We start from the raw sequence: 144,179 nt of genomic DNA on the forward strand, positions 1-144,179 counted from the left end.
ATCTGCATTGGAATGAATCTTCCAGGAGGGCCCTGGAATTTGAAAATTCCTTGAGCCTCCACTGATAAGTTGAGATAAATTAGGCCTCCCGGGGCAGTCTGGATCCAGACATCTTATTTCTGTGCTTTCTCCTCCACTCCCTTCTTGGCTGGGGGGAAAAAGAAAAACTCCTCCTTCTAAGGTAAAGAATTTAAGAATGGGAGCTATTTTGCTGCTTGTTTAAGTCTCTGGTCTTCAAGTTGCATGGTTCTTTCATTTTATCTTCTTTTGTTTTGTTATTACTACTGTGTCTTTTGGCTTCTCTTCCTCTGTGGGGTGAAGTTTGATCTTCACAAAGGAAGAGGAAGTATGAGGCTTGATGTTTTCTAATTTTTGTTATCAGGTGTTTAACCTTGTAAGTGTCATTTGACTTCCTGTACAATATGGATTCTTAAGTCTACAAGAGGGCTTGTCAATATCTCTTCCCTTTCATTTGCAGAATATTAACATTGTCGATTATTTTAGATTGGTCTCAGAACTTTTCCCTAATATCTACGCTATTTGATCAAGAATTTAACACTAGAATACACTGGGATCTTAGTTTTCAAATATTTAAAAGTTAAGCACAATATTTTAAGCCATACTTATCTTGATTCCCTGTGTTTTTATTTCATGATACTTAAATGAGGTTTTGTGCATGGCAGAATATTTCTCTTGATGAATGTCTTGAATTATGAGGCTTTATGTTCTAAGTTTATTTAAACAAAATATATTCTCATAATCATTCATACAAGACTGGTTTCGACTGTTGTGAACAAGTTATATGTTCTTAATTTTCACAAGAAATGAAGTTTTAGTTAGCCAGGGCTCTTTGGTTTCTAAATCATTTCTCAATCCTCTTCTACTGGACTTCAAGAGAGGAATAAAAACTCTCAAGGGGTTTTAGATATTTGGACATTACTGTTAATGGGAAATGTTGTGAATTGCCTAACCCACTTCACAAAATACACAACTGAAATCTCAAACTCCATCCCTACCACCTAAACTGACATGTTTGCTAAGTTTTGGCAATAATGAAAAGTGCTATCTCATTTTTACTGTCATGTTCTGAGTTGGGCCTCAAGAAAAACCTTTGTATTTAGACCTAATACCCTTGACTACTTCTTCTTGCATTAAAGGTAGAAGTACCTGAAAATTCTAAGAAAATGTCTAATCTTTTCACCAGACCAAATGTCTAACAAATGAGTATAGGATTCAGGACAACAGAGGAACAAATCTCCTCACCAGAGGTCTTGTGTATTGGAAAAGCATGAGCCTTTGAGTCATGTCTCAGTGTCTTAAAAATTCTTTCTGTTTTTTTGTTTTGTTTCTTAAAGATTATTTATTTGAGAGAATGAGAGAGAGAGAGAGTGTGTGTGTGTGTGTGTGTGTGTGTGCACGAGCTGGGGAGAGGGGCAGAGGCAGAAGCAAGCCTCTCGCTGAGGAGGGATCTCCATGATCAATGATCAGGCTAAATCTCAGGACCCAAGGTTCATGACCTGAGCTGAAGGCAGGATCACTACCCACAGAACCACCCAGTCACCCCAGGATCTCACAAATTCTAAGGGCTTGAGTAAATCACTTCACTTCTCTAAATGCTGGTTTCCTCATTTAAGAAATGAGGGTAGTATCTATTTCACAAAGCTGTTATATAGATTAAATTAGATTGATGTTAAATGACAGCTATAAAAATTCTCATCTTCAAATCAACCGTCAGTTTTGACTCAAGAAATATTTCCTGAATGAAGTGATGAGTACCATACCCTGTGGCAGATGCTGAGGATACACGGACAAACCAAGACAAGAGTCCCTGCACTTAAGGAGCTTAGACTCCAGTAGAAGAGACACGAATTTATAGTACTTCACTGTTAGTACCACCCTACTTGGGGGTGGTACTACTTTCTCCCTGCTAGGGGAAAATACAAGATACTATTGGGGATAAGTGGGTACCTTGCCCAATCTTGGGAGATCAGGAAAGGCTTTTAGAGAAAACGATGGCTATGCTGAGACTTCAAGGAGAAGCCAGGTGAAGAAAGCTAGTGGAAAATGAGACTGAAGTGTTCCCCATAGAGAAAACAGCAAGGCTTGTTGGAGTTTAGAGAGCAAGGGGATAGTAGGTTGACCAAAAATGAGGATCTGTATCACTTAAGTTTTCTGAGGGAAAGTTTGAAGAATTTATTTTATTTTTTTTTTTTTTAAGATTTTATTTATTTATTTGACAGAGAGAAATCACAAGTAGGCAGAGAGGCAGGCAGAGAGAGAGAGAGGAGGAAGCAGGCTCCCTGCTGAGCAGAGAGCCCGATGCGGGACTCGATCCCAGGACCCTGAGATCATGACCTGAGCCGAAGGCAGCGGCTTAACCACTGAGCCACCCAGGCGCCCAAGTTTGAAGAATTTAAACAGGGGACTGACATAGTTAAAGTTTAGAAAGGTTACTTTGGCTATGACATGAAGAATGAACTAGATTTGAACAAGGCACTGGGCAGAAAGGTTATTGCAGAGAGGTAGGCAAGAGATGATGTTGGCCTACCTAGAACAGTAGTAGTGGAGATGGAGAGAAATGGAGAGATTGGAGGTATACAAGAAGGAAAAATAGACAGGACTTTCTGGTGGTTGTAGGAGATGAGAGGAAGACATGGTGGGGCTGAGTATAATACTCATATTTCCGGGTTAGTCAATTGAGTTGATGATGGTACCATTTAGAAATAGGGAACATATAAGTGAGTATAATGAAAATGAGGACTTTAATTACAGCTGTATTGTTTTGAGATATCTTGGAATATTAGGACATGTATTCCTTTAAATATAAAATTGCATTTATAAATAAATTTAGGATACGTGTTTCAAGGACACATATATTTTCTCTTTTCTCAGTGGAGACATAAGACGACTATGCAGACTTCCCGAATTTAGAAGGACATTTGCCAAATACAATACAATGTCTATCAGGTCATGTACTTTGAAGACAGTCTGGTATGCAGGTTTGTAGGAAGGAGAGAACTGGACTAGAAATTTATATTTAGGAGTTATTAGTATATATATATGGTCACTGAAGCCTTGGAAATGAATGAGATCACCATGGCATAAAAAGTGAGATAGGAATAAACTGACCAGGACACAGTGATGAGGTGCATGGACATTTAAGTGACAGGCAGAAGATTGAAGTCCTGGAAGGAAGAATAAAGAAGCCAGAGATCTAGAAGGAACACTAGGTAAGTGGGTTTCAGAAAGCAAAAGATGTAAATGTGGCAGGCCATGGTCATGAGTATCAAATGCTACAGAGACACCGAGTAAAATAAGTAAAAGCGTCCACTAAAAAAAGGAACCCTCATCATTTTGGTGGGTATGCAAATTGGTGCAGCCACTGTGGTAGAGAATATGGCGTTTCCTCAAAATATTAAAAATAGAACTACGATATGATCCAGTAATTCCACTACTGGCTGTTTGTCCGAAGAGTATGAAAACACTAGCTCAAAAGGAATTATGCACCCCTATGTTTATTGCACCACTATTTACAATAACCAAGTTATGGAAGCAGCCCAAGTGTCCATCAACAGATGAATGGACAAAGAGATAAGGTATCAGTGGAGTGGTAGGGACAGAGCCCAGAAGCTTATTGAATAAATAATCCACTGAGTAAAGTTCCCGGGAAGGCAGGAGAAATGAGACTAGGCACAGAGAGAGGGGATACATATAGAAATGTATGCCGCAGATTTGGGGGGATACCTGATTCATTGTGATGTTTGAAAGGATAAATGTGGATGCAGGTAGGCTTATGAATATAGAAGCAGAAGTTGTTGGAGGTCCTCTCTGATTACTTTTATTTTTTGCTGATGATAGATGATGGAGGAGTGCCTGGGTGGCTCAGTTGGTTAAGCAGCTGCATTTGGCTCAGATTATGATCCTGGGATCCTGGGATCAAGCCCCAAGTGGTACCCCACATTGGGCTTCCTGCTCAGTGGGAAACCTTGTTCTCTCCTGCCTGGCATTCCCCCTGCTTTGTGCTTGCTGTCTGTCTCTCACTCATTCTTTGTCAAATAGATAAATAAAATCTTTTAAAAAATAAATAAATGAGGGGGGCGCGCCTGGGCGGCTCAGTGGGTTAAGCCTCTGCCTTTGGTGCAGGTCATGATCTCAGGGTCCTGGGATCTGACCCACATTATGCTCTCTGCTCAGCAGGAGCCTGCTTCCCCCTCTCTCTCTGGCTGCCTCTGTGCCTACTTGTCATCTCTCTCTCTCTGTCAAATAAATAAATAGAATCTTTTGGTTTGAAAAAAATTGAGAAAATCTGAAGTGGTTGTTGTGGAAAAGAGAGCTAACCACGCAAGCAAGTATTGTTTGGCAAAGTTGAAGGCTCATTGGAGGTTGGACACTGTAAATATGTGACCAAAACAATCTATATTGTCTATCTAGGATTTCAGGTCAGTTTTTTAAAAATCTGTTTTTGAATCAGAAGATTAAGGTCTAGACTATATTTTATTAGCAAGTATGATACTGCAGACAGTGCAAGAGAGATTATAAAACTAATACAATAATTCTCTTACTTTCTCCATCCCAACATAAAATTTATAATACACATGTGAGCATGTGCATGCATTCTGTCTCTCTCTCTCACACACACACACACACACACACACTTATATAACACTATTAGAACTCCTTATGGAGCAAGTTCTATAGGTTGTCATCATCTTGTTGCCTGTAACCTTCCACATAATTTTCAATGGAAAGTAATGAAGTTATTATTGTGTGGGGTGCAGTATGCTGGAGAGCATGAACAATCCTGAGGCAAACAACTTACAATTTCTATAAAGAATTTATCCATTTTCAGAGAGCAAAATAACAAAATTCCATTGAAAGATCCCCCTCAAAAACATATATTCGTAGAGATGGGAGGCAAAGATTATTATTATTTAGATTACCTTAAACAATAATAGTATTCAGGATAATTTTATATTTTAAAATGTGCTATATATAGGTAACATTCATTAAATATTTATTATGGACTAGGCACGTTTAACTTTCACAGAAACTCCATTAGGTAAGTATCACTCCCATTTATAGCTTAGGGAACTGGATTACAGAAAGGCTGAGTAACTTGTCTTTGGGTATATCCATTGCAAATGGCAGAACTGGGATTAGAACCCAGGCAGTTTGACTTCAGAGGTCACATGTTTAAATTCCTGCCTATGCTGCCTCTTCAAGGTGGGAATGTAATGATATTTCCTAAAGTAAAATGCCCTTTTGAAGTTTTGGAAAGTTAAACAATGACTGGTTGAAAAGATGAGTTGTTAAAAGACATGATGAGCAATTCAGTACAAGTAGAGACTAAGGAAAGAGTAGTTACCAAGACTCAAAATAAGGTGTTTCCTTAGATAAAATTTCCTTTATAAAAACAACAACAACAATCAAAACAAAACAAAAAAAACCTTGGAAACACTTCAATATATACAACAGACTACAGAAAATAATTACAATATAATACCCAAGTATTACATTCCCTTCTCTTCTTCTCAGGAAGGAATCACTATTCTGAATTTATCTATCACTTCTTTACATGATTTTCCGAATCTGATCTCAGATTTTGTTTTTAAATCTTTATTTATGATATACCATGTACATCTTTTTGCAATTTGCAGGTTTTTTTTTTTTTTTTGCTCGGCATTATGTTAATGAACGTTATCTAAATCAATACTAGTAGATTTAGTTAATTTCCGTTTAGTATTCCGTGTATGTCAGTTTGTCCAGTAGTGTAATTTAGTCATCTATTCTCCTGTAAGTGGGTATTTAAGCTGTTTCACTAATATAAGTAATGCTGCCATGAATATTCTTGCACGGACTCACAATAATTATTTATATATTACATATATTATGTAATATTCTATATTGAATGTATTTAATTCCTTAACATGCAGTTTAACAAGAAAGGTAATAACGTGCATGAACTATACAGCAAAGACAGGCATTAGTTTTCAAGAAGGGTATAACAGACCATGGGTTGTTCTGAGCAGAGCGAGGCTACTTTGACTATCGAGTGTTTGGGGGGGGGATACTCAAGGAAGGATCAAGCGACATTCATTATTATAGTATGACACCACACTCCAGTCTTTAATTATTCTTTCACTGTTATCCAATAGTTTTCACGTGTGTTCATTCATTTTCTCAACTAGAGTACAGCTCCACCATGAGGGAACCGAGAACCAACAAGGTGAGTTAACACGAGTGTGACCGTGAAGAGTCCGCAGTGGAAGCTGCAGCAGGCGACCTCTTGGCTGTGCCAACCTACCAGAAAGTGACAGCGCCAGGCGAATGTCAGGGCAACCAGGACCTAATCTCACTTTCCACCCCAAGAGTCTTGGAAGCTGAGGACACGAGGATGGATGGAGGCATAGACACCTGCTCAAAGTGTCTCTCCACTTTCACCCACAATGCCGCCAGGTCAGTAGCTGGGAACAGAGGCTTGAACGCTGCCCCCACCCAAAGAGCACCTTCCCAGTCTGGCCTCTGTTAACCGCGCCTCTTTGCTTTACGCCAAATCCGTAACCAGGCGCTAAGGCCAACCCGGCGGCTTCTGCAGCTCCAAAACCTGACGTGAAATTGCGCGGGGCAGCCCTGACAGAGGCCATCTTTAATTTGGGCAAAACCCCACCCTCATAGCTCACCGGCCACTCCCTCTCGTCGTCCCCAGGCTTTTCACCGACCAACGTAATGTGACTTAACCTTAAAGGCAGTGTTAAAGAAACACACATAGAGGCCTGACTATCCATGACCCTGGAGACGCCAAATCCCGCCAATATAAACATGGCGGCTAAGCCTGAGTAGCAAAAGTGCGCTGATGCCAGTGAAGTCATGTTCGAAATGGAGAGAGGCGTCTGGGCAGGGAGGGAGTAGTCTCGCGAGATCAAGGCTGGCGTCGGCTAGGCCCGGAAGCCTCGTCTGAAGGGGCGGGGGCGGAGGAGCGAGCGGGAGTCAGGCGAGAGTCCGCCTGCTGTCGCCTGCGTAAGCGGGGCAGCGACGCCGGGCGGCTACGCCGCGAAACCGGCGTAGGCGGCTTTGGAGAATCGGCGGGCTGCGCTGCGCCCGGGCTGGTCGCGGAGGGGGGAGGGGATGTCGGTCAGTGCGAGATCCGCTGCTGCTGAGGAGAGGAGCGTCAACAGCAGCACCATGGGTGAGTCTCAGCTTTGGGCCGCTGCGACTCAGGTTGGCGGCTCCGGACTTGGGGGGGCTCTGCGGCCGCCAGATCGAGCTGGGGAAACGCCTTCAGACGATGTGGGGAGCTGCGGCCGAAGGAGGTGGGGTGGGCCGGCGGCGGGCCCGGGGCGCGGTGGCGGCGGGCCCGGGGGGAGGGGAGAAAGCGGCGGTGACAGTTTGAATTGAATGTGAGGAGAGCAGAGGCGGCGGTATTTCCTGTGCCGCGGCCGACGGGCCGGGGGAGCGGGGAGACGTGACCAACGGCCTCGCCCGCCCCACCGAAGCGGCCCGAGCGGGGTCGTCTCCGCCCGGCCCGGCTTCCGCGGCCCTGTTTCCTCCGGTCCGCGGCCGCTGCACCCGCCGCGGAGCTCCCCTCGTGGGGAGTGGGCCTGGCGAGGAGGGTGGGGACGTGTGCGCGAGCCTGGCTGAGGGTGCTGTGTGGGCCGGCCCGCGAGGGTGGCGGCGGGGAGGGAGGAAGAAGGATGCAGCAGGCAGAAGCTGCGGTGGAGGCGGTGGAGGCTGCAGAGGCTCCGGCAGCCGTGTCGCCCCCTCGCTCCGCCTCCCCGCCTCTCGGGGTTTCCTTTCCCCAGGCGCGGCCCCGAAGGCCGGTGGATGGCGGGCGAGGCTTGAGTGCGGAGGCTAAGGAGCTGGTTTGCGCTTAATTTTTAGGAAAAAGAGGAAAGCGAAAGCCTGGGAAGGGCGCCCCCACCCCTCCCGAGGAGCGGAAAGGGTGGGAACGGGTCGCTGGAAAAGGGACGAGTTGGAAATACTGGTGATGTTTAAGGACATTAATTTTTGAACATATTTCAGTATTTTCAGTTATTCTCTTCTGAAGCCTTTTCATTTCCTTTCCTCCCCCACGTATTGGAAAAAGAACAAGGCCATTTCATTCACATTTTCCACTCCTGAGTTCCATTTCATACTTGTGTATAGTAGGAAATAAGCAACTAAGGTTTTTTCTAACGCATTTCCATTTGCTAAGTTACATTTTAAGAGTGCACTGTTTCAGATCTTTTATTTATTTATTTTTTAATATAGTGGAGGGAAAGAATATTTAACGTCCAGGTGTTGGCTTAGTTACTGAAGTAACTGGTGAGTTTGTGGTTAAAGTTAAACTTTAAGATTTATTTTAGTTTTGTTACTTTGATGGGATGGAAGAATACCTTCCTGAGTGCCCTTGAGAATCTAAATGAACATATAATCTAGACTGAGAAGTATTTTACTTGTTTTATGTATTTACGTGAGGCGTATAGTCAGTTGTCGTCGTTTCCCACTCCCCAAGTATATAAAAGCAAGTTGAGGAAGAAACTTTTTAGGCATTAAGTGTACAGGTACAGATGAAATTTATGGAATCCTGATAGACTGAAAGATGACTTAGCAGGATAAAAATTATTAAGCTAGTTACTGCTGCCCGGATCCCTTATTCCTCCAAATAGCAAGAGAAGGGGCTGGGGAAAGCAGGAAACTGTCTTTCATCTCACCCAGCTGTTCAGTGGGTGGGGCTAGAGGAGATAGGGTTGAGTGGAACTATGAAATAAATGTGGAAGCCACATAGATGGTGTGTATGGTAGTAGTGTGTTATTCTGTGATGGGACAACATGGTGGAGCCAAGCTCTCCTGATATAGTTTTAAAAATATCATACACCCTCTTAGGCTTGCAGAATGGAAGATCATAATTGATAATAGAAATTTATTTTTGTGTTTATATCAAATAGATTTTAATTTACAGAAAGGATATTTTTGTAATTTGGTTAAGAATTTTTAGTTTCTGGTTTTGATTTGGAGAAGGTTTTCAGTATATCAGCTACATGAAAGGTAGTGTTATCAATAGGTTGTTTCAGAAGTTCGTTGTAAAATTTGTTGCTTGCATTTGCACACTTTCCCACAGAAATAATCTTAAATAAGTGTATGCTAGAACTTCTGAGCTAGTCCATCACAGGGTAAGGCTCCTGACATGTTAGAGCGATTTAGAGGGTTAATGTTAACAACACAGACACACCGTGCACATAAAACTTGGGTAGGAGGAAGAGTTATATCTGTGGTTTTCAAGGTCTCAGTAATGGGGGTGGTCAGGTGACATAGACTATTCAGAGTGAAGATAGTGGAGAGTAGGTTGGCTTCAGACTTCTTGTTGATGATACACATACTCACTACAGATTCTATTCTAGGAATTGCCAGTAGGGTACTGTTCTATGGCTAAATTACCAGCTGAGGACCATGTCTTACATTCTGAGCTAATAAGCTCTCTGCAGTTTTTTGTTAGAGGGTGAAAAATTTTAACTTTAACATGTATGTATTTTACTGAATTTTGAGGCAAAACTAACTTTTTAAAAATGTGTGTGTTTTTCCTTGTAACTAAATCTGGACTGTAAATGACACTAAATTTATTGTGCCATGAAACTGATGTAGGAAATAAATGTGTTTTTGAGTAGAATTGTAAGGTAGCATGATTATGGGTTACACTTGCCAGATGAGACCATAGTGTTAAATGTAGACTATTGGTCTCTACAGCAGTGTTTTGCAGACTGCAGGTTGAGGTCTGTTAGTGGGTTTTGAAACCAATTTCATGGACATGTAATGATTTTTAAAAAGTAGGAAAGAAAGAGAAGATAGCAGTACATTGCACTTAGCATGAATTTTAGGCAGGGTTAAATTTTGTTTTGTATGTATTGTGTATTGGGTTGGGTTATAACATTTTTATTAAGAATTGTAGTCAAAACTGGAAAAACACATGGGGGATGTGCAGCATGGATGGGTCAAGTCAGAGGTCTTTAAACATTATGGTATAGTGTGGAGATCTTGGTCTGAAAAGGAGGATATTAAGATTTTATTTATTTATTTATTTGAGAGAGGGAGAGAGAGAGCGCACAACAGAGCATGAGCATGAGGGAGAAGACGGAGAAGCAGACTCCCCACTGAGCAGGGAGCCTATCATGGGGCTTGATTCCAGGACCCTGGGATCATAATCCGAGCTAAAAGTAGACACTTAACCAGCTCACCCACCCAGATGTGAGAAGTGAAGACTTTAAATGCTGTTAAGTCCATATGACTTTTTCTTATCTTGGATTTATTTATTCTGTGCTCCGTACATGAAATGTGGTTAGAGAGATCTGGACAAGACCCAGAGAAACCGAAAGAAGATAGTATTGTTTAGGGCCTCTACTCTAGACTTTGTGTACACACACACACACACACATGTATATGTATACATATATAATTTATAATATACTAATAAAATTATCATTTTAAAAATTTAATTAATTATTATTTTTTGTCTTGTCCATTTACATCATCAGAAATCAAGAGAGCCAAGTTTTGGGCATGAGCCTGAGGGAAGGGGGCCAAGGAGGCAGCTTGGTTTGCTTTCAATGTTGAAGGCTTTACGCCAGACATATAGGTCCGTTTGATTTGTGCTGGTCCAGTCCGGTTCTCCAGAGGTAGTATTACATATAGGGATTTGAGTTCAAAGTGATAACAGACAAATATAGTATAATGATTAAGAATATGGGCTTTGGTGTGAAGCAGACATGAGTTTAAATCCTGGCATTGCTTACTAGATATATCAGTTAGGATGCAGTTAGGATACTGCTTTTCAAACTGACAAAGGACCTTTTCTTTCCTGTTTCTTTTGAAATTTCTAATCCATTGTTGACTGATACTATTGCAAAAACTACTGCAAATTTTTTTTTTAAATGAAGATGAATTTAAAGAAGGGGAAGTACAGTCTGAATGTTTTTTCAATCCCAACAGACAAATTTATTTTGCTATAAAAGTTTTCATTTCTGTTAAAATTTAGTTTCTATACTTCTGTGATATAATCCGATAAACAGTTCAGACTGGCTCACTGGTCCACACACCACATTTTAAATAGCACTGGGTTAGACTATGCTGCAGTAAGTAGCCCTAAAAAATCTAAGTGAAGGTAGCTAAAGATGAGGTTTTGCCTGTCATTCTAAAGTTTATGTACTTTATTGAGGCAAGTGTCTCTTAACTTCAAAAGTACCTTCAAAAGGCTGAGGAGAGTTAATAAGTATCCCCTGAGGCTGGGGAGAGTAAATAAGTAGGAGAGTAAATAAATAACCTTGAAGTTGTTTCTGTTCACATTATTTTGAATTAAAAAAAATCTTATTCATGTTACATTTACATTTTATTTGTTTTCCTTTCATGCAGTGTAAAGAGGTTTTCTCCCTCCTTCTTCCCCACCAGTCTGGAAGTAAAAATTGATTTTCCTGAAGAGGTGACATGTAAATTCTGTTCTGTATACCTTTGGGGTCACAACTGAGTACTTTTGGTAGCTTCATTTGAGAGGGGAGGCTCCAGGTCAGAATTTTTCAAATTTGACACTATTGTAGTTTGGAGTTCTATAATTGTTTGGGGGGCTTTTCTTTGCATTGTACAATGTTTATCAGCATCCCTGGCTTCTACCCACTAGATGCCAATAGCACTCTCCCAGTTGTGACAAAAAAAAATATGTTTGCAGGCCTTGCCAAATGTCATGGGGTGAGGGGGAGAGGAGAGAATCACCCCAGATTGAGAGCCACTGTGCCAGGTGATGGAGAAGCCTTTGAAGAATCATAGGAAACAGAAGAAGGAAGTCTTTCTTAATCAGCTAGTCCATAATTCTTCCTCTTAGAGCTCTCACCATATTTCTCAAAATTGGTAATCAGAATCACCTAGGTAGCGTGTGTGTGTGTGTATGTGTTCGTACGTCAGTTTATAATTTAATTCATGAATTTCTGTAAATGTGATCATTAGTTAACTGGATGCATAACATTATGCTAGGTCAGTATTTTCCATAGCATAATTGATAAACCTCATGCATCAGGATCAACCACAGCCTCTTGTTGAAAATGCGGATTAGTTCCCACCACACATGCAAAGATTCACAGTCTCTGAGAGGGTCCCAGGAATCTGCACTTTTTAAAATGCTTTCCAAATTAAGTAACTTTTTTGAGGTGAGGTATAGCTTTCATACAAAAAATGCACAGTTAAGTGTTCAGTTCATTGGATTTTGACAATTATATACACCTTGTAGCTTTTATTCCAATCAAGATAAAGAACATTTTTGGGGTGCCTGGGTGCTTTAATCCTTAAGTGTTTGACTCTTGGTTTTGACTCTGGTCATGATCTCAGGGTTGTCAGATTGCCCTGCAGAGGGCTCTGTGCTCAGCAAGGAGTCTGCTTGAGATTCTCTGCCTCTGCCTGCCCCCCTCAACGTGCTCTTGCTCTCTCAAATAAATAAAATAAATCATTTTTTTAAAGATAAATGACATTTCCATTACCCTAGCATTTCTTTCTTTTCTTTTTTAAGGTTTTATTTATTTATTTTGAGAGAGAGAGAGAGAAAGAGAAGGCATTGGGGGTGGGGAAGAGGCAGAGGAAGAGGGAGAAACAGACTCCCAGCTAAGCTGGGAGCCCAGTGCAGAGCTTGATCCCAGGACCCTGAGATCATGACCTGAGCCTAAAGTAGATTCTTAACAGACTGAGACACCCAGGCACCCCCACCCTAGAGTTTCTTGTGCCCTTGTGCCATTATTGCTCTGCTGGCCTGATTTCTAATGTCCATCGGTGAGTTTTTAAAAAATTTTTTTAAAAAGAAACAGCTTCATTGAGTAAGATGTGATTCACAGGCAGTGGACTCATTTAAAGTGGTTTTTCTGGGTAGCTCTTTAAAGTCTTTCCCCCCTAACTTGTTTATTGTGAAAGATTTGAAATGTAAAGAAAACATGAAACAATAGTAAAATGATCATCTTGGTACTTTTAAAAGCATACAGATTGTAGTAGTCTTCCAGGGTTTCATAAGCAGTAGGCTTGGGATAAGGCCTTGATTGTTTTTCAGAATAATTAAAAGAATTTTTTCCAGTTTTACTTTGTAAAATATATTTGAAATATTCCTGCAGTGGCAATTTGAGATTTTTGTAAATGTAACAAATACTCAACTGCTAACAAAGTGTCAGACACTGCAAAATAGTAGCAATCAAGAAAGCTATGGCCCATGGCCTTATGGATGTTACTTAGTGTTTGTGTTTTCATTTCTGAAAGTGCTTTTTATTATGTGTGTTTTTTTAAAAAAGATTTTATTTATTTATTTGACACAGATTACAAGTAGGCAGAGCAGCAGGCAAAGAGAGGGGGAAGCAGGCTCCCTGCTGAGCAGAGAGCCCGAAGTGGGGCTTGATCCCAGGACCCTGAGATCATGACTGAGCGGAAGGCAGAGGCTTAACCCACTGAGCCACCCAGACGCCCCGCTGGGGGTGTTCATATTGTCAAATAGGTAACACAATCACTTGGTTTAGAGTTCAGAAGGTTAAAAAGAGATATGTAGTGAAAGCTTTCTATTCCTATCCTCAAGTAACCCAGTTTCCTCCTCAGGCAACCCATTTAACAGTTTCTTTTATGTTTCTTCTGGAGGTGATTTTTACATATACAAGCAAAAAAAACATACCTCCCTCCTTTCCCCACCCATGATAACATCAGACACACATTCTTCCTCACCTTTTAATTTTTCCCACTTAGTGTATCTTAGGTTATTCCATATCAGTACATGAAGAGCATTCTTATTCTTTTATATAGCTGTATAATCCCATTATAGGTAGGCTATGATTTAACATGTCCCTTTCTGATAAGACATTCATTTTCAGTATTTTGCTATTATAAACTATATGAGTAACTTGGGACATTGATTATTTCACATGTGTTGGTAAATCAGAGCTCCTGAACCCTTTGACACAAGACATTATCAGATAAAGTTGTAGTATTGATGTTAAGTCATTACTAGCTTAGGACTTCACCACTCAAGTTAATTCATTAGCAAACATGTCTTGTGCCTTGTGCTGTGTGATGGGCACTGGTGATACTGAGTTAAGTGCTGTGACAGTCGAGATAGAAGGTGATTAAGAGCTTAAGTTCTGGAGTTAGACCTGGATTCGCATGTCTAAATCTTAACTGAATCTTGGGCAAATAACAGAATTTTGCCTTCTCTTCTGTAAAGTGGGAATCACAAAGTTATTAGATAATTAAATGAGAATTAGATGATAACGTGGCAAGTTCTTAGCCTCATATAGTGAGCAGATGGTAGCTTTAAAAAAAAAAAGTTACCATGGGGCGCCTGGGTGGCTTAGTCAGTTGAACATCTGACTCTTGGTTTCCACTTGGGTCTCAGAGTCATGGGATTGGTCCCTGTGTTGTCGAACTCAAGTCTACTTGAGGTTCTCTTTCCCTCTCCCTCCCACTTGTGTTCCTTCTCTCTCTCTTTCTCTAAAAGAAATGAATAAATCTTAAAAAAAAAAAAAAGTTATCAGACTATATGGCCATTATTTATTTTTCTGCCTTTATTTTTAAGTTTCCTAAAGTCAAGGATTGTGTTTTGTTCACTTATCCCTACCTGGCATTTACTTAGTAAATCATTTGTGATATAATTTAAAGGTATGTAGAGCATACAGTGAAAATATAGAGCAGGATACCTTTTCTAAATTGGAAAAGGTAAATCTTTAAAGGTAAATAGGAGTGATTAGACAGAGGAGGAGGAAGGATATTTATTGTAGGCTGAGAACTCGTGGTAATTTATGGAACTAGACTCATAAGTAGAGATCTGGTGTCCTGTACTGAGTATTTAAAAAAAAAAATCTTTATTGAAGGATTTTAAAAGAAGAATGGTAACCATGAACATCATGATGGTAATTGCAGTAGGAATAGCTAGAACACCAAGGTGGGGCCAGTGAATTGAGGGAGGTTAACAAAGCAGTCCTAGGACTAAAATATGAAGGACAAGGGCACCTGGGTGGCTCAGTCGGTTAAGCATCTGTCTTTGGCTTGGGTCATGATCCCAGGATCCTGGGATCAAGCACCATGTCAGATCTCTGCTCATTGGGGAATCTGCTGCTCTCTGCCCACTCCCTTCCTGTCGCATACTTACCGCTCTCAAATGCATAAATAAAATCCTTTAAAAAAAAAATAAAAAAAAAAGATGAAGGACAGAACTAGAATAGTGTTAAAGGACATGAAGTGTAGGGGATGGTTGTGAGGGGATGTTGGTGGGGAGTAATGAATCCAGTGTCTGAACCTGAGTACATGGGTGATTAGTAGGTATCATATATTGAAAGAGGTAATTTAGAACATGAAATTGAGAGGACTGGAGAACATCTAAGTCTGCATGTCTGGTAATCTTAATACTAGGAGAGACCTTTAGGATGGGAAACAAAAATTTTAAGATTATTGTGAATTTATTCATTTGTGCTTTGAGTTTTTATATTTACTAATGAAATCCACCATATTGATCAAAAGCTATACTGTAGTCTGGTTAATAAATTTGTTGGTACTTTCTTTTTTTTTTTTTCTTTTTTAAGAGTTGGGGAGAGGGACAGAGGTAAAGGGAGAGAGAGAATCTTAAGCAGGCTCCACCGCCTGTGGAGAACTATTGCAGGGCTAGATCTTAAAACCCTGATATCATGACCTGAGTGGAATAGTTGGATGATTAACCGACTGAGCCACCCAGGCGCTCCTTTTGATACTATTTTTTTAAGACTTGGTATTTGTGGTTTGGTGAGCAGTGTTGAAGGAAATTGGAATAAAATGATTTGTGTGAAACTTCAGTGTCCTTCAAAGTTAGACAGACTGAGGTCATCAATTTCTTAAGTACTACTAACATGTTTACTTATTTAAACTTTCTACTGTTGTATTTCATAGCATAAGCTCTTTCACATTAAGGGTCACACTAGTGTTTCTTTACATGAGTAACATTTTGTATCCTTAATGTTCAAATTGTTCTATACAGATTATAATTAGTTTTTTTCTTTATGGGGAAGATTCTGGTATGTGTTGTTAATTTCAGAGACTACTGTAAATACTTAGTGTGAGATCATTATTTGTGTAAGAGGAGGCAGAATCTTCATAGTAATTTTATCTTAGTGCTTTCTGTTTATGCTATTATTAAAGTAACCAGGGTAATACATGTAGCATTGTAAAAATTTGTTACATGTAGCATTCTGGGATGTGAGGTGATCTATATAAAGAAATTTTTTTTAGTAATGAATGAATCATTTTTAATTTTAAGAAGTTTTAATAGAGATGCTTAGTTGATCTTATGATGAATTTGAACAAATTAACCAGGAGGAAAAAAACCATTAAATTATTTCAATTGCTGATGGTTAATTTTTGTTCTTTCTTAATTATATATATTTTTTCATGGTTTTAATTAGTGGTATATTAGTGATTAGTGGTTCTTAACGCTGGTCAGACATTGAAAACACTTTCAGTGCTTAACACCTTTGGAAGCTTAGTTCACTAGGTATGAGGTGGGGCTCAGAAATTTGCATTTTAAGTATTTTAGATAATTTTGATCAGCAACCAGAGTTGATAAGCTCTGGTGTGAATTATATATTATGAGGTAATATAAATAAAAGTACTCTGTAAACTCTTAAATTTTATACAAAACCAGGATATTATTCACTTACTATTTAATATAGTTTTTGGTATATTATTTGACATAGTATTTTGGTAGATTAATCTATATGCAGGTTATTTTAATATGTATTTAGTGTTCCAATGTTGATATCCTGATTTGTACAGCTATTTTGTTATTTTGAGACATTTTGTAGTTTCAATATTTTAGAATTGTAAGCATTACTTTAAAGAATATCTTTAAAGATTTTTATTAATTGATTTGACAGACAGAGATCACAAGTAGGCAGAGAGGCAGGCAGAGAGGGAGGGAAGCAGGCTCCCCGCTGAGCAGAGAGCCCCATGTGGGGCTGGATCCCAGGACCCTGGGACCATGACCTGAGCTGAAGGCAGAGGCTTTAATCCACTGAGGCACCCAGGTGCCCCAAGAATATCTTTAAATAGACCTCTTCTGCCTTCCTGTTATTTTCCTTGTTAGTTCAGTCCCTTAAACTTGTTTTCATTTACATTTCTAACATTATTGGAGAGAGGTATTTGTTATGTATAAACTGATTGGCTTCCCCGCTTTCAGTGGAATATACTGAACTTGTGAATGTCACCTTCAGGAACATTTGATTTTATGCTCTGAGTTAGGGGGCTATTAAATAATGCAATATGTGAGTAGTTTTTTTTTTTTTAACAATGTATAGCTTTTCACCTGTTTCTCTCATGGATATACCTACCTTCTTTCCTTGAAGTCTGTAGCTATCTAGTTTACTGTTACAAATCTCTGTGTTTTAGTTGCTCAGTTTTTATTTCTTGGTTCATTTCTTTATTGAAGGTCTGCTATCTGTTAAGCATTAAGTTAGATTTCCATTTCTGGTTCCCAGCTATATTCTGTAGAATTGATATGCTGAGTGGAAAGGCAAGAAATTTATGTGGAAGTGATTCCTGTTCAATAGGTATTTAAAATAATGTGCAAATAGAAAAGAAGTGCAAAAGTTCTTCATATAGTTACTGTATGATTTGCAAAGACCTTACTTCTCAAAGGACGCCTTGTAGTCTGTTCGTTTTCTTGTTGCTGAGAAGGGTAAATTGAGTAAGTATTTGTCTAGTGTAAGTTTGGAGACATGAGAACTTCGCAGGAAGGGATGAAATTGGTGATCCTAGATAGAACTGTAGTCAGTCCTGTTTTGGGATTTGTGTTAGAATATTAAAGTTGATCTAATCCAATACGACTAGGAGTTACTTTATGAGATGCTTAATTCAGCTGTGAGAAAGATAACTGGAATGACTTAACTGGCAAGAGGACCCATCAAAAATACTTAAATTTTTGTTTGACCATGGTGCTGTGCTGTTAAAATGATAATTACACAGATGTAATTTTTTTTTTCGAATTTTGGAATAATTTTAGACTTGTTGAAAGGTTGCAGCCCCTAACTTCTTGAAAATTAAATATTTCGTCAACGTGGAGGAAATGCAGAAACAATACCACAAACATGCAAATACAACATGATATATGAGGTAAATGCACCGGTAGCAGTAGTGCTGGCCAGGACTAAGGGAATTAAGAAAGCAGGTTTATGCTTGATAGAAAAACCTTTAATTGAAATCTTTGTTGAAAGTGTTTGGGTAGGGCTGGGAGGGTCTATTGTTTTTTAATTGAAGGATGGGTATTCTAAGTATAGTTAGTCATTAGTGGATTCCATGTAACAAATTAAAAGCATGATTCTTATCCCCTACTTCTAGACTGTGGCCTGGGTATCTGTTTTTATCAAGCTCCCCAGATGTTTCAGATTACAGCCAAGTTTGGGAATCACTTATCTGTAAGATAAAAGTCCAGAGTCCTTAATAATAGCTGTCATCTATTGCACAACCACTTCAATGACCATCATTTATTATACTCATTGTATGTGAAGTGCCAAATATTTCATATATACCTTGCAACAGTCTCGCAAAGATTTATCCTGGTCTAAGGCTCAGAAAGATTAATTTACCCACCAGAGTGTATTTCTAAGTTACAGCAGGTATTGGAATTCAGATTTCTTGCTGTATTTATAATGCTTTATTATTCTCTTATGTGTTCTGTCATTAAAAATTTAGGCAGTCATTTTGAGATATCCTTGGTTGGACTTTTTTCTTCTACCCAGGTTGAGTCATACTCTTCGTATTTTTGCCTCTCCTTATGCTGTTCTTAGCTACCTTGAAGTCCCATCCATCCATTAAGGAAGGTCCAGCTAAAAACTACTCATTCAGGGAACCTTTTCCCAGTTATCTGAGTCTTCGATGATCCTTCCCTTTTCTTGAACTCATAGCACAGTCAACTTTTTATGTATTATCAGTTATTGTTCATGTTTAATAGTATATTGTTAGGGTAATATTTGCAGTATTGTCATGTGTGGCATGCTTTTTTGAGCTCCCTACTGCTCTTTAGCTTTATTGTATATATAGTACTGATCTTGAATAGAATTCTTTTTTATAATGAAATGCAAGTTGAAGGCTTTGGTTATGGGTTAAAGTTAGAATTTGTAGTTTTGAGATATCATATTATTTGGTTACTTCAGTAGCTCATTAAAGCAGACTTAAAATCTTTGGTTTTAGAGTAAATTTTTAAACGTGCAGATATATTTATCATAATTTATGAATAATTTCAACAGCAGTATAATTTGGTTTGCAGTACAATTTTTTTTAAAGGTTTATTTGAGAGAGCACAGTTGGGGAAGGGAAGAGGGAGAGAGAGAATCTCAAGCAGACTCTCCACGGAGCATGGAGCCAGCAGCCTCAGGGCTTGATTCCAAGAACCTGAGATCATGACCTGAGCTGAAATCAGGAGTCTGATGGTCAACTAACTGAGCCACCCCGGCAATACAATTTTTAGAAAGTACTTTCTTAGAAACTATATTACTCTGCTAGGGCTGTCATACCACAGATTGGGTGAATATCACATTGGGTGGTTCAAACAACAGACTTTTATTTTCTCACAGTTCTGGAGGCTTGAAGTCCAAGGTCAGGGTGTGATCAGGTTTGGTTTCTTGTGAACGGGTTCTTCCTGGCTTGTAGACAGCTGCCTTAAGAGTGTGTCCTCACACATGGCATTTCCTATGTTCATGGAGAGTGAGTGAGATGCCTTAGGTGTCTGTTCCTCTTTTTATAAGGGCAGCGATTGGATGTGATTGAGGCTCTACTGTAAGGACCTCCTCCTTTAACCTCAATTACTTCTTTAAATGCCTTATCTTCAAATATAGTCACATCCTCATTAGAACTTCAACATATTAACACATTAGAACTTCAACATATTAACACAATAGAACTTCAACATATTAACACAATAGAATCCATAAGATGAATTGATTTTCTATGAATTGATTTTGTAATGTAGATAAGCTATAGAAAAATTTTTATAAAATGGATAATATTTTTATTGATTTCTTTTTATGAGGTAGGCAATACTAGGATGAATATCAGTTAAACATTTTGTAAGTCATGGCATTTGATATTCTGACGAGAGATGTCTTTGATGTCTTTTAAGAAGCTAGTTTGGGAGAGAGATACTGAAAAAATTGGAATTCTTTAATGAAATTGCTATGTTGTGTTCAGAGTGAATTCTAGTAAAATACAGAGTTTGTGTGTGTGTGTATGTCTGTCATGAATGTACAAAGCACAGTAGTGACTGATTAAAATGGAGTAAACTTAATCCTATGAAAATTTTGAGTATGTTCTTGATACTTCTGTTATTCTTTTGATATTTTTACAAGATCTTAGGATTGGAAGATGTATCAAGTTGCTTAATCTAATTATGCAGAAAATGCTCTAATTTGCTCTGCAGCATACCTGTCAAGTGGCTGTCTAATACTGCCCTGTCCAATTTTGTAACCATGAATATACATAGCTGCTGAGCACTTAAAATGTGTCTAGTCTGAATTGAGATTTGATATAAGGGTAAAATACACAGAGGATTTTGAAAAGACTTACTTTGAAAAAAAATATAAAGTCTTATTTTTGTATTGATTGTATATTGAAATGTGTTGAGTGTACAGAGTTAAAGAAAATATATTATTACAATTAATTTTACTTGTTTCCTTTTCTTTTTTTAAATGTGGCTACTGGAAAATTTAAAATTGCATATGTGGCTTGTGTTTTGTTTCTAATGGATGGAGCTTAATTTAGCCTGTGTTAGAAACTCACTGCCTTTGACGAAGCACATTTCATCTTTGAATAGCTGAGACCATTAATTGTTTTTTTCCTGTTTGTGTATATCTGAAGTCTGTCTTTTATATTTGTATTCAGAAGTGCTCACTTACTCCTTGAGACTAAGAAAATAAGTCTAATTTCTCTTTTTAATATTACTACTTAATAGTCTGAACATAACTTTCTCTGAGTCTTTTGTAGAGACTTTAAGTCTTTATATTTTCTTTATGACAGGGGGTTGTATCCCTCCAATCATTGTTGTTAATCCCCTCTGAACTATCTCCATTTGGTACATATCCCTGCTGACACCAGAAACTGAATATCTTTTGTTCTTAAAATTATAGATCAGAATAAATCTTTGTCTTGTATTTGCTGTATAAACTGTTAATGAGTTAAACTACCTTTTAGGGTGACTTTTAATTTCTTATTGACTTACAGGGCATGTCAACTAAGATTTTCTACTTTTTCCTCCCGAGCTGCTGTTTTATCTTGCTTCTTCAGCACTTTTTTTTTTTTTTTTTTTTTAAGAAGAGCTTGTTGATTGAGAGGTGAAATGTGTTCCACCACTGACTTCTTATTTTGTAGTCCCATTTTATAGTTCTGAACTAATCTGAGGCTTTGTCTTCAGATTTCAGTTCAGGGTGGTGAAAAAGGACATGGTTTGTATACACATATTGCCATATTAAACTTCATTTGGATTTTGAGTGTGTCATATAAAGTATTTGGTGTCTTTTTCACTTTTTTTCATATGCAGGTTTGATAGTTGTTAGCATTATGTTTTCATCTAGGGTTAGAATAACGTTCTGGGTTTAATTAAGGATGGATCCTTGTGGTGTATAATTATGCTGAGTTGACATACTTCTAATTAGCTATTAATCCACCTTATTTTATTAGTATTCCAGACTTTGTTTCTCTGCCTTGCTGAAGTTCACATCATGATTGAAATCTTGCAAGAATTATTTCCTATAATTTCTTCCTTTGCATTCTAATAAACTTGTCAGAAATGGAAAATTTAAAAAAATTTTGACTTACCTATAAAAAATAAAAATGCATACTGTCTTGTGGTCAACATTACTTTTCTATCTATGTGATCTTTAGTTTTTTGTTTTAATGGAAATGCTTTAAGTTCTTTAGTAATAACTTGGAAAATAGAAGGTAGTATAAAACCAAGTTACTTCTATGTCCCATTAGCAAAATACAACCTACGTTGAAATTTGGATATATTTTCTTTTTGGCTTTTTTTCTTTGTAACTTTTAAAAGAGCTGTAATGATGGTGGCACATAATTACAGTTCTTTTGGGTAAATACTTAGGCTAAGTATTTAGCTACTTAGTACTTAGGCTAAGTATTGGTAGATCTGTGCTTAACTTTTAAAGAAATTGCCAAACTGTTTACCAACTTAGTTGTAACATTTTACGTTCCTGTCAATAGTATATAAGAACAGTTGCTTTAAATACTCAGCAACACTTGGGATGGTCACTGTTATTCATTTTAGTCACACTAGTAAAATTGGAAATACTTCATTGTGATTATAATTTGCATTTTCCTGCTGACTCATAATTTTGAGGGTCATGTGCTTATTTGCCATCCATAGGTTTTTGGAAGTCTTGTCCATTTTTAAGTTGGGTTGTTTGTCTGAGTCGCATATTTTAGGGACTAGTCCTTTGTTGAACTATTCAAATAATGTATTTCTCATTGCACTTTTTGTCCATTGTCAATTTTTGCCTGTCACAGTTACTACTGTGCTATTAGCTTTAATAATGATTTTCTGTTTCTGTTATCTACATTTTTAAATCCTTTTTTTTAAAAAGATTTTATTTATTTATTTGACAGAGAGAGATCATAAGTAGACGTAGAGAGAGGCAGGCAGAGAGAGAGAGAGAGAGGGAATCAGGCACCCGGCTGATCAGAGAGCCCGATGCGGGACTCGATCCCAGGACCCTGAGATCATGACCTGAGCTGAAGGCAGCAGCTTAACCCATTGAGCCACCCAGGCGCCCCTGTTATCTACATTTTAAAATTAAAATTCTTTTGTAAGAGGCACCTTGGTGGCTCAGTGGGTTAAAGCCTCTGCCTTCTGCTTGGGTCATGGTCCCGGGTTCTGGGATCGAATCCCGCATCGGGTTCTCTGCTCAGTGAGGAGCCTGCTTTCCCCTCTCTCTCTGTCTGCTTCTCTGCCTACTTGTGATCTCTGTCAAATAAATAAATAAAATCTTAAAAAAAAGAATTCTTTTGTAAGAAAGAGCTATTGTGTCTCATGTTCATTTATTCAGATATTTATTTATATTGGTATGGGCATATAAAATTAACTTTATCAGTTGTGTTGCTCATTGTCTTGGATGTGACCATTGGGGGCTCTTTTAATTTGGCTCCCATTCATCCTTTCAACATGCCTTATCAGTTTTTGGGAGCACTTTCTTACTTTCTGGTTCATCTTGTATTTTTCCTGCCTAAGTTCTGGAATCAATCATTTTTCCAAAGAGCACCAAGTTTCTTTTATTTGAGAATAGTATTTAGAAACCAAGATTTGAGGACTGGAAGTATTCATCGCTATTAGGGTGTCATTGCTTCTAGGTGTTTGGAGCAGATAGATCTAGGAAATTGTATATTTATATATATTTATACATCCATATTTGTATGTATATGTATACTAAAAACCATGAATTCATACTGATAAACCAATTCTTTTATAGTTCTGAGCTAATCTGATACTATTGTCTTCAGGTTCCAGAAACCCTGCACTAACACTAGGTTCAGTCTAGCCTCTTTTTTCCCCGTACTTGTGATTCCTTTCTCCCAACAGTGAACAACCTGGCTCTCATCCACAATTTATTACGTATTTGCTAATTCTGGTATATATATAACTGTAGTTTTAGGATTGCTGTTATAGATATACTTACTAGAGTAGTATCTGTATATACTTTTTTTTTTGTTTGTTTTTAAACTATCCAGTCAAAATACTGTTTTCCAAAGTTATTTGTGGTCTTTCTTCCTTACCATGTTCAGTGGACTTATGTTATTCACTTGAAATAAAGTTTGTTTTCATTTGTTAACTGTTTCAAGTCCCTTTTGAACTCTATTCACATCTTGGCTGATTTGGGTTATTTTTTATTGGGATATGTGAAACATTACTATGGTGTCAACAGTCAGCACTATAAAACAGTATGTCCAGAAGTATTCATCTCACCTTTGATCTCTTACTCTGTTCTCCATCCCCCTTCTTGTCACTTTTCCACCCATCTTTGTGGGTAACCAATGTCAGTAGTTTCTGGTTTAGTTTCTTTCTGTCTTTTTTTTTTTTTTCTTAAAGATTTTATTTATTTGACAGAGAGAGAGAGGGATGACAAGTAGGCAGAGAGGCAGGCAGAGAGACAGAGGGGGAAGCAGGCTCCCTGCCTCTGAGCAGAGAGCCCGATGCGGGACTTGATCCCAGGACCCTGAGATCATGACCTGAGCTGAAGGCAGAGGCTTAACCCACTGAGCCACCCAGGCGCCCCTTCTTTCTGTCTTTTTACAAAAATGATGTATGTGTAAGAAAGGAAATATACAAGCTATATGTGAAAGGTAATGTCTTGTAGATACTACATACCTGCTTTTATACTTTTTGAGATGTAATTCATATGTGCCATAGAATTTGCCCCTTTAAATTGTACAGTTCTGTTGTTTTTGTTATATTCATAGAGCCATCCCAGTTTTTAATTTTAGGATATTTTCATTAGCTCAGAAGGAAACCCTGTCTGCTGTTGCTCTGCTCCTTCTGCTTTGTAGGTCTTGGCAACCACTAATCTGTTTTTCATCTCTATAGATTTGCCTGTTGTGAGCATTTCATATATAAATGGAATCATACAGTATTTGATATTTTATGACTAGCTTCTTTCTCTTTTCAAGATGCATCCATGTTATAGTATATATTAGTACTTTGTTCCTTTTTATTGTTGAACAATATTTCATTATTTTGATAACACTATATTTTGTTTATCCATTCACCCGTTGGTGACTATTTGGGTTCTTTCTACTTTTTGGCTATTGTGAATAATGCTGTTGTACACATTTAAGTACAGGTTTTTGTGTGGACTTATGCTTTTGGTTTTCTTGGATGTATATCTAGGAGTGGAATTGCTGGATCAAAGGATAACTGTATGTTAATTTTCTGAAGAACTATCAGACTCTTTGCCAAAGTAGCTGTGGTATATTACATTTCCACCAGCAATGTATGAGGGTTTTGGTTTCTTCACATCTGTCTACACTTGACATTGTTTGTCTTTTTAAATTATCTTAGTAGCTATGAGGTGCTGTCATTGTGGTTTTATTTTATATTTCTCTAATGACTAATGATGTTAAGCATCTTCTTGTGTATTTACTGGCAACTTCTATAAATCTTCTTTGGAAGAATGTCTGTTTGAGTGCTTTATTCAATTTTTAATCAGGTTATTTGCCTTTTTATTTAGTTGTAAGAATTCCTTACATGTTCTAGATGTAAGTCCAAAATAGACTGGGATAGATGATTTACAAAAATATTTTCTGCCATTCCATGGGTTGTCTTCACTTTGGAAGTGAAGTATTGACAGTATTCTATGAAGCACTTTTTAAATTCTGATGAAGTCCAGTTTACCTTTTTTTATTGCTGTTATTTTTTGTGTCATATTCAAGAAGCCATTCCTAATTCAAGATCATGAAGATTTACTACTGTTTCCTTCTAAGAGTTTTATAGATCTAGATCTTATAAATATTTAGGTCTTTAATGCATTTTGAATTTACTTTTGTACATTGTGTGAGGTGGGTACCCATTTTCTTTCTTTTGTATATAAATATCCAGTAGTCCTAGCATCTTTTATTGAAAAAAATTTTTCTATTAAGTTGTCTTGGCAACCTTGTGGAAGAGTTGACCGTAAAATGTAAGGGCGTATTTCTACCATTGATTTGTACATCTCTTCATAGTTGTACTACACTGATTTGAGGACTATAACTTTGTAAATGAGTTTTGAGACTAGGAAGTGTGACTCCTCTAGCTTTGTATGGTTTCAAGATTGTTTGGGTATTTGTCTCTTGAATTTCCACATGATTTAGAGATTATTGTTAGTTTTTGCAAAAGGACCTTGATACACATGGCTTTGTGTATCAATTTGGGGAGTATTGCCATCTGAACAAAATTGTCTTCTAATCTATGAATGGAGAATAGCTTTCATTTACTTAATCTTTAGTATTTTTAGCCAGTGTTTCGTAGTTTTCAGTGTACAATGTTTGCTCTTTTATTAGATTTATTCTTAAGTATTTTTTTATGGTATTACAAGTGATTTTTTTTTTTTTAGTTTCATTTTCTGTTGCTTTTTGCTCGCATATAGAAATATAGTAAATTTTTGTTGATCTTGTTTCTTACAACTATTAGTTTGTGGTGTGTGGATGTGTGTTTCAGTGGATTCGCTAAGGTATTTTATTTATAAGATCATGTTATCTGTGAATAGAGATAGTTTTACTTCTTTCCGGTTTGGTTGTCTTTTATATCTTTTTCTTGCTGAGTACCTTGGCCTGAACCTTCAGAACAGTGTTGAGTAGAAGTGGCACTAGACATCATTGTCTTGTTCCTGAACAGTGAAAGCATTTAGTCTTTCACTACTCAGTATGATGTTAGCTCTGGGTTTTTCTTAGATACACTTTATGAGCTTGAGGAAGTTCCCTTTTTATGCCTTGTTTGTTAAGTGTGTTTATCTTGAAAGAGTGTTGGATTTTTGGTCAAGTGCTTTTTCTGTGTCTATGATGGTCATGTGTTTTTTTTTTCTTCTTTTTTTAAGATTTTATTTATTTAAGAGAGAGAGAGCATGATGGAGGGAGGGTCAGAGGGAGAAGCAGACTCTCTGCTGAGCAGGGAGCCTGATGTGGGACTCGATCCTGGTGTTCCAGGATGATAACACGAGCGGAAGACAGTCACTTGATCAGCTGAGCCACCCAGGCACCTGATCATGTGTTTTTCTTGTTGTTGGTTAGTTAATACGGTATATTACATTGGTTAATTTTCATATGTAGAACCAATCAGTAGATGAATTCCGGTGGTCATGGTGTATACTTTTTTTTTTTTTTTTTTATTGCTGGTTTTGTTTTGCCAGTATTTTGTTGATGGTTTTTGCATGTATGTAAGGGGCATTTGTCTGTTGTTGTTTTTTGATGTGTTTGTCTGATTTGGTATCAGGGTAAAACGGGGCAGTGTTTTACCTCTTCTGTCCTCTTCTGTTTCTTGGATTACTTTGTAAAGGATTGGGCAGTCTTTAAATATTTGATAGAATTCACTAGTGGAAACATTTGGACTTGGCTTTTTTGGGGGGGAAGGTTTTTGGTTACTAATGTAATTTATTTATTTTTATTTTTATTTTTAAAAAGATTTTACTTGAGAGAGAGAGTGAGAGAGGAGTAAGGGGCAGAAGGAGAAGCAGACTCCCTGCTGAGCAGGGAGCCTGATGCAGGGCTTGATCTTGGGACTCTGGGATCATGACCTGAGCTGATGGAAGATGCCTAACTGACCGCGCCACCCAGGCACCCCTGTAATTTCTTTGTTTCTTATAGGACTTAAGATTTTTTCTTCTTGAGCCAGTTTAGGGTAGTTTATGTCTTTGTAGGAATTTTTTCATTTCTTGAGGTTATCCACTTTGTTGGCATACACTTATTCAGAGGTTTCTTTATAGTCTTTTTTGTTTCTGTAAAGTTAGTAGTGAATTTTCCTCTTTCATTCTGAATTTCATTATTGAGAGTTTTCGGTTTTTTTCTTGATTAGTCTTTGCTAAGGTTTGTCACATTTACTTCTTTTCAATGAGCCAACTTGTGCTTTGGTTTATTTTCTGTATTATGTTTGAAATATATTTTACTTCTGCTCTAGTCTTTATTTTTGTTTGGTTTGCATCTAGTTTGCTCTTTTTTTAGTTTCTTGAGATAAGGGTTTGGTAGTTGATTTGAGATCTTCTCTCTTTAGCATAGGTATTTACCGCTATAACTTTTCCTCTAAGCCCTGAATTAGCTGCATTCAGTAAGTTTTGGTATGTTGTGCTTTTTAAAAATTAGTATTTTTATTATTAATCTCAAATTTTATAGTCTCCTTTGTGATTTCTTCTTTTGCCATTGGTCAGAGTGTAATGTTTAACTTCCACAGATGTCAAATTTTCAAGTTTCCTTTTGTTATTTATAATTTCATTCTTTCATAGATGATTAATATCCATAGTAGCTGATCTTAGCCCTTTAAAATTGTGACTAAGATGTCTGATGTATGGTCTCTTCTGGAGAACATTTCATGTGCACTTGAGAAGAATGTCATTTTGCTGATTTCAGATGCAATGTTCTATATATGTTAAGTCTAGTTGCTATGTTCAGGTTTTCTGTTTCCTTATTTATCTTCTTTGTAGTTGTTTAACCCATTTTTGATAGTGAGGTATTGAGGTCAGGCTATTATTGTTGAATTGTCTTATTTTTCCCTTTCATTCTGTCAGTCTTTGCTTTGTGTATTTTAGGGCTTTGTTTTTAGAGGCATATATGTTTATAGTTGTTATGCTTCTTGATAAACTGATATTTTAATCAGTATTAAGTATCCTTGTCAGTGGTAAGAATTTTGTCTTAATGTTTGTGTTGTAGCCACTCCAGCTCTCTTTACATTTTTGAAATCGTTTTACTTCAAGGTAGTTGTGTCTATGATTCTAAAAGGTGTTTCTTGTGGGTACCATATAATTGAATCATGGTTTTTAATCTATTCAGTCAATATTTGCCTTTATTGAATATTTAATCCTGTATGAGTACTGAAAGGTAAGATTTTCACCTGTCATTTTGCTATTTGTTTTCTAAATATCTTATATCTTATCAGCATCTCTGGTTCTGTTTATTTTTTCCTTTTTTTCTCTTTCTGAATTATTTTTTCTTGTTAAATAGATGTTTTTAATGTACCATCTTAACCCCCCCCTTTTTTTTGCTATATTCTTTTGAGAGTGTGTGTGTGTCTAGCAGGGGCTTTGCCCTTGGGATTACAGTTAATATCTGATTTTATAGCATTATAATCTGGCTTATTACCTATTTAGTTTCAGTAGAGTACAATAATTCTGCTTTTATATAGTTTCATATCCTCTTACTTCCTTTGTGCTATTAGTGTCATACAAATTACATCTTTGTACATTATAGACCCATCAAGGCAATTTTATAATTATTGCTTCATGAAGTTGTTCCTTAAATAGGTAAAAGAGAAAAGAGTTGCAAACAAATTATGCTATCTTTTATATTTACTTGTTACATTTACCGGTGATACACATTTCTTAGAGGTACTGTGTAAGATCCTCCCATTTCAGTTTGAAGGATTCTTTTTAGTATTTTTCATAGGGCAGATCTGATTTTGAGTTCTCTCAGTTTTTGTTTATTGGAGAATGTGTTAAGTTCTCTTTTATTTTTAAAAGATACCTTTTAGTAGATAATGAACTTTTCGATGACAGTTTTTATGTTTTAACATCTTGACTATGTCATCCCTCTACTTTCTGGTCTCTAGTTTCTGATGGGATGTCAGTCATACTTATGGAGAGTCCTCTGTAATGGTCACTTGACTCTCTCATGATTCTTTGTCTCTGGTTTTTGACAGTTTGATTTTGATATTTCTAGTTGTGGATCTCTTTGATTTTTATCCTGTTTGTGGAGTTTGCTCAGCTTTTGATGTGTAGAAAAATGTTTTTCTTCAAATTTTGTAATTATTTCCCATTATTTCTTTTCCTTTCTTTCTCTTTCCTTCCCTCCCTTTTTCCTTCATCTTGAGGGATTATGTATATGTTGGTATGGTTGATTATTTTCCTTCCAGAGTCTCCGGTTTTGTTCATTTTTTTCTTTATTCTTTTTTGTATTTTTCCGTTAGACTGGTTAAAGTGATTTTTGATCTGTCTTCGGATTTGTTGCTTCTTCTGCTAGCTCAGATATATTGTTGAACCTCTCTACTGAAGTTTCATTTCAGTTGTACTTTCCAACTTGAGAATTTTTATTTAGTTCTTTTTAATACTTAGTGTGTCCTTATTGATAGTCTCTGGTGAATGTTATTTTCATATGTCCCTTCAGTTTTTTAGACATTGTTGCCCTTAGTTCTTTGACCATATTTAAGATAAATATGCCTTTGCTTAATATCTGGGTGTTCTTAGGAGATAGTCTCTATTGACCCTCCCTCCCCGCCCCCCCCGCCATATATGGGATGTTATGTCTTGTGTTTTTGCATGTCTCATAATGCTTGAAAACTGGACCTTTTAAATAATACAACTCTGGTTAAATAATGCAGCTCTGGTCAGATCTCCTCCCAGGGTTTCTTAATGCTGTTTGTTGTTTGCTGACTTTGTAAATTCTGCTTTCTTCACCATTGTGTTGTCACCGAAATCTCTGGTTATCTTTGTGGTTATTTATGGAGTCTTCTAGACTCCATATCAAACACCAGACAGGCCAAATAATGATAATTCTCTGGGAATGGGGCTTTAAAAGAGCCTGTTCTGCCTTCTCCCACTTGCTGTCAAGATGCTGATTTTTGCCATAATTGTGTGCTATTGGTTTTCAAGACTACTGTGGAGCTGAGAGGGGAGATGAGAATAGGCAAGGTACCTAGATTCGGCCCCCTTATTTTGAGTAAGTGCTCTGTGGATTGCTACAAACCTTTTGTTAATTTCTAGAGTTCTGAAGAAGTTGATTTTGAGTTTTCTTATTGCCTTTATTTATTTTTAAAGATTTTACTTATTTATTTGACAGAGAGAGAGAGTGAGAGAGGGAACACAAGCAGGGGAGTGGGAGAGGGAGAAGCAGACTCCCCACTGAGCAGGGAGCCCGATTCGGGGCTTGATCCCAGGACCCTGGGATCATGACCTGAGCCAAAGGCAGCCGCTTAACAGACTGAGCCACCCAGATGCCCCTTCTTATTGCTTTTAAAGGATAGAATTTTCTGAGATCTTTACCTTGTCATTTTCTTAACTGTCACTCTAGTCTGTATCCTTTGAATTGTCTTGCATTGTGCACACAAGAAAATGTTTAAAGGTACATAATACTGTGTCAACTGTCTAGTAACAGTTTTTCCACTTGATACAATGTTATCTGTCATGCTTATTCTTCTCAAGCTTATAATGCATGGTATTTTTACAAACGGAATAGCATGATACATTGTTTCTTTCGCTTGTTTTTAGAACTTGGTTTTTAGTCTTTCACTGTTACTGTGTTTTGTTAAATGTTCTTATAGCTAAATCTTAAATATATTCTCAAAATTATAAATGTGTAGAAGCGGAATGTGTTGAGTCTGGAAGCATGAAAACTCACTTTTTGGTCTGCAAGACCAGATTGCTCTTCAGGGAAATGGTTAAAATTTATATTTCACCAGTCATGTAGGAGAGTGATTATTTGCCAGCTTCCTCACCCAGTACTGGGTATTACTATTCATTTCATTTTGTGTTCCAGGAGATCTTTTGGCACAAAGGAAAGTTTTATATTCTTGAAATGTTCTGTATCTTTATCTAGTATGGGAGCCACCAATCACATGGCTCCTGAGCACTTGAAACGTGACTAGTTCTAAATGAAGTGTGCTGTATTTCAGATATTACTACAAAAGAAAAGGGTGCAGAGCAATGAATATGTGAAATGAATTCTAGTAATTTTATATTGATTGCATGTTGAAATAGTATTGTGTATACATTGGTTAAATAAGATATTAAAGTTAAATTCTTTTTTCTAGTTTTTTAAATGTGTTTAGTGGAATACTTAAAATTACATGTGTGATTTGTTTTATATATTTATTAGGCAGTGCTAATCTAGATTCTAGACAGTTCTTTCTTTAACAAAAGCCCTGCTTCTTTAAAGCTTATGCTGTTTAACCACAGCATGTTCTCACCCTTTTTAAATTTGCCAGTTTCTATTTATTCATTCAAGATGACACCAAACACTCAGTTTTCCTTTCCTCCCCAAGTTCTGTCATTATTCTGGGGCATTTTTAGTGCCCATATGTACAACTGACTCAATAATTTAGCTTCCCAATTTCTGGGTTGTGCTTGGGCCATCATTTTAATGGTCCCATGTGGGGGTGCCGGGGTGGATCAGTGGGTTAAGTGTCTGCCTTTGGCTCAGGTCATGATCCCAGGGTCCTGGGATCCAGCCCTGCATCAGGCTCCCTGCTCGGTGGGAAGCCTACTTCTCCCTCTTCCACCTCCCTGCTTGTGTTTCCTCTCTCACTGTGTCTCTCTGTCAAATAAAAAAATAAAATCTTTCATGGTCCCATGTGGTTATCATCTGGAACTACTGTTCCACCTCTAAAATCTTAATTGTATGGCCCATTTTAACCACAAGTTCACATTCTTTCAGATATCTCATTTCTTTGTTTCCTACCTTTCATCCTTGACCCTGAATCACTTCAACTGGACTTGTCTGCTTCCATGATCCCATGATCCCTTGACCTTTTTTGCACACTTTCTGCAAAATAACAGTTTCAAATGACTCTTACAGTCTATTGGCTTGTACTTATGTTGCAGATTGCTACTGGACAAAAATCCTATGGCTTCTGGGATATATTCACACAGATGTGTGGTCTTCAGCTTTAATCTGCATATAGAGTTGCTTGGCTGTCTCCTATGGGACTCCCAGTCTTTTCCTGCTATTCTTGTGGTTGTTTATTCAAATGTTTTACCTCTTACTGTTCCCTCTCCTCTCCTCTCCTTAAAATGAGTATATAATTTTGTCTCTTGCCCTTAGAGAAAACCTCATCCCTCATTCTAGAACACTGTATCCTGATTTACCTTTTTTTTCAGCCATTTGTCTACTTGATCTTTTCTGTTAGCATTTAAGTGGGTGCAAATCTCTCTCTCTCTCTCTCTCTCTCTCTCTCTCTCGTTTTCAACTCGCTCTTGACCCATTGTTACTCTCCAGGTTCTACTTTATTGTTCTTCACCAAAAGCTTTCGAAAGGAATTGTTTATACTCATTCCCTGCACTTACTCACTGTTTATTTACTTCCAGTATGCATTTTTCTTTTTCTTTCCCCTGTTCTGACAAAGGCCCCTGATAATGATAAGTAGATTCTTCTGTATCTTTATAGTGACCACTCCAGAGCATTTGGTACAGTTGACCACTTCTTGAAGAAGGCCACTACATTTGACCTCCTTGAACTGCTTCTAGGAACTACTTTTTTTCCTCATTCTTTTTATCTCTCATTTTTTTCTAGATTTATGTAGGTGGTGGGATGTTAGTATTGTTTCTGGCCTGTTTCCACTTCGTGTGCTGTATTTGGATTCATATGCATGGTCTTCATACCATTTAAGTGTTGTTAGCTTAAAATGTTCTGTTTCACCTAGACATTTCTAGAACTTCTAACTTTTATATATGCAAGCTGTGTACTAGACAGTTGTCTCCCTAAAGTCCATTTAATACCTTAAACTCAAGTGATTCCTGCTTTTAATGATTGGTACCACTGTAACCCAATTGTTCAAACCTGAATTTAGAAATCTCAGCCTTACCACTTCGCAGGTTAGCTATAGAGACCTGTAAATACATCTTATTAATTTCTAACTAGCACTGTCTATTAGAAATTACTGTAAGTAATAGATGTAATTTAAGATTTTCTAATAGCCACATTTAAAAAGTAAAAAGAAACAGGTACAGTTAACTTTAGTTCATATGTCAACCAATAATGACTAAAATTTTATTTCGGCATGCAGTCACTTTAAAAATTAAGATAATTTTTGGACGCCTGGGTGGCTCAGTGGGTTAATCCTCTGCCTTCCGCTGGGCTCAGGTCATGATCTCAGGGTCCTGGGATCAAGCCGTGTATCAGGCTTACAGCTCATTAGGGAGCCTGTTTCCCCCCTGTCTCTGCCTACCTTGATCTTTCTCTCTGTGTCAAATAAATAAATAAATAAAATCTTTTTTAAAAAAGATAAAACATTAAAAAATTAAGATAGTTTTCATAGTTTTTTTTTTCATACCAAGTTTTCAAGATCTGACATGTATTGTGCACTTAAGGCACATCTCATTTCAGGGTAGCTAAATTTCAACTTTTTGATAGCCGCGTGTAGCTAGTGGCTACCTTAATATAGACAGTAGAATTTTAGCTTCTATTTCTCTTCATCCTCACTTCTTTCTTGACTCAAGTCCCAATTTTTTCCCTGGGTTACTGCACCAGCTTTTGGGACAATGTACAATGTACAATGTATTTTAATTCCAAAGGGCACAAGTTGAGCTTGAAGTTAATTAAGACAAGACCAAATGTTTGTCTTTGAAATTTAAAGTGTTGTCATTCTGAGAACTCTTACAGTTCATCTTCAGTTTCTTGTTAGTGGTAGTTTTCTAAAATAAGAATACAGTTCTGCATGTAAAGTAATGTGATTGTGTATTCTTATGCTTCAAGTCTTTTAATGTTCTCCTTAAGCTTTCAAGATGAAGTCTAACCTAAGTTCCTTAGTGTGACTGACAGTAATCTTCATGATCTGGCTTTTGTTCTAGTTTCCTATGCTATAGCTCCCAGGCCTTGAAACTGAGATGTATTAAATTTGTAGTTCCCATACAGAATCATGCTCTCCTTTTTTGCTTTTGAGCCTTTGCAGTTACCAACTAGTTTGCTTGAGACCCATATTTTCCAGCACCTACCCACATTTCTCATCAGACTAAGGTGTGCTAGTCCTTCAGGAGCTGAAGGATCTGACCTCTCCCCAACCCCCACTTTTTTGTTCTATAGCCATCCTTCATGTTTGCCTAGATCACAGTATTTTATCACTGTGTTGTTATGATTGCCTTTTAATTTACCTGACCTTAGGTTCTTGGTTTCATAAGCAGGGAACTTGTTTTTATCAACTTTTGTGTACTTAATTGCTAGTACATACATTGTGAAGGTCCAGTAACTATGTTGATTGAATGAGAGTAATTCTTTGTAAGTAGAGATTAGATTCCAAGTTCAGAGTAACGAAAAAAAGTTTTAAATGTTATCTTATTCTTACACGTATTCATATAATTAAATATTAAAATACTTTAAGCACATTAACTAGGAATCCAAAATAGAGAAAATAAAAGTTAGTTTCATCAGTACATAATTGCTCATCTTAGTGAAAAGGGAAGAGCTGGGGCAGGCAAATTAAGACATGAACTTTTCAAAAAGATCAGGGTGAGGGGACATTAAAGCCGACATTTAGGACATAACCATGCAAATCTTGTAACATTTTAGTGTTCTTGTTGTATTAAATCTGAAATCTAGGTATTTTTGTACCAGTTATATTTAGAATATTTAAATCATTTACATGGTGGCATTCTTTAATTTTTCCATTGGGTTATATAAGACTAAAACAGATATATATATATATATATGTATATGATGTAAGGCTTTTAAGAATACTAAGGAATAGACAAAAGTGTTTAGAGTTGCTTAAATTTTAGAAGAAACTTAATTTTTGTCCATGTGTAAAACAATGTACAATGTATCTTTTAATTCCAAAGGGCACAAATTGAACTTGAAGTTAATTAAGAAAAGACCAAATGTTTGTCATTGAAATTTAAAGTTATGGATAAAAATCTTGGATCTTTCTAGCATGATTTTTTTAAATTGCAGTTATTAAGGAGAGAAACAATTGTGGTGTTACTAAGGTAATTTGGGGTTGAATGTCTCATTTTGTAAAGATGAGGGAAGTTGAAGGTTTTGTTGTACATCTTAGCTTGGATATGTTTTAATTTTCCTCAAAATCTGATTTTTGTCAGGCTTCCTTTCTGTTATAATTCCCCTTGCTCAATTGCGTTTTTGTTATGGAAATGTATATTTGGCATTTTCAAAATAAATTACAGCTTTTCTTTTTTGGAAAATTTATTAAAACATATTAATATTCAGACCTTTAAAAACGATAATGGATTTCAGATGCCAAGATTTTCATAACTTTATTCCTTGTAATCGTAACAAGTGGCAAGAGAAGATAAAGTGTTCTTAGGGGTTCCAATAATCTATCAGTTAGAACCTATTTGAAGCATCTTGTTCTTCAAATATAATTGATTTCTAGAAATAAGGTTAAATAAGTTAAACACTAAAATTACTGGATATTGTATTTAAGTTGATATTTCCACAGGCAGTGAAGTAACAAGCAGTAAATTGTTGTGATTTGGTTTTCTTAAATAAGAATTTTAACATAGAAATTTGGCATAGTAACTAAAAGAATTTTTTAAATGTATGCCTTTAGAAAAGATGATTTGATAACTGTTTCTTCTTATGCAACTCATGTTTCAAATCCAGTAATACTTTGAAGAGCTTAAGGTATTTTGGTAGAAGCCTGCATGAGAATATACTTTTATCTTTATTCACATGCTTATAAGAGTCACAGTTATATCACTCATATCTATAAATAATATTTCTTATTCAGAGATTATATTTCACACTGGTACTGTGAACATTTTATTTGCCCAGGAAAAGAATCAGTGGGTGGTTAAGTCTTCTGAATTACAGACTGTGGTTGATTTTAGAATTTGGGATGAGGAATGATTCTTATGAAATGTGAAAGAAAAGTCTATATGTTTTAGTCAACCAATGTTATGTTATTGGTATAATCCCAAAGTCTTTTGGGAGGGGGGTGGACGCAATTTTTTCCTTAGAAGGAATTTTCTTAAAAATATATATTTAGCCATTTAGCTTTTTAAAATCTCTCTCATGTATTGGCATTTTGCTAGGAATATAGAGATGTGTAGAACATGGTTTTCTCCCTCTGGGAAATAATTATAGAGGGCTGATAAGTAATGTGTTAAATTTTAAAATAATTTAATTTTGGGGTGCCTGGGTGGCTCAGTGGGTTAAGCCTCTGCCTTCAGCTCAGGTCGTGATCTCAGAGTCCTGGGATTGAGCCCCGCATCAGGCTTTTTACTCAGCAGTGAGCCTGCTTCCCCCTCTCTCTGCCTGCCTCTGCCTACTTGTGATCTCTCTTTCTGTCAAATAAATAAATAAAATCTATAAAAAATTTTAATTTAAAACATAGAATTATTTAAAGTGTTATATTTATGTGCAAAAAATTGTTTACCCTCATCCTACTCATTCTTCTTCCTCACTATGTTACTGAAACTGTTCTTATCCAAACCAGTAACCTCCTTAGTTTTATGTTTATGTCTCTTTGGTTATGTTTTATGGTTATGTTTTTGGTATTTCATTTGACCTTTCAGTGGCATTTAACACAGTTGAGTGACCTTGAGCCATTCCTGGTGTTCCTTCTTGCTGACTGATCTTTCTCACCCCTGTCTGTCATCTCAGTGTTAGAGTGCTCCAGGTCTCTGGCTACCCCCCCAGTCTCTAGTTTCTCCTCGAGAATCCAACCCTCTTCTAATACTGCTTAAGTGCTTATGACTCCTAAATCTATGTTTTCAGCACCAATCAGCCCTGCAGTTTCTGGACTTACGTATTTAACTGCCTACTGGCCTTCTTGAATGTATAATGCACACATCAAACATCACACATTCAAAGCTGTTTTTGATTTTGACAGTTTGGGCCCTCACTGCCTAATTTTTAATTCCCATTATTCCTATTTTTCCTTAGAAATATCACTCCATTGAGTTGTTTAAGCCAAAAACCTAGGAGTTTTCTTGGTCTATTTCTCCTTCACCAGTCACATCTAAAGTGTGTTAGCAATGTCCTAGCAGTTTTACCTTCAAAACATATTCTGAATCCTTCTTATCTCTTCTTGTAACCACACCATCTAAATTCAGTATACCCTTTCTTTCTTGGACTATTGCAGTAGACTTCTTACCAGTTTTCTTATTTCCACTTCTTCTCTTAGCCCTGAGAGCTATCTTTAAAACACAAATCAGGTCAGGTCACTTGCCTGTGTGCAACCCTCTAGTGGCTTCCCATCATGCCTAAAATAACATCCAAATTTCTTACTTTGGCTTGGTCCCACATGATCTGGCCTCTGCCTGCCTTTCTGACCTCATTTTTATCATTTTTCAACCTGATCCACCACTTTCTTCATTGTAGTTCTTGTAACCTCTTTTTGGCCTAAAATTACTAAGTTCATCTCTACTTTAGGTCCCAGCCCTTTGCCTAGAAATCTTTCCTCCCTTTTCTTAATCCATTCCCAATATTGTACTATATGCCAAAGACTGTTCTAGGACTTGAGGATAAAGCAATGAATAAGACACAGGGACATACTCTTTGGCATTTTTCTTATGCCTTTTGTCTGGAGCGTTCCTTGAATATGCAACCTAAAATAATCTCTCTGAAACTTTTTTCAACTCTCCCAGATGGCGGCTTCTTTTTTTGATGCCACATTTTATGTAGTTTATTTAATCTCTACCTTTAAGGAGCTCACATTGTAGTTGGAGGTGGAATAGGGTGGAGAGTGCAATAAATATGGTGAGTAAAATGTATGTTAGATGATAAAAAGTGCTAAGTAGAAAAACATAAAGCTACAGCAAAGTACAGAGGAGAATGGAGTTGTAATTTTAGATAGGGTGGTCAGGGCAGGCCTCCGTGAAGTTGACATTTGAATATCATCATGTGTTCCAGGTTGTGATATAACTCGTAGATTTGTGTCAATATAAAATAAAAATATATAGTTTTCACAGACTTTTTGTCCAAAGTAAATCTACTTTATTCTCTATGCTTCGTTAGTTGCTTTCAGTTTTCACAGCTCACATTAACTTCATCTTCCCATTTGTTGCTTGCTATCTTTAGCTTCCTTCCCTTTCCTGTATCCACAAGTCTGTGTTTCTTCCAATTCTGAACTTTAATCAATAGAACTTGAAATACAGTACTGTATAAAAGTTTCTAACTAAAATGTTTGCATTTATCTTATATAGACGGTCTTTTTTTTTTTTTTTAAAGATTTTATTTATTTATTTGACAGAGAGAGAAATCACAAGTAGATGGAGAGGCAGGCAGAGAGAGAGAGAGAGAGGGAAGCAGGCTCCCTGCTGAGCAGAGAGCCCGATGCGGGACTTGATCCCAGGACCCTGAGATCATGACCCGAGCCGAAGGCAGCGGCTTAACCCACTGAGCCACCCAGGTGCCCCTATAGACTGTCTTAATTCAGAGATTGACAAAGCAAAATTGTATGAAAGTTACATTTTTTTCTTGAGATTTAAACCCTGTCCTTATATACCTTGCTGAAACACCATACATAACAGCTTTTTTTTTTTTTTAAGATTTTTATTTATTTGAGAGAGAATGAGAGAGAAAGAGAGCATGAGAAGGGGGAGGGTCAGAAGGAGAAGCAGACTCCTTGCCGAGCAGGGACCCCGATGGACCCCGATGAGGTATTCCATCCCAGGACTCCAGGATCATGATCTGAGCCGAAGGCAGTTGCTTAACCAACTGAGCCACCCAGGCACCCCCGTAACAGCTTTTCTACCATTTCTTTTAAAAATTTAAGTACAAGGCATAGTAGTAATTGGCTTTTATAAAAAGTTAAGAGTTGTTCAGGAAAGCTACTGAACATTAGTTAAAATTCATTAGGCCTTAATGTCCCACAAAAAAAGTATTTGGCATGTATAAAGCCTGTCCTCACCTTATTTATAATTTATTTCTAACTTGTTGAGTTACATGTAAGTAACTTTCATTTTTTTCCCCTCTATTTTTTGCTATGTTCCAATGGATTTGCCTTTCCTGTTTGGACTGAATGTGTCATACACAATTCTTGGAATTCCTCATTTACTGTTCCTCTATGGATCTGTTCTGTTGGAATCTGGAACACTGGAATGATGGAAATGTGTTCTTTACAAAGTAGCTGTGAGTATATGAGATAATTTATACAAAGATGTTTTCAGTCTAAATTAACTTAAATTTAACGTACAGTTCAATGAAATATGAGCTAAGGAAGCCTTACATTTAATATATATTTTTAGCTTAATGCATAGTAAGCTTTCATATATTTGATTTTAAAATACTATACTGTGATTAGTATCCTAGTAAGTCTTTAAAATTAGCTTTTCCATTTAATTGGCTTGGTTATTCTATCAACATTTGGCTTAAAGATTAGTTCATATGATTCAAAAAAAATTGCTAAAAGTTGGTGGATGGATTTTGTTACATGTGATGCTAGTGAGGAATGCAGATTGCTGTTTAAATCCAAGTGTGTTGAGTTAATGCTTTGATTTCATGAGTATTTCTTTTTTTAAATGAGATATTAAATGTGTCATAAACTTTTAAGAGAAATATGTACCTCTTAGGAATATTTTGCCATTATATTTTAAAGATGACTAAGACCTACCTCTAAGTAAAATTAACCGGTAAGACTACTCACTCAGATGGTCTAAAAACTATGGACAGTTTTTCTCAGCACTGGGTAAGTTAAAAGTCAGATTTAATTACTACACCAATTTAATAGTAGGTTTCTTTGAATTACTCATGAAGCTATTGTTGAGATCAAAGAATCAAAAACCATGCAGAAAACTGAATTCTGATTTTCTTTAAAATCTGGATAAATCTGATGTCCCTGATGAGGGAGGCAACAGGATCATTTGAAATGCTGAAGTGGCGTAATTGGACCTGGTATTAATAGCTTGAAAGATACTGTTCACTGATTGACTTGGCCGTAAGAACTTCTAAGAATTTATGAGAAAATTGTTTTAAACTCAACATTTGACTTCATTTCATGAATAAGAAGATAAATTTCAAGAAATTCTTACCTGTGGTGATTAGTATGAGTAAAGGGATAATTAAGAGAGTTCCTACTATAAAGGTATTTGAATTTTTTTTATCCTGAAAAACACTATTTTTTAAAAAAAATTTTTTTTTTTTTTTAGCTGATTGGTCAGAATCTTGTTATTGACTAATTGTAAGTTGAAATCTTTGCTCTGAGGAAGGTTTCTTTGGTTTTTATTTTTTGCCCTTGGGTTTTTATAATTGACCATTATATTGTCAAATCAACTCATACTCCTAATTCACTTTGTCTTTTGCTGTAGTTAATACTTTTATTGGTAACACTATAAAATCAGTTTGACTTGCCATGGATAATAGTTTTTACAGTTTTCTAAAATAGGTTATTGACAGGAATTTGAAATACATGACAGAAGAGTTTTGTTGATACATGAATAACTTGGCCCTTTTTACTTTTCTCAGCAACAGAAAAACCTTGAAGGCTATGTGGGATTTGCAAATCTCCCAAATCAAGTATACAGAAAATCAGTGAAGAGAGGGTTTGAATTCACTCTTATGGTCGTTGGTAAGATATGTTTTCTTACTAAAATTGGATTTTGATCTGAGTTTTAAGTTATTAATCAGCTCTGAATGAATTTAAGAAGACAGTAGCCTAAATGACTGTAGGAATCGTGTTATATCTTATGTGAATACATTTTTTAAAATGATTCTATTTATTTATTTGAGAGAGAGAGAGTGCTAGCTCATGAGCAGGGGAAGGGGCAGTAGACGTCTCACTGAACAGGGAGCCCCACACGGGAATCCATCCCAGAACCCTGAGATCATGACCTGAGCCGAAGTCAGATGTTTAACCTACTGTGCTACCCACATGCCCCTTATGTGAGTACATTTTAAAATTTAAACTGGTGGCATGATAGGATTTATATATTTTTTAGCCCCCTTTTTTTTTTTTTTTTTAAAGGTAGCACAATTTTAAAAACAAAGTTGAAAAGCCGTGGTGGTAGAGGAATATAACACTGTAAAGAAATTCTCTTCAATTGGTAATGCTACAAAAGGAAATAGTGTCTTGTGGTTAGTTATTACAGGCTAATTTTATTCTCTGGCTTATATACTATAGAGGAGTCATATCACATGAGTATTTAACTTAAACATACGTGCTCTGAATTTGAGAAAGAAGGGTGGGGTAGAGGTTCATAATCATGCAAGTGATTACCCTGGAAATTCATTCAGTGAGTATAAGCTCTGTAGTGAGTGAAATACAGCTTTCTTCTCTAATTCAGTTACATTTTTCTTAAGTGTTTTATCCTCTGAGCACCATACCCTACCTGAAGTTCATTTTAAGAGATTGTCAAAGGTTATTTTGACTGTATGTTGGTACCATCGTTGTTATATTTGAAGAGACAGTATATCATATATAAGATTAGTAATCCTTTTTTTTTTTAATTAGAGAGAGCAAAAGAGGGAGCACAAGCAGGGGAGTGGGAGAGGAAGAAGCAGGCTTTCTGCTGAACGGGGAGCCTGATGCGGGGCTTGACCCCAGGACTCTGGGATCATGACCTGAGTTGAAGGCAGAGGCTTAATGACTGAGCCACCTAGGTGCCCCAGATTAGTAATCTTAAATGTATAATAATTTTACTTCATAGAAGCTGACTCCTGTCTACAGCCATACCACCCTGAACATGCCCGATCTTTTCTGATCTTGGAAGCTAAGCAGGGTCGGACCTGGTTAGTACTTGGATGGGAGACTGCCTGGGAATACCAGGTGCTGTAGGCTCTTTTGAAAGTAAATCGTAAGGATGATGAAACTTTGTATTTCTCTATACGTTTTAAGAAGGTGAAAGGTAGGATAATGGATACACTGTCCTTGACAAAGAAAATTGAGTTAATACTTTGTCTTTTTTGTACTGTTCATTAATTTTTGCTAATTATGTTCAACTCCTATTGTTTTTATTTGGGTATTGAATATTAGATTCATTGAATTAGCTCTGAAATAACTCCTTCATTAGAGGCGAGAATACTTTATCAATCAACTGGAATATTTTACCAGACGATCACTTTGTGGCTGTTGGAAGTGTATGTGTTGTGATAGTTAAAGTAGTTAAAGCATGGTACAAAGTCTGCAAACTTGATGTTTGGTAGAGTTGGTTAACTTGCCTGTTTCTGGTTGAGTAGAAGCATAGTATGCCCAGCTGGCAAATTGCTACTGTGAAGCAGAGGTCAGTCTAGATAGATGGATGGATAAAACATGCAGAACATACCTTTCCTTTTATAGGGCAGTTAACATGATCATTACATGTAAAGGAATACTAAATCTTACCTTTACTTATATAACATTTATGATCTTAAGTGACAGACTGTAAACAAATAAAAGATCTTTTTGTAATTTGTAAGAAAAATTTCTAGATCTGTTAGAACTATAACAATTTAAAAAATTTTTCAATATTAAAATTTTAGTTTGAAGAGTGACTTCTTGAACATATACTTAGTAGAATAATATCTCGGGATCAAGGCCAGATATTTGGTTTAAAAATCTCGAACATTTTTCCAGGTGAAAAAAAATTCAAGTCAGCTGAAATGATTTTAGAGGAAATAGGGAAAGTATCTTACTAGTTTGTGAAATACAGCTTTTGTCTTTTCTTTTTCTCAATATGACTTCAGCTGAGATTAAAGGAGAATGGGTGTTAATATCCTGACCCACTTCACCTTGAATGTTATTGTTTAGTTAGCTGTCTCTGTATAGACTTGTTGAATGCAAGGAGTGAATCTTTTCATCTACGTAGTTGAGGAGTGTCTAACACATAGTCATCTTTTAAGTAAGTGTCTAATACTTGGTTGGTTTTTCTGACTTTAAGCCAAATATAACAGTATTGTTTACAAATCACAGAAAGCTAAAGCTAACCTTGCTTTATTATTCTTAACTGTGGGTTCTTCCTTATAAGCTAGTTCCTCATTTTTTTTTTTTTAATTTAAATTTTACTTAGTTAACATGCAGTGCAGTAATGGTTTCTGAGAATTAAATGACCATCACATACAACACCCAGTGCTCATCACAAGTGCCTTCCTTCATACCCATCACCAATCAGTCAATCCCCCATCAACCCTCAGTTTGTTCTCCATCCTTAAGAGTCTCCTATGGCTTGTTTTCCTCTCTCTTTTTTTTTTACCCCCTTCCCATACATATGTCTGTTTTCTTTCTTAAATTCCACATATAGGTGAGATCATATGGTATTTATCTTTCTCTGACTTATTTTATTTAGCATAATATACTCTAGCTCTATCCACATCATTGCAAATGGCAAGATTTCATTCTTTTGATTGCTGAGTAATATTCCATTTGTGTGTGTGTGTGTCACACATAGATGTACGTACACATCTTCTTTATCCGTTCATCAGTGGATGGACATTTGGGCTGTCTCCATAGTTTGGCTATTGATGATAGTGCTTCTGTAAACCTCAGAGTGCATGTAGCTCTTTGAATCTGTATTTTTGTATCATTTGGATAAATACCTAGTAGTGTAGTTGCTGGGTCATAAGGTAGTTCTATTTTTAACGTTTTGAGGAACCTCCGAACTTCTCCAGAGTAGCTGCATCAGTTTGCATTCCCACCAACAGCGCAAGAGGGTTCGCCTTTCTCCGCATCCTTAGCAGCACCTGTTGTTTCTTGTGTTGTTAGTTTTAGCCATTCTGTAAGTCCTCAGTTTTGAGATATAAACTCAGAATAGTTTTAGTTTTTATAAGGATTCTTGATTTAAGACTTATATATTGATACAAACTGAAAATCTATATTAACATTTGATTTCTTTGAAACTTCTTTGTTGGAAAACCTTTATCCAATAACCTTGCCTCAAAAAAGCAGAATTTATTGAGTATTTATTTAAGTGCCTTCTTTGTATCAGGGAGGCATAGTGTATATTCCCATATCTTAAAGGAATTTATAATTTAGACAACATAAAGTACACATAAAAAGGTAAGTAACATTTCTGGGAAGTATATATGAATCAATGGAGTCATACAAAATCAAGGGTCATAGAAGTTGAAGGATTTGGAGAACTTGTCCCTGGTTAGAGATTATTTCTGCCTTATTTGAGAAGGAGAGGTATTAGGACAGATTTTTAAAAGAACAGAATTGGGATAGACATTTAGTGGTTGGTCCACTTGGGAAGAAATAGCCAATACCTGCATAACCTTTTATGTATCAGGCAGTGTTCTGAGTGTGTACCTCACTCATACCTTAACAACGATCCTATGAAGTCGGTATTTCTATTCCCATTTTAGAGAGGGAAAAACTGAGGCATAGAGAGATTAGTTACTTGCCCCTGGTCACATTGCTAAGCAAATGGTAAAACCAAACTCAGTCTACTTCTCAGTCTGGTGTGTTCTTAAGTACTATGCAGAGGCTCATTTGAGGGTATTGGATAAAGTGTGCCCAGTATGCCTTGAACTTATATGATTTCATCTGGATGTTATGTTTTTCCTAAAAAAAAAAAAAAAAATGAAAGAGAGAAAAGAGAGGGAATAGCGGGGCAGGAATGATTGAGAATTAGAGAATTTAAATACTTGTGTGAGCAGTTTTTTTCTTCCATTGCACTGGAAAGAGTTGTGTGGCCTAGGGCAGGCATGAAGTGGGAGAGGTGAATTTTCTATTTCCCCAGTCATTTTCAGCTCCCACATACTTTCATATTGTGAATATTTTACCTTGCTGAATGTTAGTGTAGTGACAATATGGTGCACTAATATAAACTAGTTACTTTATATATTTTCAGACACAAGTATCTGTGTTGGTATAGGAATAAAAACAGGTTGTCAGTTTTGTATGTAATTGTGGTTTATACATGATACAGGGGTTTAAATTTGATTGAATATGATTAAATTTGCCCGAACATTGATTTTACCCATAAGGTATGACGTTATAATAGTTGAAAATTAGGCTGGAAAGGTAGGCTAGCCTAGATTTTGAAGAACTTGATTGCCACCAGGATAAATAGATTGGAATTCTTTTTTTTTTTTTTTTTAAAGATTTTATTTATTTATTTGACAGAGAGAGAGAGAGAGATCACAAGCAGGCAGAGAGGGAGGCAGAGAGAGAGGAGGAAGCAGGCTCCCTGCTGAGCAGAGAGCCCGACGCAGGCCTCGATCCCAGGACCCTGAGATCATGACCTGAGCCGAAGGCAGCGGCTTAACCCACTGAGCCACCCAGGCGCCCTAGATTGGAATTCTTGATTTTGAATCTTTATTTGAAAATTTAGTTTAAAACTCAGGGTCAAGCATATCAAATAATGAAGACACTTAGGTCTCTAATTCAGCAAATTGTCAAACAGATTAGGGCTTGAAATTTGACTGTCTCTTGTGTGCTTCTTAATTAGACTCGACTATGCTGAGAAGTAAAATGTTAATTATAAAATCCTAATTTTACTAGAATTCTCCAGGATTTTAGAACTCAGACTATGGATTGCTTTATCTTACCAGAAAATATTTTTTAAAACAAGTGATATTAAATCTATTATTTTGAATTTTTTTTTTAAATTGAAGTATAATTGACCCTACAGTATTATTAGTTTCAGGTATACAATACAGTGAATTGAAAGTTCTGTGCATTAGTCATAAATGACCTTATCATCTGTTACCATACAAAGTTATGACAGTATTATCGACTGTATTTCCTATGCTGTACTTTTCATTCCCATGACTTATAACTAGAAATTTGTACTTTTAATTCTTAGAGGATAAAATCCACAGTTCTGTCATTTCTGCAGTTTTGAACTTCACACAATTTTTATGGTAGAGATTTTCTCTATTTAGTGTTTGTCATGATATATTTGACCTATACCAAATGTCTTTAGTAGCAGGATTGACATTTCTATTTTGTCAATGGGAAGGAACTTAGACTGCTTTAGCCATTTTGGGTTTATCATAATGTGTTTTTTGTATATATGACTTGTAAGCTAAAGTTTAGGAAGTGTATAGTTGGTAATAGGATATACATTGTCATAATTGTCATTTTCTCTCACCTTCATGTTGGTGTTTGAATTGTAAGAACATCCAGAGTTATTTGAAGAAACTGAAAGGTAATATTGACTCATTTTGTTTTTAGGTTGTTCGGCATTCTGTGATATGTGTAATTCTGGATTTAAGATATGTTGGAGACTTGAATGCTTTGAGTAATATTTCAAAAATTTCTTCCTTGAGCTCTATTTTTATTTTACTTTTGGTAATAAAAGTAATCAATGATTGTGCAATATTGTGAATATAGAAGAACCACTGAATTGTACACTCTAATGTGGTGAAATTTATGGTATGTGGATTTTATCTTACTTACAAGAAGTAACTTAAAGCAGAGGAAGTTTTGGGAAAAAAGAAATCACATACATCCACATATTCACTATTTTAATTTTAAAATTCGTTCTAGGTTTTTCATCTGTGTATTTTAAGATGTGCTTTTGTAATAAAGATAATGTGTTTCATTCATAAAAATTAGGAAATGCAGAAAAGCAAAATGAAAATAAATATTACCAAAACCTGTCACTGAGTTATCTATCTATGATGTTCCATGATTGCTCTCTAAAATAAGCAGTAAATTGTGATCATCTTTTGATGTTAGGTATTCTTTGAATACCTAACTAGCTATGCTTGTGTCATAGACTTTAATGACTTATATAGGTTGGGTATTCCATAATTTGCCATGTTGTTCAACATCAGGATAAATTTTTTTAAAGATTTTTACTTATTTATTTAACAGAGAGATACAGTGACAAGCGGGGGAGTGGGAGAGGAACTTGGACCCTGGGATCATGACCTGAGCCTAAGGCAGATGTTTAACGGCTGAGCCACCCAGGCACCCCAGTCAGGATAATTATATATAAACACGATTATAGTTCTGTCTGTCCTTGTATTTTTAATCAATTCCTTAAGATAAAGCTTTGGAAGTTTGAATTCCTGTGTTTAAGGGTTTTATTTTATTTTATTTATTATTATTGTTTTAGATTTTATTTATTTATTAAAGAGAGAGAGAGCGAGAGAGTGCACGCAAGCACAAGCAGGGGAGAAGTAGGGAGCCGAGCAGGGAGCCCAACATGAGGCTTGGGATCCCAGGATGCTGGGATCATGACCTGAGCCAAAGGCAGACGCTTAACAGATTGAGCCACTCAAGCACCCTTAAGCATTTTAGTAGATAATGCCAAATTGCCCTAAAATAGTTTGTATACCATTTTGCCCACTTACCTAGTGTTGACAATATTCTTTTCTGTGCATACTCTCAACGATGGGTATTATAGTCTTTTTTTTGTTTTTTTTTTTTGCCAATCTAATGCCTAAAAATTGGTATCTTATTTTCATCTGTATTTTATTGTTGCTGGTTACCTTACTTTTTTTTTTCCTAGTATTTATTTTTAATATTAATTCTTTCGTAAGTAGCATGTTCTAGTTTAATTTAAAAAGCTCTGCTCATTTTTTTTCTTTAATAAGATACAGGACTCCAGGGCATTTATTATTATTACTATTCATATTATTATTAATAATAGTAGTAGTTAGTATTTGTTATTAGATATTGGCATTTTTTGCCAGAATTTTTTCTGTGTTGTAACTTGACTTTATGTTGTCCATGCAATCTTTTTTCTTATGGCTTTTGTTCTCCATGTCTTCCTTCTTGGTTCGGGATTACTGGGAATTCCACTGTATTTTATCTAAGTATATAGACTAAAGGTTTAACTTTTTATTCTGTAATCTTAAATCCATATGGTTGTTTTTTTTTTTTTTTTTAAAGATTTTATTTATTTATTTGACAGACAGAGATCACAAGTAGGCGGAGAGGCAGACAGAGAGAGAGGAAGGCAAGCAGGCTCCCTGTGGAGCAGAAAGCCCAATGCGGGGCTGGATCCCAGGACCCTGGGATCATGACCTGAGCCAAAGGCAGAGGCTTTAACCCACTGAGCTACCCAGGTGCCCCAGTTTGTTTGTTTGTTTGTTTGCTTGCTTTTTTGTTTTGATGTGAGATGTGAGACAGGAATTTGGTTTATTTTATTTTTCAAATGGCTAAGTAGTTCTCCCCAAACCATTTATTAGAAGCTTGATTTTTAAAAGATAATATGTGCGGGGTTGGTTCTCTTTCCAACCTTTGGTTTATTTCATTCAGTAGTTCTTCCTCATATAAGTACCGCATTATTAGAGTTATAAATTTCAGTAATTATGTCGTGACTTGTGTAGGAAGATGACTAGAGTTTATGTTAATTTAGGGAGATCGGCAAACAATATGTAAAATAATTACAGATTATATTATTTTCTAGGAAGAAAATAAACATGGTGGCATCTGTTTAGAGTTATCAGAGCAGATCTGCCTCTCTGAAAAGAAGACTTTTCTGTAACAATACCTGAAACACATGAAAATTAGGAAATACTAGAAAGAAGTAAAAATGATGAGATAATTTTTAATATTTTGCTGTAGTTATCCTCAATATTTTCCTTTTTACAGTTGCATAATATTTCCACCTGTGGCTATCTCAAATTTTAACCATTGCTTTTTCATTTGATATTTGAGTGATTCGCTCTCTTTGATCTCATAGTAATGCTACAGTAAAAATTTATGGAATGGAAAATTTGGTCAACATTTTAACTATGATGTTTAATGGCTGCATAATATTCTAATCTATAACTGAATATACCGTAATTTTTGTATCTTATTTCTCCACTAATGGACATTAACTTTGTTTTTACCCCTTCCCTGTTACAAATAACATGGCAGTGAAGATTCTTAAACAAACAGGGCTTGTGTATGTGTATTGGGAAGCAAAGGGCAGTATCTTTATTCATTTGTTGATAGTCCCTGAAGGAGGATTATTGTAGCAAATTTTTTCAGCATTTCTGTGGCTCTTGGTACATATTGGCAAATTGTTTTCTTAAAAGTTTGTTCTATTAACTATATATTTTTAAAAAAGAGAAAATATTTTCTGCCTAATTTGAGATGTATAGTATAATTGAAGGTGGAGCTATTAATTCTCTGGATGCTGAAGGGAAGAATGTAAATGTAGTTGAAGACACTGTAAGGGAATAGTAAAGGAGGACAAAAGTATACCAGTTAACTACAACATTAAATGATAACTGGCATAAGAAATATACAAACAGCATAATATGAGAGTTGGAGAAATAAGACTATGGCTAAAAAGCAGACCACTGTCTTCAATCGTACGCTATTTCCTGGGAAGATGGTACATGATATTTTTAGTAGTCAGAATATCCACATTTTATACATTTAATTCTTTATCTGATTTACTTTCAGCATTTTAATTGTGGAAAAGTATAATTTAGAAAAACACAAAGCAGTTTTATAGACTGAGAGTTTTTCAGTCTTGTAATGGGATAATGCCTGGATTGACATACATAAGAAATGTACTCTGGATAATATCCCCATTTCATTTAGTAGGCTTAAAAAAAAGTCATTCAGTGTGATTTTTAAAATATATATAGGTTAATCCTTGAGTTATAATTCTTAATCTATTTTGACTTCTTTTACATGTTCTATCCTAATACAGTCTTTGAAAATAGATCATAGTCTATTGAAAATAGGGAGGTAGGTGGAGGGTTGGGGATAAAAGAGTACACTTATGATTAAAAACATGGCCACCCTTTTGACAGCCTTTCTGAGAGCACTAAAATAAATCTTATAGTAAATGGGGCTGAATTAGAGAAGACCAGTGAGAATGCTGATGTTTTCTAGCCATAGGGAAATTGTTTTCTTGATATTGAATATATTCAAGATTCATTCGATAGATGGACTGAAACAAAAGTTATGAAACATTTGTTTATTTTAATTATTGGTCTTTGGGACAGAAAAGAGGTTACATAGTCTATCAATATTACAATTTTAAAAGGTTTATTTGAGGGGGGAGCAGTGGGAGAGGGAGAGAAGCAGACTCCTGAATTTGGAGCCCTACATGGGACTGGACGCCACAACCCTGAGATCATGACTTGAGCTGAAATCAAGAGTCATATGCCCAGCTCAAGCCACCCGGGAACCCCTATCAATATTAAATTTTAAAAAGACTGGGCACTATATGCAAAGAAAGGTGCTTAGGACTTTGAAGACAAGGTAATGAAGGAAGCCCTTGTCAGTGCAAACTTCTTTACAGATTTTTCACACAGGAGAGTCTGTTAGTGTGTGGTTTTTCTCTTGGAATGACAGGGTGTTATTTCTTGATCCTTAAGGGTCAATTTTGAAATCATCCATAATCTAGGGCATGGGGATCAGGTACTATTAGATTTGGTCAGGTGGGTCCATCCTTTTCCTAGGTAATTTTGTTACTTGTCTCTGAAATCGTTTTAAATATGAAATGGTATTAATGTCTCTTCTTTGGAGCTATAACTAGAGACAGCTCAGCACCACAGGAGGTCACAATTTCCCCTTCATACTCTTAGTACATTTTTCTTTCCAAAGCATTTTAGAGCAATTAGAAATTGAGTGGTTTCTGTGTTAGTAACCAGGTTTACTCTGTTCCAAAGCAGGAAGTTCTCTATCATTTCATGCTTTAGTACGCAGCAGGAAGATTTTGTTGGAAAGATAATTTTATGCTAATAAACCATACTTGTTTCACCACTGAGCTTCAGAACATAAGAATTATTTTAAAGGTTGGAAAGATATAACCTGCCTGCCATGAAAGACCTTACAAAGGTGGTTAAAGTTGGGAAAGCCAACCTTGTTAGTTTTATTTAAATTTTCTGTTTGAATAAACAGAAACATATTTAAGTATATAATTTTCATGCATTTACATTTGAGTTTTTTAAATATATATTTTATAATGTAGGAGTGATAATTTAAGGCAGTAGCGAAGTTACTGATTCCAAATCAGATTTTTTAGGAGAAATGTGGGCAAACAAAATGAGTTCACGGACTAAATTTCCTGAAATAAAATTGAGATTTTTATTATTATTATTTTTTTCGGGATAGTTTGTGATATATAGATTCTCCAAAGGAGTTGTTATTTATCTAAAAAATTGGGAACTATAGGTACAAAGTAGTTTATGTAATTAGAAGCCCATGACATTGATTTATAGTGATTCTTGTGCTGAAATAATGTTTTAATTAATTTTGAAACAGTTCTAAGCACAAAAGTTACAAATACAGTATATAACTTTCTTTCCTTCCCCCTGCAAACATTTGAGATGCATGATACTTGTGTTTCCCTACCTTGGTATATTCTCTTATGTAATCATAATACACTATCAAAATCAGAAAATAACAAGTGTATATTTCTATACATACATATATGCTTACATATGGACACGGGAATGTTCATTTACATTTATATTAATCTGTATCTATCCCTCTCTACATTTGTATTGAAAACTGTTAAGTTCACACTGATATTTACAATTTCAGTTCATTACTTCAGGGGTCCTTCTACTTTTCATCTTTTCTTTACTAGTGTTTTCTGAGATAAGAAACCATTATCCTAATATGTTTATTTACTTGATCAGTTATGACTGTAGATAACTAATCAGCTATATTCCCCAGGCTCCTCCCCTCTCATTTCTGATGCAGTGACCCTGCTCACCCCTCTCAAATGCTATGACACCTCATACCATGCTAGTCTTCTCACATAGGTGCCCTCCTCATCCTGTTTAGGTTTAGGTCTTCTCCCAGGACGCCTTTCGAAGCCATCTTCATTTTGCGGTCTCTAACGCTCTGCTCTTAGGCTACTGTAGCTCTCCTTCCAACATGGTCTCCTTCCTTTCTCAGACCCAGATAATGATTTCTGGACTGAATTTTCAAGGAGGAAAGTAGAAGAGAAATAGCTGAAATAATTTTGAAGGCTTTAAAAACTTATATTTAATTATAGAATTAACTGGCCTGTGAGTAGAAGAAATAATTTGACTTTTTTTTGATGCTGAAAAGAAAGGTAGTAAAATTATAATTTGGGACTGCCATAAAAATGACTAATGGGGAAAAAACCTTGGAACTTTTAGCTTGAGAACTTTTGGTTGGCCTCCAAATTTATTAACAATTGAGACAAATATTTAGAAGGTTAATATTTAGAAGGAAGAAAACTTTAGACTTGGGGACTTCTGTTCTTGCACATAGCACCCTCGAGTAAGCAGATGATAGTGCATGTCAAGGAATCAAGGATTCAAATGTGAAGGATGTTTTGTGGTTCATTCTTAACTATAGCTTTTATGATAGGAGACTGTGAATTGTTTATTATTTTACAAGTGGTAATCACTACAGTAAAATATAATGGTGAGATTTCCATAGTATCTTGTCATGGTTCTAAGAATAGATTTTAATTGAATGATCATTAAGTCCTCTGATAAAACTGATCAGCAATAAAGTACTAGGAATTATGGATTAATAGGATAATATATAAATGAAAATGACCACTTCAACACTCAAAGGAATTTCCAGGGAAATGCATGCTACTAATTACAATTTAATTTAATAAATGCTTTAGTAGTACACATTTAAAGTGCCATGTAAAGAGTCAAGGGAGTTATTATTTGGGCTTAATGGGGATAATATCTTATTTGTCAGATGGGATAGAGGTCTGAAACCAGTAACTCTCTGTTGTGCTTAAATTTCAAATGACTAATTCATTTTGACAATTTTGTAAAATAGCTAGTTACAGTTATGCTTTTATTTATGTTTTTAGCATGTAATAAAGATCAGGTTTCTATATTTAACATAAATCTTCCTAATACTTAATATAGCAACTGCTGTATTAAAAAGGAATATGTTCTTAGCCTAGTTTTAAATTCTAATTTCTGCCACAAATGAGCTTTTTGACCTTGGCTAGGTCACTTTGAATCTCAGTTTCTTATCATACATTTATCAGACATTTTCTAGCTAGGTAAACAGACATTTACCTAGTTAGGTTTCTAAGTTAGGCATAGGGCTAAGATTAAAAAAGAGAGAGAGACATACCCCCTGAGAATCTGAGGATTTAGGATGGTGGTAGAGTGGAGACAGTTGGACAATAAAACTGTCTGCTATGTGTAATTACTCCTTTCTCACAGAGTGCTTGAGATAATTGAATATATGAATGTACTTTGTATATATAATGTATCTATTAAGTCTGTTAATAAGTAAAATATTAAAATCAAATTTTTACTTTAAAATATTTTTACTTAAAATATTAATTTTAAGCATATATTTATTAGCACATTTTTATGTCTTAATTTACTTTTAAGATCCAAATATCTGTGATGAGGAGAAAAGAAAGGTCAGGGTGGTTGAGAATGGTATGGCAGCTAAGAGGCTAAATACTTGATTAATTCTTTTTTTTTTTTTTTTTTTTTTTTAAAGATTTTATTTATTTATTTGACAGAGAGAAATCGCAAGTAGACGGAGAGGCAGGCAGAGAGAGAGGAAGGGAAGCAGGCTCCCTGCTGAGCAGAGAGCCCGATGTGGGACTCGATCCCATGACCCTGAGATCATGACCTGAGCCGAAGGCAGCGGCTTAACCCACTGAGCCACCCAGGTGCCCCGATACTTGATTAATTCTTACTTTGAACTTTTGCTTTGGCTGAATTCCTTTGATATAGACATTCAGGGTATACATGTTATCCTTTTATTTTGCAATTCAGTATAGCAGCAGAGCTCTTTTCTGGTGAGAGTCAGACGTAGCTAATTTGAAAGATGGTTGAGAATTTGCTCTTATTTCCCATTTTAAGCAAGGTAGCTTGCATTCTTGTTAATAAAGTATGATTTTTGTGCATGCCTGTTCTGTGCATTTCAATAAAAATGAAGTTTGGGTTTTGTTCAAGTTACTTATGTGACATTACTAATTAGTCTTAAGGGGTACACTTGCTTTATAGTTGCTACAGAATTAATGCTGTCCTTTGTAAACCTTTTGAGTATCTTATTTTTCCTTGAGTAGGTCAGGTATGTAATATCAGTGATATTAAGAATGAATCTTAGGGATTGTTTTTAGGATGACATTAAGATTTTGATTTTGAGGAGTGCCTGGCCGAATCAGATAGTTAAGCATCTGTTGATTTCTGCTCAGGCCATGATCTCAGGGTGGTAAGATTGAGCCCTGTATTGGGCTTCACCGCTGGGCATGGCATCTTCCTTTGCCCCTACCCACTCCATTTCCTCAAAAAAGATTTTAATTTTGAGTCTCAAAATTAATTTTTCTCATATAGATTGGTCTTTGCTTTTGTTGTTGAATCATGTTTCCATAAGATTTCGTGTCATTCAGCAATTAAGAGTAGTATTTCTGGTTCAAACCATCATTATAGATAATTTTGATTAAGGAAGAGACATTTTAAAATTTTAGTCGTCTAAAAGGCCAAATAAATGAAGAAATTAAATGAACTACATTTTGATCTCAGTTTGTTACCCTGGTTTCTTTAATCAATTTAATCTTGATTTGGGTTCACGTCCTGATCTCAGGGTGGTGGGATAGAGCCTTGCCTAGGGCTCCGTGCTCAGCAGGGATTCAACTTGAGATCCTCTCCCTCTCTCTCTGGCCCTCGTCCTGCTCATGTTTGTGCATGCTCTCTCTTTCTGTCATATGAATAAATAAAATCTTAAAAAAAAAAAGAATCTGGACTTCTTATTCAAGATGCTCATTCCTGGGAATTTGGGAGTCTGTGTTTTGACAAGAACTGTCCCTTACTCCCCATTCTGAAGTTTAAAGAGCACTGCTCTTAGTCTACTTTAATGTCCAGAGAAAGGAATTAAATTATACATTTCTTTGAAACGTAGTTGTATTTTTTGATAACTCGTGTTTTTAGATAGAACAAAGATATTAAGATACGTAGTTTTAAAGTAGTCTTCCTATAAATCTATTACTTGTTACAAAATAGTTTTCCATTGGAAATGTAATACAGAGGAGTAGAAAGAATGTTTTAAAAAGAAAGAGGAAATCACTAATTTTGATATATATTCTGTGTTTCTTAGGCAGAGCAGTAGTACCATATTCCTTTTTATGTGTTTTCTTCACCTAATGCAAGACAAGCATTTTTCCATGTCAAACAGGTTTTTAAAAGCAAAGTCTTATCACAGGTGCCCTCCTTAATACTTAAAGCAGCTGCGTAGCACTGCATGTTATATGTAAGTGATGAATTAGCAAATTCTACTCATGAAACTAATATTACACTATAAGTTAACTAATAAGAGTTTAAATAAAACTGGAAACATAAAAAAAAAAAGATTTTGGGAGGATAAAAAAATAAAAACTAAAAACTAATTCTCAGTGGCAGATTAATTTTATTTTTATGAGTGTATCATACTTAGCCTGTGCCCATTGTGGTACCCAAAAGATCGTCCTCCTACCCCAACTATTATTTGCAGCGTTTTTTCCCTTGTGCATTTGATCTTTGAAAGGGATGACATAGTCAAGGATGGGAACTGAAAATGTTATACCAACTTAAACAGTTACCATAGATGTGCCAGCATGTTTCAGCTTATCCTTGCCAAAATAGAGTAGAAATCTTTTTAAAATGCCAAATATAGCAAAATGATGTTGCTAAATTAGTATTAGACAAAAGTTCTGAATTTTAACTTGGAGGCCCTTGATTACTGATGTGAAATTTTTAGTTTAGCTTTTTCTGGTTTTGTTTGTTTGTTTGTTTGTTTTTTGGGTTTTTTTGGTCTAGCTTTTTATTAAACATTCATATCACTAACAACAATTTCTTTGTATGCATACTCATGCTGTTTTGTTTTGTTTTAAGAAATATGGGTAAGACAGATTAACAGAGTCACCAGTATAATTCATACAACCCACCATTGGTCCTTAGTGTGTAAGTTTTGGTATATGAGACTTGTAGAACTTGAAAGAATAAGTCAGGCATGTAGGTCAGTTGATTAAAGCCTGCCCACTTTGGCTTTGAAAGCCACTTCTTTAGAGCCACTTTATAGAATGTGCTCCCAGCCCAAGCATAAATCATCTCGTTGCTTCACCTCTTCTGTTCACTAGATCTCTAAGTAAAATTCTTTCCTTGGTATATTCTATTTCCTTTCCTGCTATCTTTCCCTTTACTTACCCTGTAGTGTTAACATTGGCTTTAAGCTGCCCTCTGTTCATAGAGCCCTCCACTCTGCTATTGCCACAAAATCTTTACTTAACTCTGATCAACGTTTCAAAACTATCCCGATTTCCCTCCAAATTAAAGCACTTATTTCCTTAGTAAATGCTGACCACAACTAGAAATTAGAGGAAAAGTCTGATTTTTCCCCACCAAGATATGAAGGACTAATAGTATTCACAAGAATACTTGACTTTTTAAGAAGGAATGTTTATTGAATGATCTTGGGCAACAATATGAAGAATTTGGAGGAAGATGAGGGGAGAGCTTGTAAACAGTATCTATCAATTTCAGCTCTTTTCAGTTTAGCTAAACAAACAGTTTAGCTGAACAACAGAAGCTTGATGTACAATCTAGGAGAAGTTGCAGACTGTAGCCTAAGTAAAGACTAGTGAGTGCATTTTAACCAAAAAGTTGTGGTAACCCATTTTGGAAATAATCATGAAAAGAATTTCCAAATAGACATTTATATATATATATATTTTGGTAACATGGTGATAAAAAGGCAGTTAATTGCTTAAACTGAGCTGTGTAAATGATACTTTTATCTCTGAATATAGCAAGAACTGTCATAAACATCCTCCTTAAGGCCTCCATGACACATATCAAGTGAAAGTTTTTTGACTCATTGGATGAGATAATTATTGAGTGGCTGGTTGGAATGTTTGCTACTGGCTACATAGCAGAATTATTACTTAGCTCTTAGTGCTGGCACTCGATTACTGTAATTAAAATAAGTAAATCTTGTTTAGATAATTGCAGAGCCAGGTCATGGGGAACCTGTTCAGCTTGCATTTTAGTATTAGCATGTGATCAGTCCTAATACATTTTGAGGAGATGAAATAGTCTTAAAGCAAATCCCAGATCACATGTTAATGGAATATCTTGGAAGAAATATCAGTGTCTAGTGGAGTCTGGACTTTTCTTGATAGATTAAATCTTCAGAGAGATAAGCATACTAAAAAGCAAAACAAAGAATAGCAACCTCTCTTTATTTTTAAACCAGATATAAATTAAGAATAAATCTGTACTTTTTAATTTCCTGTCCATTACTCCTCTCTATTTGGTTTCTTAGTCCAAAACTGCTCTTCTTAAAAATCAGTAAGAAGACTTCTCATTATCCCTGGGCCATTTTTTTTTAATCTCTTACTTGGTATGACTGCTTTTTCCTTGCAATTCTTTCTCATTTTTGCAATGCTGCTTCCTGATTTATCTGGTTGTTCAGCGTCCCTTTTACTGGCCATCTTTAAATGTTGGTGAATCTGGCATTTTGCCCTGTCATCATTTACTCACTAGAGGTTTTGTTTTGTTTTGTTTTTAAATTTTTCTTTTTATTTATTTGAGAGAGAGAGAGCGCAATCAGAAGTAGGCAGAGAGGCAGGTGGAGAGAGACAGGGAAGCGGGCTCCCTGCTGAGCAGAGAGCCCAGTGAGGGGCTTGATCCCAGGACCCTGAGATCAAGACCCGAGCCGAAGGCAGATGCATAACCCACTGAGCCACCCAGGCACCTCACTAGAGTTTTTAATTTCATCTACCTTTCGAGTCATTTTGGGAGGCATCTCCAAAACATATATGGAAATACTTGATGGGATATTCTGGGCTTTAGTTCTGGGGTAAAGTATAGTCATGTGTTTTGAAATAGCTCCTTAAATAACACTGGTGGATTCTGGTTAAGAGCTCCATATAGTTTGATACTGTCTCATCTCTACTTCAGCTGAAAGTAACACCTGGATCATAATAATACATAACATTGGAGATGATTTTTTAATGTCAGGTACAGTGCTAATAAATTTTACTAAAATAGCTTAAGTAGGTGCCTGGGTGGCTCAGTCGGTTTAGTATCTGCCTTTGGCTCAGATCGTGATCCTGGGGTCCTGGGATCGAGTCCCATGTCAGAATCCCTGCTCTGTGGAGAGCCTGCTTCTCCCTCTTCCTCTGCCTGTCTTTCTTTCTGTCTCTCATGAATAAAGAAATAAAATCTTAAAAAAATAAAATAATTTAATTAGATTATTTTATTATTTTGATCAAGGTCACTATGTATTGTGGTGAACTTGTATTTGAATTTGTATAAAACTGATTTCAGACCTCCCGATAAACAAGAGTAGGCAAGCAGTGGACAAGTTAGAAAAGATCTACAGGATCTCTCAAGCACCAGGCTTTCCTCTTGTTTAAATTCCAGTACAGGCCTCCTGAAAGGAGTTAAATATTGTTGTTGTTGTTTTTTTAAACCTTTGCTTTCTTTCCCATGCTGTTGCTGCAAGCTGCTGTAAAGTGGTCTTTTATACCTATAATATTCCAGATAGTTGGAATGCTCCTTCAGCCTTCAAAACCTCATTGAAATATGACCTCTTTTCTAAGCTGTTGAGATCCTTAGTTCTCTGAAATTCTGTTACTCTTGGATATCTCATTCATGGTCTTGATCAAGTTCTGCCCTGTAGGACAACATCTTTGCATTCCTCATTCATTTATTTAATGACCACCTATAAAGTAGCAGATGGTATTCTATTCCCTAAAAATCTGGATATGGATAAAACATGGTCTGTGTCATTAAGCTCCTAGTGACAGGGAAGGAATTAGGATCGAAGTTTGTTTGTGTTTTTTACAGCATAATGCAGAATGATAAATTACTCTTAACCCCACAGCAAGTGTACTTGTTCAGTTGTTGAAACCTGTCAGAGCAGGGGATCAAAAATAATACCATACCATTTTATTTTAACAAAACATTAGCCAGTCTGTTTATGTAAGGCCTTTTCTTTGATTGTATGTTTGCTCAGAGGCATTCCATGTCATTTTAATAAAGCTATACCTATAATATTTATTTTTTAAAATTTTATTTATTTGAGAGAGAGAGAGAGAGGGAGGGAGCATGAGAGGGGACAAGGCCAGAGGAAGAAGGAGACTCCGTGCAGAGCTGGGAGCCCCATGTGGGACTTGATCCCCAGACTCCAGGATCATTACCTGAGCCGAAGGCCGTGGCTTAACCAACTGAACCACTCAGGAGCTTCCCCTACCCCAATAATATTTGTTGCCGGTGACTTCCAGTTTCAGTTTTTTTGAGAAAAGCAAAAAGCCTTGATACTTTGTGATAGTTTGTGTAGGCGCCTTGATTTTTTTTTTAGTTTTATCTCCAGTTAAAACTGTTCTCAGTTGCCTATTTGCTCTTAGTAGATATCTTTTATTTCTCTAAAAATAATTGTATCCTCCTTACTCTTAAAATTATTTATCCTCCTATGCTTCCTTTTTTTCTTCATAAGTGCTAAACCACAGGTTTTGAGCTTCTGCCTTTCTAAAAAGCCACTCCACATCTAAGCATTATTTAACTGTTCACTGGTTTTCTTGGTTAGTTCCTATGTTTATCTCAGTGAATTGCAGCTTGCTCTGTGAAGTCTTCCTTGATTCTTCAAGCTATACTTCAAGCTATATATACTTTATGTATGCCGACTGTATTTTTTGTTTAACTATAGCTTGTTTCTCAATGAAATTAAACTTTCGAGGGCAAAATGCCCCCAGTTCCAACATTAGCAGCTATTAATAAATAATCATAAAATGAAATTTTTTGTGTCTGTATTTTCTTTTGATTGTAATAGTGTATCAGAGGATAGCTGTTGGGATGCAGAAGCTATAGGATGTTGGGAGATGATTTATCTGAATGAAACTTTGAATCCTCCTTGGCAGGTTTTTTCAAATTGGATCATGATATGAATTTAGTGAGCCATTTTAAAAAATGAAAAATAAAAATGATTTGAAAATGAGTGTATTTTGCTTAACATGAGTGTTATTTCATTAAATTTTTAAGTTTGTATGCACATACATTTGTACAATACAGATAAGTATACTTGTATGTATGTGTATGCTGGGTTTTCATGGAAAATGTGTGTAGAGGCAGCTTCTCTATTTTCTGTAAATTGTGGTAATAAAAGTTTGAAAACAGCTGCCTCCATGGATAATCCATGGAGAATCCCAGAGACTTCATGTAGAAGCAGATTTACATGAAGAGCAGAACCCCAAGGTTGGGGATTGCAACAGGGTTTTTATGGTTCTTGCTCTACCACTGACCTTGATGTGCTCTTGGCATAGTCAGTTAACTTCTTTTTGGCTTCATTTTCTAATGTTTAAGTGATTTGATTTGTGTCTCTAAGGACTATTCTAGTTCTAATGTTCTGAGACTACATAATTAGCAAATGTGGTTGATAATAAAACCACATTATGTGTGTTCCTTACACAGTTTGTGTAGTGAAGTAGGTTTTTCCAAGCCACTAATTGATAAAACTGAGGAGCATCTGTGCTTAAGTGTTTATATGCTGTATAGAAATGAAAAATCCTCAAGGTTTAAGCTGTGTATTCTCTACTTAACAATAACTAAGACAGTACTGTTACTTATATTAGGTGCTATAACGATGTATGATTAAGGAAAAATAATTTATAAGAACTACACAGTATAATATCTCAAAGTATGCTTCATATGTTAGATGTTACTAGATATTTTAGAGGTTTGGGGGTAATAGTCTAAGGCTGCAAAGTTGAGGAGCTGCTGGGTAGAACAGTCTCTTTAATTATAGGACCTCTGAGAGCCTTTATAATCCCAATAACCTAAAGGAACCTTACCTTAACTGTTACAAATAATTATTGATGTGACTTTCTTCAGAACCTTGTGAACAAACTTTTCATGAATGTTTTATTCTTAGACTTGAAATGTAATAATTTTCAATGATGATGGGATATGCATGACTTTCATGGGCTAGGCTTCAAAGAGGACATGGGTTATTTTAACTTGTATCTAATGTTAAAGTAAGGGGGCAATATAACAAACTCAGTTACTCTTATTTTAGAATTTTCTTCAAGTATTTAATATCTTTAAATATTATAATATTTTGTTTTAACAAGGACAGAAAAAATATTAAATCCAGTTATTTCTCTTAAGGTCTGTTAAAATGAGGGACAGTGACTTTGTTCTGAACATTTATAGTGCATTTCATTTAACAGATCTTAAAATATTAGTTATAAAGGAATACAAAATACTACATGTTTTATTCATGTAAACAAATATAATGTTAGTGATAAAGAAATATAAAATGATGCAGATAGGCATTCTGTTTATATTTTATTGGATAATTTTGTTTTCTTAAGTTAGGATATAGAATTCTGAATTGTGTTATTCTTACATTTTTCTTAAATAATACAGTGTATTCTGACAATCAAGCTTATTAATTCAGAGCATTTCCATTTTTAACCACTTGGTTTGTCTGTATCTGAGAGGCCTATTAGTCTTTTACCGTGGATGGTCTGTTAACTCACTGTTTCTAAGTTGATGTCTTGTGCATTTTTAAGTTTCGTTGCTATTTTTATTCTTCTATCATATGAGACTTTAAAATAAACCAAGGTAAAGTTTATAAATGAGAGAATTAGTAGAATCTAAGGACACACAGCAAAAACTTAACACTGAGTTTCTAGTTTTCTCCTTAGATTAATTAATATACAATAATTTGTATTTCGATGACATGTTTATTGCATTAATATTCTTTTTTTTTCCCAAAGATTTTATTTATTTATTTGACAGACAGAGATCACAAGTAGGCAGAGAGGCAGGCAGAGAGAGAGAGGAGGAAGCAGGCTCCCCACGGAGCAGAGAGCCCGATGTGGGGCTCGATCCCAGGACCCCAGGATCACGACCTGAGCCGAAGGCAGAGGCTTTAACCCACTGAGCCATCCAGGCGCCCCTATTGCATTAATATTCTTAAAATGTATTTTTTAAATCTTGTGTAGTTTGTTTTTAATTTTTTGTCTTACTGAAATGAGACTTTTAGTTTTTTGTACTTGCATTTGCTTGTCTTGCTTGTTAATATTATTTGATTAAATTTTACTACAAATAATGGAATCCTAAAATAACAGTGTATGACAGGTTAGAAATTTATTCTTCCTCTATTTCAGAATCCAGAGTTGAATAGTTTTGGATTGAAGTGATGTCTTTGCTTTAAGTTTTCAGTGTTCCCCAGGTACTTCCTTGTTTGTTGCTTCACTAGGCATGTTCTCTGCCCAGTATATTTCATGGTCTAAGGTAGTTAATTCAGCTCCGAGCATCATGGTTACATTTCAGCCAGCAGGAACAAGGAAGGAAAAAGAGGAGTGCATTACCCTTAGAGAACCATTCAAGAAGCTACGACATGACTTGGACTCTGGAGCCAGATTCAAAACTGTCTTAAATTCAAATCCTCCTCACTTTAGGGAAAAAATACTATTGTGGTGGATTTGAGCGGCTAGGTTAGCATGAGAAGGAATTACACCAAATATAGATACCAACTTTCCCTATTTGGATATTCTGCTCAGGGCCCTTGTGGCAGCAGCCATTCACAACAGACAGTTGGTATGGTGGTGTGCAGCTAAGAACTGTACGTATGTTAGGTTAGGGTAGGTGAAGCAAGATACCCTATTTAGGAAAGTTGAAGTCACCTAGGTTTTTAGGTCAAATTTTCTTCCATCTTAGGAATATTGGGAGTACTACCTACGTCCAACCTACCCTTCAAAATGTAGCTTTTATTTTACTGGGAAACTTTTCATTGATCCATAACAGTCTTGTGTTTCTTGCCTCTTCTATGTGCTTTAGTACCTTATGCTTATCTTCCTTATACCTTGTTAGAATGAAATGGTAAATTGTAGCCTTCTCCCACCCAGATAGAGGACATGTGTCTGGGTATGTGTATAGATTTGTATGGGGGTATGTATGGTGGAGGGGTAAGAATGAATTTCTTGTTTTTAAATCTTCATAACATAAGCCTCTACTATAGTGCATTGTACATAGGAACTAATTGTGTGTACTTGTACATAAATTTGCATCTATTTTTGTTAGTCCATCCATGCCTATTCTAAGATTTATATCCATCTTTTAAAAGTTGGCTTTTAGGGGCGCCTGGGTGGCTCATTGTTCAGGCGATTGCCTTTGGCTCGGGTCGTGGTCCTGGAGTCCTGGGACCGAGTCCCACGTCGGACTCCCTTCTCAGCAGGGACTCTGCTTCTCCCGCTGATCTCTCTCCTCTCATGCTTGCTTTCTCCCTCTCTCAAATAAATAAATAAAAATTATTAAAAAAAAAAAAGTTGGCTTTTAAAACTGATAAAGTACAGCTTAAAGTTAAGTGAATTTAATTCTTCTAATTCTGTATTGATGTAAAATCTTTGACTTTTAATTTGAAAGGGGTGTTAAATTTAAAATGTTTTTATCTTAATTCATCCTGTTTCTTCTTACCTTTTCGTGTATTATTAATCTCAGTAAATATTTTCACAGAGAAAGTACTTTTTATTGAGTATTTACTGTGCACCAGGCACTGTGCTTAGGTTTCACATGTATTATTTAGTTTATCAGTTCATGTATTATGTTTAATTTGATATGTGAAGAAACATTAAAGTTCAAGTATGTTGTTTGCTGTAATCATGCTATAAAGGTAAGATTCTCATCCAGAAAGCCTGAAGTTAAATGCTGTACTAATAACCACTGGACAGTTGCTTCTGCTAGTTGTACAAAACAAAATTCTATAAGTCATTTTAAGAGTTTTCTGTCTCAGGACGCCTGGGTTGCTCAGTCGGTTAAGCATCTGCCTTCAGCTCAGGTCATGATCCCAAGGTCCTAGGGTCGAGTTCCATGTCGGGCTCCTTGCTTGGTGGGGAGCCTGCTTCTCCCTCTGCCTCATGCTTCCCTGCTTGTGCTCTCTGTCACTCTCTCTGATAAATAAATAAATAAAATCTTAAAAAAAAAAAGTTTTTCTGTCTCATCCCCCCCATTAAGCCCTAAATATGTTTAAATTCATTTTTTTGGTTTTGTTTTGTTTTAAAGCCTTCCTCTCTTAGCATGCTTGCCAGTGGTTCTCTACCATTGCCTACAGAGCAGAATCACTAGTGATTCCCAAGCCTTGGCCCTGGAGACTGATTTAGTAGCTGTGAGGCTGAAACTCATACATAGTATTTTATCTGAATAAATTGCACTGATTCAGACTTCTGTTTTCTGTCTAATGAGTTCTTTTCTGTACCTTTCTTTATTTTGCCAGTTTTTATTTATCTTTCAAGTTCTTGTTTGGTTGTCACCTCTTTCTGGAAATCTTTAACTCCCATCTGATTTAGAAGTTACTCTTCTGTGTTTTCTAGCATCTTAAATATAGCTAACTACAGAGCTCATAGCATGTGCTTACTTATTTGTCTCCCCTACTCTGTCTTATTTTGCCCTTTTAATCCCTTGTGCCTGGTACATAGTAGATTTTTAAAAAGTATTTACAGAATTATATTTCCTGCAAAGCACTAAGTAATATTTCACATCGCTTTTTGAGGATATTTTATAGTCAGAATTTGGCACTGTTGGGGCACCTAGGTGGCTCAGTCGGTTAAGTGTCTGCCTTTGGCTTGGGTCATGATCCCAGGGTCCTGGGCTCTCACTGTCTCACTGTTAAGCGGGGAGTCTGCTTCTCCTTCTCCCTCTGCTGCACTCTCTCTCAGTCTTGTGCACTCTTTCTCTCTCTCAAATAAATAAAATCATCAAAAGAAGAATTTGACACTGTTTTCGGTTTTCAGTGTGATCTTAAAGTCTTTATCAGGGCAAGTAAAAGAAAAATTATTACAAGAAGAAATTATTAGTCAAATGGTTATGGATTTCTTATCTCCATAATAATAAAAAATTATTACAAGAAGAAATTATTAGTCAAATGGTTATGGATTTCTTATCTCATGATCTTAATCATGATAAGGATGTTTAAATATGTGGGACCAAAATGATAACTTACCTTGTTTTTAGATGGCTAAAAATTAACTTGCTAGAATTTTATTTCTATGTAATTTTATCTATATTGCATTATGCTTTCTGGTTATAATGAAGAAAATACACATTTGGTTTTAGAAAGATTTGAAGATAGAAAATATTGGTATAAGGGAAAGAAAGCCTGAGTCCAAATCACAACTTTGAGGTTCCTTTCTAGGTCACCAATGAAAGCATCCCTCCTTTCTTTAAGAAGTTGTAGGGATTAAAGCCTCCATAACTAACATTTAGTCTTCCTTCATCACAATGTTGGGTTCTCTTATATATTGCCTTGTAGATTCTCATCCCTTTCTCAGCTACCCCACCAACCCTTCTACTGCTTTATCTAGATCTCCCATTGTATGTTCAACACAGTTACCTCATAGTAAATTCTTAACTACTTCTTAGTACATTCCGTCTACCTCCTTTCCCTGAATGAAACTGGGATCTTGAAGAACCTTTTCTCCTACAGTTTGTAACTTTCTTTGGGGGAACTTTGTTCCTTCACCTCATGAGTTAGAGTTGGTGGGAGATGGTCTTAGTTACCTTCTTTATGGTTAAAATCTTCTGTTCCATTGCAGTCCTGTGAATTAGAAAGAAATAGAAATCATCTTAGTACAGAGTAACTCATTCTAAAAATTAAATGTCAAATTCTGAACTTTAGGGAAAAATATTAAGGTCTCTTTCCTTTGATTGGGCTCTTTAATTAAGTTTGAGTTTGACAGAAGTATTTTGATCTTCTTACTTCCTTGATTCCAGGATATGATCTATGAGATATATAATCAGATTTGATTTGGGGGACGTAAGAAATAGTACAATAAAACCCTCAAAACTAGACCTGATAAATGAATTCACTTATGTCACAGGATACAAAATCATTGTACAGAAATCTTTTGCATTGCTATACACTAATAATGGAACAACTGAAAGTGAAATTAAAACAGTCCCATTTATAATAGCAGCAAAAATAATAAAATATCTAGGAAAAAACTTAACCAAAGAGTTAGTTGTTAAGTATCTAGAAACTAGAAAACACTGATGAAAGAAATTCAAGATAATACAAATAAGTGGAAAGACATTTCATTTATGGGTTGGAAGAATAAATATGGTTAAAATGTCTGTACTGCCCAAAGCGGTCTATAAATTTTAATGCAATCCCTATCAAAATACCAATAGCATTTTTCATAGAACTAGAATAAAAAAATCCTAAAATTTGTGTGGAACCACAAAAAACCTCAAATAGTGACGTGACATGTCTTGAAAAAGAAAAAATAAAACTGGAGGTATTATAAGTCCAGATTTCAAGATATATTACAGAATGGTAGTAATTAAAACCATATGGTACTGTCATAAAAATAGACACGTAGTTCAGTGGAATAGAACAGAAAGCCCAGAGATAAGCCCACAGTTATATGGTCAATCAGTCTTCAAAAAGGGGGCATGAATATACAATGGGAAAAAGTCTCTTCAACAAATTATGTTGGGAAAACTGCAACATGCAAAAGAATGAAACTGGATCACTTTCTTTCTCTATACACAAATATAAACTCAAAATGGTTTAAAGACCTAAATGTGAGACCTGAAGCCATACAAATCCTTAAGAGAGCACAGGCAAGAATCTGTGATACTGGTCATAGCAACATTTTCCTAGGTATGTCTCCTGAGGCAAGGGAAGCAAAAGCAAAAATAAACTATTGGGACTACATCAAAATAAAAAGTTTCTGAACAGCAAAGGAAACAATCAATAAAACTAAAAGGCAAAGAAGATATTTGGGAGAAGATATTTGTAAATGACATAAGTTAAAACCACAATGAGATATCACTACTTCACACCTATCAGAATGGGTAAAATCAAAAACACAAGAAACAACTGTTGGTGAAGATGTGGAGAAAGAGGAATCCTCATGCACTGTTGTAGGAATGCAGAGTGGTGCTGCCACTGCGAAAACAGTATAGACGTTCCTCAGAAAGTTAAAAATAGAATTACTCTGATTCAGTAATCACACACTGGATGTTTACCCCAAAATTACAAAACTAGTAATTCAAAAGAATACATGTACATGTACCCTTATGTTTATAGTGGTGTTATTAACTATGAAAGTAGCCCAAGTATATCCATCAATAGATGAATGGATAGAGAAGAATGAAGTGTGTGTGTGTGTGTGTGTACACACCATTCTTCATATTCTAATATTCCATTATATATTATTATACAATTACATGTTTATATATAATGAAATATTATTCAGCCATTAAAAGGAATGAAGCCCTGCCATTTGCAACAACATGGCTAGAGCTCGAAAGTATAATGCTAAGTGAAATGAGTCAGTCAGAGAAAGACCTATCATATGATCTCACTCACATGTGGGATTTAAAAAACAAATCAGCAAAGGGGAAAAAAGGCAAATCAAGAAATAGACCATTAGCTATAGAGAACAAACTGATGGCAAGAGGGGAGGTAGGTGGGGGGATGAAGGAAATAGGATATGGGGATTAAAGAATACACTTATGATGAAAAAATAAAAAGATGCTGAAAAATTAGTATAGTAAATACACATTTCGACTATGAGAGATGTTCATTTTTAGAAACATTGATGAAGGAAATGTGTATCTCTGAATTAAAGAAATTGAGCAGTTCATGAAAAAAATTGTACTTTGCCGAGAACAGTTCAGAATAAGTCTAAATAACTTAGAAACAACTACTTGCATAAATGTGGAAGATGAGAGGTAGAGAAATGTGAGCCAAGTTAAACTGGATTCTGAAATTCTTTTTCTTGGCCAAATGATACTTAGTTTTTGTTGTGTTTACTTCTATAGAGATCACCCAGTTACTGTAGTTACGGTTTATATTCTAGATCAGTCTAAAGGAATATAAAATGTACAGAATAAGTTGTCAGATAGGATATTTATTTTATTTTAATTTGAAGGTTACCTACTTCTGTCTGTATAACTCACCAATAATTTACTCTGACATTTTTTAAACCTCTGAGACTGTTGGTGAAGTTTCCTGAAATGTTCACCTTGATTGTAAGCAAAATAAGCTATCTTTTGTTGTTATAACCAACATTCAGGGGCATCACATATGAATTGAATCTTAAAGCTTCAGTTTTAATGTGAGTTGTCTAGGAGTGGATGGAAGTTAACTAATTTAGATATCTCCTCCCTGACATGTTAAAAATTGACCAGACCTAAGTTTTAGTTCAGAGTATGCAAGCTATTACTTCATGTAGTGAATGACAGGAGTTTAAATGAAGATAGAGAAAAAAATTCCCTGGGGGGAAAAATCGTAAGTGAAAGTATAGTTAGGTGTTTTCTGATTTTTTTAGTGAGTATAAAAAAGCAGACAGTATTTTGACATTTTATAATAGTATAAGATACATGCTGTTTAAAGTTAAACAGTCTTAACCATTGTTCCCAAAACGAGAATTGCTCAAGAACAAAAAGCAAATAGTCTTAATCTTTAATAGGAGAAGCATGAGCCTAAATTCTCTAGGATCAGGTATATACTTTATTATACCCATCCATAATTTTCTGCTCCAGGCATCCATGGATTTATAGTCTGCCTTCAGCTTTTACCATGGTATCGAGTGCTTCCTCCACCTAAAATCCCAATTAGACAACACAGACCAGTCCTTCTGGCAGACCCTGGAGAGGTTAGAATATTTTAAGAAAAGTCAGCTCTATTCCATCTGATTTGAGGGCTGCTAAATCCCTTGAGTCCCAGACATACCCATATAGAGAATAGAGCAAGAGAAAATGAAAATGACCTGAACTTTGTTGTTCACGGTACTTTCTTAACTAGGCATTTGTTTGGTTGCTGTAAAGCTTTGACTTTTTCCAGAGCTCCTATAAAGTTAATGCAGCCAGTCTCTAGTTGTTTTTGATGTTTCTATGAGGGCTTGGAAGTTCTTAAGTCTGTCATTTTGCTGATGTCACTCAAGAATGCTTTTAAAATTATAAAAAATTAAGTTAGTGAAGGAAATTTAGAGCACACAGAAATGTGGAAAGCTAAGAAAAAAAAAAATCTTATCTCCAATTCTACTCTGTAGTAACCACTATTAACATTTTGGTGTGTTGCCTTTCAGGCTTTTTTCCCCCTTTGACATGTCATGCCTTTCATTTTACCCTGCTTTCTCTTGTTCTTCTACCCTGTACTACCAAAAAAAAGAAAAATTGTTTTTAAAGTTAATTAAAATAAGGTCTCTAAACATACTTTTAGTCAGTGCAGTATTAATTTTTGAATTTAGTATACTTTTACATTTGGCAGCCCAAAATATTTTTACAGGTATGCAAATTTTTCATTTATGCTTCTAAATGAAAATATTATAGATATTTTTCTTCTCTTTTTTTGTTTTAAATAAAACACAAGTCATATTTATTAGAGTTGTCCAAGTCAGCAGTGGTGATCTTCTCACTCATCTTGCCATTCCTGGACCCAAAGCACTCTGTGGCTTCCGCAGTAGTCATGCCCTTTTTCACCTGGTCAAAGACTACATGCTTGCCATTCAGCCACTTGGTGTTGGCAGTGTGGATGAAAAACTGGGAAGTGTTTGTGTTGGTTCCAGCATTTGCCGTGGACAAGACGCTAAACCCTGTGCTTCAGGATGAAATTCTTGTCATCAGATTTCTCCCTGTAGATGGACTTCCTGCCAGTGCTTAGGCATGTGAAGTCACCACCCTGGCATAAATCCTGAAATAATCTGCGAAAGCAGGGACCTTTAGAACCAAGTCCTTTCTCTCCAGTGCTCAGGCCATGAAAGTTCTTGTTGTGTTTGTGTGTGTATGGTGTGTAATTCTTCCTCTTCTTATTTTTTATTATATTAGTCACCAGACAGTACATTATTAGTTCTTGATGCTGTATTCCAAGATCCATTGTCTGATGTCTTTGAAACTTTGTCTGCAAACAGCCTGGAGGAGATGCAGCCCATAGCAATGTTGAAAAACATGATGGGGTTGGGACGCCTGGGTGGCTCGGTTGGACGACTGCCTTCGGCTCAGGTCATGATCCTGGAGTCCCGGGATCGAGTCCCGCATCGGGCTCCCAGCTCCATGGGGAGTCTGCTTCTCTCTCTGACCTTCTCCTCGTTCATGCTCTCTCTCACTGTCTCTCTCTCAAGTAAATAAATAAAATCTTTAAAAAAAAAATAAAAGAAAAAAAGAAAAACATGATGGGGTTGACTGTGGCTAGATAGTGAGTAGCAATAGGACAGTGGCGTCTGTAAGGCCTAGATATTTCTGATTATCCCCTACAGGCTTGGGTTTTATTGTAGTCTTTATTCTTTTATTCAGTATATAAGAGTTGAGAAAGAAGTAGGTATCAAAAATCTGTATTTTCCTTGGTCTTAGAAATTTCTGGAATTTTTACATTCAGAAAAAAGTGACATCCCCTCATTCAAAGGGGTAAGCCCTGACAACCTAGTATAGATCTTAACTTTCTTGGGAGCCAGTATAAAAAGAAAGAACTTAACCTGGACAGAAATAGTAATGCTGATATTGTGATATCAGTTATTTAGGCTATAGGTGTCTTTTAAACCAGCCGAACTATTAACAATAACTAGATTCTTTAATTGTGCTATATTAATTGATAATTGCAGTTTGATTTTTAATTTATTTAGTCTTGTATTATGTAGATCTCGAAGCTATTTATGTTTTGGTAAAAATTATATATTTATATATAATTTATATATTATATGTTGTATTAAACTTGACATAAAGAGTTAAAGAAGAGTATGTGAATCTGAGCAGAAATTGTTTTTTGCCTTCTTCCATTCCTACCTCTTACCTCAGTCAGGAGCACTCTAAAAAGTAATTACCTATGACTTTTTTTGGGATTTGGTTTATGGAAAGGTACCCTTTATAATTAAGGTGATGGATAAATTGGAAGTACTTTTTTTGTGATTCAGTTTTATACTGAGATGCATTTTGATTAATTTTTCTTTCATCAGCAGATTTCTGCTTTTTATAGTTGTATGATTTCTTTTTGGGGGGGTCATTCATTAATTATTGCCTATAATAAATGTTTATACCTAATTTTTTTTTTATGTTTTATTTCACTGAAGTAGCAATTACATTTTCCAAACTTGGGTGTTTCTTTCATAGCTAACTTTGGTCTCTAGGAATACATTACTATTAAAAATGGAGACTGTTGTATTAGATGCATTACTTTTAAGGGGCGCAGATTGTAGGATTACAAAGCTAAAAAGATTCCTTGAAAGCATGACTCTAATCTTATAAGAAAATGAGGACAAAGAACTTATTCTAACAGGGAGTCTTTATAGTATGTTTTCTAATGTCACTTCTTTGTTCCATCAAGAATTACTTAAATAAAGCAAGTTTGGTTACGGTAATGGTTGAATATTTAAGGTTGATAAAGTAGCCAACTTTAACAAATTTTTCCTCCCCCTTTTCTTTTAGGTGAATCTGGACTCGGGAAGTCAACATTAATCAACTCATTATTCCTCACAGATTTGTATTCTCCAGAGTATCCAGGTCCATCCCATAGAATAAAAAAGACAGTACAGGTATGTACATTTGTATTGTTCATTGATGATAAGCTGGGGTAATGTTACCACAGACAAAATACATGCTATAACTTTTATTATGCTTCCCTAAAGGTAGGTTTTATATTTGGCCTCATCCAATATAAAATGGTAAACCTGATTGATGATTAAAAAGAGAAGGTGAATTTAGAGGAATTATCTTGGCTAGAACCTTCTATTAAATTTGTGCCTAGGACCCTCCTATAGATTATACTGTGAAGTACTAAATAATACCCCTAGAGTTAGGCTGTCCAACATGGTAGCTGCTTGCCATATTTAGCTGTTAAGTTTGAGTAAGTTAAAAGCAAATAAAATTTAAAGTTTAGTTTCTCAGTTACACCGGTCATATTTCAAGTGCTCAGTAGACATATGCGGCAAGGGTAGTATGGATGTATTTGGGTAGTATAGATGTATTTCCACTGTTGGAGAATGTGCTAATGGATAGAGTAGAAAAAGCTTGATTTGCAGAAAAGCCATTATTACTTAAATACAGTGCTCTGTATTACTCAGTGGCATAGTCCTATGTGATAGATGAATGGCAATTGGAATTTTAAGGCTCCTAAGCTATGTGTAGTCTAATTAAGTAGTTCTCAGTCTGTAATGTGTATTTAGATCAACTTGTTAAATTGAGTTCCTGTTTTAGGTTAATTTAGTCTGAGATGGGTTGAAATTCTGCATTTCTAAAAATTTTAGGTGACGTTGATGCTGTTGACCGTTAGACCATACTTCATGTGACAGAATACTCTAGGCTCCAGATCTCTACTGTTCAGTACAGTAGCCAGTAGTCACATGTGCCTGTTGAGCTCTTAAAATATGGAGAGTCCAAATGGAGATGTTATGCAAGTATAAAATACATCCCAGATTTTGACAATTTAATATGTAACAAATACAAAGTATCTTATTACTAATTTTTTTATATTGATTACACTTTCCAGAGATAATATTTTAAAGTGGCTACTGAAAAGTTTTAAATTACTTATGTGGTTCACATTACATTTTTGTTTCAGTACTCCTTTAAACTGTTAATTGAAAAAAAATTGTTAGTGGAACGGTACAGTAGTAATATATAGCCCATAAGCAGAGAGGAGGGGGGTGAATAGTTCTCATTGGAACAGGCTTTATTCAGGCTGGAGGTGGATTTGAAGGATTGGTAGTGATTATTCTAGTGCACAGGGTAGAAGGACACTCGGGAAATCCTGGGCAGAAACTCATACATATCAAACTGCAAGATGCAGTTTAGTAATTAGAGTCTTAAGAAGTAATTCTGTCAAGTGGATATTTTGTTTCTTTTTTTGAAGTTTTTCTCTTTTAGGAAATTTTTTTGTATCCTTCATAGAGTTTGAAATTTCAAATTACTTGCAAAATTGTATTCGATAAACTTGACACTACCTTGCTTATTTATTTTGTGATCAGTGTTGTATATATGTTTTTTAAAAGATTTTATTTATTTATTTGACAGAGATCACAAGTAGGCAGAGAGGCAGGCAGAGAGAGAGGGGGAGGAGGCTCCTTGCTGAGCAGAGAGCCCAATGCGGGGCTCGATCCCAGGACCCTGAGATCAAGACCCGAGCCAAAGGCAGAAGCTTTAACCCACTCAGCCACCCAGGTGCCCCCAGTGTTGTATATTTTAACCCTAAACAAGAGGAGGAAGTTCTAATTTTTTAATTTAGGTATTTAAATTCAAGATAAGTAAACTATGTATGTAGAAATGTTAAAGAAACCACACAGTGCAGATTCCTAAGTTCAAGAATATTTATTTTAGGGGCACCTGGGTGACCTAGTTGGTTAAGCGTCTACCTTCAGCTCAGTCATGATCCTGGAGTCCCAGGATAAAGTCCTGCATTGGGCTCCCTGCTCAGTGGGAAGTCTGCTTCTCCCTCGGCCCTTCATCCCACTCATGCTCTCTCTTTCAAATAAATAAAATCTTTAAAAAAAGAATATTTATTCTAAAATATATTAGATCTTAGTGGTCATGTACTTGCCAGTAGTGTTCTTGGTAATTACTGCTGAGTCCTCTTTGTAGCTCTGGCATATGGTGTTAATGCCAGGCTTGCATTAGTAAGTCATTAGTATCTTCCAGGTATTATTCTAAGCAGTTTATGTGCATTAACTTACTTAATTCTTAACAGCAACTTTATGAGGTAAGTGGTATTATTACCGCCATTTTACATGGGTGGAAACTGAGGTAGGGACATGGTCATATTCCTGAGATCACATAGTTAAGAGTGACAGAACTGGGGCGCCTGGGTGGCTCAGTTGGTTAAGCAACTGTCTTCAGCTCAGGTCATGATCCTGGGATCCTGGAATTGACTCCCATATCGGGCTCCCTGCTCAGTGGGGAGTCTGCTTCTCCCTCTAACCCTCTCACGTCTTGTGCTCTCTCTCTTTCTCTCTTGAATGAATGAATAAATAAATAAATAAATAATCTTAAAAAAAAAAGAGTGACAGGATTGGATATAAATCTAAGCAGTCTGGTTTGGTGTGTTTTCTGTCAAATTATGCTTTCTCTATACTGTTGATATTTAATACACGCTAGTTTCATAGGTTAACCAGTTCTTAATAGGTGGATTAGCTTTCCTTTACTACAATCTCCCTATTTAATAATGTTTCATCCGACAGCTTTTTGGTTTTCTTTCTTTTTTAAACCTTTTCCTTTAAAAATCTTATATAGAAAGAGTTTCCCAACTAGGCAGTTAAGACAAAATGAAGACAAAACGATTTGATCAGTGAAGTCCTGTGAAAATTGTTAAAATAACATAAAAAATGCCTCTATCACCGGGGTGCCTGAATGGCTCAGTCATTAAGCGTCTGCCTCCGGGCAAGTCATGATCCCAGGGTCCTAGGATCGAGTTCCACATCGGCTTTGGGCTCCCTGCTTGGCAGGAAGCCTGCTTCTCCCTCTCCCTCTCCCACTCCGGCTACTTGTGTTCCCTCTTGCTATGTTTCTCTCACTCTCTCTCTCTGTCAAATGAATGAATAAATAAAAAATATATATATATTTTAAATGCCTCTGTAAGCAGTAAAGAGCCAGTCATCTGACTCTAGCTAGTAAGGGATAGTTTCAGGAAGGGATTTTTTGTTTGTTTTACTTTTTAAATCTCAAATAGTACATGCATGATGTTTGCTGTTGCTTGTTAGGTTTAAATTTGCAGTCTGGACTCAAGGGTAAGGACTTCCCTTTAAATACTAAGCTTGAAATTCCAATAAACTACTGCTGGGTAAATGATGGAAGCCAATTAACTCATGAAGATTTTGTACCTTTCCATGTTTTATTTTACTTTGCTTAATAAAGACAAAAGAACAATACTCAAGCTTTCTTGATTCATCCATGCAGTGATTTTTTTTTTTTTTTTTTTTAAACCAGTGTCTGAACACATGAAAGTACCAGTGCTTGCAATTTCAGGAATTTGACATAAAGAAATTGAATCTTTCATACTCTGTAGCAAAGTATTTGCTCAAATGAGAGATTGCTTGTAATGTAGTTACAACTGTGTGTATCCTGTCATGGTCTACATATTATAAAAAGGATATTAAATAGAATTCATTATCATATTGTCATCAACGATTCTTCATATTGTGAGACTGAATATTTTTCCTGTCTTCTCAATTTTATACAGTGAGCATGCTTTTATAATTTTGCCTTTCAGAAAAGAAATATGAATACCAAAAGATAAGTATTTATAAGGAATAAGATTCATATTAAGAATTCATTCTAGGTCAGCTCAACAAAAATATGTCCCCTAAAAGTCCTTATGCCAAAAATAAATTTTTTTTTTTTTCCCCAAAAATAAATTTGCCAAACAAATTTATTAAAAATACTGATAGACTATATGGTACTGTCTACTAAACCAGTTGCTCAGACCAAAAAACTTGGAGCCATCCTTAACTCCTTTTTTCTCTTTCAGTCCATATGTAGCCATCAACAAATCCTGTTATCTCTACTTTCACAGTTATATCCAGAATTCTTTATTATACCTCTCATATGTAGGGTTCCATCATCTCTCTGCCTAGATTATTAGAATAACCACCTAATTTACCTCTCTGACATGATCCTTGGCCACCATCTCAAACTTTTTTAACAAAGCAGTGAGTCTTCTTTCATAGTCTCAGAACAAGGCCAGAGTCAGCTTTTTAAAAAGTTTTATTGATCTATTTCTATTTTTTTTGAGCAAAATTTTCTTAATATAATTTTTAAATGAATATGTAGCTTTATACCAAAAGGGCATAGATTTTAGCATAAAGCTTGATGAACTTTTGTATACATGTTCATATATTTAGGTAATTACCACCCAAATTAATATAATGTACATTTCTAACACCCTGGAAAGTTTCCTTTTGCCTCCCCTAAGTCAGTATTATACCCAACTTCAGATATAAATAGATTTCTGACTTCTGTCTCAATAAATTAATTTTGTCTTTCTTGAACTTCATTTAGATATATACTCTTTTGTGTCTGATTTCTTTCACTGAAGATTATGTCTGTGGTATTTGTACTGTATAGTTATAGTCATTTTTCATTGTTGTGTAGTATTTCAGTATTTGATTATATCATAAATTATATTCTGTAGATAAGCACTTAGGCTTTCAATTTTTAACAATATGAATATTTTTATACATTCTTTTGGTGGTTCTGAACACTTGTTTCTGTTTTACATCTGTGACACATTAAGTAAAGGTATTTTATTGTTTCAGTTAAATTTCTTTGATTCTTATGAGGTTGAACATGTCTTTTATACTCATTAACTATTCAGATTTCCTTGAAGTGTTTTGATCATCTTAATGTTTCCTGTCTTTTTCTCTTTGATTTGGAAAAGTTCCTTGTCTAGATAATTGTCCCTTATATTTCAGACACTGAAGATAATTTCTCTTAGGCTAGCATCTGTTAAGGAATATGGAAGAGGCTCTCAGGATTGTTTTTACGTTTACTTGTCTCCCAAATAATCCTGTCTAACTCACTTAACCTTCTTTTAAGGTACCATTTCAATAGTGTTCTCTTTTTGTGAATATCTTCCAAGTCTTCCTTTTTTGAAAACAAAGGAGTAATTAGGGCTTGACAGTATCTCTACTAAGATTTTTATGACAAAGGCCTGTGTATCACTCTTAAATCTTTTCTTTTTACCAAAAGTTAAGATCTATAACATCTGAGAAATGGGTTGATAATGACTAGAATCCCAGAGAAGTACTCTGGGTGGTATTCCTTCATATACTGGAAACAAGTTGAAGATCCTGTGTACTCTCTTTCTTACTTATCCAGGAGAGAACATAACATGTTCTGAGTCATTCCATTTATTTAGAGAATAGAGGGTAGTTTTCTTTCACAGTTGACTGGCTCTTCACCAAGCTCAGTAATCTAGAAGATAATCTCCTCTTGGAAGCTCATAAATTCTTTGTGGAGGGTGGTCAGAAGTATTACATCTCAGCCCAGACATGGCAGACCAAGAGAAACATAAAATCCCGAGTTTCAAAAGGCATATGTCTGCAGTTTCTCACCTGAAGGCTTTCTGGAACACTTCCAACTGTCAAAAAAAAAAAAAAAAATTAAAGAAAAGAAAAATGCTGTGATGTAGCAAGGTAGGGAGTGAGATTTTAATAAAGACTGTGATCTCATAATCTCCTCCCTGAGCATTATTTATTTATAAAAAACTGGTATCGTAAGGAATTCTTCCACATTTGCAATCTTGGAAGGAAAGAAAAGGTGCTTACACTAATAGAGAGATAGTTCTGAACTTCTCGTGTATAAGTGGTTCTGATTTGAATGGAATTTTCAGTATTAAATAGAAATCTTTTGTGATTAATTCCCAGTGTCCTGTCTTGGGCCTCAGGACTCTGAATGCGGCAGCTCAAAATGTGAGCCAACACTCTAGTCCTAGAGTTCTTGGTACCTGTGGTTCTCACACTTGGGTGTACATCAGTCATTTGGAAGGCCTGCTAAAACAGATTGCTGAGTCCACCTCCCCTCAGAGTTTGCTATTTAATGGGTTTGAAGGAGGGCCCAAAGAATTCATGTTTCTACCAAGTTCACAGATTATGCATCTGCCAGTCAGGATACATTTTGAGAACTACTGCTTTGCAGTGTTTCTAGCTGATCCAAACTGGTTTTATCCTGTCTCTATGGGAAGAAGTTAGAGAGGGTACTGTTTATCCTTCATTCTTGCAGAATATTTCACATTGAATGAAATTTAACTTCTGTTTTTATTCATGTATTTTTTAATAGACTAATTAAAATGAAGTGATAGAAAGCATTGAATACTTGTTCCACTCTCAAAAATAGATCTTCAGATTAACAAAGTTTTAAGAAAAATATTATATAGTAGCAAATTTTATAATTTTGGTATATTTGAAAATTTTTGAATCCTATTTCAAGTCTGTGAAAGGTTGCCAACTGTCTCCAAGGAAAAAACTGTCCTTTATTTTGAGACTAAATTGCTTCAGTTTCTTTTGTGAAATTAGTGTGTTAGATTTTTTTAAAGATATTTGAGAGAGAGAGACAGTGTGTGAGAATGGGAGTGGGGAGGGACAAAGGAAGAGGGAGAGAAAGAATCTCCAGCAAACTCCCTGCTGAGCACAGAGTCCAGTGTAGGGCTTGATCTCAGGACCTGTGCTGAAATCCAGAGTCAGACACTCAACCAGCTGAGACATGCAGGCACCCCAAGAGTGTTAGTTTTTTTCTTTTTTTCCCTTTTATTTATTTATTTATTTATTTATTTATTTTTAAAGATTTTATTTATTTATTTGACAGACAGAGATCACAAGTAGGCAGAGAGGCAGGCAGAGAGAGAGGAAGGGAAGCAGGCTCCCTGCTGAGCAGAGAGCCCGATGTGGAGTTCGATCCCAGGATCCTGGGATCATGACCTGAGCCGAAAGCAGAGGCTTTAACCCACTGAGCCACCCAGGTGCCCCTTTTTCTTTTTTTTTAAAGTTCTTAGTTTGCAGCCTTATATTGGTCCTCTTTAAAACTTTTTTTCTTGGTTTATGAAGTTCTTCAGATCACTATTACAGATTAAGTGGGTATAGAAATTTTGGACGTGAAGAAAGGTGAAAGCAAAGAATCCTCTCCCTAAGATAATGTTTTATAGAATCCTTGAGACCTTTTTGTAAAGCCCAGTTGGGAAACTCTCTTGTTGATATTGGTCCAATATTGATAGTTTTTTGAGCTATTCATAGAACAGACATTTAAATGCTTTATTTATTTATTTGTTTGTTTGTTTGTTTATTTATTTGACAGACAGAAATCACAAGTAGGCAAAGAGGCAGGCAGAGAGACAGAGGGGGAAGCAGGCTCCCTGCTGAAGCAGAGAGCCCAATATGGGACTTGATCCCAGGACCCTGGGATCATGATCTGAGCCGAAAGCAGAGACTTTAACCCACTGAGCCACCCAGGTGCCCCTGAATGCTTATCTTATGCCAAGTTTTGGGACGACAGCTTTAACCCACTGAGCCACCCAGGTGCCTCCATAATCAAAGTTCTTAAGCCAATCAAATGAAGGATATAGCAAACAAATATGATTTAATGAGAATGTGCTGCTGTAAGGTGCTATAGATTACCTTGGCAGATTTTAGTGTAGTAGGAATGAAGGGCAATATGGTGCTGGTTGGGAAGTGAGTAGTAAATGAGGCACTGATGATGGGATGGCTATGAAGGAAGGGATGAAAGTGAATACCTAGAGGTTGAGTGTAGGGTACTGAGGCAGTCGTTTGGTTTTTATTTCCAAAAAAGACCTAAGAATGTTTATATCATATGGGGAATTAATCCCTGAAGAGACAAGAGGTTGAAAATAAAGGATAAATAGTCTAAACTCTTGTCAATATGACTCCAATATGGAATAATTAGATTATATAGATTAAGAAATTAGCCTTAGGAAGAAAGGGACCTATTCCACTGAACAGAAGGAAAGACTGTTGCTTCAGACAAATTGGGGCTGTTGCTTTAGACAAATTGGGGATGCTCTTGTCTTCATTTAGAGATGAGGTACTTTGCTGAGGATGGACAGAAATAGGGTAGAGAAGACCCATACTGAGAAATGAGAGTGGCATGAGACTAAGGAGCACATAGAAGGATTATTGGATAGCAGGGAAATTCCGGTCAGATCGAGGTTCATGAATTTTGTGGATCAGAAAGATATCCGAGCTTGGAAAGGAAAAAGAAATAAAGGGTTTAGGAGGGGGGTCACTAATGAAAATGAAAGGGATGAGTTGCTTAAGATCTCAGTGTAAGGAGTCAGGGGAAGTTAGGGGTGGTGATATAGGGAGTGTGTGTGTATGTGCGTGTGTGCGTACCTGTGCGTGCTTAAAGATTTATTTGAGAGAGAGAGCAAGAGCTGGGTGGAGGGCAGGGGAAGAGGGAGAGGGAGAGAAGGGATCTCAAGCAGGCTCTGCGCTGAGGACAAACCCCAGTGTGGGGCTCCCATCTTATGACCCTAAGATCATGACCTGGGGTGCCCCTAGAGTTCAAATCTTTGGAACAACTTTCTTTCTTTCTTTTTTTAAGATTTTATTTATTTACTTGTCAGAGAGAGAGCATGAGCAGGGGGAGGGGCAGAAAGAGAAACAGGCTCCTTGCTGAGCAAGGAGCTGGATGTGGAACTTGATCCCAAGATCTTGGGATCCTAACCTGAGCCAAGGCAGACTCTAAACTGGCTGAGCCATCCAGGCATCCCTGGATCTGCTTTCTTAATAAACTAGGTCAGGGTTTTGATGAGAAGGAAATAATCTTTAGGTGTAAGTATTGTACCTTTGGTCATTGCCTCTTAGTTTCTTGTGGAACATAATGAAGTATTTAAGATAGATATTTATCTTATATATCTTATCTTTATCGTAAATATCTATCTAATTTATTTATCAGGCATTAAATAATAGATAGTTTTTGTGTTTGAGCTAAGTGAAATATCTCAGGCTGTTTAAGTCTCTGTTGTCCCAAGTCCCTGCAGAGCTTTGGCTGTAATGCCACCTCCTGAACAAGTTTGGGTAGAGAGGTAAGCTCCTGGCAGAAAATTTTAACCCTCTCTATGAAATTTAATATAGTTAATTAAGTAACACTTTCTACTTAAACAGCTCTTAAACATTATGTTATAAAACTTTTAATGGTCTTTTGAAAATGAAAGAAGTTATTGAAACACTGAATGTTTAATTTTTTTTTTCTCAGATTGAAAAATGGAACAATATTAGAAAAAAGAGTGCCTTGGATTTCTGGAAAGTAGGAGTCCAAATGAGGCCTCAGTAAATTAATTATACATAAGTAATGTAATGGGCTTTAGTTTTATTTTTCAGAGAGAAACACATAATTGAAAATACCCTTGATTCATTCCTTCAGTATTAAATTAGGCATTTAATCTTAGAGGATTTTGAGTGATGCCATAAAATATGCTGATGTGACCTGCTTAAGTAAAGTGCATGGGAAAGTAGCCATTTGGAATAGATTTCTTAAGAAAAGTTTGAAATTCCTGGACTTGAACTAATTTGTTTTCCATGGATCCCATGAGGATACTTGCAAAACCAGATGATAGGATACAGTCGGATCCTGTGAATGGCACTAGTTTACAGTTAAGTTTTCTGGATATCTTCCATATGTTGCCTTCTTCTTTCTATTTGACCATATATGGATACATAGAAATTCATAGGCCTGAAAAGACCTTTTATAAAAAGACTCTTTGAAGTATTTAAAATACAGATCTTAATTTTTTATATCAGTAAACAATTAAGTTAAACTGATTATAAAAACAAAGAAACAAGAATCTTAAAATTTAAGCTGGTATGGTATGTGATTAGTGTACAACCTATTATTGAAGATAGAAATGGGCTTTATTTACTAATAAGAGAACCAGAAATGGTTTGGGAGTAAAATTGGGAGATGACTCATGTAGAACAATTGTATTTTGCATCAGTTTCTAATATACAGTGCTTTGTCATTTAAAGAATTATTAGGAAAGGGATGGTATGATTACTTTGGATATTTCTGCTTCAGTGCCAGTTACCATAAATGAGTAAGCTATTTTTATGGAAGGAGATGGAAGCAAATTCAAGGTATATTGAGATGTTGGTAATTGTCCATTTTTTAAATTGATATTCAATGACAAATAACTCGATTGTCCTTTGACTAGAGGACAACCATATATATAAAATAGGAACTTTGTAAATAATGTGGCATAATATCACTTTTTTAAAAAAAGTTTTGAAAATCTAACACTGGTAAGTCTGATTATTTCCTCATTTTGCCTTTCTCATGTTGTGAGAGTAACCTGGTTTCAGACTAGCTGTATTATCTTAGCTATGTGGTGTGAAACAGTGGTCTTCCAAGTAATAACCATCTATTGTTGATACTGAAAATGGCCAGAAAATATTAAGAACCCTATTTATTGATGTTTACTTTTTTAATCTACAGAGAATTAATACTGTGTTAATACTTATTAACAGATTTCCAATTATGTATATTTGGTAGATAAAAATAAATATATTTGGGATGTTCAGAATTTCCACTGGTATTTCACACTAGGACTAAAACAGTATAAAGACCACTGGTCTAAAAGATAAGACCTTTACCTTTTATTTGTCTAAAAGATTAGAAGCCCTTCCATGGACATACATGTCCAAATCTTAGGCAGTGTTTTCAGTTTTAACAAGATTTTTTTTTATATTATATTTTTTTAATAACTGTTGGCTGACTTAGACCTGTACTGTCCAATTCAGTGTCACCAGGCCATATGTGTCTATTTAAATTTAAGTTGATTCAAATTAAATAGTTAATTCAGCTTGTAAGTTGCTCTAGTCACATTTCAAGGGCTAAGTAGCTGCATGCCAAGTATCTACTGTATTGGATAGTGCAGATACAAAACATTTGCATCATCTCAGAAACTGTCCAACATTATGTTGGACAGTGTTGCTGCAGACTTTCTTGCTTAGCAGTCTTAGTTCCTTAGTCTCTTTATGCATTACCTAGCCTCTGTAAAAAATGCCCAAGGAAAATGGAAACTACATCATATTTATAATACCAAAAGGTACACTCAACTATTTCTACCTAGAAATTAGTCACTTTTCCTTTCCAAAACATAAATAGTTGAAGTTGCTTTTCACATATTGGTGATATTTTTCCCTTAAGTCTTATGGTACTTAAGTCATACCATCTTTTGGCAATTAACACTCAACATTTGTGTCTAATTCTTCTCTCTTAAATTAACCTGTCAGTATATGAAGAGCCTCTAGTCTTAGTTAGCCCTTGATATAAATGTACATTGAATGAAAGCTTGTGTTTTTCTGGGGCAATTATTCTTATTCCCTTTTTCTCTTTGAATCAGTGTTTACTTTATCAGGAACATATGCCCCAAATGAATGAGTTATATGTTCTGATACATAGCTCAGGGTTACCGAAAATCTTAGATTGCTGTTGGCATTATTTAAGTCCAATACTCTTTGTCAAATAGAATATTTTCGCAAATTGTGACGAGAACTAAAGATTTTAGTCAGAGTTAGTAGGATTTTTTTTTCAGTGCCTGCACGTCCGCTGATTGCCTCTGTCAAATATGCGGTATAATATTTGAGAAGAGAATTGGATCTTAACTATACCATAAACCCAAGTGTAAATAATTATAGCTATGCTGAAAAAGATTTGGGAATGTTAGTAAGTTAACTTGAGTTACCTTTCCTGGAGGTAGTCCAGGAAAACATTTATTGTAAATGGTACATTAGTTGTACTTGTTTGGTTAATTGCATTTGATTTCTATGAGTTACCAAATCATTCAAGCACATTGTTTATATTATTAGATATGCATTTAGATTATATGAGTATTATATGGCTTTAGTGACTATTACTACTTTCTCAGTTCCTGTTTTTCTTCTTTATGTCAGTTATAAACCATAAACCCGATGTTTATATATGTGCCTTTCTTTCAAGTAACCAGGACTTCTACTATCCACAGTAATTGATTCTAAAGAGAATGTGGGGGTGGGTTTTTGTTTGTAAAAATTTCCAGTTGGTTTTGATTAATGCTCATCCCCTGCTTCTTACTTTGTAGGAAACCACAGGTGTAACGTGTGGTATTAATACCTGTACCAATGACTCTTACAGGTGGAACAATCCAAAGTTTTAATCAAAGAAGGTGGTGTTCAGTTGCTGCTCACAATAGTTGATACCCCAGGATTTGGAGATGCAGTGGATAATAGTAATTGGTAAGAAGGATTATCATCACTGCTTTATACTGCGTTTGGGGTATGGGGTCGTTAGAGTTTTTCTGCTTAAGATTTTTAAACTTCTCATTTTAACAAAAGTTATTTAACTTAAGTCCTATGACTAGAGTTCTTATACTAATTTGGCCACTTACTTGAAAATGTTGCTTATTTTCTCTGAACTGATTTCTATAAAATAGAGATAATACCTGTCATAGAATTATTTTGGAGGCAAATTCCAAAACAACATAGAAACAAGAATTCTCATTATTATAAGGAAGCTAAAACTTTTCATTTTCTACTATAATTTTATCCACTTATTGTATATATTACTTTCTGTCACATCCTAATTTAAACCTGATTTTAAATATTCAAATTTTCCAAGTTACAAGTTTAGAAAACATTCATGACATTCTATTTGGAAATAATACCTTAGTATCTTCTAAACAATATTTAAATTTTTCTTTGAGTACCACATTGTTTTTGAAGTAAATTTCTGTGTCAGCTTTTAAAACACCTAAATAATCATGGACTACTACATCAAAAACTAATGATGTTCTGTATGGTAACTAACATAACATAAAAACGACACCGAAATATGTTCATCATGAAGTTTTTGAATTATTTAATCTTTTCATTTGAAATCTAAAACTGTGTACTTACCAATGCAGATAATACGGTAATTTTGTTGAGCTTTGACTCTATATAATTAATTATCTTTGATTTGGAAAGTTTAGAAATAATGAATCAAGATTTATTCAATGTGATTAATATTTGTTTCTTAATCAGTATATGTAGAATAATTTGAGATATTTTCCAGTGGTTCGATTAGTTTTGCCTATTTAAAAATAATGATTACTCCACTTTAACAGTCATCAATTGTACATTCATATGTAAATTGAAACTTAATTTTTTTATTTGTCTGGTTTCTCTAGCTGGCAGCCTGTTATTGACTACATTGATAGTAAATTTGAGGACTACCTAAATGCAGAATCTCGAGTGAACAGACGTCAGATGCCTGATAACAGGGTGCAGTGTTGTTTATATTTCATTGCTCCTTCAGGACATGGGTCAGTACCTTGATACTTCTGGTAACTTGCTGTTGCTTATTATTATTGAACATCAGGTACATATTTTAGTAATCTAGATCTCTGTGGAGCACATTTAACTACACATTTAACTACACGAGTTGTGAAATCCCAAATTCTATATAAAAATGACTTATAAAAAACACTTTTTAAGTTCTAGATAAGCTAATAGTAATTTTATTTCTCAATTTATGCATAAGACTTTTTTTTACCTGCTTCACTATAATATTGAAAGTGTTTCCATCATGGTTTAATGTCTCAGTGTGGCTAGTTTAGCTTCCTTTTGACCTCTTGCCACAAATTGAACTACCAAATAATGGGAAACAGCTATAACAGCTTAGACATATTCTAAGAAACTCTAAAGATGTTTTTACTGTGAGTCTGATAGAAAAGATTACCAGAAAAGTTAAGTACCTAAGTTCTGATGTGCCATTTATTTCTTTACTAAGTTTCTTTGGCTCTGTTTTCACCTTAGCTATCACAATCATATTATTTAAGTTTCATATTATCTGTGCTAACCGTCTACTTACTAGGAGTTTAAATGTAAGTATCTAGACATTCATATGATCTGATTATTTTTTTGTTAGTATGGCCAGTCTCTATTTCTTTTTTTATTGTTTGTACTTCCTCTGTCATTTGAGTAGATACATGTGTCACTGTCAACTGCAGATGTTTGTATTTACTCTTCTTCAGTCTTTTTCTTTGGGTAGATGACTCTGCATAATTCAGCTACCTGATGAGTAGAGCTGCTATCTCTCTACCAAAAGGAACCGGAATATTATGTAACATCAGACTAAATAGCATTACGCCACCTTAGATTACCCATAGTATAAACCAGTTCCTTCATAACAGTACCTTTGTCTTCTATTTTCTGCTGCTTTCTCCACCATTTTCCTAGATAAACTAATGCCCATCATCATTATTATGGTTGAGCAAAAAGTCTTAATTATATAGTTTACCATTTTTGCACTGTCAGATTATGATGGTGCAAATAATTCTTCTTTTGTTTCTAATATTCTTCTGTGGTGCTCTAAGAAGTTTACATATTTAATGTGCAAAATTGACTTATCTACTTAAAAGGCTCAAAAAAAAAAAAATACCTCAAAAACAAGATACTGTTTATAGCCTTTTATGAGTACCTGCTAGCTTCTTCCTGAATTTATGTACTTTTTTTTTTTTTTTTTTTTAATCATTTTAGGTTAACTTGTTAGGACTTTTCTTGGAAGCCAATGGAATAAAATCTTAACTGCACTTTAGTCAATAGAAATTTGATGGTTTTTATCCAGTTTTATTATTTTAGGTCTTTTGGACTCTCTCCAGTATTTAGTAATTCTCATGAAATCACATTCCTTCCATCCCTAGGGGAAAATATATTTCTTAAAATTGCATGGGAAATAAGATTTAAAAAAAATTTTTTTTTAATGATTCAAACGGTGTGTGGTAGCTTTGGGCCATTTTTTATTTGTAATGAGAGACAGGGATTCAAAATTTTTATTTTCTAAAAACATGCTTTTGAATAGTTTCTCATCTTAACTACTTTGAGGCATGGAACAAAGTTTTGCCCATTGGTATGTGTTACTGTGGATTAAGTGAAAGAATAAAACATTGAATTTATGTAGAGAGTTCCTGATCTCCTGTTCACTATAAATTGAAATTCTAGGCAGTCTAATAATAGTTGAATCAGGGCCTTTCTATCTTATCTGGGTAGTCCCTAGATTCCCTTTTATGAGAGGTCCTGTTTTGGAGTAATTATAAATTGGTTCAACATTGTATTTTCAGTGTCCCCCACCTCACCCCACCCAGTGTCATCCGTAAACACAGGACTGATTTATGACTTCAGGAATTGTTTCTTCATTTTCTGTTCAGTGCTTGGTAATAGTTATTAAAATTAAAAACTGACTTGGAACTTGAGTTTTAAAATGGTATACTTACCCTTTTGAATATTGATTGCCATTTAAAAAAATCAGTGTCATTCAGTGAGTTTTGTATAGAAGATTTTTTTCCTTAGAAATATGTGTATGTGTATATATTATAAATATTTGTCATTTGCCCTATAGTCATTTTATTTTGCTGTAGGCTTTGAGGTTAAATAGTCTTTTCCCTCTAATGTGGGTTTATCTTCTAGAAATTCTAGAAAGAACTTTCCATTGTTTAAAACTAAATTTCTTGGAAAAGATGACCTGAAATAAAACTAAATGGACAGAGGAAAAATTTCAACCAGAATGTAATCTACATGTGAACTAAATGTTTTCTGCTGTTGACATTTTGTAAGCTTCTGAAATTTGTATTCTAATTTAAAAGGGCAGAACGGTTTTATTGGGGCTTTTATAAAGGTTTTACCCTTTTTCCCCCCTAAAGTTTAATTTTTAAAATTATTTAAATGTTCTTCGGTCGTGTTTCATATTTAAGAAGTTGACTTTACCCATTTCTTTGTCATGGTTGTTTTTTAGTGTCTTTCTCTTTGAAAGTTGAGATAACAAATATTCAGCAAGTCCTGCTTTACTTTTAAGTGTAAAACCTTGTTAAATTTGATTTTAATTTTAATATTTTATATTAAATGATCTTAAGATGTCTAAAAATATTAGACTGAGTTCTTTTCTGTTACTGGTTTAATGAGGTGGTATTGGGGGTAACTTAAATTTGATGTGAGTATAATCTGGAAAAATCTGTATAATTACAAAAATTTACAAATCTGAAATTGACTGGGTCATGGCTTTTATATTTAATGTTGTATGTAATGACTGATGAAAAAAAGCAAAACCTAAATTTTTTCAAAGTTGGGTAGGTTCTTTCACTTAGCACTTATGAAGTAAGGGTACTCTATGGATAATACAGTGTTATTCCAGTGACAGTTCTTTTCTGTGGTGTTCGTTATTCTCTGAATGCCAATAACACATTTCAAAGGATTCAGGATAAGGAGAATTAGAATAGGAGGTAGGTATCTTCTCCATACCTGCCTTCCTACTCCATATCCCTATCTTTCTGCCAGTCAGCATCACTACCACTAAGAGATATAGTATTATTTATTATTTGTTAGTAAAAAGGAATACCTCTTTAGTCTCTGGGTCCCCGACCTCCCATTTACTTACATATATGTATGTGTGGGTATATACAGATATATCCACATACACAATGTGTTTATTTACCTATAGTATTCTAAAAGAACTCTTTATTTTTTATTAGTAAAATTCATCATGAGTAGATCTTTATTCCAGTTGTTTTTAAGGTTTGTAAATTAAAGAATACCAGTTTAGAATGGTATTTCTATGCAAAATACTCCCATCATCTTCATTTATTTTTGTGGAATATTCATTTTTAGCCTGTACTACATTCTAGATGTGAAGAATTTCTTTGGTTTTCATTTAGAGTTATTCAAGAACATAAGAAAAATCACAGCAGCTTACTCTTTTAGTCAACAAGTATTTGGGAACTTCAGGTGTCAACACTATAATAGCTGTTGGAGATATAGATGAATGAGACAAAGACTTTGCTCTTAAGGATCTGCCAGTGAGAAGATAGGGAAAACAAATGCACAATATATGGCAAATTAAGTGTTGTGACCTCTTAGAAGATGCCTAGTGTTAGGTTGGAGAAAGATTCCCAGAGGAAATGAGAATTTAAACCAAGTCCTAAAGGACCAATAGGAATTAGGCTAGCCAATTAGAAGGGGAATGGGAATGGAGCATGTTTTAGGTAGAGGCAGTAGCCCATGACCTATCAAAGTATGGTGCTTTCAGAGAATCATGAGAGGTTCAAAAAGGCTGGAACATTACAAGTAGGAGATGGCAGAAGATGGTAAAGGATGTTAACAGATGAAGACAGCCAGAAAGGCTATGTCTTCACAGGCCTTGTAGGCCACACTAGCCAAGGAATCTGGCCTTTGGTAAGGTTTTCAGTCAGGAAAATGACTCATTCAGATTTGGATTTTAGAAAGACCTTTCTGACTGCAGTGTTTACAGTTTGGAGGGAAACTGGGTGCATTCTAGTAATTGTCCGTATCAAAGGTCTCAGTGGCCTGAACCAAAGTAATACATTTATTTGTTCAGCAGGTTTTGGGAAATCTTTGGGAGTGAGAATCAGTGGAGGAAGGAACCCTGGGTTCCTTGAGTAATTGGATGGATTACTCAAGGCTGGATTATTCATAGTACCATCCTCAAAAATAGCACAGAAGAGGAAGGAAAATTTGGGGTTCAGATGAGCTTTTGATTTTGAGGAGCTAAAATTGGTGTCCAAGTAATATATGCACTGGGTAAACATGACTCTCCAACATAAGAATGAGATCTGGGCAGGGTGTGAAGATTTGAGACCCATAGAGGATGATAGAGGTCATTGTAGTCAGTGATAAGCATATAAAATTAGAGTAGAGAGAAAAGACGGCCTAGTCTAGAGCACTCTGAGGAAGGTAACTCTTAAGGGACTAACATACAGAGAAGATCCTTAGACATACCCTAAGGGAAGAGCAGCTTATGAGAGAGTAATGTCAAATGCTGCATAATGAGTAAATATAAGTAGTAATGGTAAACACCACAATATCTATGAGTTATTGATGTTAATTATATTAGCAGCATGACATTATTTGGTGACCTTCTTGAAAGTGTAACAATAAAGTGAAGGCAGCAGCCAGATTGTAATGGGTGAAATTGATGGTGAAGAACAGTCTCTTTTGAGCCTTTTCTCTGAGACATAAAGTTGGCAGCAAGAACAGAATGTGGGGTTCAAGGAGGACTATTATTTTTTATTTAAAGACAAAACAGAGATTTCCCAAATTTTGAGTAGTAAGTATAGAGGCTATTCTAGGAAAGCCTGTTAGGAGATTTTCTGGTTTTTCTAATTCCTCTTTAGGGCCCAAACCCTATGATCAGGGTGATCAGGGGCTGGAGTCAAAGCCTTCTTAGACATTCCAATGCTTGTTGAGGTCCTGTTTTACCTAACTGTTGCTGACCCAGTACATCTTCAGAGAATGGTTCTGATAAGTAATTAAAGTAGTTCCAGTGTATTTAATTTAGCACTGGGATTATGAATGATCTATTCCCCCAAATTAATCAATTGTATTAAATATTGTGTATTTCAGACTTAAACCATTGGATATTGAGTTTATGAAGCGTTTGCATGAAAAAGTGAATATCATTCCACTTATTGCCAAAGCAGACACACTTACTCCAGAGGAGTGCCAACAGTTTAAAAAACAGGTGAGAAAAGGAACTTGAATTCTTGGGTTTCTTATACCACTCATGTAATTTGCAGTTTTTGTATTTTCAGTTTAATGTGTTACAATGTATTTCTCTTGCTACTTTACTGTATGGTCATTTGTACTGTATTAAAAATAACTCTTGAAAATAATCTGCCTTAGTTTTCTCCTCAGAGCTTTTATCCGTTACCAATAGTGCCATTATCCTTTGTCAATTTAAATAAGACTCTTTTAGATGTTACTGTTACAACCTCCTCCACCAATCCTCTCCACACCCTTTAGAAATATATTTTTTTTAATATTTTATTTGAGAGAGAGAGAGAGAGAGAGATGTGTGCTTGTGCATGTGTTGGGGGTGGGGAAAGGGGCAGAGGGAGGAGCAGAGGGTCAAGCATACTCCACATTGAGCAGGGAGCACAAGGGGCTTGATTCCAGGGTGCCTGTGAAAATTATCTGGAGAAGTTTTTTAGAATGAGTTATTGGGGGCGCCTGGGTATCAGCTGGTTGAGTGCCCAACTCTTGATTTTGACCCAGGCCATGATCTCAGGGTCATAAGATGGTGTTCTGGGTCAGGCTCTGCATTGGGTGTGGAACCTGCTTAGGATTTCCAACACCACCACCTCCCCCTGCCGCCCAGCTCACTTCCTCACTCTCTCTCTCTCTAGAAAAAAAGAATATAAAGAGAAAGAAAATCAGTTTTGGACTATATCCTTACCAATAAGTTTTGTAGATTAAGGTGAGGATTTGGCATTTTTAATATACAGTCTCTGACTAAGAACCACTGCTCTTAGATCAAGCCACTAGTGTTTCTTTTTTTTTCTCCTAGTCATATATTTGATGCTTCATCATTTATTTATTCTCATGTTTTTCTCTGTATTGATACATATCCCAGTTGAAAAATATGTGTGGTCCTATTTTTCTCTGTGGCAGTTTCACTTTTACCTACTTTGTTTAAGGCCCCTTAATGCTGCAGGGGCCCCCTGCAGTGATGGTTGTGCTGAAATACCCGTATAGGCAAGGACCTAGTTCTGGGTATATTGGCCATTGGTTTATTGTGAGTTCAAATAGGGTAGGTAGTTGAACATTATTTGGGTGTCTCTGTTCTCTTTAGAATTTGGAGTGATTTGGAATTAGTCTGAAGTTCATTTCTGATGTTACTAATTAGTAGCCTTTTTTCCCCCCTGCGTTTTCCTTATTAGCTCTGGAACTTCTTAATTTCCAGGACGTGTTTTTTCTCTATGTGTTCTTGCCTGATCTTGTATCTGTTACTCCTTAATGTGTGTGTGTGTATGTATACACAAATGGACGTGTGTGTGTGTGTGTGTGTGTGTGTATACAAATGGACATGCAAAGATAGTTTCTTTTCTTTCTCTCTTTTTTTAAAGATTTTATTTATTTATTGACAGAAAGAGATCACAAATAGGCATAGAAGCAGGTAGAGAGAGGGTGGGGCAGGTGGGGGGGAAAAAGCAGACTCCTTGCTGAGCAGAGAGCCCATTGCAGGGCTCGATCCCAGGACCCTGGGATCATGACCTGAGCCAAAGGCAGAGGCTTTAACCCAATGAGCCACCTGGGTGCCCCAAGGATATTTTCTGATCAGCATGCCGATTTTTCTTCTGGAGCCGGTGCTGTACTTAGTTTCACTTACCTTTGCCAAATTTACTAAAAATTTAGGTGAGTTGAAGCTATGTTGATTCAGTTGAATAAAACAGTTGGTGAGGGGCGCCTGGGTGGCTCAGTGGGTTGAGCCGCTGCCTTCGGCTCAGGTCGTGGTCTCAGGGTCCTGGGATCGAGTCCCGCATCGGGCTCTCTGCTCAGCGGGGAGCCTGCTTCCTTCTCTCTCTCTCTCTGCCTGCCTTTCAGTGTACTTGTAATTTCTCTCTGTCAAATAAATATATAAAATCTTTAAAAAAAAAAAAAAAAAAAAAAAAAAAAAAAAAAACAGTTGGTGAGAGTTCTATTTAGAGAAAGAAGGTCAGTCATTGTAAATAAATAATGTAAAACCATTATAGTCGAAATCAACTGGAGAAAGCTGTTTCTGGAATCTTACATCATTTTTAGAACTCTTTTGGTATTATAACCGTATAACTTCAATACTTCTGAAATAATCAGATTTTGGAAATAGTATTTATATATCAGCTTCATAGCTAAAAAAAAGATTAGCATAGTTCTTTGCTTTTAGATTACAGTTTTACATCACTGAAAAATAGTAAAGGAATTGGAGCTGAGGGATCAGGAATTTAAGAAGAATATAATACAGATAAAGCTAATCTACTAAGTATGTGTGGTGGTCTTTTGTTAATAACTTCCTCTTTCATTTTAGATAATGAAAGAAATCCAAGAACATAAAATTAAAATATATGAATTTCCAGAGACAGATGATGAAGAAGAAAATAAACTTGTTAAAAAGATAAAGGTAGGCTTATTCCCATATATACACTAAAATGTTTTAGGGCCTTAAAACCACTGAAATACCCACAGAAAAGATTAAAAAAATCAGTTGTTTTAAGTAGTTGGCTTACAAAATGAACTAGGGAGATTATTCATTATTGAATTCAACTTTGCAATTAACTTTGTTGATTGGCTGTTAGATGTAATAAGAGGTGTAGAATAGAGAGATGAATAGCATAATCTCTGTTTTATAATCTCTGTCTTTGATTTTCAGTTAACTGGTTTTATATTATGTAATTTTCCTCTTTAAAAAAACGGGTAATGAGAAGGGAGAGGATTTGTTCCTAAGTACTGCTATGCACAATCTTTAAGAGCCAGACAAAAATATGTTTTCTTTTGTCTGTGTATCAAAAAAAGCCAAAACTGGTACCAACATAATTTTCCGTTTTTTAATTTATAGTCATTCCTAAGTACCCTAAAAATGATGTGTTAATTAATGGCATTATCTAAGCAAATAATTATCTTGGAATAATGAAATACATATATCTGACCAATGAAGATTTTCTATGGTTTTATAAAATAGTTACATATTTTATATATTGTTAAATATTTCGGGAAACTACAAGAATTTTGAAAGATCGTACTCTGAGTTTGTCTGGAGGTACACAAATCCAGTCTGCCAGAGCTAGAGTTCTATAGATAAAGTTAGCACATATAATCCCTGCTTCCAGGACTGTTAGGGTTGGTTTGTGATCAGATAGGCAGGCTAGTCACAAGCCTCATGTTTTCCCTCTAACTACCAATGTGTTTTTTACCCTTTCTAACTTTTCAATATGGGACAATTTCTTTTGGAGATGATTTTTTAAACAGCTACTTTGATAAGTGGAGTATATATGCCTTAGTATTCTTAAAATTTCAAAGAAAATACAGTTTTATCCATTGTTTACATTGATGAGATTCATTGTTTACATTGATGAGAATACCATGTGATGACAATTTTAATAATAAATAGTAATTGTGAATGGCTTATAAAAGTAAATACAGAAACTGTCAGGGTAAGGTTTTTTTGGTAATGTGTTGAGTTATGTTAACTTCTTTATTCTTGAATTTGTGAGGACTACAGAGATATATTTGAACTTTGTTTTATAGGACCGTTTACCTCTCGCTGTGGTAGGTAGTAATACTATCATTGAAGTTAATGGCAAAAGGGTCAGAGGAAGGCAGTATCCTTGGGGTGTTGCTGAAGGTAAGGTTTTCTTCAGTGAATGGCTTTCTATAAGATCTCACAAAAGTGATCAAAAGTTTGTATTTCACATTGATATATTCTGGATTTCCAGATAGTTCTGAATTCCTTTTCATTTAGCCTCATATGCTCATAAGTACATTCCAGTTTCTCACAGCTTGTGTTTTACTAAGTCAGGCAAGTAAGTATGTGTTAAATCTCAATTGTAATAACTTTCCAAGTCACTTGTCAGTATGCTCTGTCCGTCATTAAATATACTCGTGTTTTCTTGTTTGAAAACATAGTTACAGTGCAGAAACTCTTTACCTGGGGCCCAAAAGCTGCTGCCAAGGGATCTAATAAATCTTCTGAAATTGAAAATAATTTTTGGAGAAAACGACTGTCATTTTTATCTGAGTCTCAGATGGGTCTGGGACCCTGAAGAATGAGAACAACTTGCATTTTAAACCAAATCAAAACATTCATGATATCCTTTCTTTGGGATAAAAGTCATCTTTTTTTTGGCGTCACATCTTTATCGTAAAAACAAAAATTAAGTGTTAAGAGATACTCTACTAATTTTTAAGGCGTTTTAAATACCAGTAAAATCTTAGTTCATAGCACCAAACCTCAGAAATCTTCTTGGCAATAGACACTTTTCCCCAAATTTGTGTTTATTGTATTGGTGTGACTTAATATTTAATCTTCTGTGTTATAGTAACTTGGAACCAAGATTGAATCATGATTGTTTTTATCTACTTGTTGTTATTAGTTTGAAAAATTCTGTAATTTTTAGCAGATTGTTCCAAGTTATATTCCTTTTCAGCAGTTTTCCCTGTCAATGAGTGACTGTACTCATTCCCAGCTCTCTGTCATCCTCTGGGAACCTTCAGTTGCTGAGCTGAGCCTTTAGAACTTTTATATTCCTTGAAAATAGGTGCCGATGGAATTGCTTTGTTTCTTTAGTTTTAGTAGCCCCACCCCACCCCCACCAGAATGTTCTTACCAGTGATTCATTTTTTAAAAATAAAGAACCTTGAAGTTCTTGACTCATGGCTTTATTTTGGCCACCTTAAGGAGGCTTTTCTAAAGCGATTCTCCCTCACCATAACACTAAGCTTTAACTAACTAACTAATTAATTAATTAATTAAAGATTTTATTTGTTTATTTGACAGACAGAGATCACAAGTAGGCAGAGAGGCAGGCAGAGAGAGAGGGAGGAGAAAGCAGGCTCCCCGCTGAGCAGAGAGCCCAATGTGGGGCTCGATCCCAGGACTCTGAGATCATGGCCTGAGCTTAAGGCAGAGTCTTTAACCCACTGAGCCACTCAGGTGCCCACTAAGCTTTTAAAATACATTTTATGGAGCACCTTTGGCACAGGTCATGAGATCATGGCCTGAGCTTAAGGCAGAGTCTTTAACCCACTGAGCCACTCAGGTGCCCACTAAGCTTTTAAAATACATTTTATGGAGCACCTTTGGCACAGGTCATGATCCCAGGTCCTGGGAATGAGCCCCACACTGGGCTCCCTGCTCAGTGGAGAGCCTTCTTCTCCCTCTCCCTCTGCTGCTTCCCCTTCTTGTGCTCACTTCCTTTCTTGCCATCTCTGTCAAATAAATAAAAAAATCTTTAAAAAGATATATTTTATTATGGAATAAATACAGTCTCTTACAAGTGAATATACAGTCTCCCCTTTCAGAATTTCAAGATTGTTTCTGATGAGCTCATTTATTAGGTTTGTATATTTTATCATTGAGGATTACACTACAATAAATAATATTATAGTACCCTTGTTTGGCATGCCCTTCAGTTAAGTACTATGTTACAGTGTTTAAACTATAATGAAAAGTTTTGATCTAATGAAAAGTTAATGAAATTTTGCATATGCTCTCATTGTTACTCTTCCAATATTCTGAGAAATTTCCTTTGAAAAGACTTGGCTTAGTAGAACTGATGTATGTGTTTTGTTTTTTTTTTATAGTTGAAAATGGTGAACATTGTGATTTTACAATTCTAAGAAATATGTTGATAAGGTAAGTTTGAACAATGATGAAAAGTGTTTTTCTTTCTGAAAATAAAGTTAGAATTAGATTTACTTTTTGACTTCTATAAATATAGCTACTTGAAATTGATACCTTCATTCTAGCACTAGGTAAACATTGCTTGGAGATAGCTTGAATTATTTTGCAAAGGTTTTTAATTGTCAGCAAAAATACAAAATAATGTGTGTTATTGCTACAGATGTTTGGGAAAATGGGTCTGTTTATTGTTAATAGTAAAAGAGAGAAGGAAAGGAAGAGGCTTTTGCTCTTTCATGTGAAAGATTTAGGAAAACTATGGAAGGGAAGGCTAGATTTTGAGTCAAAAGCTAGACTTTGAATGTTAAAAGGTACACGGCCTGGGAGCTGGCGAGAGGGGCATTTTTGGTACTGGAACACAGTGACCAAAACTGATCTTCCTCCTAGGTGAGAAGACATTACTCCTAAACTGTACTTTGTGCAGCTGATGAAAGAGAAGGAAGCTTGTGAGATGTGAGACTAGGACATGAAGCTAAGCCTGATTAGAGGACTGGGACTTGAATTAAAAAAGAAACAGCAAAGAGGAAACCAGAGACATTAGTGGGCAAGAAACAGAAAGGGCATCAAAATGAACTTTAGTGTTTTCATGTTGAGATAAATTCCTTCCTCTTGCCATCTCATAGCCCTTTCCCCATTTCCCTCCACCCCCATCTTGCTTGCTTCTCCAGGCCCCCACCACATATTCCCTTCAATCTCCAGTTTCCCAATACACAGGAGTATCTTTATCTGTTTGGAAGTATTAACATGCCTATTGATATTTGGAAGTTATGGAACAGTAAGGTTATTCTTACAAGTGGCGGGGTGAATTTAAGTGAGTCAAACTGCTACCTCAAGAGGTACACTAAATATCAGAGTAAATGTTGAAATCAAAGAGATTGCCGTGTTATAAGTCTTTCTTAAAGAAGCTTATAACCAGGTATTTTTGGTAGGAAGTAGATGATAGGCTTGATTCAGCAATTGGGGTTGCCAGGCCTCACTCAGTGAGAGAACGGATGCAGATGAAAGGGAGGTCATCTGTCTCAGCCTTGAGAATATAGCATTTCATTTTCTATTATGAACTGTTCCCTTTCTCTTCCATTCTTAAGATGTGACTTCAAAAGAACTCATAATTGCTTACAACAGTATATATGTAGGGGATGTTTTTAAATATTACTTGTCAGTGCATTCTCTCTCATACTGTTCTTTTCCTCAATTTTAAATCCCCCCCCGCAGCTTGCCCAGTGCTTGACACAGTGGTATTCTATAACTTTGTCTTGCATATTTTTTAAATATGCTGCAACCAGTAATTGCCTGCATAGCTAAAATCCTGTAGAAGGGGAGGCTAGGTACTGAGCCAGAAGCGAGACTTTGAACATTTGAAGGTTTATAGCCTGGCAGCTTGTGAGTAGGACTCACTAGTATAAAAGGATTACAGAGCAAATGGACCATTTCTCGCAGGAAGATTAAGCATAGGAAAACTGCAAGACAGTCGTGCATGTATGAAAATACAAAAAAATTCTGAAGTTGCATAATAGAAAACAGATATGTGCTATGAAATGAATACTTAGATGTATTAAAAGAATTCAGAGTAAGTCGTATATTTCATGGAGTGAGTCAGATAAAGGATTCATAGAAAAGATGTCAACATAGGATAAATACAGTCATTCAGTGATGATTGTGAGATTGGGAGGGGTCCTGTTTAATATTTTTATTAATGAGTAGGATGAAGACTTTGCTTTCAGCTCCTTAAGGTAGATGTTTAGATGATTTTACTTAATGAGAAATTTATTTGTTCAGTTTGCTGTAGCACATTTGTTTTTCTTTCCTAAAGCATAAATGTTCACTTACGCTAGGTGGTTTTGCTTTGCTTCTTCTCACAAGTTTTCATTTATAGTTCTTACATTTAAGTTTGTAAAACATTCTTGAAGAGTATTATAGTCTGAAAAGGAAAAGCTTGGGGCACCTAGGTGTCTCAGTTGGGCATCTGCCTTTGGCTCGGGTCATGATCCCAGGATCTTGGGAGTTAGCCCCACATTGGGCTCCCTGCTCAGGCGAGGGCTCCCTCTCCCTTTCCCATCTCCCACTTTCTGTCTCTCACTCTCTCACAGATAAATAAATAAAGCCTTAAATAAAATGAAAAGCTTAAGAATATTTTATCACTTTTTCTTGTAAGTTTGGATTGAGCCCCGCATTGGGCTCTCTGCTTGGCAGGGAGCCTGCTTTCCCCTCTCTCTGCCTACTTAAGATCTCTGTCAAATAAATAAATAAAATCTTAAAAAAAAAAAAAAAAAAGAGTGGAAGACTTAGTCAAATCTTAAAAAAATAAAGTGAAGCATGTAAATAAGTGGAAATAGAGCAAAAAAATCAGAAGTAGGTAATTATAAAGGGTATTTTAGTGAAAGGAAAAAAAATCTTTCATTGTCTGAAATGTTAGATGGCATTAACAAAAGTTGCTTAAACAATGAGTAAGTCCACCTTATTTTTATTTCATGCCTTTTGTATTTCAGCTATTAAATGCTCCACCTCAGGTCCTTTAGTGATTCATTGTTGAGGTAATCTATATGTAAAATTACAAAATACTTAATTTATACTTACACAGTTATTTGTTTTTATTCTCTACTTAGAGAAGGTGGTAACAGTAAATTTATTCCAGAAAATCAAATATTTATCTTACTTCAGCTTTAATACTTCATTACTGGTTAAGGACCCATTTTTTTTTTTTAAGATTTTTTCTTTTTAAAATTTATTTATTTGACAGAGCATAAGTAGGCAGAGCATCAGGCAAAGGGAGAGGGAGAAGCACACTGAGCAGAGAGCCTGATGAGAGGCTCAATCCCAGGATCCTGGGATCATGACTTGAGCTGATAATGGCAGATGCTTAACCAACTGAACCACCCCGGTGCCCCTTAAGGTCCTATTATGTGCTATCTGTATCAAGAGTACAAGAAGTGATGGCAAAAATGCTTCTTATAAAAGGGAGCTTACAGTAAAACTTCAGAGGTTTTATGACCCTAACCCAAAAAATGGCTGACAACCGAGGAGAAAATTGTCACGGATTAGAGTGACTTGATTTCAAGGCTGGAAAGAGAGCTTTCAAAGTAGGAGCACTCTTAAGTTTGAAGAGTCAGTGACAAATTAGCATGAGCTATTCAGTCTCAGCCAGTTGGATATGCTAGGAATAAGGAGCTGCCTGACTTGACTGAAGTGGAAAGGGATAGTGGCCATGGAGAAGATAAATTCATCAAGGAACAGAGCATAAATGAAAATGAGACTTGTTGGAAAACACAGACTTAAAGTACTCCATCGGATGAGTGAACTATCAGAGAACTGCTTGAAAATGTCTGTTAATAGGAGATAAATTAGAGTAATTGAAAATCACATTCTGTTCACAAAGGGAAAGTAATAGCAAATGTTTTCTGGATATCAGAGAGAGTAAAAACACAGTACACCTCAGGGTGCCTGGGTGGCTCAGTCAGGTAAGTGTCCGTCTGACTCTATCTCAGCTCAGGTCTTAATCTCAGGGTCATGAGTTCAAGCCCTGTGCTGGGCTCCACATTGAGCTTGAAGCCTACTTTAAAACAAACAAGCAAACAAAAAGAAACAGTACACTTTTTTGTTTGTTTCCTGTAAGGGAGGTGGAGGATGGTGGAGGCAGGCATGGATGGTATGAGAAAAGGGAGAATCCGACAATACAGAGTACTGCCCCTCCAGGTGTGTCCTTTCCCTGATTTGGTAAAGGATATCCTAGAGCAGCTCAGAGTGTCTTTGGCTTCTAGAATCTTCAGGGAATGAGGAAATGTCTCATGTTTCTTGTTGTTTATTTCATGTATGTGTTGATTTTATATATGCTAGAAATACATGAGTAAAATTCGTTTCACTGAACAGTTTAAAGAAACAGATTTACTCTAAATTATTTTCCTCAGTGTGAGTTCAACTTTCGTGATCTAAAGTGTTCCTGTGTGTTACCTTAGTTAAAAACTCAAATAATAATAAAGACAACCAGTTTCTTACAGGTTTTAAGAGTTTCAGCAAGAGCGAATCTCCTTTCTCTAGTAAAATAAAATATATACTATATACTACATACTATAAATACTTTTCTGAGGAAATGCCATCCTTTAGTAACTGCTTTGAGAAGATTTAGAACTCTTAAACTCTCATTTGGAACCTAACAATCCATTGGTTTCAAGTTTAGCTTGTTGTATCTTGCTCTGACTTGAGCATAAATGAAGATAGGAATTCTCTTCCTTAAGAATAGTCTTTTGCTTGTTTTAAGTCTAGAGTTTTTGTTTTGGTAAAGTTTTGAATTAAGTCAAAGCTTTTTTCATAGAAGCAAACTGTTCATATGTTATTTATTTATGACAGAACACACATGCAGGACTTGAAAGATGTCACTAATAATGTCCACTATGAGAACTACCGAAGCAGAAAACTGGCAGCTGTGACTTATAATGGAGTTGATAACAACAAGAATAAAGGGCAGCTTACCAAGTAAGTATACATTATGTCCTCCAGAAAAGGTATCATTTATGTAGTAATCATATTGTTTCATCTTCATCAGATTCTTCTTGGCTACTCAATAGAAAATTGGGATAATATTCTTTATGCACAATAGCTGAAATTTATTATTGTTAAGCTTTGTTTTGGCAGTTTTATATTTTACTGTTTGTCACAGGAAGTGTTTTATTCCTTAGGTGAAAGCTATGAATTCTCTTCTGGTCATTTGCCATCATGTTTGTACACCACACATTTAATAGATCCCCAATTAGAAATCAAATGGCTCCTTTTGCAAATACATTTTTAAAGTTTTTATTTTATTTCCAATTAGCTAACATACAGTGTTATATTCCTGTCAGATATACAATACCAGTGATTCAACAATTGCATGCATCACCCGGTGTTATCATGAAAAGTGCATTATTTAATCTCCATCACCTATTTCACCCAACCCCCCACTCACCTCCCCTCTGGTAACCATCAGTTTGTTCTCTGTAGTTTAGAGTTTGTTGCTTGGTTTGTCTCTCTCAGTCTCTCTTTTATTGTCTTTTTCCCTTTGCTCATTTGTTTTGTTTCTTAAATTCTTCATATGAGTGACATCATGAGGTATTTGTCCTTCTCTGACTGACTGACTTTGCTTAGCATTATACCCTCTAGCTCCATCTCTACTGTTGAAAATGGCAGAATTCCATTCTTTTTTATGACTGAATAATATACCCCTATATATTTTTTTAATCCATCATATGTATTACTATGGACATGGGTGTCCATCTATGGATGGACACTTGGGCTGCTTCAGTATCTTGGCTGTTGTAAATAATGCTGGTATAAATGTAGGGGTGCAAGTACACTTTTTTTTTTTTTAAGGGAAGAGAATGGTTACAACCTAGATCTCTTAATCCATTTTACTTTTAAGATGAACATTCTATACTCTCTTTAAGGAGACTACAGAGCTTTTACCTTTTGTTATGTCTGTTTTGAATAAACCATTTTAGTAGCAGAGTTTTCAGTAACATTGTAACGAAACAAGGAACAGGACCAAACAAAAGCAATATTTAGGTGACTGTAGTCTTGGTTACCTTTTCCTTTCCTATTCTGTATTTCTAGGGAGTAAATTAGCTTGAGTTTAGATTTCTTCTCTTGGTTGTTAAGGTAGGGTAAATGACTGACAAGTGTGTAGCTTTACCCTCCTAAGCTAGTATATATATATATGGTGGGGTAGGAAAATGAGATGTATGAGGAGGGCTGTGAGTAGGCCTGTATAATTCTTGGTAACAGTACCTGTGCTCCGTATTTCCTTTATTAGGAACTGTTAAAGATCATAAGTGTTATGCAGACCATTTTAACAATGTATGTACATTTGTAGCCAGATGTTATCTACTATTAGAGGATAATCCTGAAGGATCATCTGTACCAATAATGAAGAGGGCAAGTTTTGTAAAGTAGCAGTATAGTACTGCTACTTAAAAAAAATAATAATAAAAACTTATTTGGTTATAAGATTCAGCATTCCTTATAATGGAAAAGAAGAGTGTTCCTTTTTTATTTTTCAGTTATGTCTCCACAATGGCTCAGATTCCAGAAGAAAGCAAACAAAGCATTAACAGTGACTGGCAGTCACAAACAGTTCTCTTTTAAAACTGATCTTAGATCTAATTCTGTGTTTATTTCCTTCTATATTTTTCTAATGATATTGGAGTCATAGACTTTGAATTAGATTTCTTCTCATACTGTTACTTAACTTTTAATTTCTCCATATGTTATTAACATGCTTATATTTGAGGAACTTTACTCATCAATTCCTAAGTTTTCTGGTTTCAATGATCTGCAAGAGATTCTGATTTAGTAGATGTGGGATGGACCTGAGAGCTTGCATTTTTAATAAGCACCCTGTATGGTTTTGATACAGGTGATTCGTCAGTGTATGCTTTGCAAAATGCTTACTTTTACGAATTTATTACTGCTGTTTTAAAAACTTATTTGGGGGGCACCTGGGTGGCTCAGTGGGTTAAGCCACTGCCTTCGGCTCAGGTCATGATCTCAGGGTCCTGGGATTGAGTCCCGCATCGGGCTCTCTGCTCCACAGGGAGCCTGCTTCCTCCTCTCTCTCTCTGCCTGCCTCTCTGCCTGCTTGTGATCTCTCTCTGTCAAATAAAAAAATAAAATCTTAAAAAAAAAAATAATAAAAACTTATTTGGTTAATATTTCAACAATGTTTTTATATTTAAAATACAAGATTCTATTTGAAGTAAGATCAGTGCATGAGTAAAGGACTTTTATCTATCTCTTTTTAGCAAAATTTCTATCAGGCAACTTTATTTAGCACAAAAACATAAGGATCCATCATAGTAAATATTGTTCATAATTTCCTAATCCATTTTAAATGCATTTCACTAGCTTACAGACTTTTTAACTATTTAAAAGAAAAACATGAGTGGTTAAAGCCACCAGTAATTTTTATATGTGAAAAGGAAATGTATACTGTCAGTTCCTATTATTCATTAAATGTGTGCAGTTAATGTTTGATTTTTTCCTTCTACACATTTTTTCATGTCCTACAAATAATTATTTGTTTCCATATTTCAAATATAAGGCTTTTAAAATAGTGTTATTGAGGTATTTCTGCTATTAGATTCAGAGAAAAATAGTAAACCATACAATGTTGTTAAAAATTCTTTTGAATAAATAGAATTCCAGTGTGGTTTACTTGAGTTAAACTATCTAACCCAGGTAGAAATGTAAAAAATAGAATACTATTGGAAATGTGTTTCTTAATGAGATGAATCATGTGCAGACTTTGTCTATGAAAATGATGAAAATGTTTATACTGCTAAAAAGCAAATTGCTCTAGGAGTTAGTATATTATTTTGTGTTAATAGTAAGTAGAAAAGTATCTTTAAAGATTGAACCAAATGGAGAATGGCATGATTAGAATAGATATTGATATGATATTACATTAGCTTTTTACTACTTTATTGAATAATTTGCTGAATCTGGAAGAAGTCACTTGGAAGTTTTATCTATTGGTTGTATCTTATATTATCTTGAAAATGTGAGCAATTTCAGAAAGCATTTCAGCTGTGTGCTATAAGCTAAGGATTCCTCCCTGAGTAACTGAAAAGAATGGCGATTATTTAAATATGTGATAAAAGTAAATGTGAGTTTAGGCTTCTTAGTGATATTCTAGTTGTATTGCTCTCAAGGGACTCTTCCCTCCATAGCAATGTGTCCTTTGATAATACTGACAGGGAGAGGTTGAGGTTGTTGGGGGGTTTGGAATGGAAGAGGTAGGGTCATTAAACAAAAATTGCCACTTGTCCAACCACCTCCCTCTACTATGAATCTGAACTCAGAACATCCCTGCATGGACCCAAATACTGCATTTCTAATATCACAGGTAGCCCTTAATAGAAGCATGTTTAATATTGGGAGATACAGACACACTGTGGGATTATATTATAGTACTTTGATTAATCACTGAAGCAGATTGCTCTCCTGTCACCTGGAGGTTTTCACACCTCCAGATACACCTGGCACAGTGCATCTCAGATAAGGGCTGGTTAGGAGGGAGTAGGTCTTCCTTCTATAAAGTGAGAAATGGGCTATCTGTAACTTGGAAATTTTCAGGCAGATCACTTTAGGCAAGACTTTGTATGGAAGTTGAGGATCTGGACATTGAGTCTCTTAAAATTGCATGGTCTTAAGTAACTCTTGGAATACTTGATAAATAGAGACCTCAGTTTGAAGACCACGGACCTAGACAATCTCTGGTCCTTAAAAAAAGAAAGGTGGTTATTTTATCACTTTGTGTGATCTCTAAATAGCATCTGCAGGCAATTTGAGGAAGAAATAAAATTGATCATAAAGCCATTTATCTACTGATTGCTAGTGGACCTGTTTTTTAAATTGCCCTCATCTAATATTTATACATATACAAATCCATTAAAAATTTAGTTTTATTAATCTTTGTATGGCAGTTTATACTCTACAAACTGTTAATCACAATTAAGCGCTAGGTAGTAAACTAGGTCAATGAATCTTTTTATCTTTTTAAAAGATTTTATTTATTTATTAGAGAGACTGAGAGAACGAATGGCAGGGGAAAAGGGAGAAGCAGACTCCCTGCAGAGCAGGGAGCCTGATGCAGGAGTTGATCCCAGCACTCTGAGATCATGACCTGAGCTGAAGGCAGACACTTAACCAACTGCTGAGGCAGTTTTGGATGGACTGTAGAATAAACTGAATAGTGGGTAAAGATATTTGGTTTGTATATCTGAAAATGTGCCTTTCTGTTAGGTTAGTGGTCCTAGAATGATTTTATTATAGAAGGACACTAAAACAAGATTTAGACATCACATTGTACATCTTAAATTTATACAATATTATATGTCAGTTATATCTCAGTAAGGCTGGAAAGAAACCAAGGCGTAGATTTGGTAAAAATCTGGAAAGTAGCTGAGCATATCTCATCAAATACTAATTTGCCTCAAGGCCAAATCTGGAAGATGGCATTTTTCTAGCAGCTATTCAGGTATTGTCTGTATCTGGCAAAGAAAATATCAAGTCACCAATTTAAATACTTGTTAAATCTTCAGGGAGTGTATATCTTGTTCATCCCTGACTAGAGAGTATGGAGGGTGGGTAGGCAATTGGAAGTGAAGAAAGGGAGGTGAAGTTCCAGATCAAAGAAGATTCAACAAGGGGTTGTAAAGGAAAAGGAAGAAGAATTAGCAATATCCAGATGGTAGAGATCTCTTAAAGGAAGGTGACCCTCCAATAAGGAGAAGGTTAACCTACTATTATTTATTTATTTATTTATTTAGTATTGGTTTTGATAAACCTGCTTCTTCAAGTTCTTCCTTCCTTGGTCTTCTTTTGTATTTTTTTACTTAAAATCACATTTGATTGACGACTCTTTTATGAACTGCTGTCTATCATTGGCACCAGTTATGACAGTTGGTATCTTGTTCCAAGTTGGGCATACCCTTTCCCATATGTTTTCTGTTTTGTATAGTTTTCTCCATCTGTAAGCTTGGGGAAACTTTTGTGGATAACAGATTCCTAGAAATGACTGAAAATACAGGTTTCCAAAAGCTGATTCTCTGCACTCTTTTGGTACAATACAGTTTTCATTGAAAGAGAAATAAAGACAATTTTCTGAAATTTTCCAAAGATTTTTCAAAAAATTATATTTATTCAGTTGTATCTTTTACTGTTTGTTAAAATGTCCTTTCATGAAAATATAATGAGTATTGTTTTATGTTTGGCTCTAATGCTTTCACTTGGCAAAATGAAGTGTTGGTATTTTTTCCCAAAATTTTGGAAATTTTTATTGCTCTTTGAAATCTAAGTGAAATTCCTTTGAAAATTTTTGTATGAAAGTTGCTACATGTCTGTGTACATAGTGGCCTTACTAACCATTGGAGAAAAAGTATGTGAATGTGTTTGCTTAATGTGTTCTTCAGGAAAGACCACACATAATCTAAGTGAAATGTGGTTGTCTTCTGTTATACTCAAAATGTGGGTTGTATAACACAACCGCTGTTAGAACCTTTCTAGGTCAGCCTTGTGTGGTCCTTGTTATGATTTTGCTATTTGTCACATGAAAGAGTGAGTCATCTGGTGAGTTTCAGGAACTATAACCCTTTAAAGTGATCCCGAAGGAGTTATGTTAAATCTTTGTGGATTTAGGCGAGATATGCAGGTTATGTTATACCTTTTTGTTTCTTTTTATTCTTTTACCTGGCCTTTTCATTTCTTTGGCAGAGTTGCTTTAAATTTCTTAGAGAAGTTTAAGTTTATAAGCTTTAGCCTATCTATGTGTGTAAAGAAGTTTCCATTAAAAAGCAGTTAGGCTATAGTATTAAATGCTTTTTGCAGCTGTCTAGTAAAAAGTTTTATTTGGAAAAAAATGTTTAATGTGATGAAAAAAATGACCCATCTTTGTGTTTTCCACATTATAAGCATAAATTTGTATTCCAGTTTTTTAAATAACACTTTAATAAAGATGACTAGAAATGAGGGGCTAATTTAAAAATTAAAGGGATTTGAAAGATGTGTACTAGTGAGAGGCTTTAAAAAATCCATTTAGGCATATATATATGACTATCTTTTTTAAATACTGGAATATCATTTCGTTTGGTCAGGAGTCAAATATTTTGGCAAGGCTGAACAACTTAAAGTATCTCGATATGAAATTCTGCAAAATTTTTTTTGAAAGTACACATATTTAAATAGGTCTAGAAATCTGAGCAGGCTCTCAGAAGATAATTGCACAGCATTTTATTTTCATAATGATTTGGTATAGTAATTACTAATAGAATTTTGGGAAAGAAATTAATTAGCTTTAATGAATTTTGCCATAAACTTAATATTTTAGGGCACAGACCTTAATTACTCAATTGTGAAATCTCTGAATTTGCCTTTAATTGTTGCTTTTAGTGTGGTTTACTATAAGTGTTCTAAGTCTCTCTTTTTTGTTCTCTTAGATATGACACAGTTGAAGGCATGTAAGTCTTTGTTTCCCAAAGACTTAGGCAGGTTTATGATGTAGAGATTTTTAATATTTAAATTTTGACTTTAAAAGCAAATTTCAAAACATAGCCTATTGTCTGGAGTCTTCTATTTTCTTGGAGTTCTTTAAATAAAAATCAAGATGACAGTGTTTACTTTGGGTTAGTTGGTACCCTTTTCATGTGCAAATTATATGATAAATTCTTTATATTTAAATGATTGCCTTCTCCTTCCAAGGATAAAATTAAATAAACATTTTATAGAGTATTATAAATAAGAATATAAAATTTTAAGATCACTCTGAAATTCTCTTTTATTTAATATATTTACAGTTTCGAGCTGTGTTTTCAAATTGCAACAATATTATTGGATAATCTCTCTTGCTTAAACTACTCAATTAACACTGTCAACTGAAAAAATAGTTATTAGATTATTTCTTTTCTAGAGTTTAAAATGTTTTGAGGGGTGGGAGAAGTGAGGTTTATAAAAGACTCAAAGTCTAACAAAAGCTTTGGACCTTCTCACCAGAAAAATGCTTGCATGGACACACAGATTGGGTATGTCATTTCAGGGGATTCATTCAGAGTTCTGCCAAAGAGATCAGAAGCCCCTATATTAAAAACATCTGCCATGAAGATGAGAACTATGTTATCAGGAAGGCCCCGAACTTTTAATAAAATAATGATATTTATATTTAAAAGTTTATTTTAGTTGACCTCACTTTTTGAATGCAGGTTTTTAAGTTAATATTTGGTTTAGTTTCATTTTCAGAACCTCTGATTAATTGCTTAATTGTTAAAATATACTGCAGGTTTGTAAGTTTACTTTTGGTGAAGAAATATCCTTTAGTTAACATTTTATTCAAATTTACACTAATTGCAAAAACAGATCTTGATCACAGCATACTTCATATCTTTGTCCTCCCTTTTTGCTAAGAAAAATCAGTAGCCAATGTTCTGTCCTGTTGCTCTTATTTAATATATCCCATCTGGCTCTCTAGTCCTCCTCCTTGATACAGAAGAAGAGTGCTGTAAAAATACTTAGCTACAATAAAGAAAAAAAGAATACTCAGCCTCATTAGGAGAGAGGTCTACCATAATCAAAGTATGTCACCTCAGGATTAAAGTGACTAACCTTAGAAGTTATAGGTGAAATCCAAGGTCTGATTTTGTTTTTGTTTGTAAGCCATGATTTAATTTCTTAAAGTGCTTTACTGAGATAAAATTCACCAATTTAAAATGTGCAATTCAATGGTCCCATCAGTGGTCAAAGCCTGTTGATGTGAAGGCAAAATAAACATGTTTATCAACAAAGTCAGAAGAAGGCATGTCTCTTTTAAGTTGTCTTATGTGTTGAATCGTTTTCAAAGATCCTCAGGGAGCACAGGTTTCTTTCCTCCGTGGGACTATAGTGAGTTACTGATATTTTGGCATTTATTTTTGTCTCTTTAAGTATACTATCCTTAAGATAATACTCGTTTGCAATATTTTCCAACATGAAAATTTTGATCAAAATTGTGTAGAGATTTCAGGGCACCTGGGTGTCTCTGTTGTTAAGTGTCTGCCTTCAGCTGAGGTCATGATCCCCAGGTCCTGGGATGGAGCCCCACATTGGGCTCCCTACTAAGTGGGAAGCCTGCTTCTCCCTCTCCCACTCCCCCTGCTTTTGTTCCCTCTCTTGCTGTGTCTCTCTCTGTCAAATAAATAAAATTAAAAAAAAAAAAAAACAGAAACAAAATTGTGCAGAGATTTGAGCCTGTGGACTTTAATGTCAGTAGAGTGAAATACTTCATTTAACTATGTTTATGTCTGTTTTCCGGCATTTCAGAAATAATTATCAGCATATTTATTTGCTTCTGATTCTCTCTCTTATATATCATCTGTGTGTGTTTTATCACCAAATATTTTTTTAAATAAAACAAAAAGGAGGGGCGCCTGGGTGGCTCAGTGGGTTAAGCCGCTGCCTTCGGCTCAGGTCATGATCTCAGAGTCCTGGGATCGAGTCCCGCATCGGGCTCTCTGCTCAGCAGAGAGCCTGCTTCCCTCTCTCTCTCTCTGTCTCTGCCTGCCTCTCCATCTACTTGTGATTTCTCTCTGTCAAATAAATAAATAAAATCTTTTAAAAAAAAAAAAACAAAAAAAAACAAAAAGGACAATGAAATATTTGAGTTACATGGAATGAATTTCATGAGCAGTGAAATTACCGTAAATGGCCTGGAAATTCTGCATACCTAAATGAAAAACTTTCTAGGGATTGATTGGTAGGTAGTATTTCCAACATGGTGATTTAGTTACTAAAATAAGTTTGATAATGAATCTTGGAACACTGAAAAAATAAAATAAAAAATAAAAATAAGTTTGAATTAGTGTTAATTAACTTAAAATTGTAATGTCAGTAGTTGTTACAAGAGATTATAACACTTAGAAATTTATAGAGCTAAAAATAGTCTACATGTATTAACTTCATTAGCTTGGTTCTTTTTTTCATATTAAAATTTTGTTTAAAGTACAAAATTAAATGATTTTCTTCTCATTTTCCATTTTGTGAGTATAATTTGGGAATGGTTCCTTTCCATTTTCCTTCTAAAGTTTATGTCATCTCTAGATTTGATACACACTAGGTTAAGAGAAACATTCTGCTAACAGTTTTTTTTTTTTTTTAAAGATTTTATTTATTTATTTGAGAGAGAGAGAGTGAGAGAGAGCATGAGCGAGGAGAAGGTCAGAGAGAGAAGCAGACTCCCCGTGGAGCTGGGAGCCCAATGCGGGACTCGATCCTGGAACTCCAGGATCATGACCTGAGCCGAAGGCAGTCGTCCAACCAACTGAGCCACCCAGGCACCCCTTGTTTTTTTTTTTTTTTTTTAAAGATTTTATTTATTTATTTGACAGACAGAGATCACAGGTAGGCAGAGAGGCAGGCAGAGAGAGAGAAAGTGAAGCAGGCTCCCTGCTGAGCAGAGAGCTGGATGCGGGACTCTATCCCAGGACCCTGGGATCATGACCTGAGTTGAAAGCAGAGGCTTTAACCCACTGAGCCACCCAGGCACCCCAATAGTCTGGTTATTTTTTTAAATATCTATTTTCATAATAATTATTTGTTAGAGATCCAGGTTTAAATATAAAACTTTATGGAAGGAAGTTCTAGATTATAAGTATCTGTAAATTGTAAAGCTTCTAAAGAATTTTTAATGCATTTATTTATAAAACTTCAAATCTATGTTCTGTGTCATTTAAGATGGTGTTAGAATAATTGAAAAATTATTCTCAAACACCAGAATTTAGTAGTGGAATTCAGCATATTATTTATTTTCATCACTGTTTCAGAGTTTTGTATTGAATTAGTATTTTGACTTCTGATGTTTATCCTTAATGTTCACAACAGGAGCCCTCTTGCACAAATGGAAGAAGAAAGAAGGGAGCATGTAGCTAAGATGAAGAAGATGGAGATGGAGATGGAGCAGGTGTTTGAGATGAAGGTCAAAGAAAAAGTTCAAAAACTGAAGGATTCAGAAGCTGAGGTAATCAGCCTAACATTTTCATCTTGCAGACACATTATTTCTTTTTAAAATAATAATATCTTTACTAGTATAGATAATGAAACTTTTCTACACATATTTTCCCAAATTTAATATAATGCCCTAACGTAATAAGATGGAGAAATAAAAGGAAACACTTTGTTTATAATAATATATACTTCAATATGTAAGTGGCCATAAATATTGTTAGGAAGATATAATAGAATACTTATGATGAATTATCAGTTTTAATGAACAAATTATGAGAAATGAAATTATAAACTATTTCCTGTATTCAAGGTAAAAAGAGTAAAGATCAAGGGTTTTGGGTGGTTGTAAGAATAAAAGCTTGTAGGAGAATTATAATAATAAATCAGAGTTATTTGCATATGAATGAGAAAATGAAAGAAAGAACTTTAACTGAACTAAGGGCTTGCCAGGATAAATTATAGACCGCCAAAGAGGAGAAAATAGAAGGAAGGTGATATTGTAAATGAGTTGGGCATATTTGTAATATAGTGTCAGAGTAATTGCCATTGTTAGCACATTGGTAGAGTAGTGACAAAGCATCGCAGCAAGCTTATCTACTACTACCTTGGATGTTGAGTCATACATTTAGTTTCTATAAATTAAAAAGACCTGGAAGACATTTCCTCACACTTCCTTCAAGAAGTGAAAGATGGAGGAAAAAAACAATAACATGAGAATTGAGTAATAGTTGGCTTGATAGATATTAATATGAAATATTTTTTTAAATGACCTTTAATGTTAAAATTCAGTGAGATCCTTGTGTTCATATGTGGCTCCGTTAATAATATTTGTATCTAAGTATATTAAAAGGGGATTTAGGTCTATTTTGTTTATGTTCTTATGGTTGATCTCATTGCTTTTGTAATTCTTGCATAAAATGCTGAAACCCTCTTTGACTAAATAACCAGAAGTATTTTAATCCACTAAATAGAATGCATGGAGTGAGTAAAATATTGAGTAATTTGGAGGAAATGTTTATATTCCACATTAGATTACTCTCAAATTACTAGGCTTTACCTTTGATCTCTTACTTTGAAAAAAAAAAAAAATAGACAGCCACTTTGTTGTTAAATTTGTCATAAACTTAATGCAGCAAAGATAAGGAATACTTCCTTCTGGTTTGAGACTGTAAAGCATTGCAAGAATAGGATCCCTAGCATCTGTTATTAATAAGATGACATTTTAGAAATTAAGTTTAGTCTTTTTACTTATCAGCCTTTTATTGATTCTGTCCATTTGAGTTTTTGCCCTTTCACTAACGAGTGAATAATCCGGAACATCTGTAATAGAGGGGAATAAAAACAGGAATAATTGAGAGTCTGTATTACCTCTACACTTAGATTTCATTGAAAATCTAAAAGTAGTTGAATTTACATTTGCCATAGACATATTTTAGAAACTGCTCCTAAGAGTAAATGTTATAAACAAATAATTGTGAAACTAGCTGAAAAATCCTTCAAGAGTTTTATGATTTTTGTGAGTGGTGATAACAGTTTTGAGAAACTTTACTCTTTGAAGGATGAAATCTTTCTTAGCATTCGAAGAATCTGTAAAGAGAACTGCCAAGTTTCCCCTAATACTGTAAGCCACATAAATATATAAAGTATATAAATATTTAACCTTGTGTAATACAGTTTTTTCTCTAGTTCATTAGTGTTAGAAATGTTTCTTTAGGGCACAGCTGTTAATATCCATCAGCACAGTGCATCAGGCACAGTAGTAAGCATTCTTAATGTATTGTGTCATTAAATCCACACCATAACCCTATGAGGTAGGTACTATTGTCCATCTCCCTTTGTATACATAAGAGGAAGGATAAAATAACTACGTCAGTGCTGCATATTGTTGTAAGTTGAACCCATTAAGTCTTTAAGTTTGCTCTTAATCACTAGATAAGTCCACAGTCATGTATCCACAGTTTCAAATCCTAAATCTTAATAAGCTCTGAAAACTGCAAAACCAGACATAGAACTAATTGTTTTATTCCACTTGATGTGAATATTATAAAATTTACTGCAAAAAATAGTAATGTGTTTGATACTAAGATAAGTGCTATCCTAGGTAGCCCAGGAGGTGTTTTATAAATGTAGTTTATATACTTTTCTAAGTAATAATGCCTTTCTAAAATCTGAAAAAGTCAGAATTTTGTTAAGACATCTAACCCCTGACAGTCCTTTGAGAGGGCTTGTAACCTATACTTTTTGCCTACATGTAGTTAACACAAAAGATACTTCTATGTAACAGAAATACACAGATAAGGAATGATGAATACCTGTGAACTTAACTACCCAGCTTAAAAAATAAGACCTCATTAGTTCATTTTAACATTCGTAACTCTCCCCTATAGTAGTTCTCTCCCTCCTTCTCTGAAGTAACTGTTGTGAATCACGTGTTTATGATTCCCTTGCATTTTTTTTTGATAACTAGAAGCATTTTCCTGTGTTCCTATTTTTATATTTTCTTAGCAATTTGTTTGCTATAATCAGGAAGATGGTATCTCAAATTTGACTCATGTTTGTTTGCATTTATCTTAGATGGTTTTGTAGGAATTGCATGAACTTTTTGCAGTAAGAATAATTATGAAGTCACTCTTCGTAGTTTACAAAATAATTGAGAAAACAAATTATATATGCAGAATTTTACTATCATCCAAATTTAGGATGTTAACTCACTGATGTAATATGATCATTAATAGAATATGATTCCTGGACATCTGAAGGTTGAATAGTTTTCAGGTATTAAGTGTATTTAGATTCAACCTAATTTTTTTTTTTTATTGGTGTAACTATTTTCTTCAGAAACAGGTTGACTAGAGCCTAAATGAAATTATTTAAGGAACCATTAGATAAGCTCTTTGTTTCTGCGGTTACTTTGCATGAGTGTTTCTACTTCTAAGCCAGCATTCTTTACAGCATTAATTCTCAATGTAGGAAAAATACATGCACTGGAATCACTGGGGTGTGTTGAAAATGCAGATTTCTAGTCTTAACACTCAAAGATTCTAATTCAGTATGTCTGGGTGAGGTCCAGTAATTTGTATTTTGAGCAAGCACTTTTGGTGATTTGTATGAAGACTAACATTTGAGAAACCACTGCTTTATAGGAATTGGGGAGGATTACTGTGATCTTGAAGCCTTTTAAGTCCTTATGGACCTGCTTTCTTTCCACTTGTCTCAGCTTTCTGAACTTTGAATGAGGAGACCGGTTCAGTCCTGTTTCTTCCAATATTCTGGCTAGTGATCTTGGGCAAGTGACTTACACTCTGCGACTCTTTGTTCACCTGTACAGTGAGGACAGTGATGTTTTCCTTGTCTTGTTTCTTCATGCTTATGGGTAGTGATGAGATGATAAAATAAGATGAGATGATAAATAAGATAGAATATGTCCATTGTAAAGTTCAACACAACTATAAACTTGTAGCATTTTTTTTTCCCCATTTCCCAAAATTACTCTCTTGGGTCACTGGCCTTTAGGGTGGCAAGTCCTACAGAAAGAGAAATCCCAGACAACACTTTCCAGGTGGTATTCTGAATTTATAGCATAAGAACTCAGTGCTTATTAATATTAGAAAGCCTGGGTGAAACATACTTCTGCTCCTGATATCTTAAACAGCTTTATTTTACATATTGTGCTGTGATTTAGCTCCAAAGGCGCCATGAGCAAATGAAAAAGAATTTGGAAGCACAGCACAAAGAATTAGAGGAAAAACGTCGTCAGTTTGAAGATGAGAAAGCAAACTGGGAAGCCCAACAACGTATTTTAGAACAACAGAACTCTTCCAGGTAATTCATATCAGATTCCTAAGAAATATGTATATTAATGTTTTAAGGAATTATTATCTTGTTTATTTATTTTTAAAGATTTTATTTATTTATTAGAGAGATCACAAGTAGGCAGAGAGGCAGGCAGAGAGAGGGGAGAAGCAGGCTTCCTGCTGAGCAGAGAGCCCGATGCGGGGCTCGATCCCAGGATCATGATCTGAGCCGAAGGCAGAGGCTTAACCCACTGAGCCACCCAGGCACCCTGTCTTGTTTATTTTAAAAGACCTTACTCAGAGTCCCTGGGGGGCTCAGTCAGTTAAATGCCTGCCTTCTGCTCAGGTCATGATCCTGGATGGAGTCCTGCTTTAGACTCCCTTGGCTCCTGAGCACTTGCTCTCTCTCAAATAAATAAATACTAAATAAATAAGTAAAGACCTCACCCTTTGTCACCCAAGCACAGTTAATTTCATGGATGAATATTTTTAATAGATGGATGCAATCTGTCTACTCTAACAGTATTTCTTTTCATTACAAATATTTTCCATGACATAACAGGCTTCATAATTATGATTTCATATCTTCATAGCATTCTCCCTAAGTGACTTACCATAATCAATTTCTTATCTTCTTTCTTCAAGTATTGGACAAAATAGTTGTGTTCGATCATTGGCAAGCATAGAAAACACTGCTACAAAGATCTTTTACACATGTAGAGATATGTTTTACCCCCTAGTTGTACTGAATTATTTCTTTAGGATAAAAGTTATTTCTTAAGATAAAATTTTGGATATCTAATTCCAAATACAGCTAATCAGTTACTTGTTCTTAGTTTACACAAAACTCAGTAATATTTGTACCTTGACTTGTTCTTTTTCTTGTTAGTCCCATTAAAAACTGAAAAGTTGTATCCCTATAAGAATTCTACAGGGGCGCCTGGGTGGCTCAGTGGGTTAAAGCCTCTGCCTTCGGCTCAGGTCATGATCTCAGGGTCCTGGGATCGAGCCCCACATTGGGCTCTCTGCTCCTCGGAGAGCCTGCTTCCTCCTCTCTCTCTGCCTGCCTCTCTGCCTACATCTCTGTCTGTCAAATAAATAAATACAATCTTTAAAAAAAAAAAAAAAGAATTCTACAGTTTGCCCTCACTGCTAAATATTTTCAGGGTTAAATACTTGTTTTGTAACATTGTCCTTCTATTAACTTTTCCCCTGCAAAGAGGAAAATCTATTGGTAAAAGCAAACATAATGCAAAATTCAAATGGCAGTAAAAGAAAAGGATACTGTATTTGATGTCAGTTGATATTTTTCAATTTGCACTATTTCATTTGGAAAGAATTGTTCTCATGCATTAAAAATGGGTTTTTGTCCTATTTTTACTGTTTATCCTGAAATTTGGTCAAATATTCGATTGTCTATTACAGATTTGCATTGTCCTCATTATGCACTTCTAAACCTTATTTTTATTTATTTTTTTAAGTTTTATTTCTTTATTTACTTTTGAGAAAGAGAGCAAGGGGAGGGGAGGGCAGAGGGAGAGAGAGAATCTTAAGCAGGCTCCACAGCCAGTGCAGAGCCCGACATGGAGATCAGTCTCACAACCCTTAGGATCATGACCTGAGCCGAAATCAAGAATCCAATGACGCTTAACTGACTGAGCTATCCAACCACCCCTTTTAATTTTTTAAATAAAAAAGTAGTGTTGTGAGGTGCTGGGTGGCTCAGTGGGTTAAAGCCTCTGCCTTCGGCTCAGGTCATGATCTCAGGGTTCTGGGATCAAGCCCCGCATAGGGCTCCCTGCTCTCTCTCTCTCTGCCTACTTGTGATCTCTGTCTGTCAAATAAATAAATAAAATCTTTAAAAAAAAATAAAAAATAAAAAGTAGTGTTGGAAAAATCTAACACAGTTGTAGCTTGATTAGCCATTGATACTATCATGTATTGTCTGTAATGTTTATAACATGGCTACTCATTTTGATTATTTTCCTTTAACCATTTAGAACCTTGGAAAAGAACAAGAAGAAAGGGAAGATCTTTTAAACCCTCTATTGACCACCAGTTACGTATTAGTTGCCAATATGCCAGCTTGGACATCAGTGTTTGTTGGATCCGTTTGACCAATTTGCACCAGTTTTATCCTTAATGATGGATTTAACAGCATGACAAAAATTATTATTTTTTTGTTCTTGATGGAGATTAAGATGCCTTGAATTGTCTAGGGTGTTGTGTACTTAGAAACTAACAGCTCTAAGTACCTTTCCTACATTTTCTTTCTTTTTTTTTGTTTTTGTTTTTGTTTTGTTTTTGTTTTTTGTTTTTTTATTAAACAGATGTCTTCAATTTAATGCAAGAAAACATTTTACTGTTGTACAATCATGTTCTGGTGGTTTGATTGTTTACAGGATATTCCAAAATAAAAGGACTCTGGAAGGTATTCATTGAGGATAAATTGCCATAATATGATGCAAACTATGCTTCTCTATGATAATTATAATACAAAGGTTCCATTCAGTACAGCGTATACAATAATGTAATTTAGTCTAACACAGTTGACCCTATTTTTTGACACTTCCATTGTTTAAAAATACACATGGAAAAAAAATCCTATATGCTTACAATGCACCTAGAGCTTTTTTATAACAACCTTTTTTTGTTTATTTGTTTGTTTTGGATTCTTTAAATATATGTTATTCTCATTTAGTGCCCTCTTTAGCCAGAATCTCATTACTGCTTCATTTTTTAATAACATTTTATTTAGGTATTTTCCATATATTGGCCCTGCTAAAAATAGAATATAGCATCTTTCATATGGTAGAAACCAACAAGGAAACTTTCCTTTAATTCCCTTTTTACACTTTATGGTAAGTAGCAGGGGGAAAAATGCATTTATAGATCATTTCTAGGCAAAATTGTGAAGCTAACGACCAACCTATTTCTACCTATGTGCCGTCTCTTTATTTTACTAGAAATGGGAATCATGGCCTCTTGAAAAGAAAAAAAGTCACCATTCTGCATTTAGCTGTATTCATATATTGCATTTCTGTATTTTTTTTTTGTTTGTATTGTAAAAAATTCACATAATAAACAATGTTGTGATGTAATAGAGTGTGGGCTCTTAAATATTTTACAGCTGATACGCAAAACTAGAATATATTTGGGTAGAAACTTTTCAACTTGAATTTGCCTCCTCCACAATTGTAATTCATCTTTTCTCTTGCATGTTTATTTCATTTGGAATGATTATGGTTTTCTAATTTATGAGATATATAGTATCTCTACTCATTACTATCTCATTAATATGTTATTCCTCTGAGAAAAATCCCAATTCATTCACTTTGGGTAAACTCTTATGTCCCTGGAAACTGAAACTTTTAACTGGAAAGAAAGTGGTATAATTTCACTAGGTCAGATGATACAGATTTTAACATAATGCTTTATGGCATTTTAAGTACAATTAATACAACCAAGTTCATTACCATAAAAAATTTCACTATGTTTGTTACATGGAAGTAAGTGCTAATTCTTATTTTTGGTGGCTTCATATGCTGAAGGATTTAAGCAAGTCCGTATGCTTGAAAGATCCTTAATGCTTTTCAAAGATACATAGATCCAAAATGTAAAACATAGATTACTCATATTATATAATTTTAACTTTACATATAAGTTCACCCCAGGGTTGCTATATTTAAAGTAGATCTCATGAGGCATTAAAAGCACAATTTAGGAATACCACAGTAAACATTTATTCTTATTTGATGGCTATCACTAGTTAAAAGTTGTCTTGGAAAAGTTTTGTTAATCCTAAAATGCCTTCTGCTGTTGGAGAACGTTAACATGGTATTTTTAAAAATAAATTGCTGGTTCATCCAAGACAGATGTTCCAGAATAACTATAGGTAAAATATGTAGGGCTTCTTCCCACCCCATTTGTTTTGGTTCCTGTGTTAAGAAAGATTGGGTTAACACCTGTAACCAGAAGGATTTGGTTTTAGGGAGTTGACAACCTATTGAATTTGAAGAATGCAAAATGAAAAACTTTGTATAGACTACCTGCCTAACTAGTGAAGTATTACTCCTAGAAACAGGTCCTCATAGTTACCATTTAAAAATTCTGTATATTGTGATAAGTTTGTAAGTTATTTTTATTCTACTATGCTAGTAAAAATTTGCACAAATCCTTATCTGTGTCATACTTAAGGTTTTACCTGAATTTGATATGGGTCTTCTGATTGTTGACTCCAGGCTTCTCAAGCATATTGAGGGCTGTTTTTGCTGTATGGCCTATGAATTTCTGAGAACTGCTTTATGATTACTCATAATACATATACCATTCAGGAAGGCATCAGGAAAGGCCAGCTTGTAAACAGAAAAGCAATGCCTACTCTCCATTGTCTAGAGGCATTACGGGACTGAAGCAGTTTGGTAACCACTGTCTTTAAGTATGCAGGATTGACCAAGTCAGTCCACTGACTGGTTTGGGCACCACAGTGATAGAGCTTTACTGCCACCTAGTGGGATGAGATCTACTTGTCTTGTTCTCAAGTTCACCAGTAACCAGGGAAGTTGATAAAATGAATTGATTGGATGTACGGTTTATTTCTATGTAACTTAGGTCATACTCTTGAAAGCTGAAGAGATACATACAGGCTCCTGCCTCTTAGACTCATTAATTTGGTGTCACTCTACCACCTGCATATTATGAGAACCTCCCCTCCTCCCCGCCCCACCTTTTGTGCCTTTTATCCTCTTGGAGAAACTGACCTAGTAATGTGGAGGTAGGTGTATAGTAGGTGAGGTAAAAGCAAGAGGAAAGTGTATAAGATGGCCTGATAATGCAGCAAGAGCAGAATGTTGACATAGCAAGTCATCTAGATCACTGTTTCCAAACTTTATCCTGTTTTCTTATTAAATATTTTTCAGCATGTATCCATAATTGCAATTGTATAATAAATTGTATGCATGTACTACTATGTTACTGTGAACATCATGAAGCAGACTTTTAAAGTGGGGGAAAAAAGTTTAGCATTCTTAAGCCCCAGTGAATTATCTAGCTCATTCCACTTTGGAAGCCATTGATTTAGGTAGTGTGTAGATCATTAATAATTTTGTTGACTCCCCAAGGATGTCCTAATGAAGACTGCTGTGGTATCCTATTTGATGTGAAAGGAAAAATTGTCTGCCACTCCAGTAAATTAAAGTCTTTTCTAATAAAAACCTTGCAAATGTAAACAAAAGTCCCTGTGTTTCATTCAGGATATTTTCCTTGCCCTTTGTAATAATAACAATTATTCATGTATTGAACACTTACTATGTTCCAGATGGTAATTTAACTAGTTTTTGTGCGTTATCTTCATTTAACCCTTAAAAGATACCAGTATCATCCTTTTACAGACTGGAAACAGGCTTGGAGATGTTTAGTGACTTACCTAGGAGAAAAGTGGTAACTGGCCGAGCTGGGTTTGAACCAGTCATGGTGATGACATCAGGGCCTATGTGCTTCAGTCTTATGCCGTACAACCACCTGGAGTGTGCTAGAAAACCCTGAACACACTAATCTGTTCAAATCCCATCTCTGTGAACTGGGCATATTACTTTACTTTCTGAACAGTTGTTTCTTCAAGAATAAATTAGGGCCCTTATCTCCCTTGCTGGTTCAGAGTGAAGACTGGTCATGTGAATGTATCTGGACCTTGAGAGATTATCTTTGGATGTTGATAGAAGCAGTGATGCTGGGCCCATGACAGAGTATTGTTTCTCCCCAAGTTTAAAAGATGGTGCATTTTTAGTAAGTTTGCATGGTGCTTTGATAAGTCTTTAGACCTGCTTCTTTGTAGACACAGAAAGCCTTTTGGAGTTACTAAGTGAACTATGTTTTGACAATAGAGTACACCGTGGAAATAAGGCAATTTTGGTATAAAGTGGGTTTTCTACAGTGCCAGTAATGGGAGTTAGGAAATATGTCATTCTTTGCAAGTAATGCTGATATGGTTTATCAGAGTATCTCATCTCTGACATGGCTGAAAAAAATTGGTTCTTTTCAAGCAAATTGGGTCCCATGATTTGGGATTAATCCATAGAATGTTCAAAGTTTAATGTCAGCCATTTTCAATAGAAAATAAGGGTTGACAATTTCCTGTGTTCTTTAGAAGCCTTTCAAAGCTTCACAGGAAGAATGAAGACTATTCTTGGCTTGAACATTTGCCCCATGGAGTGCTGGGCCCAGCCAAACAGCCTTGTATTAGCAAAGGAGGGTCAAGTAAAAGGGGAGCTTGTTCTGTGCCAGGCTTTCAAAGGGTAGGCTAAAACACCCTTGGCCACACAGAACCACTGTTTAAGGTGCAGTATTTGGTATTTGGACATGCTGAAATCTAAAACCATTCAGGCTTTCTGAAATCCTTTGGGATGGGGAAAGGCAGTAGCTGACACTAAAGAATAGGTGGGAGCTAATGTGGGGATAGTTAGACACTGCCAATAAATGTCTGTTCTCGCTCTCTTAAAAGTGAGCCTGCTTAGCTTCCTAATTTTCAGATGTGTTGCGAGGCACAATAGTTCACGCTGGATATTAACAAGGAAACGGACCCCAGAGTCCCCCGGGATGGGGGTAGGGGTGAGGGGCTGGTTCTCACCGGAAGTGTGGAGTACTGAACTGACTTGGTCTAGCAGGGGCTTACAGCTTTTCTTTTCCTCATTTAATTCCAGTGTCTTTGAATTTCACTGGTCTCTTTCATATTTAAATACATGCTCTGCTAGACTTGCAGGCACAGAAAAGTTCCCTGTATTTTGGATAAGCCAGTGATTTAAGCAGCTTGGCAAGTGGTGGGTAAAATGATGGGTGCACTGGCACACAGTCCTTGGTGTTAATGTGAACTACTCCCCCCTGCTCATAAGTCAAGGAATCTGTATTTTGTCCAGTAGTAGTAGAGAGAACTCTCAATTTTGTGTCTCATGTGATTGATTATATAAATCTATGGCTTAGCATGGTTACTTTAAAAAAAAAAAAAAAAAAAAAAAAAAAAGGTCTTTCGCCTAGACACCAAAATAAGATCTCCCTGAGACCTTAGTGTTGCTGGGTAGAGGTGCCAGGAACTCAGGTTGGCATTTTCTTTCCCTAAGTTCCACTTTATTAGTGCCTAATTAGACTCCATCACTCAGAGTTAGGTGCTTGGAATGGAAGACTGAGTAGAGGTCACTGAGGCAAGCTCTCCTTCTGTGATCTCTGCATTCAGATGGGGTTGACCCCTCTGTGTGTGTGTGTATTATATATATTTACCTAATGCCTTGAAGAGGAGATGGGCTTTTTCTCCAACTTGTACTGTGAGAACAGATGACCTCATCGTACCAAATGAGAATATTGTGATAATATTCAAACTAGGAAGAATACCTGTTTATCAAATGGGAAATTCAGCTGGGAATCTGAGGGAAGGAAAGGAAACCAGAGAATAGTGCGGTGACAAGCCTATTGAGTGCCTACTATGTGCCGGACACATAAAGTTCACGCAGATTCTCACTTAAAGCTCAGTAGAAGTCTATGATTTGCCTATTTAAGCCCTTTTAAAAAACAAGCAGACTAGGGGTGCCTGGCTGGATTAGTCGGTAGAGCATGTATCTCTGGATCTCAGTGTTGTGAGTTTGAGCTCCATGTTGGGTGTAAAGATTACTTATAAAAAAAAGTTTAAAATATATGGGGCTCCTGAGTGGCACAGTTGGTTGAGTGATTCTTGGTTTCGGCTCAAGTCATGATCTCGGGGTAGTGGCATCAAGCTCTGCACTCAGCAGGGAGTCTTTTTTATATTCTCTCCCTCTGCCCTTCCCCGCCCCGCCTGCTCTCAGTCTCTCAATGTTTAATAAATAAAGAATTTTAAAAAGCAGATTAAAATTTCACTATATGGTTATATAACTTTTGTATTAGGTATTGCTACATGCAAAGCAACAAATGCCTTAGTAACAACTATTGTTAAACTGTAATAACATTTGTTGGGACTCCTGGGTGGCTTAGTTGGTTGGACGACTGCTTTCAGCTCAGGTCATGATCCTGGAGTCCCGGAATCGAGTCCCGCATCGGGCTCCCACCTTCACAGGGAGTCTGCTTCTCCCTCTGACCTTCTCACTCATGCTCTCTCTCACCTCCTCTCTCTCAAATAAATAAATAAAATCTTTAAAAAAAAAAACTGTAATAACATTTGTCATCTTAGTTTTTGTAGGCCAGAAATTGACAGGGTGGTTCTGCCTGGAGAGCAGCATTAAAGATGCTTGACTGGGTCTGGAGGGCCTCCTCCCAAGAGGGCTCACTCAGATCCTAGGCAAGCCGACGTCAGGAGACCTCAGCCCCTTGCTCCATGGACGTCTTCAGGGAGCTGCTTGAGTGTCCTTGTGACATGGTGGCTGGCTTGGCCCCAGAACAAGTGATCTAAGAGCGAGCAAGGTACAAGCCCCAGTGTCTTTCATCACCTGCCCTTGGAAGTCACACAATGTCACTTCCACAATATATTTTTGCAGCCCTGTTCAGTGTGATAGGCAGCTGTACAAGAGCTGGAGTATGAGGAGGCTGCTACCACATTTCATCCACTTTCTGGGGAATAGATGATTTTTCATTTTTACAAATAATGCTGTGGTGAGCACTTCTGTATACATCTTCTTGCCTAAATATACAAGAGTTTCTACAGGCTTAGGTATCAACATGAATAAAGCCGGCAAATCTGTGGCTTTGAGCTTCCTAAGCCTCTGTCAAGGTTTCTGGAAGGCGTCATGTAGAATGTGTTATCCCTTGCCCCCTCCTCACTCAGACCAGATGTCCCCATAGACCCAACGCACAGCCTTCAGTAACCCCAGGCTCATATCTTTACAATCTATTCTTGACCAGAGAAGAGAGCAAGATCTCTCCCCCTGCCTTAGAGTTTTTTAAACCTCAGAGAAGAACTGCAACAGCCCAATATGGCCACTGGCACAGATGTGGTCACTGAGAGGACCGCATGAGCCAGAGAGCACCTCTGCTCCCGCCAAACCTTGTCTCCCCTAGGGATTGTGGGTAAATAAGGTGCCAAGGCTGCAGCCAATATGGGCCTTTGAATCAGTTCAATTCACCCCCACCCCACACTGCAGTTCTGGGCCATCTGGGGCTTTGCCTACCCTACAACCTTCTTTCCCACACCCAGGCAGCCCCTAAACCTTGGCACTCATGAGACTCCACCTCTCTCCCTTCCCCCTGGCAGCCTGTCCTGGATGTCAGTTTACACTAGCCTCTACTCCATGGGTCCTGGATGCGCCCAGAGCTCACATCCCAGCACCAACCCCACCCCCAACCCTACCAAGGCTGGATTTCTACTGGTACCGCCAACTGACTGTCAAATAGCTCCTCCCTATTTATCGATTTTTTTCATGAACTTTTAAAATTTATTATTTTTGCAAAAGGCACTTTTTTCTGAACTATTTCTGAGTCATTTGTAGCTGCATGCCCCTTGTATTAAATACATAGGTGTGTATTTTCAAGAAACAAGGAAATTCCCTTATAATAACAGTACAATAGTAAAAATTTGGTGAAATTTAATGAGCTTTTAATATGATGAAAAACATTTAAATATCCTTTTGCTACCTTATCTTCCAATATATATTTATGTATTCATATTTACATAGACTGCATTATGGCCCAAAGCCCCCAGTTCTGGCTGTTGTGCTTGCATTTTCCTTAACATAAATTTAAAGGGGATCACTCCAGTGTCCCAGGGCCTGGACCCCTCCTGCATCAGTAAACGTTGCGGATCGATTGCATGAAATCAGTGGCAGTATTGACATCAGAGTTCAGTGGCCAGGCTCCCACTTCATTTCTCTGTACACCATGTGGGGGCAAAGTCATTCTTTCCCATTCATTGATTCATGAATTCATTGATTCATTGGTTAATTCGTCAATGATTCATTCCATCCACCTTCTCTGAGCTCCAAGTACTATGCGCGGGGCAGCTGGGAGACATGGGGTGTGCATATGCCCCCTCTGCAGGGACAGAGGTGCTTGATGCTCCTGTCTGTCCTCTAGGAACCTGTGGCCTCTGATACAAACAGGTATGAAGCACGATGAGGGGACACTCAGCGTCGGGCCACAGGGAAAGTTGGGTGTGGTCAACATTTGCTCCGGTGTGAGGGTCCCGCAATGGTGGAGACCCTCAGGCTCCCTTCCCCCAGGCGGCGCTGGGCCCGGCCTTGGCCCCAGGTGTCCCCAGCCTCGCGCTGAGACCTCTGCTCGCGACTGGGGGAGAGCGGAATCCCGCCGCCATCTCGGTCGGGGCTGGGGGGTGGGGGTGGGGCGGGTGGGAAGTCGGTGTGAGGATTAGAGGAGCGGCTGGGGGTGCCCCCAGGACTGCCCCGCGTTCGCAGAAGGCGGGCTCCCCTGCGCCCCCTGGCGGTCTTGGATGCCTGCGCAGGGCCAGGCTCCCCACGCGTGTAGCCTGGAGACTCCATCCCCTGCACGCGTCCACGCCCAGTGCCTCCCGGCCTCTGTCTCTTGGCGTGAAGCGGGGGCTGGGATCTATGGGAACAGCCCCTGCTTTGCTCCCACGGGCCGCCATTCTAGCATCCACGGCGGGTGGTGGCCATTGGGACAGAAGGTGGCAGCATCTCCACGCGGGCTGGGACCGGCGCCGGAAAGGGACTTTCCTAGGAGCGGCCCTGAGTGAGGGCCTCCCCTAGATTCCATACCACTGCACAGTCGGATTTTATTTTGCTTCAGAAATACTTCAGGACCTTCTGTTACTTTTATTTATTTAGGAAGAGTTTTAAGAACGTCGCCAAAGTCACTTAGACTCTTGAAACAGAACATTACAACCCAAGAAAACGTCAGTGGTGTTGCCATTTTCAAGAAGTTAAATATAAAATTACTATAGGACTCAGCCTCTGGGTCATATTCTCGGAGACTTCCACTTCCGGGAATGTACTCGAAAGACGTGAAGGCAGGTCTCAGGCAGATACTTGCACAAGCTTGTTCACAGCAGCGTATTCACAACATCCGAAAGGCGGAAGCTTCCCAAGCACTGGGGACACATGCGTGGACAAAGTGTGGTCTGTACCTGCCGTGGAAGACTATGCAGCCCGAGAAAGAGGAAATTCTGATGCTGCTGACTGTGCTACAACACGGGTGGTTTAACTTCGAGCGACATTATGCCAAGTGAAAAAAGCCAGACGGCAGACCCGAAAGGACAAATGTTACAAGATCCCACTTTGAAGAACCACCTAGAACAGGCAAAGGCAGAGGGGCAGAAAGCAGACTAAAGGCTACTAAGTTCTGTGTGGAGGCACTGGGGAGTTCTTGCTTGATGGGTACAGAGTCTCTGCTTGGGCCGTTGAAACTTTTTGAAAATAATGGTGATGTCTGTACAACACTGGGAGCGTCATTAATGTCGCTGAATTGTACAACTCTGAGTTTACCTCTCTTCCTCCCATGGCCAGGGGCAGCACAATGACTTAACCAGTGCCTGGAGTCACGTTAAGTGGAAGGGGCAGGCGTTGAGCACGTTGCAAAGCACAAACATCAGTGTGGGCAGCCTCCCTCCAAGAGGCCCCGCAGCCACGGAGAAGCTCTCTCCTAGCCTCACGTCTCCCTGGGAGTGCCACTTGGTGAGTCAGCATTGTTTTGCTTTCCTGGTGGGAATTGACCTTGGCCTCGACCTGCTCTGGGCTTTTGCACCTCTGGCCTCAAGCATCCCCGAGACAGAGAGTGAGCACGACTGTTGTTGAACAAAGCGTGGCTGGCTGAAAGCCCAGGTTAACACAACGGCGAGGAGACTAACCCTCTCTCTTACCTCATCTCCATGGACCTTCACCTCAACCCCTGCAGCCCCCGCCATGCCCTGTCCCTCTGCAGCTCAGGCTCCCTCTCCCCCTCCTGTAGAGGTCTCCACCTGCACCTGTTCTTTCCTCAGAGGCTCTGGGACCCGGGCCCCACACTCTGCCTCACCTCTCTCCCTCCCCAGTCCCGTGTACACTGCCCGAAAGGCACATCAAACTTTCACTTCTGTCTCCAAACACTGGGGAGGGCAAGAGTTGGAAATTTGAAATTTGAAAAAAACGGCATCAAATGACATGCTATGGGAAGCCAGGATTTGTTGGAGTCCTGGATTTTGTTGTACTGGTTTGCAGTTTTAAGTTACTTTTATTTTGAACCACATGGGTGGGTGGTCCAGGCGCTAGTCTTTGAGGGTTTAGATCCTGTCTGGCATCTTGAACTGGCCCTGCCCGACCCGCCACAGAGACCAGTCTTCTCCCTCCAGCTTCTCACTTACTCTCATGGGGGTCTCCCCGTTCGTTGCATCGCAGGGCAGGCCAGGCCGAGGAAGAGCAGGGAGAGCAGGAGGCGGAAGGAGCCTTCAGCCTGCCTCGGGGGAGTTTGCTGTCTGTGGAGCGTGGTGTGGGGCGGTCCGGCTGCCCAGTGGAAATGCTTAGGAGCGATGAGACTGAAGGAGGGAGTGAGGGAGCAGCTGGGGTTGAGGTCAGCACGGAGAGCAGGACAAGCACCCTCGTGGTGCCCATTTGGGGCCCTGACCAAGGACAAGAGGGCATCTGCTTCCTGATGGCTGGGGAGGGGCGGACACCAATGGGAGTCTCCTGGGAGCATCAGCTTGGCTGGGAGAAGCGGGCACTGGGATTAGGATTCCCCAGTGACCTCACCATGTCCTCCGTGAATGAGTGGACCTCTCTGGAAAATGGGTTTGATGGCTCTCAGGTGCCCCTTCTGGAGTTGTGACAGCACACAGTGGGCCTGTCACAGGGTTACTTTGAGTTGGACACTTGAAAAGTCTGTGGGCATTGCCTAGCAGGTGGCCCAGTTATGGGAATGGGTGTGTCGGTGGAGGCCCCTACCTGTGCCCTGCCCACTTCTCTGAAGAAGGTTAAAGGAGAGGGAGCAAGTCTGTACCAGTATCGCCCCCCGCCGGAGAATTGGGAACACAACTCCCAGAGGGCACCGAGGAGGCGCTGCCCCTGCATCAGGCCCCTTTGCAGACTAACCTCTGGCTTCAGCAGCTGCAGCGGCACTAAGTTCCTCGGACTATATTGACCTTTTTGGATTTTAAGAATCCAAAGGGCTTCCGTTTCTTCCTCTGTCAGGTGAGAGCCGTTGCTTTCTGACCCGCAGCTTTAAGAACCCTTGTGCTAAAAGGGGCAGCGGATGCGAAATGCTTTTCCTGTGTCCGAGGCTGCCGGCCCACAGTTATTGGCATTCCCACGGTGAAGAAACGTGCCCGCGCTGCCCCTCGACAAGTGGATTCACAAGTCTGTGCTTTGGAATGAATCTCCCGTAGATGGAAACACGCGCAGATGAGTGATGCTTCCTGCTTTTACAAGTCAGCACAGCCAAGGGGCCACGGATGGCAGAGCAACCAGCTAGTCTGGCCTCAGAAGAAGTGAGAACCCAGAGCCAAAGTCAAACCCGGCCAGTGGAAGACCTCCAGGCATCTGGGAGTCTCTCTTGCGGGAGTGTACTGGCGCATGTCAGGGCAAGTTTGTGATACCCACTCCTGGGCCTTCCCTTCACTCCTGGTTCTATCACCAAAGAGAAAGGAGCCCCTGAACGTGAGAGGAGGAAGAAGCAGGAAACCGATTTTCTTGTGGCTGAACTTTTGTCAGCCTTTTGCAAAAGAGCACAGCCCCGTTTATCCCCAGGAAGCCAGTGAGGCCAATGCAGCACAAGACACGGCAGGATGGATTTCTGGAGCTTTGGCAGAGCTAGGTTTGGAACGCATCCCTTGGGAGGGGCAGACAGAAGGTGCTAGAAGGATCAGCAAGGCCTAGCTTGCATACAGTGTTGTCCTTAGCTTCAACAAGAGGAAGGCTTTGCAGATGGGGTGCAGTTTTCTAAAAGCCATCGGGTTATCAAAGTCCATTCAGCCCAGAATATTTCCATGGCTCTCAGAGCCATGCATCAGGCAGGGACCCGTTCTGGTCCTACGGATCCACCCCGAACAAGCTCCCTTCTGCTGTCCCGGACGCCTCCTGTGGAGAATGGAAACTCTTGTCTGTACTTCGCAGTGTCCTCGGGAAGATAAAATGCTTCTATCAAGTGCCTGGCAAAGCGTCTCGGGCGCAGTAAGTGCTCAGTAAACGTCAGCGCAGCGCGATGGTAGCTGAAAGGTTGAGAGATTTCGGTTGCTTAGTTTTGTGGGTGTTTTATTTAAGTAATTCCTTGTTCGTCCTTGAAGGGTGGGGGCAGAGTGGGCTCGTGGCTGGTGAGGAGACAATGAAAGGTGTTTTTCTGCTTGCAGGGACCTCCTTCCCATATGGAAAAACTTTGTAGTTTTAAGGCTGTTGCCCTTCATGGCCCCAAGAAGCATTAAGGGCACAGTGGGCCGAGTCTGCCATTCAGTCCCCAGGGACTGGGAAGAACAGCTGTGAGCTCACCTGTGGGCAGGGAGAAGGCTGCAGGGATCCTGCGTGGAGAGCCCTGGGCAGGCCCAGGTGGGAGGGTGATGGCGTCCCCCTCGGCAGGGCCCTGCCAGACAGAGGGAGGAGGCCTGTGAATGTGCGCTGTGGGGTGAGACTGCAGCGTTGCCCAGGCAGGGGGCGCCACAGTGACCCGGACACCTGGAGGACATTTTCAGGGCAATGGGTCCTCACTCCCACCCAGACATGTGGGATCCAAAGGAGGAGTCCTAAAATGTCTGATGTTAAACACCTCCCGGTCTTAGTGGGTGGTTCCTAATAAATCAGAGGGGAAACATCTAACATCATCTGCATCTCAAGGTGAATAATTCCGTGTGAACGAGGCACAAAGATAACGTGGGTCACATGTGCTTGGAATCTCAGCAAGCCAGTGCCAGACAAAACTCCCCGGGTCTTTTTTACCAGGTGGTTTCTGTTCTCTTGACATCAAACTGATAGAGGCCTGATGATCAACAAACCATACCCATCCAGCGACAACACAGGGCTTGGAGGGCCCAGGAAGAAAAAGAACCCAATACCATTCCTATAAATGAAAATGTACCATGTGAGCACATGACACATATTTATAAGGACACTCACGCATTCCAGGATGTGGTCTCACACTGGTGAAGGATATGGGTGTGGGGACAGACCTAATCCATAGGGAAAGAGGGTGTCAGGAGAGGGCCGCCTGGCCTGGCAGGTCCTGAGGTCTGAAGGATGACTGGAGCAGTTCTCTGCAGACGCTGCTCGAAGAGGTGAGAGCCAGGAAAAATGCTGGGCGTGAACCGTGACGGCTTTGTCCCAGATGCTGTCAAACCTTCAGGCCATGCATGAAGCCCCAGGGAATTTGCTGGATGCACAGAGAGCTTTCCAGGCTGAGTCTGCCCTTCTGTTCATTTTGAGTGCCCAGTGTTGCCTCGTTGGGACCCTGGCTCCTGGGTGGGTTCCTGTGGGCCCCCCTGGCAATTTCTCAGGTTCCAATAAACACAAACAGCTTATGTCTGATGGGGGCTTCCTCCCTGATTTCTTTCAAGAATGACATTGAAAGTAAATTGTTCTACTTAAAGTGTTGAATCCTAACACATCCCACTGGAAAAATTCTCTTTCTCTGTGCTGCCAGATTCTCCTTCACTAATAGGCTTTGTGGCTTTTTCAGAAGAACCACAGCTGGGGGCCAGGCTGCACCCTGGGGCCATGTTCCAGCTGCTGACCCTTCAGTGACAGGAATTGTCTGTGGACTGTCTTTGTTGGGGAGATGGGGAGTGACTGTCTTGCTGGTCATTGATGCTGGTGACATGTGTCTTTATCCAAAGAGATGGAAACTTAGTGCTCTGTCCTCCAAGGAGATCCCAGCCTTTTTGGAGGAAGTGGTTAAGTCAATTATGATATAGGCAGACAATGTAATATTTTGCAGCCATGAAAAATCCTACTTTTGAAGCATTCTTATGGACTTGGGAAAAGGTTCATGTCACAACCATTCTGATAAGCCTTACCAGTGCCTCTGCCCCACAACACCAACTGATGGGAGAGGATCAGAAGCACAAACAGGCCACACCCGAGTATACTGGAAATTACTCTTTGGCTGGTTTCCATCCTATAGTAATTGGTCTGCTTCTCAGATCTCATGAGCCAGAAGAGATGGCCCCAGGATCACAGACTTAGCAATTCCCGGAGCTCAGCGGCTCCCGGTCCAGGAAAGGCTTGGCCCTGCAGGCCTTGGCTCATTCCTACTGGGGATGGGGGGCAGGGTCAAGGTCACAGTCAGGGCTCAGAGTCAGGGTTCAGGGGCTGGGGGCCTGGCGGTTCCAGGACACGCTGCACATGAGGGCCGTTTCTTCCCGCCTCTCACACCAGGTCCTCAGTCATGCCCGAAGCATAGTCTCAGGACCCTGGCTTACAGCTTAAAGAGTTCCAGGAAAACTAGACATTTAGGGATATTTGGACATTTGAAAAAGCCCAAGAAAACCAGGTGGCCCCTGCGACCCCCATCTGTATCCTGGGATGAAGGGCATCAGGAAGCATGGGGCCCAGGACCCCGCAGCCTTCCTGAGGTGGAGGGGTCCTCTGCTCCTGTCCCCACTGAAAGTCTCCCCTGTTGATCTCCACAACCGGAACTCCAAGTTGGAGACATTGCCACATGGGACTGGAAAGAGATGTTGCTGGTGACATTTCTGAGCAAGTGCGAGAAACAGCTTTCTAAGCTCCTTGAGATTCAGCCCATGGGAGATTCTCCCTCATGGCTAATAGCAAATGTCCTGCAGAAATAATCAAGGAAGGTGGTAACAAAAGAAGGGAGTGGTTTGGGCGGAATGGTACAGACACAAGGCTGGCCAGAGAGATCAAGGAGGTAGAACTGAGTATCCAGAGATGAGTTTTCACGTTTATAGTCACTTGAATTTCAGGAGTGACGGACAGTTCACAGGGGAAGGAACAGTGCTCTCCAACAATGGTTCTGGAACAGCTAGACAAACATGCAAGAGCTCGACCCTGTAACTCAAAATGGATCAAGGACCTAAAAGAAATCCCTTAGAAGAAAATGTAGGGATAAATCCTCATGCCCTTGTATTTGGCAATGATTTCTTAGATACGATGTCTGAACATGAACAATAACAAAAAATAAATAAATTAGACTGTCAAAGTTTCATACTTTTCTGCCTCAAAGGACACTATCCAGAAAGAAAAAAGACAGCCCATAGAATGGGAGGAAATAATTGCAAATCATGTATCTGGTAAGGGACTTGTACCTAGAATATGTAGAGAAAAAGAACTCTTACAACTTAATAATAAAAAGACAACCCAAGTTAATAAGTGGGAAAGGTGATCCTTAGTAATCCTTATCCAAAGAAGATATACAGAGTCACGGGGAAGATGTTCAACCTGACAAGCCTTCAGGGCGATGCAAATCAAAACCACAACCAGATACCAAATCACAACCAGTAGGGTGGCTATAATTAAAAATCAGACAATAACAAGTGTTGGTGAGGAGATGGACACACTGCTATGGGAATGGAAAATGGTGCATTCATTGGAAAATAGTCCTAAAGTTCAACATAGGATTACCATTTGACCCAGCAAACCCACTCCTAGGTATATCCCCGAGAGAACGGAAAACACGCGTGCACACAAAAACTTGACCATGAATGTTCATAGCAGCATTATTTGTAATAGCCAAAGGTGACAAGAACCCAAATGTCCACCAACTGGTGGATAGCAAAATGTGCTATATCTGTGCAATGAAATATCACTTGTTATAAAAAAAAAAGGAATGAAAAAGAAAACCCCAAATAAAAAAGGAATGGAGTTCTAATAAGGTGCTAGCTCATGGATAAACCTTGAGAACATCATGTTAAATGAATCCAGTCACAAGAGACCACGTATTTTATGATTCTATTTTTATGAAATGCCTCGAAGAGGCAAATCTGTAGAGTCAGGAAGTAGATTGGTGGGTGGCTGCCTAGGACTGGGAGATGAATGGGGAAGGGGGTGACACATGGGTGGGGAGAGATGATAACTAGAGTGTACAGGTTTCTTTTCGAAACAACGAACATGTTCTAAAATTAATTGTAATGATGGTGGCCCAACTCTGAAGATAATACAAACCTTTGTATTGTACATTTTAAATGAGTGAATGGTAAGGTGTGTGAATTATATCTCATTAAAGTTGTTACCAAAAAAACCTTACGGACTGATTAAAGAGTCTTTACTTAAAAAAATTCCCATATATGTAAGGCATGAATTGCTCTAAGAAGCAAGGGTTACATGTGTAGATTAAAAGTCACTTGTCTGTATTCATCACACGTGTGCAAAGGGGTTGATTCTTGAATTTAATCAACTCCCATGTATGAAAAGAAGGCAGAAAAAAGACATAGTCGTGTATTCTGTCACAAATGCCCTCTCCAAGAAGAATGCCACGCCCTTCAGGAAGAGGCTTCCAGGGGTTAGGATGTACATAAATAAAACTATTTCTAGTGACTTCTTCAGTGTGGCTCCTCCAGTGGGATCCATACCCTGGGGGGCACATTTTCCCTCTGCCAACCCTGAGTGGCCACAGGGGCCTCGTTGAGGCCAGGGCCACGGAGAGTGGACTGGGACCCCAGGCCTGGGGACAGGTGACATCAGACGAGGGACCTGGCCTGAGGGTTTCCCGAACATTCGTTCCACTCCCCGGCCACCTGATGCCTCCCTTGAGATGTCGACTGGAAGTTGCCAAGTCTAAGTAAACAATGAGCCAAATATATTTGTGCAGAAATGTAGGGAAGAGGTGAAGCATGGGGCTGCCTTGTGCGTCCAACACAACAAATTCATGGCCCTTTGTAAGGGCTTGGTAAGGAAGAAGCAGATCGGGTATTTTGTTTGATGGTCCCGAGCGGAAGGGTGGGGGAAAGGCCATTCAAACCTGTAAGTAATCACTGTTCCCCTGGCTTATCAGCATATCCGCTCTGGAACACAGAGCTCCTCCTGGGGGTAGTTTTCGTTCCAAATAACAGGGGTCAAAGAGCATACCTGTACTGTGGGGAGACTTGTAGGGACCCCCCCATGACCCGAGTACATTTTGCTCATTTGTTTGTATTTTAGGAGAGGAACGCAGTTGTTCCGATCTCCTTAAATTCAGCCCCAAATCTCTTCTTCCATCCTGGCTCGTTGGCTGATGTGTTTTTGCCAGACTGTTTTATATGTTCACACGTAGCACGCCTAACTGCTCTTCCAGCCACGGGGCGACTTTTCCATCAGTGCCTCTCCTGGGTGCTGATGAATTCACAAGTGTACTCCATGGGCATAAATGATCTTCTGCATTCCAGATGGATCCGAATTCACATTAAGGTTCCTGTAGTCAGCCGCAAGGGTCCTGGACTCCCTGGCTATGGTGTCAGCTGAGCTTCCTCTCCCATTGTTTTAATCAGTGAGCCCGCCTCTAGTGTAGGGCTGGTGCTGCTCCGGGCCTCAAGACCTTGCACTTGACTATGTATGCATTTACTTTATTTATTTGTTTATTTTTAAAGTATTGTCAGCCGCCTCCCCTTCTTTTTTTTTTTAATTAAAAAAAATATTTTAGAGAGAGAGAACGAGAGAGAGCGCACAAGTAGGGGGAGAGGCAGAGGGCGAGGGAGAAGCAGACTCCTCACTGAGTGTGGACCCTGATGCAAGCTGGATCCCAGGACCTTGGGATCATGACTTGAGCCGAAGGCAGACACGTAACCGACTGAGCCCCCGAGGCACCTCCTATGTATTTATTTTTAAAACGGGTTTTTGTTTTGAAGATTATATTTATTTATTTGAGAGAGAGAGAGAGCACAGGTGAGTGGCAGGCAGAGGAAGACGGAGAAGCAGGCTTTCCACTGAGCAGGGAACCCGATGCAGGGCTCCATCCCAGGACCCTGAGATTATGACCTGAGCTGAAGGGAGACGCTTAACCAACTAAGCTACCCAGGCACCTCTAAAATCATTTTAAAAAAAATCAATGATTATTATTGTGGAATAGTCATCAAACTACAAAGAAGATAATAAAAACAATAATTCCATTTTCTAGACCTAATTATGGTCTTTTTACATCTGTATCGGACTTTTTCTATTATTATTAAGACCACATTTTTAAAGCAATTTGAGGTTCACAGCAAAACTGAGGGGTAAGTCCAAATTTCCTCTATACCCCTTCCACCCCCACACACGCACAGTCTCCCGAGAGGGGACACTTGTTACAACTAACACATCTATCACCACCCAAAGTCCATAGCTCCTGTTACAGTTCCCTGTTGGTCTTATTCCTTTTGTGAGTTTGGACAAATGTGTAAGTGACATGCAGCCATCATTATGAGATCATTCAGAGTATTTCCACTATCCTAAAAATCCTCTGGGCTCTGCCTATTTCTTCCTCCCCCAGCCCTTCAAACTCTGGCAATCTTTTTACTGTTTTCATAGTTTTTGCCTTTCCCAGAAGGTGGTTGAGTTGGAATCACACAGTACGTAGTCTTTCCAGACTGGCTTCCTTCACTTACTAATATGCGTTTAAATTCTTCCCTGTCTTTTCATGACTTGATAGCTCATGACTTTTTGGCACTGAATATAATCCATTATCTTGATGTTTCAGTTTATTTATCCATTCATCCTCCTGCATCTTGGTTGGTTCCAAGTTTGAGCAACTATGGATAAAGCAGCTATAAACATACACTTTATCAACATAATTTTGTAATATGCTTCTTTCATTCAGCAATAGATCATGAACATTTTCTCAAGTCATAAACATTCCTATGCAATTTTATTTTAAGGGTCACACTGTAATCCATCACATGGATTAAATGAGTTAATACAAAATAAAGCCCTTAAAATGATGAGTGACACATGGAAAGAACTCAGCATAACTTAGCAATTATTATAATATGAATTATGTGTATAAACTCCCTGTATAATTTAATCAGTCATTTATTAGTAGATATGGGGCCGTCTTCATTTTTTTACTAATATAAATAATTCTCCAGTGAGCATCCTTGTGAACAAATAACCAACATTTATAACAGTTTCTTTCTTTTTTCTCTTTAAGTCTTCTACATGTGTCTTTAGAGTCTCTCACTTTCTTACCCTAAACAGAGAACTTTTCTGTGGGGAAGCACCACACTGAAAGGAGCTGAGCTGTTTGGGTTGCAGTCTTTCTTCTACCTTGCCTTACCTGTAGGACCCTGGACAAGTCACTTCATGTCTCTGTGCCTCAATTTCCTGTTCTGTAAAAAACAAAAAAGTCCTCATAGAGCATAAAGCATAGACTTAGTGAATCGCTATATTGTACACCTGAAACTAACGCAACATTTTGTCAACCACACTTCAGTTAAAAAAACAACAGGAAAAAAAGTCCTCACAGGATTGTAAAGAAGAATTAAATGACTTATATGTGCCATCAGTGGATGAATGGATAAGCGAATATGGTACCTCCACGCTCTGGAATATTATTCAGCCATAGAAAAGGAGTCTAGGTGTGGTAACCATAGTTAATAATACTTGATACACACAAATATATGTTTTATGTTTGGAAGTTGTTAAGAAAGTATATGTTAAAAGTTCTAATTACAAGAAAAAATCTTGGTGACTATGTGATAATGGATGTTACCAAGAAATCATAGGGATCATTTTGCAACATACACGTATATTGAATGAGTATGTCCTACATCTGAAACTTTTATAATGGTATGTATCTTTTACATCTAAAAAAAAAAAGGGGGGACGACCTGCTACAATTTGGATAACCTCAAAAACATTACACTAAGTAGAAGAAACTAGACCCAAAAGGCCATATATCTTACCTTTGGTAAGATATATTAAGAATAGACTAATCCATAGAGACAAGAAAGATTAATGATTACCAGAGGACAGAGAGAGGGGCAATGGGCAGGTACTGCTTAAAGGTATGGAGTGTTCTTCTGGGGTGATGAAAAGATTTTGAAATTGGAGAAAGGTGGTGGTAGCACACCACTGTGAATGGACTAAATGCCACTAAACTGTATGTTGTGTTTTTTTAAGATTTTATTTAATTATTTGACAGAGAGAGAAATCACAAGTAGGCAGAGCAGCAGCAGAGAGAGAGGTGGAAGCAAGTTCCCCACTGAGCAGAGAGCCTGATGCGGGGCTCAATCCCAGAATCCTGGGATCATGACCTGAGCCAAAGGCAGAGGCTTTCACCCACTGAGCCACCCAGGCGCCCCTAAACTGTATGTTTTTACAAGGTTAATTGTCTGCTATGTGAATTTCACCTTTAAGAAAAAGTAAAGCATTTTATAGTTCCTAGCATATAGTAAAAAATTAAAATATTATTGGTATTTGTTATCCTTTCCAGCTAGCAGAAACTGTTAATCTCAACTGTTTTCAAAACAAGAAAAGAAGGCATTAAGTAGCAGGCAGTATGAGGGGTCCCAGGCCCCATGGAGAGGATTTTCCTGAGGCCTGCTCATTTAACAACTGCTAAGGTAATAACATTTTCATCTTGCTGCAAGGACAACAAATGGAAAATTGGGTCATGGAATAGAATTTGTAGCCCTTAGAGAGTTTCTAGTTTCATTAATATGGCTCTGGGAATTGAAAGTTGGAAAACTATTCCACTGTTTAAATATCCTCATCATTATTCTCTTAGGGTAGGCTCTCTCACTGTCTCCCCCCACCCAAGATATAATTCACATGTCCTTTTAAGTGTCCAATTCAGGTGTTTCATATATTCATAAAGTCGTCTTCCACTTGGACAGTTGCTGTAGTCTCATAATTAACCTTCCTGGTGTACACTTCTGGGTCGTGCTTCCAACTTTAGCTGATCTTATCTTTCTAAAACCCAAATCTGACCATGTTCTCTTCCTCCTTTACCTGCCTCATTTAGAACACCTCACAAGCATCCCACCCCACAGCATAATGTCTGACTTTCCGGCAGGCCCAGTATCTGTCTCCTTTCCAGCCCATCCTCTCCTACTTCCCCACTTCCACTATTATACACCACTTCCATAAAAAAAAATCCTTGCACACACATCTCAATGAGCTTGTCTGATAATTTTTGTAGCAAGTCTTCTAGATTCAAGAATGGACACATTTTAGGGTATTGCTGAGTTGCCCATCAGTGGTACATGAATGGACATGCTTGCCCACACCTTCAACAACATCAAGTATTAATCATTCCAAAAATCTTTACAATTCTTATAGATGAAAATAATGTCATTGTTTTAACTGGAACTTTTAGCAAGGTTGTGCCTATTTTCATAATGTAGACTCTGTTTCCTTCCTGTTCCATGAAATGCTTGTTAATGTCCTTTTTACTCTTAGGTCGTTCATTTTCTTTCTCATTGATTTGTAACAACTTTTTATTTATTTAGGATATTAGGACTTGTAACATATGATGTAAGTTTTCTCAGGATGTAGTTAATTCCTTGCCTTTATTTTTGGTCTTCTTTTGACAGAGAATTTCAAACTTTTGCAGTCAAATTTATCAGACTTTTCCTTTGGGTTTCTAGCTTTCACGTTATATTTGCAAGGTCTTTCCCACTCAAAGATTATAAGAATATTCACCCATATTTTCCTCTGAAATGTAGATGGTTTAACTTTCTACATTAAAACTCTCTCTCCTTTGGGTATTTATGTCATTGTGAGGAAGGAGATAAGGTTCCAGCCGGATCCTGTAACAGTGGCCAAGATCCTCGCTTTGGGAACCTAAGGACGACGGATTGTGGATCCAAACTGATGACTTCGGGCAAGTCACACTTTCAGTGTCTTTGTTCCCTCTTCTGTGAAGTGGGAAAAACCACAGAATGTGTTTATACGTGTGTAGTGAGAAGCCAGTGAGATGACGTGAGAATGTGTGTAGAGCAAAGAACACAGTGGTGGGGGCAGCGTAACCCCTCAGTTCGGGTTTTCTAGTTTTCTTTCTTCAGAGCCAGTCCTCATTCTAGCGTCACTCCTGGCAGAAGCCACCTTCTTCCCACAGCTGTGAAGTGCCACCTTTTTGTTTTTTTAAATATTTATTTATTTATTTATTTGACAGACCAAGATCACAAGTAGGCAGAGAGGCAGGTGAGGGGGGTGGGGGAAGCAGGCTCCCTACTGAGCAGAGAGCCTGATACAGGGCTCGGTCCCAGGACCGATCCAGGACCCTGGGATCATGACCTGAGCTGAAGGCAGAGGCTTTAACCCACTGAGCCACCCATGTGCCCCTGAAGTGCCACCTCTTTTTTTTTTTTTTTTTAAGATTTTATTTGTTTATTTGACAGAAAACACAAGTAGCAGAGAGGCAGGCAGAGAGAGAGAGAGAGAAGCAGGCTCTGCACTGAGCAGAGAGCCCGATGCGGGGCTCGATCCCAGGGTCCTGGGATCATGACCTGGGCCTAAGGCAGAGGCTTTAACCCGCTGAGCCACCCAGGCGCCCCTGAAGTGCCACCTCTTAAAGGCAACCATACACGAGTTTCCCAGCCATGCTGTGTTTGCTTCCAGACTCTCCTGTCAGTCTCTTCTGGCCAGGTGCCTCATGAGGGCCCCAAGGTTTGCTCTCTTCTGGCCAGCGAGGTCTTCCCGCCCCCGGGGTGCCCAAGCCATCTGCCCTCAGTAACTCCCTGCTCTTGTCTCCCACCCCCTCCAGGCCCGGCAGCCATAGCCAGCCCCCTCCACCTTCTGTCGCGTGTCTCCTCAGAAGTTTTCTTTGAATTTACCAAGAAAGGCAGGACCTTTTGTTATACCCATTTCGCAGATTCAAGAACTAGAGAGTTGGAGAATTGCAGTTAAAACTTTGTTTTTTAAGATTTTATTTATTTGAGAGAGTGAGAGAGTGAGCAAGAGCCGGTAGGGAGGGAGAGGGAGAAGCAGGGTTGGATCCCAGGCCCCCTCGATCATGACCTGAGCTAAAGGCAGATGCTTAACTGACTGAACCACCCAGGTGCCCCGCAGTTAGAACTGTAAAGTAAGACCATTTTCCTCTCAGCTCTGCCACGGACCAGGCAACTCACTGTCTCTGAGTCCCACTTCCTGTCTGCAAAACGGGGAGAAGCTTCCCTATCTCTTGGGGTTGTTACAAGAACCCGGTGGGGATGTGCATGCCCTGGCCTCGTGCCTAAACCCTGGGAACACCTCGGCTTGGCCTTAACAAGCCCTGCCTTCCAGAACACCTGGTCCTCCATACATGCAGGCTTGCTCCGCCATGCTGCCTCCCCTGGTCTGGACTCTGCAAGACTCAGTCATGCCACGGAGAGGCCTTCAGCACTCCCACCTTCTCATCCAGCCTTCTCTGGGGACTGTGTCTTCTTCAAGATGCTCATGGCAGCCACGAACGTGCCCCCCAAGGCTGCAACTGCAGCCTTTCTAATTGCTGTTGCTAAATATATAGGACGCTCTGTGCTATGCAAGTAGCACGTCTTCGTCACCATGGTGATCAGGCAACTTCAGTCTCCAAACACATTCCTTCACAGCATGTGTCTACCAGGGACAGAAGAGAGCCAGTGAAGCTGTGAGTGTGGCAAAGGAGGGTGACCCCGTCCCTCAGTCTCTGAGAATTGAGTGCCCAGGGCGCTGCCTTTGGCCAGCATGAAGGTCGTCCTTTGGAGACTTTCCTTGTCAGCCCCCAAATCACACATTTCCATCACCTAAAACTAATTCAGACACTCAAGCTCCTGAGAGAAGGAGACTCTACAGGTGACACCTGTGAATCTGGGCTAGATCAGAGCCTGCAGGATTCACCGGAGCTTCCAGAAGGTGCAGGCTTGGTGGTGACAGAATGAATCCCAGAAGCACCCACAGGACTCCTCTTTTGGAAGGTTCTCTGAAGGATGGAGCAAAAAACAAAATGGAGGTGCCTCCAGAGAGCCTCCTGCTTCTAAGGAAATTGTGAGACAAGCTGCTCCGCCTTAAGGCTCTTGGACTCCTCAGGCCTAATTGAATCAGCATCTTGTGGTGGGGGGGGGGGTGGGCAGGGGCATCGATTGGGAGTTTTTTCCAGGTGACCGTCCACAGTCCTGATGGAAACTCCAGGTGAGGCTCTCAGGGTTATCACGCGCTTGAGGGAAGCTACCAGGATTAGGAGTTTTCCTGAGGGGCTGGCAAGGCGGCTCTGACCTCGAGTGGGGCAGGATTGTTTGTGAAATGTATTCCTGATACTGATAAGTCCTGTAGGGCTACAGTCCCTGGGAGTGAGAAGGGAGTTAGAATTTGGGAGTGGAGGTGAAGTTCTGGTAGAACAGAAATGGGTCTCGGGCAGATGCGGCCCATCCCTGGGGCTCTGTGCTTTCGGGGACGATGCTCTGGCCCAGGAGGCTGCCAAAGCTGAGAGGACCTACTTGCCCAGAGTCTGCACACTCCTTTTGAGACCATGCCCTGGTTGCTGGGATTCTGAAATACCCACCCAAGGTGCTCTGAGTCTACTTCCGGATGCGTGAGACCTCCGCCCTGGGTCCGACTTCCCCAGGGAACTTGGTGCAGCAAGTCCTGCCCCCAGGGGCAGCCCACTGCGGTGGAGAGACTGGGCTGAGCTGCCCCTACACCCACAGCTCATGAGGCCATTTGTGGTAAAAGACGGGCGGTGCGTGGTTGGGACGGGTCAGGGTCCGGGACCTGCGTTCATGCTCAGGTTCCACAAGGGCAGGGCAGCCGGCGTGTGCCTTGAGAACCTTGGAGAACCAAGAACTCAGTTTCTCTCTTGAATGCGTTCTCCAAACCACCCCTCTGTATACCGCCTCCCCTCCTTCATGCCCGCTTCTCTGCCAGTGGTGCTCCCTCTTTCTCTGCCTTGTGCTCTCCGGCCCAGCCATTCAGTTTCTGCCCCGGGGGTGGACTCCCCAGCAAAACGTCCTTGGCCTCCCCTGGTGGAGGACCCCTTCCCCACCCTACCCCAGGGCTCCCAGTCCTGTTGCTAGTCTGCTGCTTCTGTTCTGGGCACCGTCCCTCTGACCTGCACATGGGGTCAGAGAGCTTCGTCTCTGCTCTGCACTGCACCTGATTTTCCTTTGGGTCCAGCCCCTGGCCACCACACCTAGCATGGGAACACCATTTAAGGCCTGGCTCACGGACTGGATTCAGTCATTTTGGTCATAGGGGAGGAAGGCTTTAGAGGCCCTTCTCTGATACCACACACTCTGGTTTCGTTTGGGAAACACAGTGCTAGTTCTGAAGGGTCTGTTTCTTCTGTTGAAGTAAAGGCTGGGGAGGTACTGACCTGCGCAGGCATTTCCCACCTCTGAGCTGCCCTCAGGGGCGCGGAGACTCCCCCAGCGTGCTCCAACCCACAGCTACCTGGAGAAGGTGGGGGCGTCCCTGTGACCAAAGCTCTAGGCACTCGGCTGCCTGGGGATGAGGTGGGCATGTGTCCTGGTTTGCTCAGAACAAGCTGTGTGTCTATCTGCTCTTCTGGAATGATTATTAATAGGGCTCCTTCCACCCTCAAGTGTGTCCCATCCCTTGATAAGATAAATGATGGGGCCTCTGAGCCCCAGAATCTGGGTCCCACTGCCAACCACAGCAGGCTGAACATCTGCATTGTTTTACTTGAATTCTGGGAATTCGTAGACTTACTGTACTCTCAGAAGAGTTGACAGGAAGCAGGGGGGGATTTCATGGCTTCATTAGGAACCCTAACTGGATCTTTTTAAAAGCCAAGAAAATGGTTATGCATATTCTGTCCAGTCCAGTGGTTCTCAGGCTGTGTTTTCAGAGGACACCCGTGAAGGCGTCCCGGGTCAAGTAAGGTGGTCCTTGTCCTGTGTCACAAGGAAATTATGGATCAGTGGATAGAATGGACTCAGATTCAGTTTCTTCTCCAGGTTTTTGTGTGCTTTCAGGAGCTGTTTGCCAGCTTGGATAAATATGCAAATGATGAGTGAATATGAATTTTTAAAAATTCAAAAAAGTGTTTAATAATAAGTGTTTACATATGTTTACTGAGGTGAGAATTGCGGCCTACCTGGAATAGGGTCCTATTTTCATTTGGTGAAATGAGTTGTAGTTTATGCGGCAGAATTTAGCACAACATATCCTAGTGCTCCAGTATGAAATTAGCATCAAACATTTGTGGAGCCCTGATAAGTGGCAGTCGAGTGCTGAACGATACCCATTCTTTTTTTTTAAAATATTTTATTTATTTATTTGACAGAGATCACAAGTAGGCAGAGAGGCAGGCAGAGAAAGAGGAGGAAGCAGGTTCCCTGATGAGCAGAGAGCCTGATGTGGGACTTGATCCCAGAACCCTAGGGTCATGACCTGAGCAGAAGGCAGAGGCTTTTTTTTTTTTAATTTTTTATTTTTTATAAACATATATTTTTTATAAACATATATTTTTATCCCCAGGTCTGTGAATCACCAGGTTTACACACTTCACAGCACTCACCAAATCACATACCCTCCCCAATGTCCATAATCCCACCCCCTTCTCCCCAACCCCTCCCCCCGGCAACCCTCAGTTTGTTTTGTGAGATTAAGAGTCACTTATGGTTTGTCTCCCTCCCAATCCCATCTTGTTTCATTTATTCTTCTACCCATTTAAGCCTCCATGTTGCATCACCACTTCCTCATATCAGGGAGATCATATGATAGTTGTCTTTCTCTGCTTGACTTATTTCGCTAAGCATGATACGCTCTAGTTCCATCCACGTTGTTGCAAATGGCAAGATTTCATTTCTTTTGATGGCTGCATAGTATTCCATTGTGTATATATACCACATCTTCTTGATCCATTCATCTGTTGATGGACATCTAGGTTCTTTCCATAGTTTGGCTATTGTGGACATTGCTGCTATAAACATTCGGGTGCATGTGTCCCTTTGGATCACTACATTTGTATCTTTAGGGTAAATACCCAATAGTGCAATTGCTGGGTCATAGGGCAGTTCTATTTTCAACATTTTGAGGAACCTCCATGCTGTTTTCCAGAGTGGCTGCACCAGCTTGCATTCCCACCAACAGTGTAGGAGGGTTCCCCTTTCTCCGCATCCTCGCCAGCATCTGTCATTTCCTGACTTGTTGATTTTAGCCATTCTGACTGGTGTGAGGTGATATCTCATTGTGGTTTTGATTTGTATTTCCCTGATGCCGAGTGATATGGAGCACTTTTTCATGTGTCTGTTCGCCATCTGGATGTCTTCTTTGCAGAAATGTCTGTTCATGTCTTCTGCCCATTTCTTGATTGGATTATTTGTTCTTTGGGTGTTGAGTTTGCTAAGTTCTTTATAGATTCTGGACACTAGTCCTTTATCTGATATGTCGTTTGCAAATATCTTCTCCCATTCTGTCAGTTGTTTTTTGATTTTGTTAACTGTTTCCTTTGCTGTGCAAAAGCTTTTGATCTTGATGAAATCCCAGTAGTTCATTTTTTCCCTTGCTTCCCTTGCCTTTTGCGTTGTTCCTAGGAAGATGTTGCTGCGGCAGAGGTCGAAGAGGTTGCTGCCCGTGTTCTCCTCAAGGATTTTGATGGATTCCTTTCGTACATTGAGGTCCTTCATCCATTTTGAGTCTATTTTTGTGTGTGGTGTAAGGAAATGGTCCAATTTCATTTTTCTGCATGTGGCTGTCCAATTTTCCCAGCACCATTTATTGAAAAGGCTGTCTTTTTTCCATTGGACATTCTTTCCTGCTTTGTCGAAGATTAGTTGACCATAGAGTTGAGGGTCTATTTCTGGGCTCTCTATTCTGTTCCATTGATCTATGTGTCTGTTTTTGTGCCAGTACCATGCTGTCTTGATGATGACAGCTTTGTAATAGAGCTTGAAGTCCGGAATTGTGATGCCACCAACGTTGGCTTTCTTTTTCAATATCCCTTTGGCTATTCGAGGTCTTTTCTGGTTCCATATAAATTTTAGCATTATTTGTTCCATTTCTTTGAAAAAGATGGATGGTACTTTGATAGGAATTGCATTAAATGTGTAGATTGCTTTAGGTAGCATAGACATTTTCACAATATTTATTCTTCCAATCCAGGAGCATGGAACATTTTTCCATTTCTTTGTGTCTTCCTCAATTTCTTTCATGAGTACTTTATAGTTTTCTGAGTATAGATTCTGTGTCTCTTTGGTTAGGTTTATTCCTAGGTATCTTATGGTTTTGGATGCAATTGTAAATGGGATTGACTCCTTAATATCTCTTTCTTCTGTCTTGCTGTTGGTGTAGAGAAATGCAACTGATTTCTGTGCATTGATTTTATATCCTGACACTTTACTGAATTCCTGTATAAGTTCTAGCAGTTTTGGAGTGGAGTCTTTTGGGTTTTCCACAT

At 37.4% G+C, this 144,179-nt stretch overlaps 1 protein-coding gene and 1 non-coding gene across 3 annotated transcripts; both read left to right on the top strand.

Moving 5' to 3' along the window:
• The first annotated feature begins 6,984 nt into the window (after positions 1 to 6,984).
• SEPTIN7 (septin 7) lies at positions 6,985 to 117,175 on the top strand. Of its 2 annotated transcripts, XM_059171551.1 has the most exons (13): positions 7,192 to 7,315; positions 40,804 to 40,906; positions 71,539 to 71,645; positions 83,722 to 83,822; positions 84,755 to 84,889; positions 89,979 to 90,096; positions 92,419 to 92,511; positions 93,636 to 93,732; positions 95,691 to 95,742; positions 100,129 to 100,254; positions 110,158 to 110,293; positions 113,963 to 114,102; positions 116,075 to 117,175. In XM_059171551.1, the coding sequence occupies exons 1-13, from the start codon at positions 7,286 to 7,288 to the stop codon at positions 116,112 to 116,114; spliced, it is 1,278 nt and encodes a 425-aa protein (XP_059027534.1). In that variant the 5' UTR covers positions 7,192 to 7,285; the 3' UTR covers positions 116,115 to 117,175. The 2 variants fall into 2 exon arrangements, with proteins under 2 accessions (XP_059027535.1, XP_059027534.1); XM_059171552.1 differs by lacking the exons at positions 7,192 to 7,315; positions 40,804 to 40,906 and adding an exon at positions 6,985 to 7,186.
• On the top strand, positions 41,997 to 42,115 carry LOC131830816 (5S ribosomal RNA). The gene has a single exon (XR_009353404.1). It is a non-coding gene; the product is annotated as a 5S ribosomal RNA (ribosomal RNA).
• Positions 117,176 to 144,179: the final 27,004 nt, after the last annotated feature.

This window comes from Mustela lutreola, chromosome 4, assembly GCF_030435805.1.
Source record: "Mustela lutreola isolate mMusLut2 chromosome 4, mMusLut2.pri, whole genome shotgun sequence".
Classification (NCBI taxonomy): Eukaryota; Metazoa; Chordata; class Mammalia; order Carnivora; family Mustelidae; genus Mustela; species Mustela lutreola.

Excerpts from the sequence above, each read along its gene's own strand:
- SEPTIN7 (XM_059171551.1), top strand. The coding sequence starts at position 7,286 with ATGTGGGGAGCTGCGGCCGAAGGAGGTGGG. Across the intron at positions 7,316-40,803 it reads CTGCGGCCGAAGGAGGTGGG|CAACAGAAAAACCTTGAAGG; the intron begins GTGGGCCGGCGG and ends TACTTTTCTCAG. Across the intron at positions 114,103-116,074 it reads GAACAACAGAACTCTTCCAG|AACCTTGGAAAAGAACAAGA; the intron begins GTAATTCATATC and ends TTAACCATTTAG.